A 144,179-nucleotide genomic window follows, 5' to 3' on the forward strand; every position below is an offset into this window, starting at 1 on the left:
CAAATCTCACTCAGCATGTTAGGAAGGGATATATCACCTTAGAGTTGCTGGAAATTCACGTTTCTTGGCCCTCAAGTCAAGTTAAGCATGATTCCTAAGGAAAAACATCAAGAAAACACATGTTTACATGGTTTTCCTTGAAAACCGAATTGAAGAGGGAGGGAGACAGCCATCTCACTTTATTTCCAGCCTTGATATGTTATATGGTTATGTAGAGGAAGAAGAGAGGATCATTTTGGTGAAATCGGAGTTTTGATTTGAGTTTTAGTTCAGAAGAAATCAAGCTTTGAAGATTAAGTGTTCATGAAGGTTTCTCTCTCTTTTCTCTCTTGTTATTTTCGGCCAAAATGATGAAATGAGGCAGCCTTGGGGGTTTTGGGGGTGTAGGGTGAGTTGTGATTGGTTGGCTTGGAGGTGGATTAAAATAATATTAAAATATCTCTGGTGTACAACTACTAAAACTAGGTGTATTAGAACACTCGTAAAAACATCTCTAAAAATTATTTTCTAAGCTACTAGCATAAATGACACTAGTAACATATTTATTATGAGAATATAACATGTATAATGAGGCCTTAGCATTGCTAAAGTCATCAGAGAGTGCTAGTGCTAAGTTGCACCAATAAACTGTGAACCCGGTGAAACCGATTTTCTGTTTTTAACAAAAACAGACTAGGTAACCTTATAATATCATTCAAGAATTTTCTAATACTAATCTAATGATAATATTATACTATTATCTCTCTCCTCTCATGAATCGAGTCCGGTTCGTCAAACAAAGACTATTTACGAGAATCAGAATCAAAACTGCCAACCAATACGGTTCAAAAACTAGGTTCTTCACGATTGCATTATCGAGCTTGCCTCAAAGGAGGTTCTAGCTTAAGAATGACATAATGACAATGAGGATTGAGATGCTTGATGATATGTCAGAGGTGTTCCCTTTACTGATCTTCTGGAGAAATCCGTACTTTCAGAAAAGATCTCAGGTACTCGAAAATCAGGGTTGTTACAAAAAATCTTTTTAATTAACTAATTATTTTAAACTCTAATTTTATTTTATTTAAAAATTTTCGAAAATTCCCTCTCTCATCGCTTTCTATTTAATCACTAACACTCCTCCTCTCTTAATAATTCGGACCCCCTCCCTCTCTATAAGTTCAAATTCTTCTCTCTACCTCATCCTTCTATTCTTTTTTTCCTCTGACACATCAAGGAATCTCTATACTGTGACATAGAGGATTCCATACTTTCTTGTTCTCTTCTCTTTCATATGAGTAGGAACAAAGATAAAGGCACTCTTGTTGAAGCTGATCCTAAACCTGAAAGGACTCTGAAGAGGAAGTTAAGAGAAGCTAAAGCACAACTCTCTGGAGAGGACCTGACAGAAATTTTTGAAAAAGAAGAAGACATGGCAGCCGAAAATAACAACAATGCCAACAATGCAAGGAAGGTGCTTGGTGACTTTACTGCACCTACTCCCGACTTCTATGGGAGAAGCATCTCTATTCCTACCATTGAAGCAAACAACTTTGAGCTTAAGCCTCAATTAGTTTCTCTGATGCAACAGAATTGCAAGTTTCATGGACTTCCATTGGAAGATCCTCATCAGTTCTTGGCTGAATTTTTGCAAATCTGTGACAATGTTAAGGCAAATGGAGTTGATCCCGAGGTCTACAGGCTTATGCTTTTCCCTTTTGCTGTAAGAGATAGAGCTAGTATATGGTTGAACTCACAACCTAAAGACAGCCTGAACTCTTGGGAAAAGCTAGTCAATGCCTTCTTAGCTAAATTCTTTCCACCTCAAAAGATGAGTAAGCTTAGAGTGAAAGTTCAAACCTTCAAACAAAAGGAAGGTGAATCCCTCTATGAAGCTTGGAAAAGATACAAGCAATTGATTAGAAGGTGTCCTTTCGACATGCTTTTAGAATGGAGCATCATAGGTATCTTCTATGATGGTCTGTCTGAGTTATCCAAGATGTCATTGGACCATTCTACAGGCGGATCTATTCATTTGAAGAAAATGCCTACAAAAGCCCAGGAACTCATTGAAATAGTTGCAAATAACTAGTTCATGTACACTTCTGAAAGAAATCCTGTGAGCAATAGGATAACTCAGAAAAAAGGAGTTCTTGAGATTGATACTCTGAATTCCATATTGGCTCAGAACAAAATATTGACTCAGCAAGTCAATATAATTTCTCAGAATCCGACTGGATTACAAGCTGCATCTGGCAGTGCTAAAGAAGCCTCCTCTGAAGGAGAAGCTTATGACCTTGAGAATCCTGCAATAGAAGATGTGAATTACATGGGAGAACCCTATGGAAACACCTACAATTCTTCATGGAGGAATCACCCAAATTTTCTCATGGAAGGATCAATAGAAGCCTCAATAAGGCTTCAATAACAATAATGGTGGGAGAAACAGGTTTGGCAATAGCAAACCTTTCCCATCATCTTCTCAGCAACAGACAGAGAATTCTGAGCAGAGCTTCTCTAGCTTAGCAAACATAGTCTCTGATCTATCTAAGATCACACTAAGTTTCATGAATGAAACAAGATCCTCCATTAGAAATTTGGAAGCATAAATGGGGCAGCTGAGTAAAAAGGTTACTGAAACTCCTCCTAGCACTCTCCCAAGCAATACAGAAGAAAATCCTAAGAGAGAGTGTAAGGCCATAACCATGACCAACATGGCCGAACTTGGAGAGAGTAAGGAGGACGTGATTCCCAATGAGAAAAACCTCATAGGATGTCCTCTGGACAAAAAGGAGTTCCCTATTGAGGAACCAAGGGAATCTGAGGCTTATACAGAGACCATAGAGATTCTATTGAACCTACTTCTACCATTCATGAGCTCTGATGAGTATTCTTCCTCTGAAGAGGATGAAGATATTACTGAAGAGCAAGTTGCTAAGTATCTTGGAGCAATCATGAAGCTGAATGCCAAGTTATTTGGTAATGAGACTTGAGAGAATGAACCTCCATTGCTCATTAATGAACTAAACGCCTTGGCTCAGGTGAAGATACCTCAAAAGAAACCGGACCCCAGAAGGTTCTTAATACCTTGCACCATAGGCACCATGACCTTTGAGAAGGCTATGTGTGACCTAGGGTCAGGCATAAACCTCATGCCACTCTCTGTAATGGAGAAACTAGGGATCTTTGAGGTATAAGCTGCAAGAATCTCACTGGAGATGGCAGACAATTCAAGGAAACAGGCTTATGGACTTGTAGAGGATGTCTTAGTGAAGATTGAAGGCCTTTACATCCCTGCTGACTTCATAATTCTAGACACTGGGAAGAATAAGGATGAATCCATCATCCTTGGCAGACTCTTCCTAGCCACAGTAAAAGCTGTGATTGATGTTGACAGAGGAGAGTTAGTCCTTCAAGTGAATGAGGACTACCTTGTGTTTATGGCTCAAGTATCTCCTTCTGTACACATGGAGAAGAAGCATGAAAAGCTTCTGTCAATACAGAGTCAAACAGAGCTCCCACATTCAAACGCTAAGTTTGGTGTTAGGAGGCCCCAACCATGCTCTGAATATCTGTGAAGCTCTATGAGAGCTCACTGTCAAGCTATTGACATTAAAGAAGCGCTTATTGGGAGGCAATCCAATTTTTATTTATCTATGTTAAATTTCTATTTTCCATTGTTATTTTATGTTTTCTTTAGGTTAATGATCATGTGGAGTCACAAAAACAACTACAAAAATCAAAGCAAATTCAAAAACAGTATTAAAAATAGCACACCCTGGAGGAGGAGCTTACTGGCATTTAAACGCCAGTAAGGGTAGCAGAATGGGCGTTAAACGCCCAGTCTGGCACCATTTTGGGCATTTAACACCAGAAAAGGGCACCAGACTAGCGTTTAACACTAGAAAAGGGTACTAAGTTGGCGTTCAACGCTAGAAAGGGAAGAAAAGCTGGCGTTAAACGCCAGAAATGGGTAGCAACCTGGCGTTTAATGCCAGGATTAGCACTCAGAGGGCGTTTACACGCCAGAATGGTGCAGGGATGAGAAATCCTTGACACCTCAGGATCTGTAGACCCCATAGGATCCCCACCAACCTCAACTCACTCTCTCTCTTTTTAACACATTCCAATAACACCATTCCCCAAATACCCTTCACCAATCACCTCCATCTCTCCTCCCCATCACCTCTTCACCACTCACATCCACCCACTCTTTCCCAAAAATCCCACCTTTCAAAATTCAAAAACTTTCCCTCCCATACCCAACCCCTAAAACACGAACCCTAGCCCTCTCTCCACTCCTATATAAACCCCTCATCCCTCCTTCATTTTCACACACCATAAACACTTCTTCCCCCTGGCCGAACCTTTCTTTACCATCCTTCTCCTCCATTTCTTCTCTTTCTCCGTCCTTCTTTCTTTCTTTATTCGAGGACGAGCAAATATTTTAAGTTTGGTATGGAAAAAGCATTGCTTTTTGTGTTTCCATAACCATTTATGGCACCTAAGGCCGGAGAAACCTCTAGAAAGAGGAAAGGAAAGGCAAAAGCTTCCACCTCCGAGTCATGAGAGATGGAGAGATTCATCTCAAAAGCCCATCACTAGAAAGAGGATGGAGCAAACAAGAGAGCCCACTCATGGACCTCAACAAGAGCATGAGGAAGTCCCTCATCAAGAAATCCCTGAGATGCCGCAAGGGATGCATTTTCCTCCACATAACTATTGGGAGCAACTCAACACCTCTTTGGGAGATTTGAGTTCCAATATGGAGCAACTAAGGATGGAGCACCAAGAGCACTCCATTGTTCTCCATGAAATTAGAGAGGATCAAATAGCCATGAAGGAAGAGCAACAAAGGCAAGGAAGAGACATAGAGGAGCTCAAGCGTTCCATTGGATCTTCAAGAGGAAGAACTAGTCGCCATCACTAAGGTGGACCCGTTCTTTGATTTCCTTGTTCTTATCTTTCTGTTTTTCAATTTTTATGTGTTATCTATGTTTGTGTCTTCATTACATGATCATTAGTGTCTAATGTCTATGTCTTAAAGCTCTGAATAATTCCATGAATCCTTCACCTCTCTTAAATGAAAAATGTTCCTAATTACAAAAGAACAAGTACTTAAATTTCAAATTTTATCTTGAAATTAGTTCAATTATTTTGATGTTGTGGCAATACTTTTTGTTTTCTGAATGAATGCTTGAACAGTGCATATTTTTTATAGTGAAGTTTATGAATATTAAAATTGTTGGCTCTTGAAAGAATGATGAACAAAGAGAAATGTTATTGATAATCTGAAAAATCATAAAATTGATTCTTGAAGCAAGAAAAAGTAGTGAATAACAAAGCTTGCGGAAAAAAATGGCGAAAAAGAAAAAGAAAGAAAAAGAAAAAGCAAGCAGAAAAAGCCAATAGCCCTTTAAACTAAAAGAAAATGGTAAAAAGGATCCAAGGCTTTGAGCATTAATGGATAGGAGGGCCCAAATGAATAAAATTCTAGCCTAAGCGGCTAAATCAAGCTGTCTTTAACCATGTGCTTGTGTCATGAAGGTCCAAGTGAAAAGCTTGAGACTGAGTGGTTAAAGTCGTAGTCCAAAGCAAAAGAGTGTGCTTAAGAACTCTGGACACCTCTAACTGGGGACTTTAGCAAAGCTGAGTCACAATCTGAAAAGGTTCACCCAGTTATGTGTATGTGGCATTTATGTATCCGGTGGTAATACTGGAAAAAGATTTGCTTAGGGTCACGACCAAGACTCATAAAGTAGCTGTGTTCAAGAATCAACGTACTGAACTAGGAGAATCAATAACACTATCCAAAATTCTGAGTTCCTATAGATGCCAATCATTCTGAATTTTAAAGGATAAAGTGAGATGCCAAAACTATTCAGAAGCAAAAGCTACTAGCCCCGCTCATCAAATTGGGACTAAGTTTCATTGATATTGTGAGATTCATTATATATTCTCTTCTTTTTATTCTATTTTGTTTTTAGTTGCTTGGGGACAAGCAACAATTTAAGTTTGGTGTTGTGATGAGCGGATAATTTATACGCTTTTTGGCATTGTTTTTAGGTAGTTTTTAGTATGATTTAGTTAGTTTTTAGTATATAATTATTAGTTTTCATCAATGATTAATAGTCTATACTTTGTCTGAGATTTGATGGCCCAAACTGGCATTCCAAGTCAGCATAAAAATTCTGGCGTAAAATGCCCAAACTGGCACCAGAATTGGAGTTAAACGCCCAAACTGGCACCAATGCTGGCGTTTAACTCCAAGAAAAGCATATGCACGTGAAAGCTTCAATGCTCAGCCCAAGCACACACCAAGTGGGCCCCGGAAGTGGATTTTTGTATCATTTACTTATTTCTGTAAACCCTACGTTACTAATTCTCTATAAATAGGACATTTTACTATTGTATTTTCATCTTTTTTATCATCTGTGATCTTTTGATCATCTTTGATCTTCGGATCAGGTCTTTGAACCCTTTTTCGTTTGTTTCATGCTATTTGGGAGGCTATTGTTCTTATATATTTTCAACGGTGGAGTTTCTACACATCATAGATTAAGGTGTGGAGCTCTGTTGTTCCTCATAAATTAATGCAAAGTACTATTGTTCTTCTATTCAATTCAAGCTTATTCTTGTTCTAAGATATTCACTCGTACCTCAACCTGATGGATGTGATGATCTGTCACACTCATCATCATCCTCCCTTATAAACGCGTGCCTGACAACCACCTCCGTTCTATCTGCGAAAGCTTGAGTGTGTATCTCTTGGCCTCCTGGTTCACGATGCATGGTTGCCTCTCCTGACAACAGAGCTTCCATTTCGTGCAATCAGAGTCTTCGTGGTATAAGCTAGAATCAAATGGACAGCATTCTTGAGATCAGAAAAGTCTAAACCTTGTCTGTGGTATTCCGAGTAGGATCTGGGATGGGATGACTGTGATGAGCTTCAAACTCGCGATTGTGGGGTGGTGCACGAAATTGCAATAACACTTTTGCAATCCCGCACAACTAACCAGCAAGTGCACTGGGTCGTCCAAGTAATACCTTGCGTGAGCAAGGGTCGATCCCACGGAGATTGTCGGCTTGAAGCAAGCTATGGTTACCTTGTAAGTCTTAGTCAGGATATCAGAAATTATCAGGATTGATTGTAAAAAGCAAAAGAACATGAAAAAGGTACTTGTTTTGCAGTAATGGAGAATAGGCTGAGGCTTTGGAGATGCTCCATCTTCCGAATTTCTGCTTTCCTACTGTCATCTTTATCAAACACGCAAGACTCCTTCCATGGCAAGCTGTATGTAGGGTTTCACCGTTGTCAATGGCTACCTCCCATCCTCTCAGTGAAAATACGTCCCTGATGCTCTGTCACAGCATAGGCTAATCATCTGTCGGTTCTCAATCAGGCCGGAATAGAATCCAGTGATTCTTTTGCGTCTGTCACTAACGCCCCGCCTTCAGGAGTTTGAAGCACGTCACAGTCATTCAATCATTGAGTCCTACTCAGAATACCACAGACAAGGTTTAAACCTTCCAGACTCTCTTGAATGCCGCCATCAGTTCTAGCTTATACCACGAAGATTCCGATTAAAGAACCCAAGAGATATCTACTTAATCTAAAATAGAACAGAGGTGGTTGTCAGGCACATGTTCATAGTTGAGAATGATGATGAGTGTCACGAATCATCACATTCATTCGGATTAAGAGCAAGTGATATCTTAGAATGGAAGCAAGCATGATTGAATGAGAAACAGTAGTAATTGCATTAATCCATCAAGACACAGCAGAGCTCCTCACCCCTAACCATGGGGTTTAGAGACTCATGCCGTGGAAAGTATACAATGAAACGTGTAAAAATGTCATGAGGTCATAAGGTACGGATACAATGTCAAAAGATCCTATAAATAGTAAACTAGTATCCTAAGGTTTACAGAAATGAGTAAATGACAGAAAAAATCCACTTCCGGGCCCACTTGGTGTGTGCTTGGGCTGAGCAATGAAGCAATTTCGTGTAGAGACCTTTTCTGGAGTTAAACGCCAGCTTTCATGCCAGTTTGGGCGTTTAACTCCAAGTTTTATGCCAGTTCCAGCGTTTAACGCTGGAATTTCTGATGCTGATTTGTTACGCCGGTTTGGGCCATCAAATCTTGGGCAAAGTATGGACTATCATATATTGATGGAAAGCCCAGGATGTCTACTTTCCAATGCCGTTGAGAGCGCGCCAATTGGGCTTCTGTAGCTCCAGAAAATCCACTTCGAGTGCAGGGAGGTCAGAATCCAACAGCATCTGCAGTCCTTTTCAGTCTCTGGATCAGATTTTTGCTCAGAACCTTCAATTTCAGTCAGAAAATACCTGAAATCACAGAAAAACACACAAACTCATAGTAAAGTCCAGAAAAGTGAATTTTAACTTAAAATTAATAAAAATATACTAAAAACTAACTAAAAGATACTAAAAACATACTGAAAACAATGCCAAAAAGCGTATAAATTATCCGCTCATCACAACACCAAACTTAAATTGTTGCTTGTCCCCAAGCAACTAAAAATCAAAATAGGATAAAAAGAAGAGAATATACTATAGACTCCAAAACATCAAAGAAACATAGCTCCAATTAGATGAGCGGGACTAGTAGCTTTTTGCCTCCGAACAGTTTTGGCATCTCACTCTATCCTTTGAAGTTCAGAATGATTGGCTTCTATGAGAACTCAGAACTCAGATAGTGTTATTGATTCTCCTAGTTAAGTATGATGATTCTTGAACATAGCTAGTGTATGAGTCTTGGCTGTGGCCCAAAGCACTCTGTCTTCCAGTATTACCACCGGATACATACATGCCACAGACACATAATTGGGTGAACCTTTTTAGATTGTGACTCAGCTTTGCTAAAGTCCCCAATTAGAGGTGTCCAAGGTTCTTAAGCACACTCTTTTTGCCTTGGTTCACAACTTTATTTCTTTCTTTTTCTTTTCTTCTTTTCTTTTCTTCTCTTTTTTTTTCGAAAGAATTTTTTTTTTTTTGCTTTTTCTTGCTTCAAGAATCAATTTGATGATTTTTCAGATCCTCAATAACAGTTCTCTTTCTCCTCATTCTTTCAAGAGCCAACAATTTTAACATTCTCAAAACAACAAATTCAAAAGACATATGCACTGTTCAAGCATTCATTCAGAAAACAAAAAGTATTGTCACCACATCAAACTAATTCAACTAGTTTCAGAGATAAATTTCGAAATCCTGTACTTCTTGTTCTTTTGTGATTAAAGCATTTTTTTCTTTTAAGAGAGGTGATGGATTCATAGGACATTCATAACTTTAAGGCAGAATACTTTAAATTTTATTAATTATGAACTAAGAACAAGACTCAAAACTAAATATAAGATTAAACTAGAAAAAATAAAAATAGAGAACAAAATAATAAAAAAAAAACGCAAAAACATAGGCTACTAATGATAGAGGTTTTCACAGAGTTAGGACTCAACAACCTTGATTTTGAGAAGTGGATGCTCCTTCAGCTTGAGAGGAGAGCTTTTGGCGTTTCAATTCTTGGATTTCACGCCCCTGCTTCTCTTGTTCCTTCAGCAATTTGCAGATCATGCAGTTCTGATTCTGCTGTTCTTCCTTCAGTTGCTTCATAGTCTCTTGCAACTTGTTAATGGATGCTTCTAGGCTGGCCCAGTAGCCAATTTCAGGGAATTCAGGGAGGAACTCATGCGCCCTCCTCTTGATAGAGTTGTCTTGCACTTGTCCTTCCATTGACTTCTTGGTGATTGGATGTTCAATGGGTATGAACTCATCTACTCCCATCTTTACCCCAGCCTCTTTACAGAGCAAGGAGATCAAGCTTGGGTAGGCCAATTTGGCTTCAGTAGAATTCTTATTTGCAATTGTGTAGATCTCACAAGCAATCACATGATGCACCTCCACTGCTTTTCCAAGCATAATGCAATGAATCATCACTGCTCTCTTGATAGTAACCTCAGAACGGTTGCTAGTGGGTAATATGGAACGCCCAATAAAGTCTAGCCAACCTCTTGCAATTGGTTTGAGGTCTCCCCTCTTGAGTTGGTTAGGGACACCCTTAGAATTGGTTATCCACTTAGTTCCAGGGAGGCATATGTCCTCTAGAACTTGATCCAACCCTTTATCTACTCTCACCATCCTCCTATTAAAGGAGTCAGGATCATCTTGCAGTTGAGGCAACTTGAAGATTTCTCTTATTTTGTCCAGATGGAAGTATATAACTTTCCCTCTGACCATGGTTCTATAGGTATGGTAAGCGGTTCCAGTCATTCTCTGCTTATCTGTCAGCCACAGATTTGAGTAGAATTCCTGAACCATGTTCCTTCCAACCTTTGTCTCAGGATTGGTTAGAACTTCCCAACCTCTGTTTCGAATTTGCTCTTGGATCCCCGGATATTCATCTTCTTTCAGATCAAATTTCACTTCCGGGATCACTGACCTCAGACCCATTATTTTGTGATAATGGTCTTCATGTTCTTTGGTTAAGAACTTCTCTTGATTCCAAAGATTCTTTGGATTAGTCTCTTTCTTGCCTCTCAAATTGGTTTGTTTTCCCTTAGGAGCCATGATATTGATGAATCTTGGCTTAGTGATCACGGAAAAGCACACCAAACTTAGAGGTTTGCTTGTCCTCAAGCAAAAGAAAAGAAAGAAGAGAGAGAGAGGAAGAGGAAATTCGAATGGTGTGATGGAATGAGGGAGCCAAACGTGCATTTATAAGGTGGGGAGGGGAGTTTTCGAAAAAGAAGAGAGAAATTTGGAAGGAGATTTGAGAAGATATGGAAAAAAATTGAGAAAAGGGTGCAATTTTTGAACAATGTTTGTAATTGATTTGAAATAAATTTGAAGAATGGTTTTGATTTTTGAAGATTTGAAAGTGAATGATGAATGATTGAAGTGTGATTTTGTAGAAAAGTATGGGTGAGAAAAGGAAAGTTTAAAAAAAATTGAATTGAAAACAAAATTGTGGTCCCCCCACCAAGCTGGCGTTAAACGCCCAGAATGGCACCCATTCTGGCGTTTAACGCCCATTTGCTACCCCTTTTGGGCGTTTAACGCCCAGCCAGGTGCCCTGGCTGGCGTTAAACGCCAGAAATCTTTTGTCACTGGGCGTTTTTCAGAACGCCCAGGATGCTGCACACCTGGCGTTAAACGCCCAGAATGGTGCCCATTCTGGCGTTTAACGCCCAAAATGGCACCATTCCTGGCGTTAAACGCCCAGAATGGTACCCATTCTGGCGTTTAACGCCCAAAATGCCCCTTACTGGCGTTTTTTCGCCAGTAAGCTCATTTTCTCTGCTTTTTGAGTTGAATCCTTCTGTAACTCTGTGAATTCCTTCATTTTTGATACTTGCCTCTGTAAGAACTAATCATATACCCTCCTAATGACTGGGTTGCCTCCCAGCAAGCGCTTCTTTACAGTCTTTAGCTGGACTTCTGCTAAGAATCACTCAAGTCTCAGTTTTGAGCATTCCTGCTCAAAGTTTCCTTCAAGATAGTGCTTGATTCTCTGTCCATTAACAATGAACTTCTTGTCAGAATCAATATCCTGAAGCTTAACATATCCATATGGTGACACTCCTGTAATCACATACGGACCCCTCCACCGGGATTTAAGTTTTCCTGGAAACAATTTGAGCCTGGAGTTGAAGAGCAGAACTTTTTGTCCTGGCTCAAAGACTCTGGTTGACAATCTCTTGTCATGCCACTTCTTTGCCTTTTCCTTATAAATTTTTGCATTTTCAAAGGCATTGAGTCTGAACTCCTCTAGCTCATTTAGCTGGAGCAGTCTTTTCTCACCAGCTAACTGAGCATCCATGTTTAGGAATCTGGTTGCCCAATAGGCTTTATGTTCCAGTTCCACAGGCAAATGACAGGCCTTCCCATACACCAGTTGGTATGGAGAGGTTCCTATAGGAGTCTTGAATGCTGTTCTGTATGCCCACAGAGCATCATCCAAGCTCTTTGCCCAATCCTTTCTTCGGGCCATCACAGTCCATTCTAGGATTCTTTTTAGCTCTCTGTTAGAGACTTCAGCTTGCCCATTTGTCTGTGGATGATACGGAGTTGCCACTTTATGGCTGATTCCATACCTAACCATAGCAGAGTATAGCTGTTTGTTGCAGAAATGAGAGCCCCCATCACTGATTAATACTCTAGGAACACCAAATCTGCTGAAGATGTTTTTCTGGAGGAATTTTAGCACGGTTTTGGTATCATTAGTGGGTGTAGCAATTGCTTCTACCCACTTAGATACATAGTCCACTGCCACCAGAATGTAAGTGTTTGAGTATGATGGTGGGAATGGCCCCATGAAGTCAATTCCCCATACATCAAACAATTCTATCTCTAATATCCCTTGTTGAGGCATGGCATAACCGTGAGGCAGGTTACCAGCTCTTTGGCAACTGTCACAGTTACGCACAAACTCTCGGGAATCTTTATAGAGAGTAGGCCAGTAGAAGCCACACTGGAGGACTTTAGTGGCTGTTCGCTCACTTCCAAAATGTCCTCCATATTGTGATCCATGGCAGTGCCATAGGATCCTTTGTGCTTCTTCTCTGGGTACACACCTGCGGATCACTCCGTCAGTACATCTCTTAAAGAGATATGGTTCATCCCAGAGGTAGTACTTGGCATCTGAAATTAATTTCTTTCTTTGCACCTTGCTGTACTCCCTGGGTATGAACCTCACAGCTTTATAGTTTGCCATGTCTGCAAACCATGGAGCTTCCTGAATGGCAAAGAGTTGCTCATCTGGGAAAGTCTCAGAGATCTCAGTAGAAGGGAGAGACGCCCCAGCTACTGGTTCTATTCGGGACAGATGATCAGCCACTTAGTTTTCTGTCCCTTTTCTGTCTCTTATTTCTATATCAAACTCTTGCAGAAGCAACACCCATCTGATAAGCCTGGGTTTTGAATCCTGCTTTGTGAGTAAGTATTTAAGAGCAGCATGGTCAGTGTACACAATCACCTTTGATCCCACTAGGTAGGATCTAAATTTGTCAATGGCATAAACCACTGCAAGTAACTCTTTCTCTGTGGTTGTGTAGTTCTTTTGTGCGTCATTTAGAACACGGCTGGCATAATAAATGACGTGCAAAAGCTTGTTATGCCTCTGTCCCAACACTGCACCAATGGCATGATCACTGGCAGCACACATTAATTCAAATGGCAATGTCCAATCTGGTGCAGAGATAACTGGTGCTGTGACCAGCTTAGCTTTCAGGGTCTCAAATGCCTGCAGACACTCATTATCAAAGATAAATGAAGCGTCAGCAGCTAGCAGATTACTTAGAGGTTTGGCAATTTTTGAAAAATCCTTTATAAACCTTCTGTAGAATCCTGCATGCCCAAGAAAGCTTCTGATTGCCTTGACATTGGCAGGTGGTGGTAATTTTTCAATTACCTCTACCTTTGCCTTATCCACCTCTATTCCCCTGCTTGAAATTTTGTGCCCAAGGACAATTCCTTCAGTCACCATAAAGTGACATTTCTCCCAGTTTAAAACCAGGTTAGTCTCTTGGCATCTTTTCAGGACAAGTGATAGGTGGTTAAGACAGGAGCTGAATGAGTCTCCATATACTGAAAAGTCATCCATGAAGACTTCCAGAAATTTCTCTACCATGTCCGAGAAGATAGAGAGCATGCACCTCTGAAAGGTTGCAGGTGCATTGCACAGACCAAAAGGCATTCTCCTATAGGCAAACACGCCAGAAGGGCAGGTAAATGCTGTTTTCTCTTGGTCTTGGGGATCTACTGCAATTTGGTTGTAGCCTGAATAGCCATCCAAAAAGCAGTAATAGTCATGACCAGCTAGTCTTTCTAGCATTTGGTCTATGAATGGTAAAGGAAAATGATCCTTTCTGGTGGCTGTATTGAGCCTTCTGTAGTCAATACACATACGCCACCATGTGACTGTCCTTGTAGGAACCAGTTCATTTTTTTCATTATGAACTACTGTCATGCCTCCCTTTTTGGGAACAACTTGGACAGGGCTCACCCAGGGGCTATCAGAAATAGGATAAATAATCCCAGCCTCTAGTAATTTAGTGACCTCTTTCTGCACTACCTCCTTCATGGCTGGATTTAGCCTCCTTTGTGGTTGTACCACTGGTTTGGCATTATCCTCCAACAGGATCTTGTCCATGCATCTAGCTGGGCTAATGCCCCTAAGATCACTTATGGACCACCCAAGAGCTGTCTTGTGTGTCCTAAGCACTTGAATCAGTGCCTCCTCTTCCTGTGGATTTAAAGCAGAGCTTATAATTACTGGAAAAGTGTCACCCTCTCCTAGAAATGCATATTTCAGAGATGGTGGTAGAGGTTTGAGTTCAGGTTTGGGAGGTTTATCCTCCTCCTGAGGAATTTTCGAAAATTCCTTTACTTCCTCTAGTTCTTCTTGATCAGGTTGAGCATCTTTGAAGATGTCCTCAAGCTCTGATTCTAGGCTTTCAGTCATATTGATCTCTTCTACCAGAGAGTCAATAATGTCAGCGCCCATGCAGTCATCTGGTGTGTCTGGATGCTGCATTGCTTTCACAGCATTCAACTTGAACTCATCCTCATTGACTCTCAGGGTCACTTCCCCTTTTTGTACATCAATGAGAGTTCGTCCAGTTGCTAGGAATGGTCTTCCTAGAATGAGAGTTGCACTTTTGTGCTCTTCCATTTCCAGCACCACAAAGTCAGTGGGAAAGGCAAATGGCCCAACCTTGACAATCATGTCCTCTATTATGCCTGATGGGTGTTTAATGGAGCCATCAGCAAGTTGGAGGCATATCCTGGTTGGTTTGACTTCTCCAGTCAACCCAAGCTTTCTGATAGTGGATGCAGGTATTAGATTAATGCTTGCTCCAAGATCACATAGGGCTGTCTTGGTGCAAGCACCTTCTAATGTGCATGGTATTATAAAGCTTCCAGGATCTTGAAGCTTTTCTGGTAAGCTTTTTAGTATGACTGCACTGCATTTTTCAGTGAGAAACACTTTTTCAGTTTCTCTCCAATCCTTCTTATGACTTAAGATCTCTTTCATGAACTTAGCATAAGAAGGTATTTGCTCAAGTGCCTCTGCAAACGGAATCTTTATTTCAAGAGTCCTTAGATAGTCTGCAAAGCGGGCAAATTGCTTATCCTGTTCCGCTTTGCGGAGTTTCTGAGGATAAGGCATCTTGGCTTGATATTCTTCAACCTTAGATGCTGCAGGTTTATTCCTTACAGAAGTGGTTGAAGAGGCCTTGTTAGAAGGATTATTATCAGCACTCTCAGGTGTCTGATTCTCCCTTGGCGTTTGAACGCCAGGATTGGGAGGAAAATGGGCGTTTAATGCCAACTTTTCCCCCTTTTCTGGCGTTTGAACGCCAAAACTGGGCAGGGAATGGGCGTTAAACGCCAGCTTTTCCCCCTTTTCTGGCGTTTGAACGCCAGAATTGGGCAAGGAATGGGCGTTTAACGCCAGCTTTCCTTCCCTTTCTGGCGTTTGAACGCCAATAACATTCCTCTCTGGGCTCTTACTGTCCTCAGAGGGATTTTGAACAGTGGTTTGGTTATCCTCTGTCAATTGTTCCTTGTTTGGCTTTTTGCTCCTTTGAGCAGTGGTGTTCAGTGTTTTCCCAATCCTTAGTTGAACTGCTTGACATCCTTCTGTTATCTGTTTAGATATTTGCTGTTTTGCTTGATTCAACTGCAGTTCTATGTTCTTGTTAGCAACTTTAGTATCATGGAGCATTTCTTTAAATTCTGCTAACTGTTCTGTCATCAGGAGCAATTGTTGATTAAGCTCATTCATCTGTTCTTGAGGATTAGGATCAGTGACTAATGCCATGACCTCCTCTTTTGGAACGAACTCATTGCTAGAATATAAGTATTGGTTTCTAGCAACAGTGTCTATAAGCTCTTGAGCTTCTTCAATTGTCTTCCTCATGTGTATAGATCCACCAGCTGAGTGGTCTAAAGACATCTGAGCTTTTTCTGTGAGCCCATAGTAGAAGATGTCTAATTGTACCCACTCTGAAAACATTTCAGAGGGGCATTTTCTAAGCATACCTCTATACCTCTCCCAGGCATTATAAAGGGATTCATTATCCTCTTGTTTAAAGCCTTGGATGTCCAGCCTTAGCTGTGTCATCCTCTTTGGAGGGTAAAAATGATTCAGGAATTTGTCTGATAACTGTTTCCATGTTTTTATGCTTGCTGTAGGTTGGTTGTTCAACCACCTTTTAGCTTGGTCTTTTACAGCAAACGGAAACAGTAATAGTCTGTAGACATCCTGATCTACCTCTTTATCATGTACTGTGTCAGCAATTTGTAAGAACTGTGCCAGAAACTCAGTAGGCTCTTCCTGTGGAAGACCGGAATACTGGCAATTTTGCTGCACTATGATAATGAGTTGAGGGTTTAGCTCAAAGCTTCTTGCTTTGATGGGAGGTATACAGATGCTACTCCCATATGCAGCTGTAATGGGGTTAGCATATGACCCCAGAGTCCTCTTGGACTGATTAATTCCACTTGAGTCCATAATGGACAAAAGGGAAATGATAATGATTGCAAGGAGATAAATTTTGTTTTTTTTTTTTTTGAATTAAACGAAAAAAATTAAAATAAAATAAAAGGAAATTAAGATAAAAATTCGAAAATCAAAAAGAAAATAAAATCAAAGAAAATTGAGAACTGAATCAATTAGTTAATTAAAAAGATTTTGAAAACAGCAATTAAGAAGATATGATTGAAAAATTTTTACGAAAAAGATTTGATTTTTAAAAAGAGGAAAGAGAAAAACAACAAAAAGACACCAAACTTAAAATTTTTAGAAAATCAAACACTAATTTTCGAAAATTTTAAAGGAGAAACACAAAGAGGACACCAAACTTAGAATTTTTATGAATCAAAAAGGGACTTAAGAACATGCAAAATCGAAAGTTTAAAAGAAGAACAAAGGAAAGCAATTGACACCAAACTTAGAATATGGAAATAGACTCAACTAAAAGACTCTAAACCAACAAAAATAAACAGTCCTAATCTAAGCAACAAGATAAGCCGTCAGTTGTCCAAACTCGAACAATCCCCGGCAACGGCGCCAAAAACTTGGTGCACGAAATTGCAATAACACTTTTGCAATCCCGCACAACTAACCAGCAAGTGCACTGGGTCGTCCAAGTAATACCTTGCGTGAGCAAGGGTCGATCCCACGGAGATTGTCGGCTTGAAGCAAGCTATGGTTACCTTGTAAGTCTTAGTCAAGATATCAGAAATTATCAGGATTGATTGTAAAAAGCAAAAGAACATGAAAAAGGTACTTGTTTTGCAGTAATGGAGAATAGGCTGAGGCTTTGGAGATGCTCCATCTTCCGAATTTCTACTTTCCTACTGTCATCTTTATCAAACACGCAAGACTCCTTCCATGGCAAGCTGTATGTAGGGTTTCACCGTTGTCAATGGCTACCTCCCATCCTCTCAGTGAAAATACGTCCCTGATGCTCTGTCACAGCATAGGCTAATCATCTGTCGGTTCTCAATCAGGCCAGAATAGAATCCAGTGATTCTTTTGCGTCTGTCACTAACGCCCCGCCTTCAGGAGTTTGAAGCACGTCACAGTCATTCAATCATTGAGTCCTACTCAGAATACCACAGACAAGGTTTAGACCTTCCAGACTCTCTTGAATGCCGCCATCAGTTCTAGCTTATACCACGAAGATTTCGATTAAAGAACCCAAGAGATATCTACTTAATCTAAAATAGAACAGAGGTGGTTGTCAGGCACATGTTCATAGTTGAGAATGATGATGAGTGTCACGGATCATCACATTCATCCGGATTAAGAGCAAGTGATATCTTAGAATGGAAGCAAGCATGATTGAATGAGAAACAGTAGTAATTGCATTAATCCATCAAGACACAGCAGAGCTCCTCACCCCCAACCATGGGGTTTAGAGACTCATGCCGTGGAAAGTATACAATGAAACGTGTAAAAATGTCATGAGGTGATAAGGTACGGATACAATGTCAAAAGATCCTATAAATAGTAAACTAGTATCCTAAGGTTTACAGAAATGAGTAAATGACAGAAAAAATCCACTTCCGGGCCCACTTGGTGTGTGCTTGGGCTGAGCAATGAAGCAATTTCGTGTAGAGACCTTTTCTGGAGTTAAACGCCAGCTTTCATGCCAGTTTGGGCGTTTAACTCCAAGTTTTATGCCAGTTCCGGCGTTTAACGCTGGAATTTCTGATGCTGATTTGTTACGCCGGTTTGGGCCATCAAATCTTGGGCAAAGTATGGACTATCATATATTGCTGGAAAGCCCAGGATGTCTACTTTCCAATGCCGTTGAGAGCGCGCCAATTGGGCTTCTGTAGCTCCAGAAAATCCACTTCGAGTGCAGGGAGGTCAGAATCCAACAGCATCTGCAGTCCTTTTCAGTCTCTGGATCAGATTTTTGCTCAGAACCTTCAATTTCAGTCAGAAAATACCTGAAATCACAGAAAAACACACAAACTCATAGTAAAGTCCAGAAAAGTGAATTTTAACTTAAAATTAATAAAAATATACTAAAAACTAACTAAAAGATACTAAAAACATACTGAAAACAATGCCAAAAAGCGTATAAATTATCCGCTCATCATGGGGCACAGTGATAATGCGCAAAAGGATCAATGGATCTTATTCTGACACGATCGAGAACCGACAGCTGATTAGCCATGCGAAAAATTGTAGAGGACCATTTTCACTGAGATGATGGATGGTAGCCATTGACAACAGTGATCCACCTACATACAGCTTGCCATGGAAAGGAGTATGAATGATTGGATGAAGGCAATAGGAAAGCAGAGGCTCAGAGGGAACAAAGCATCTTCATACGCTTATCCGAAATTCCCACCAATGAATTGCATAAGTATTTATATCCTATTTTATGTTCTATTTCGTTCTTTTAATTATCAAAACCCCATAACCATTTGAATCCGCCTGACTGAGATTTACAAGATGACCATAGCTTGCTTCAAGCCGACAATCTCCGTGGGATCGACCCTTACTCACGTAAGGTATTACTTGGACGACCCAGTGCACTTGCTAGTCAGCTGCACGAAGTTGTGCATCACGATTTCGTGCACCACATAGTTACATATAATGTAGTACTTTTCAAAAATAAATATGCGGTATTGAACCAACCACCATCAGCCCAACATAGCAACAATCACAAGAGAATCAAGCCTAAATTCAAAATTCAGAATAAACAATTTTTTCTTCTTTGTTAATTTTCTTTTACTCATGCTTCTTCTTTTTTGTTCTAGAATGTGGCGACTCACCTTTTCTATTAGGATAAGATTCTTTTTCTAGATTTTTAGTTGTTATACAGATTTACTAAGTTGTGTGTTTTTCTTCCTGTATAATATATAACTTTTGTAATCATTAATCAATAATGAAAGAGTAATACACATTTCATTCATCTATCTTTACACTTCTCTGCCTAATTCTTGTTTTAGTATTAGAGCCATTACGACTCTGTTGATACCCAAGCAATGGTTAAAACTTCAAATCCTAATGTTCAAACACCACTATCTTTTCCTTCTTCTTCATCACATACCTTGGACGTCTTTTAAGACCAATCTAGTCCCGATTATATACATCCTAGCAAAAATTTCACATCTATTCTTGTCACTTCTGTTCTAATAAGAAATAACTACCATTTTTGGAGCAGATTATTCACCATGGCAGTTATTTTTAAAAATAAACATAGTTTTCTCACTAGTATAATACATTTTCCTCTTCCAGATGATCTACTTTTTTCAGTGGGGGAACGGTGTAACAACCTTGAGCTTTCTTGGCTTTTTCATTCTCTTTCTCTTTCCATTACTCAAAGTATCATATATCTGAATACTATTGTCTCTGTTTGGGTTGATCTTCATGAGAGATTTTCTCAATACGAATAGCAAAATTGCAAGAGGAGGTTTACAGTCTCAAACAAAGTACTTTCACCGTCACTGGCTTCTACACTTCTCTAAAAAAACCTTTGAGAGGAATTTGAACATTCCAGACGGCTTCCCATCTACAATTGTCCAGCTTGAACCCATTGAACTTAGGATTTTATCATCAAGTTTTTAAAAGGCCTAAATGAAAGATTCTCTATCGTTCATTCTCAGTTGCCTCCCGTGACCAGAGTTTTTGCAATGGTGATTCAACATGAACGCCAGCTCCAAATCGAGTTTGGTATCTTGGACGAGCAGTGTATTCTCACCGCCGCGGTGGATACTCAGCGATCTCCCAATGGCCGCTGGCGAGGTTCTCTGGCTCCGCTTGTGCTGGTTGCGGTTCCCCTCCTTTCAAAGTGTGCACGTTTTGTGAAAAAGGGGACATATCGTGGACATTTGCTATGGGAAGCACGGTCTCCCCCCTCCCCCGGCATCTGCAATTCCTAGGACGATCGCACCTCTTCAGCGACAGGGCTCCTTCTTCTGTGAATAGTATCACAGCCTCTTTCCTTTCTTTCTTGCCACAGTTGTCACAAACTCTAATTCAAAGGGGAATGGATACGTTGAAGATAGTCCAGGAGCAGCCAGTAATGAGCTTCATTCCCTCTTAGCACTAGGGATGGCAAAAACTCTCGGCAGGACGGGTATCCGCGGAGATTTACTCGTCGGGGGGCAAATATAGGGGGCTTTCTGAACCAGCGGGGATGGGGGGTAGGGACCCGTTTATTATATGGGGCTGGGGTGGGGATAGTGGTATCCGCCCCGTGGGATCTGTTTAATCCATGTTTATGTGAAAATACTAAAATGCCCCTATTATATATATAAAAGATATGAGAGTTGGAGCAAACCCTAGCCGCCACTCATGTTACTCCTCTCTTCTGTCCTCTCCTCTCCTCTCTTCAACTCTATCACTCTCAAACCATTTCCTCTCATGGATTCATCACTACCGACCGCCGAACGCCAAACGCCGACCGCCACTCCTACCCTCAGTCCCTCACTGACAACGTTAAGATCCTCTCCTCTCAGTCTCGATGTCACAGCTGCAGTGAGTCGTCGCCATTTGAGCGTCCGAGCCTCTGTGCCGCTTCTCAGTCTTCGCCGTCTTCTCCATTGGAGCGTCCGAGCCTCTGCGCCACTTCTGAATCTTCGCCATCTTCGCTGTCGGAGCGTCCAAGCCTCTGCGCCACTTCTCAGCCGTCGCCGATCTTCACCGATCTCCGAGCCTCTGCTCTTTCTTCCGGTAAGTAGCTTATGTGAACTCTGAATTTTTTTCACTTTGATTTGAAGCATTTGTAATTCTGATTTTGATTTGAATCATTAGAAATTTTTAGTTTGTGATTCTGATATTGATTTTTAGTTTGCGGTTTGAAGCATCAGAAAATTTTTTTTTTTAACTTTGATTTGAGTTAGGTTAACTATAATTTATGTTTTTTATTCTGATTCTGATTTTTATGATTTATGTGATGCTTTGTTAGTTTTGTTATTTATGTAATTTTATTTGTTTATGTTACAATTTCTGATTTTGATTCTAATTTATATAATTTATGTGATTGTGTTATAATTTTTTTAAGTTAGGTTAATTATGATTTATGCTTTTTATTCCGATTCTGATTTGCATCACTTATGTTTGTGATTTCTATAATTTATGTTTGTAGAATTCAAGTAAATCAGAATCTACCATCATTACCATTACAACTATTATAACTATTACAGGATGAAGAAGGCTAGAGAATAATTGAGAATTATATTTCTATGATGTGATGAATTATGTTTGATTGTTTATGAATTATGGATATGATATTATGTTTAGTTATTTTTTAATGTAATTTGGGATTATCTTTGTTTTTTTTTAATTTTTTTTATTTTTTTATTTTTTTATTTTTTTTATTTCTTACAAAAATCCGTGGAGAACCTGGTCTCCGGCGGATACGGAGTCCCCGTCCCCTGTAACGGGGACGGGGACAGGTTTTGGAGGTAGGGGATGGGGGCGGGGGCATGTCTCCGCCCCATGAGGATCCGTTGTCATTCCTACTTAGCACACAACTCTAGTGACTTTTTTGAAACGGGTCAAGGCCCATGCCTCAGAAAACAAGGATAAAAAGGACTCCACTTTTTAAATTGGACTGCTTCCTAGCCCAAATTTAGGTATTCATTTGCTTTGTTCTTCGTACACTTTCTCTGTTTTAAATAATATTGCATCTAGCCGAGGCCTTGTACCAATGGCAGCATCATCTGCCTCGCTGGGAGCTGCACCCGAATTCGAATCCTCAGTAAGAATTATAGAACCCATGTTAGTAGTGTACCCATGTAGTGTGTGTGAGTGTGTAATGCATGGGTATAATGTATAGGAGTGGGAGTTGTTCAATCCACTTGACCAGAAAAAAAAAATAATATTGCATCTTCTTCTACTTTTTCTCGTGTTTGGATAATTAATTCTAGTGCCATTGATCATATAACTTCAAAATTGTCAAATTTTATTTCTTATACAAAAATTAAATCTATTATTGTTTACTTGCTAAATGGGTTATAAGTCATTGCACAATATAAAGGTATTCTCAAACTTTCAACATCGTTATTCTTGAATGATATCTTGTATTTGTCCATATTTTATTTCAATCTAATTTATGTTTCTAAAATTACTTCAATGCTTCCATGTGATCTCATTTTTTCTCAACATTCATATCTTTTACAAGAATCGAACATATTGAAGATGATTAGTTTGATAAATTAAAAGAAGGATTGCACATCCTTGACAAAGTCTATGACACCACCAATAACACCACTATATCTTTTTCTTCAATAAACTTCACATACCATCACACCCAACATCATTATATTTGTGGCATCTCCCTTTGGGATATTTTTATGGAGAATGACTCAATTTTTTACATAGGTAATACCTTTTTATTTTATCCCACCAAAATAAAGTTTGTGTTGTATGTCTTTTTTCTAAACAAATAAAACTTTTTTTCTTTACCTCGTCTAAATCATGTAAATGCTATTTTTTGAATTATTATATTTTGACATTTAGAGACCTTTTAGAATTGTCTTTATTCATTATCATAAATATTTTTTAATTATAATAGATAATTTTAGCTGATTCACTTAGATTATTTTACTAAAATCTAAAAGTGAGGTTTCATAACATATTAAAATTTTTTTTGCTTTAGTGAAAACTCAATTCAATTAAAAAGTTAAGATTATTCGTTTCGATAACGGTCTTGAAGTTTTTCTTATTGAATTTTATTCATCCAAAGAAATCATTTATCAATGAAATTGTGTTGAAATACTTCAATAAAATGATACAATAAAAAAAAAATCAATATATTTTAAATGTTACAAGAACCCTCATGTTTTAATTTAATTTACCTCTCAATTTTTAGTCTTATAGTTATACTACCAATCATGCTGTTTATTTAATAAATTGAGTTTCATCATCTATTTTAACATTTAAAACTCTTTTAAAGCCTTATATAATAAATTACCAGATTACAATGATTTAAAAGCTTTTTTGTATTTATGTTTTGTTTCTACTTTACCAACATCCTTCAAAATTTGATCGGCGAACATACAAAGTAATTTTTTTTTTTAGCTATCCAAATGGTTTAAAATGATATATTGTCTATTTTGGCCAATTTAAAATATTTCGTGTGAAAAATATACATATACAGATGAATTGATAAGCGATAAGCTATTTAATCGGTGAATTCATGCAACTATCCTCTGAGAGCATCGATAAGCAGGCTTGTAGCGGCACGCAAAGCTTTCGGACTCATTTTCATCATCAAAGCACCCATCAAAGCTTTCGGACCCATTTTCATCATCAAAGCACCCATCAAAGCTTTCGGACCCATTTTCATCATCAAAGCACCCATCAAGATCTTGCTTGGAACATGGCTTGATTCAAGTAGTGTGGCATTTCTTGCAGTGGCCAGAGCTGCTTGATCTTATCTGCGGCCAAACATAACACCACCCTCAGTGTGCGCTGTAGCTGCTTACATAAAAAGAAACACAAAGTTAGCATAAGTTTAAACTGAAATTGGATAGGGGCCGCGCGAACGCAGGCCCCCACTACCACAAATTATGATGTAGGTTCTCCTACTTGAGGAGACCTTAGGCTAACACCCCTTCTATGTGCAATGAAGGTCATCAACCTAAGCCATGGGCCTTCTTGATTACCCATAGACCCCATCCAGGTAAGTATGTTGTAACGAAGCTATTTCCTTCTTATTTAACTAGCAACCACGGAGCATCTTAGCTCTTCTTCCAACGATGTGGAACTAACTTGACAGACTTCATTCAAGATTTTTTTTTTTCTCTCTCTGGAATACCGAAGTACTTTTTGCACTAAAAGTGAATGAGGGTAGAATGATATGTCCCTATGTTATTTTAAATTTTTTCCAATAATGGTAATAATAATCTTTTAGTATCGGAATATTACAATTTCATGGCAAGCATATCCTATAATCTCCCTTCGAAAGAGATATGTTATTGCAAGGATTCATCAGAGAAGACGCTGAATAAAAAACCACACACCCCTTCTTAAAGCCTCGAAGCTTGCAAGGTTGTAACTTTAATAGATGAGTCCTTGGAAGACATGAGGCACATTCTTTTCTTCTTGCAATTGCAAGGAGCTTCTTCCATCTGAGAATTCATCAGTTCAATGACAGATCCATGTGTCGTTATGTTCAAATATTCTGTTACATGTACCATCCGCTAGTTATGCCTAATCATAGCTATTTTTTCCCCTAACATATACATTACAGACGTCTTAGTGCTGAAAAATCAGACAATTAAAAAACATTAAATATTAAACATATTAATAAATTTAAACTATAGTTGGACAGGGGCCGCGCGAACGCAGGCCCCCACTATCACAAATTATGACGTAAGCTCTCCCTCTTGGGGAGACTTTAAGCTGGTACCCCTCCAAAGTGCAATGGAGGTCACCAGCCTAGGCCATGAGTCTTCTTGATCACTCATTGACCACGTCCAGGTAAGTATATTGTAATGTAGTTACTTGCTTGTTATTTATTGTGTACGGGAAGAGCTTCTTGTCATGCTTTGAATGATGTGGGACTAGGTTGTCAAAATTAGCTAAAGGTTGCTGCAAGTACATTTGTGTATTATTTCTTGTCCTTATTAGCCAGATTGGTGCTATACAAAGCACAATCTTTGATAGTTTAGCATACAGTAGAACACAAATAACGAGTGAAATTTGCAGTGAATGGAGTTGGGTTCACTTCAGTTAAAAATATTGTTGGATGATTAAAGATATTGTTAACAGCATAAGTGTGGTAGCAGCAATCAACTTGCTGGGTGTATCTATTTATTGTGTGCCATTATTACTTGTTTTAGTAAATTTGCTAATCAACTCAGCTATATGATCAACAAGGATTCCTTTCAACTCAATCTCAGAAGTTGTTGATTATTGGAAAAGCAACCTAAGGAGTTAATGAACAAGGTAATATTTCAGCAGCCATAAGGTATGCTGGAAAAGTATTATAACGGAGACAATGCATAGAGGGAAAATATTGGAATGAAGGATGAAGGCGTTAATCTATCATATACATTCACTACTTTTAGATTTCGGGGTTGCACCACTTTGATATTTGAACTCTCAACTCTTGTTTTTCCATTTTTTTTTTTAATCTTTTGATTCTTTTTTTCTAAGTGTCTATAAGACATCTGTATTTTGATACTCAAATTATAAATTAAGTTAACAAAGAAAATAAATCATGATTAACATTTTATTACCCAAGGTTGCTCCATAACATCTGTATCATAACAAGTCTATAAGGAAAAAGGTGCTGTGTCACACAACACATGAATAGCTCTTTTCGCTCCTTCTCTTTGTTGGAGTGAAACGTGTGCTTTGCAATAATAGCACCGATGAGAGCATATCATATGTATTTTAGGTGCCAATTCTCATGGAAAGTATGGTAGTAGTGTCAAACTGTCATTGCTTAGTACTGAGTAGCATTTGGGTAATGTCAGATAATCCAAAGAATGATTCTGAGTTTCGGAGTGAATTTATACGTCACATAAGCAAAAGTAGTTGAGTAGATAACTATATCTACAGTGAAAATTGAATTGTTGCTTATACATACATACCCTTTCAGATGAAATGAACAAAAGCACGGGTTATTAAAATGTTGATAAAAATTAGTTAACAAAGGAGTTGAATCATGTAAATTTTTTTATGAGTAATTACCTAAATCAGTCCCTGAATATTTTAGAATCGGATATTTTAGTCCCGAAAGAAAATTAATATACAGATTAATCCCCAAGGTTTTACTCCGGCAGATAAATCAGTCCCCAGTTCATTTTCCGGCAGTGTAATTACCCAGATCAATCTCTAAAGATTTTAAAAACGGACATTTTAGTCCCCAAGAAAAACTAATGTACAAATCAATCCCCAATGTTTCTCTCTATTAGACATAATAGTCCTCCGTCCAAAAATAAAATAAAATAAAATAATAATTATTATTAATTACACAATAATATTGTACTATATTTTTTGTAATTTTTTGGACAAAAATAATGATAAATTTATTCATTAAATTCTTTTATATATATATATATATAGTCACTCAATAATAATAATAATAATAATAATAATAATAATAATAATAATAAAATTATTAGAGATTATTTTATAAAAAATTTAAAGTTAAAATTATTTAATATTTTTGTATTTAATATACTCAAAAGATGTCCTATATAAAAAAAATATATATATTTGTATTAAAAAATATGTATTAAAAGAAAATATTTTAATTTAGATTTATATTAAATACATATTTTTTTAATATACATTTTTTTTAAAATAGTACATCTTTTGATTATATTAAATACAAAAATATCAAATAATTTTAACCTTGATCAATTTCTTGTAAAATAATCTCTAATAATTTTATTTATTATTATTATTAATTACATAATAATAATATTATACCATGATTTTTTGTATTTTCTAGATAAAAATAATGATAAATTTATTCATTAGATTCTTTTATATATATATATATATATATATATATATATATATATATATATATATATATATATATATATATTCACTCAATAATAATAATAATAATAATAATAATAATAATCAATAAAACTATTAAAAATTATTTTACAAGAAATTCAAGGTTAAAATTATTTGATATTTTTGTATTTAATATAATCAAAAGATGTATTATTTTAAAAAATATATTTATATTAAAAAAATATGTATTTAATATAAATTTGAATTAAAATATTTTCTTTTAGTACATATTTTTTAATACAAACATATATTTTTTTTACATAGGATATCTTTTAATTATATTAAATACAAAAATATCAAATAGTTTTAATCTTAAATTTCTTATAAAATAATCTCTAATAATTTTATTATTATTATTATTGAGTGACTATATATATATATATATATATATATATATAAATCTAATGAATAAATTTATTATTATTTTTGTCCAAAAAATACAAAAAATATAATATAATATTATTGTGCAATTAATAATAATTATTATTTTATTTTATTTTTGGACAGGAGACTATTATGTCTAACAAAGAGAAATGTTAGGGATTGATTTGTACATTAGTTTTTATTGGGACTAAAATGTCCGTTTTTAAAATCTTTGGGGACTGATCTAGGTAATTACACTGCCAAAAAATTAACTGGAGACTAATTTGTCTGCCGAAATAAAACATTGAGAATTAATCTGTGTATTAATTTTCAGACTAAAATGTCATATTCTAAAATCCTCAGGAGTGATTTGGGTAATTATTAATAGAGTAATTACCCAAATCAGTCCCTGAGGATTTTAGAATCGGACATTTTAGTCACCAAGAAAAATTAATACACAGATTAATCCCAAAGTTTTATCCCGGCAGACAAATTAGTCCCCAATTTATTTTTGGGCAGTGTAATTACCCAGATTAGTCCCCAAAGATTTTAAAAATGGACATTTTAGTCCCCAAGAAAAACTAATATACAAATCAATCCCCAACGTTTCTCTCTGTTAGACATAATAGTCCCCCGTCCAAAAATAAAATAAAATAAAATAATTATTATTAATTACACAATAATATTGTACTATATTTTTTGTATTTTTTAGACAAAAATAATGATAAATTTATTCATTAAATTTTTTTATTTATATATATATATATAGTCACTCAGTAATAATAATAATAATAATAAAATTATTAGAGATTATTTTACAAGAAATTTAAAGTTAAAACCATTTGATATTTTTATATTTAATATAATCAAAAGATGTCCTATGTAAAAAAAAAATATATGTTTGTATTAAAAAATATGTATTAAAAGAAAATATTTTAATTTGGATTTATATTAAATATATTTTTTTAATACAAATATTTTTTTAAATTAGTATATCTTTTGATTATATTAAATACAAAAATATCAAATGATTTTAATCTTGAGTTTCTTGTAAAATAATATCTAATAGTTTTATTTATTATTATTATTATTATTATTATTATTATTATTATTATTATTATTATTATTATTATTATTATTATTATTATTATTGAGTGACTATATATATACATATAAATATATATATAAGAATCTAATGAATAAATTTATCATTATTTTTATCTAGAAAATACAAAAAATCATGGTATAATATTATTATGTAATTAATAATAATAATAATAATAATAATAATAATAATCAATAAAATTATTAGAGATTATTTTACAAGAAATTTAAGGTTAAAACTATTTGATATTTTTATATTTAATATAATCAAAAGATGTACTATTTTAAAAAAAATGTTTGTATTAAAAAAAAATATGTATTTAATATAAATCCAAATTAAAATATTTTATTTCAATACATATTTTTTAATACAAACATATATATATATATATTTTTTACCTAGGACATCTTTTGATTATATTAAATACAAAAATATCAAATGGTTTTAACTTTAAATTTTTTATAAAATAATTTCTAGTAATTTTATTATTATTATTATTATTATTATTGAGTGACTATATATATATATATATATATATATATATATATATATATATATATATATATATATATATATATATATATAAAAGAATTTAATGAATAAATTTATCATTATTTTTGTTTAAAAAATACAAAAAATATAGTACAATATTATTGTGTAATTAATAATAATTATTATTTTATTTTATTTTATTTTTGGACGGGAGACTATTATGTCTAACTGAGAGAAACGTTAGGGATTGATTTGTACATTAGTTTTTCTTGGGGACTAAAATGTCCGTTTTTAAAATATTTGGGGACTGATCTGGGTAATTACACTGCCAGAAAATGCACTGGGGACTGATTTGTCTGCCGGAGTAAAACCTTAGGGATTAATCTATATATTAATTTTTCTTGGAAACTAAAATGTCCGATTCTAAAATTCTGGGGGACTAATTTGGGTAATTACTCTTTTTTTATTCACCAGAACGAAAAGTGAGAGAGGACATGACAACAAAATAATTTATTGCTTTAACATCCGTTTTCTTATTCTCTTGCATTTTGGCTATCAGACAAGAGAACTATGTTTTCTGAAAGGAATTATAATTTTCTGTCAAATATTATTGCAATTGATATTACTCCATGTGTTAATAGATAAAAGTGTAGATGAAAGAATTTGAAATTGACAAAAATATACATCAAAATTCGTAAAAATTAAAGTACACCTAGAGATTGTTTTCGATAGACAAAAATACACATTAAAAATTGGGTAAAAAATACAAATAAATCATGGGAGGAAAGTTGTTACATGAATAAGCCAAATTGAAGATTGATTCACGAATGAGCCAAAACATACTTATATGTAATTCGAATCTATTTGGTTCGAACTACACACACATAATTCGAACCTAATTGGTTCGAATTACACACGAATAGGTGCCATCACATAATTCGAACCTAATTAGTTCAAATTCCACTAATGGTAAATCGAACCAAGATGGTTCGAATTACTAAGGAACAGACCTGAATATGTTACGTGCATGGGATCGTAATTGATGAATATGTTTCGTTTAAGGAGTTTTAAACGAAATGTCTGTTGAACACACATGGAAATAAATTAGTCTATGAATTAAATTAATTAAGACATGATGCGGAAATTAAATAATATCAAAACGCAAAGTACAGATATTTTCATAGTAACACACACATACATCTAAAGGTGGATACGAAGTAACACTAATAACAAAATACATAGACGAAGATAGGTAACATACAACTCGGCATAGAAATCATCTAAATAGGTGCGACTCCGTGAAGCAATGACATGGAACCCGTGTCCTCTGACCTCTCCGGATAAGCGGCTCCTCATCCTCGATCTTGTTGTCCTCGTCCTCGTCCTGCGGGGCTGGCTGTGCAGGCGTCCTAGGTTGGACATGTACCGGTCGGGATGAGGACGGCCCGACAACTGAATGTGATCCAGCAGTATGTGCCGAAGCTGGGGTACCACCCAAAGCGAAATACTCAGGAGGAGGCACGGAGGGAGGCTCATTGAGATCGACATGTAACGGTGCATGTGTCCCCGTCGTCTGACTCTGCCCACGGACAGCCTCATCATCATGCATGATGGCACTGATCTCATCTAAAAAGGGGGATCCACCAAAATCCCCATCATACCCAACACCGACAAGGAAGTCTGAAAACGTGCTGCCCGGACTCACCAATGGCGTACTCTCCTGAAGTGTGTGGTCGTCAGGGGGAACTCCAACGAAGTAATCTCCGAGCGGCCCCTCCCCAAGTCCAGCCTCACCATGGGCAGTGGGATCTCTAGTGGCGTACCCCTCTCCACCAAGGCCGCCATGATGGGGACTAACAACCCCGACTGCACCCCTTCCCCCACCGTCCACGTCACGAAGATCACCATCGTCGTGGCCCGCAACGAGTGCCCTCCGTCTGCCTCCACGCCCTCGTCCTCGACCACCACCCCTACCTGCCTCATCAGCCTCCCCCATAGCCTGCTCTAGGCACCTCCACTCACGCTGGCTCCGTCGTGTCCCGACACGAGCTCTCCTCTCAATCCGACGCCTATCAGGGACGTCGTCGTCTCGATCCATGTCAGGAACTCGCCCAGGACCCCTCTGTGACTCCTCGACATGAATAGGAACGCTCATCAGATCCCCCAGATAAAACTCGGGTGACAAGAACCTCTTTCCATGCTGACTCCACCAGTCTAGGTAGGTGTGAGAAGGTCCAGGGTTGGCAACAACATCGAACCGGAGGACGTGGTCCGCACGGATCTCCCAAAGAATATGCTAATGCTGTAAAGCGGACGGGAACCAACGATCACCGCCTCTCCCGTCCTTCGACATCAAAAAGTCGATGTTAAGGGCGGGACGCGGGAGGGGCTGCACACCACCGAACTGCGGTAGAACCTTATCTACCTGATGCCACTCTACAACGGCAAAGTATATCAGCGACGTGACAGACCGCCACACCGCCATGTGTCGAGGCTCCAACGCCTCCGGATGCACAACCTGAAGTACCTCGGGAGAGCTATACGGCATCCAGATAAACTGCACAAAAAATAGCTATGTTGTCACGCCAACTCCCTCTACAGAAACATCTGATGTCTAGTTATTCAAATAAAAGTAACCGAAACAACACTCACATCCCTGGGCTGTAACATGTCTATCTTCAGTCTCGTGCTCTGCACTCTAGGACCCTTTTCGCTGTAGGAAGGGCTGTAACTTGACCACATGCAGCGCACATGGGTGTTATGTTTAATCAGAAGTATGACAGATTTGTAATACAGTACAAGCGTACATGAACATTAGCTATTTTAACTTGAAATAGAAAAGCCTGAGTAGCGTACCTCGATGCCAAAGGCCAGCTGCACGTATCATACCCAGCAGGCCTAAACCTGGGAAAGCGCCAGAAGATCCAGGACTAAAGTAGCTGAAGTGGACCCGCTAACTTCACCACATGTCTGTTTGCCACTCGGCACATGCACCGGTACAACCATGCCAATGCTACAGACCCCAACTGTAGGAACCCATCTCCTCAAGTCTAGCTACGTAGGGAAGCCATCTGATGTGAATGCGGTTGTCGGACTTGTCAGCAAATAGTTGAGTGCCCAACAACATCATGATATAGGCACGAGTAAAGCGCCGCACAGTCTCCTCATCGGCTCCCTCAGGGCACTCTCCGAAAGTCTCCTGGAACCAGGTGCAATTTATTGCGAACTTCTGAACCTGGCTTGGAGGAGGAATCACTCCAAGCAACTTCTTGAACCACACCCAAGCTGGATGTCCACCCTCGATATACATATGAAAATCTGTAAGGCAACCGCTGACATAACGCCCGTCCACTGCCAACCCCAACTGGTACGCCACGTCCTAAAACGTGATCGTGCACTCTCCGAAGGGCATATGGAAGGTGTGCGTCTCAGGACGCCACCGCTCGACGAAGGCGCTGACAAGGGGCTCATCTAACCGGAACCATCTATCGTTCAGCCTAGCCAGATGGTATAACCCGGCCATCTGCAAGTAGGGAACATAGCGCTCATCGAGTGGCATGCCTTGTTGCCGCCGCATGCTCCTGATACATCGCTGTGGCTGCGCATTAAATGGACCGCATTATTATAACCACATACAATACTGGTAACCAAAAAAAAAAAAAAACTAACACAATAAACCACTTACATAAACCACTTACATAAACCATCAACACAACCGCATATAAAACCACTAACATAAACCACTTACATAAACCATCAACACAACCGCATATAAAACCACTTACAAAAAACCACTTACCCTAAACCACCAACTAAACCGCATGCAAAACCACTAAAATAAACCAAGTTGCAATACCACTACAATAAACTACTAACAATACCACCTAACATAAACCACTTACATAAACCATTAACACAACCGCATATAAAACCACTTACAAAAAATCACTTACCATAAACCACCTACTAAACCGCATGCAAAACATCTAATATAAACCATTTGCAATACCACCACGATAAACCACTAACATAAACTGCCACTAAAACCACATGCAAAACCACTAACTCAAATAAACCGTGTGCACAAAGTTTTCTATGTACTAACCTCGTCGTTGATGACCCCGACTATATGAGCAACCCCGTCCAACCGGTACAGCCTTGCAAGATCGTCCCCCATCAGCTGAGTCTTCGGTTCTACTATTTCTCGGATCGAATCTGGGTCATTTTCTCTGGGATTTGGTGGGATATGGAAAATGAGAAGTGGTTCGAATTTGCTTGATTCGAACTCCTTATATAGCCCAATTGTACGTAATTCGAACCAATTAGGTTCGAATTTGTGGTGGCACTTAATCACGAGTAATTCGAACCAATTAGGTTCGAATTATGTGTGTGTAGTTCGAACCAAATAGATTCGATTTATATACAAATGTAGTTCAAACCAAATAGGTTCGAATTATATATATGTATGCTTTGACTCATTCGTGAATCAATCTTCAATTTGACTTATTCATGTAACAACTTTCCTTCCATAGTTTATTTGTGTTTTTTACCCTTAAAAATTTGTAAACATCAAACCCTTACAACATGACACTTTGTCCATCGAAAACAATATTTGAGGTGTACTCTGATATTTACGAAATTTTTATGTGTACTTTTATCTCTTCTAAATTCTTTCATGTGTACTTTTGCCTATTTATTGAAACTTTAGTACTCTGTAAATCTTTATTATTCCCTCTCCTTCTATGCAATAATGCCCTCTTTTTTACCCACTCTGCATACATAAATTCACAGGCAGTGTTGAAGAAACAAATAAGTTATCTATATAGACAAGGAATGCAACAATAAGGGTCCTCCTCCCCCATCAATTTGTTACCATTAACAAAGTCCTGAATTTAGAATAGTAAATTTACAATTGGTGTAACTAAATAATAAATGGAGAAGGTCATGCATCAACTCTGGTCCCTGCTGTGTGAATACTAACTAGGCTAGATGTTCTTCTCGAATTCCAAGGATTTCATTAGCACATGCTGAGGGAACATAGATCGCATTTAACAGCGAGCTGTGGGTGCGGCCATAGAATAAGTATATAAACACTCCTATCAGCAACCACACGGACACTCGCAGCCAAGTGGCAACTCTGAAATTCAATCACAAGAGAGTGGTCAGACATTGGTACTCGTGTTTATCGTCCATAAACTCATCTATGGATACACTAAACAAGAAGCATAGATGTGGAGAGATTTCTCACCCAAGATCAATTAGGAGGTAGGTGTTTATAAGAATGCAGGCAGCAGGTAAGAATGGAACAAATGGGCAAACAAAACCTGAAATACAAGGTATCAGGAACAATTAAGATTTCAGCAAAAGCTCCTTAGGAAAAGAGACAAACAACGGAGAAAGATTTACACTTTGCTAAAGTTTAACATCTGAATGAGCTAGCTACAAAAATTTACTTTTTACCAATGCATCAGAATCTGGCTAATTTAGATATTTTAATTTGTATGCCCATACCTCCTGTGTGTCCGAAGCTGTGCCTTGCATCATCTTGTCCTATGCAGGTAAGGACAATAACACTGCACAAAAAAAGAATTCCACCCACTCCGCACGATGTGAATCGCAAAATGCTGCATATGCAGAACAAAAGGGAATTCAAAGGCATTTAAATTGCTAACCCAAATGAAACAGTCTTTCTTCGTTTATTTTTCTTTTTACTTTTTTTAACAAAAATGTATACCACAGGATTACACACTTACTGCAAATAAGTCAACCAAAAATATCTATAGAATAGCAATATTTAGTGGAAAACCATCTCTAAAAAGGAAAGTAAGATGATTTTCATGTTAATCTAAATGGAGGAATGAGGATTGCCAAAGTTGACAGACCTGGGGCACCTGTTGGCTGAAGCAGCAAAGGCAACTATGAGAATTCCTAGGCATAGAAGAGCAATAGTCCATGCAGCAAGTTTCCGCCTACTTTTCTCCTTTTGCTCTTCTTTGCAAATAAATTGAAACACAAGTTCATTAACTAGCACATCATAAAAGACGGATGCAATCATGCAAAGATTGATACAGTAAAAACACAAACTTCTACACAATCAAAATGGGCTTTGTGTGCATGTGATGTTGTTATGTATCTAAGGAAAGTGGAAAACCACACCTTAAAAGATATCTGTTACAAGGGAAGAACCACTCTCTTTAAATACAACAACAATCATCCTACGCTACCTGATGTGAGACTTTGGGCACCAATAATACCCAAGTCCCTAACAGATATAGATTGAAATTTTCAAAATACATAGGTTAAAAGAGATACTAAAATATGTTCCCGGTTAAAATGTATAGATTACAGTTCTCTTGCTTGACTCGAAAAAGTAGTGTTTTGAGCTGATCCCAAAGGAGAGTATTGTCAAGTTAGGTGGGCCATAATTATGGGATGTCACCAAAACAGCTTAGACAATGCAAAGTTACAGCAAAATTACCTGAATGCATTCAAACAGAAATAACCTAATCCACACCAATTAGTCCAATGAGTAACATTTCCAATCCCATCTCACATAAATCATCAACCAGTACAAGAAGCCTTCTATACTTGCAAAATTACAGATACACCTAGACTCTTAAATCTTCCAAAATCATTTCATAAAGGGATCAGAAGATTCAAAATATTTACCTTTGGTTTCTTTTATAATTAAAGGTTGTCCATGCAGAGCCTCTGACTTGCCATATAGGTGATTATCACAATAACTAGCAGTATCTATAGGACTTGCCCTATCTTCATCATCACCACAAGAATGCCGATCAATAGATTTTTGAAGCGAGGTTGGGATAGGTATTTCATTAGGTGGAACATATCTGATGATCAAAACCGAGACTGCAACAGTGGTAAATGCAAGCAATGTTCCCACACTAACCTGTATTCCCAAAGCAAATAACATATCAATGGTTTATATTTAAAATCTAAGGAAAACACATCTTCCAAGTTATCATCACTAGCTCCTGTCCACCTGAACTTACCATCCCTGCTAACTGGGAAACATCCATAAAGAATGCAAGAGTGGCTGCAAGGACACCAGTGAGAATAGTGCTTTTCAAAGGAACTTGCGTGTGTTTATTGATGTCTGAGAAGAATGAGGGCAACAAACCATCCCTAGCCATCGCCATAAAAGTTCGTGGCTGCAAACATAAATGCCAAGTATATAATGAATTAATGATATAAAAGCTTCCTTAGACCAACATCAAAATGCCTTTCAGAATTTACCCACATCCATCTTTGCTTGCAGTTTAAATAAGAAAATGTTATTTGTGAGATTATTTTGACATTTTGACCAATGTCAGTTCCTGACTTCTAGTTGTACCATTTGGTAGCGTTTGGTTACTGAGACATAGACACTGAGACATAGACACAGTGGTACACGGTGACACATGTCTGTTGTTTGGTTTGGTGAGACACAGATTTTCGAAGGACACGGGAGGACACGGATGGACACGGAGACACTAAATTTGTGTACCTCCAATTTGGTGAAACACTGAGACACAACTTGTGAGACACTAATTTTTTACTCTTTTACCCTTATTGAGTTTTTAAAATTTGTCTTCTTATCTTCCCAAATCTTTTTTTTTCTCTTTCTCTTTTAGATTCTACAACTAAATTTACTTTTCTATTTTTTTCAAAAAAAAAATTGTACATTTAATTTTTTTATTTATTTAAATTTTAATTAATCTTTGATAAATTCTGAACTTTAATTTTCTATTTTTTTCAAGAACAATTATATATTTAATATTTAAATGATAATTTAAGATGGTATTAGAAGAAATAAAAAATTATTAGAAGAAATAAAAATTTAATGGTGATGGCATGCATTGTTTGGGATAATAGGTGTATTGTAATAGTGGTAAAAAACAAAGAAGACCGTGACCAAGTGAAAATCAACAAAGATGTTAAACAAATAAATTAAATTAGCACCTGAGGAAGAAGTGAACCCATCAAACTGGAAAAAAGAGCAGTGACAGCTCCAGTTGTTATTACATAGCTGCCAAGGGGAAAGTGGAGTTTAAATTAAAATGGAAACAGACATCATATATTTAAACAATGAAACAGTGTGCCACTTGCAAACCTTACACGGCCCATTTCATGCCATAGCTAGAAAACGCAGACGAGATCGGAGTATCAGGGTCCAACCTATAATATGGTACCAAGCCAACAATAACTGCTGATACAAGCATATAAAGAATGCAGCATAAACATAACGCTATTGATATGCCAAGGGGCAAATCTCGTTGAGGGTTTTTAACCTGCATGATAATGACATAGAAAAGCTTAGATACAATAATCAAGAGAATGTCGTTTTTTATTTGTTTCCCTAAGAAAGATCAACAATTACCCACTCACAAGTTTAAATAGTGAAAAGAACCATCTTTCTGAAAAAATTAAACTATTATTCACATTTCATTAAAAGAATGGAGGCCAATAAGAGTCGAAACTATAAACTGTTTTATCACAGATGCTGATGCCATACTATGAGACAGAGACATGAATTTTATATACTTAACAATATCAACTTCAAAGAACAAAAGAAAAGTTGTGGATGCTTGTGACAGCTACAAAGAATTATTCTGCCTACAACCGGTACCAGAATAATGACAGGTCTGACATTCTTATTCATCAAATTAAATGAAATGTGCAACAATGATTGTGTGCACTGAATATTTACCTCCTCAGCTGTGCTGGAGACTGCATCAAACCCAATGTATGAAAAGAAAACTATTGCAGACCCAGCAAACACCCCATTCACTCCATAAGGAAAATACCTGAGATAAAATCGACATTTCATCTTATATCAATCAGAGCTGTGTTATAGATTATGCAGATAGCCACACACAAACACACACCATACATTACCCGCTAGGTAGCTCATATCCAATCCATCCAGATTTGAAACCCAGATATCCACCAACTATAATGACGAAAAGCATTGCACAGACATTTATTGTTGTCACTATTGATTGTGCCATTGAACTCTGAAACATCAACGTTAGATGACATAGGTAAGTGAAAAACTAGAGAGGGAAAGAGGGAGAGTACATGTTTGTATTTTAAAATGCATACCTCCTTGATTCCAAGGCACAGGAGTAAGGTCACAATAACAATTAATGCAGCAGCACATGGATCAACAACAACACCAAGACCTGGTAATGTTTGCCGTGTCAAAAAGAAAGGTAGATTGTCCCACCCTCCGAAAAATAAGGCCTATAATAAGCAAGACAAAAATTAATACAACGATGCAACAAATGGAAAAAAGGGAAAAATAGTTCGCACTTCAGACAAAACAGTAAAAAATCCTAACAAACCAGATTTGGGGTTATGCCACGAGCAACAGCTGAACCACCGATAGTATATTCAAGAATCAAGCCCCAACCAACCAACCAAGCAACTCTGAGAATAGCAGCAATAATGAAATCATGGATTTAATATGATGAAAGCAAACAAGGAAACATAGTAATCACCAAAGCAAAATTCTTTTCAGAAAACAAAATCATCAATATCACCAAATGCATTAACCTCACTCCGTTAGAGACATTTGGTAGCAGGATAGTATTACTAACCATTTAAATATTCTGGCAGTGCTAAAAAATTACCAGAGTAGTTCTTCAAATAACATAGTAGTTCAGTTAATCAATATAACTATAGTTCAAATAACATAGGAGTTCAGTTAATTAATATACCTATAGTTAATTGTTACTTACCCTTCTCCAAGGCATATGTATGCATAATGATAAGCACTCCCTGCGGAGGGGCATCGACATGCAAGCTCCGCATAACAAAAAGCCGATAATGCAGCAGCTATTCCTGCAATGAGAAGTGACATCACAAGTGCTGGTCCTGCATGCTCTCTAGCAACTGTTCCTATCAGAATATATACACCAGCTCCTATTGTAGATCCAACCCCTGATTTCAAAGAATGGTTACTTAACTCCGGAAAAGAATATGTTTGGTACAAAGAAGATAAATGCTATATGCACAGGTACTAGAGGAAATGCAAATTAAATCCAAAGTTAGCAATTGTATATGTGGTGTCAATTAGGCATTGTTTCTTATGAACAACCAAAAGTGTAACCGAAATAATTCAGAAGAGAAACGAACATTAAACCAAATTAGCTTCTAAAAAGTAAGAAAGCTCCTAAGAAACTTGGTGTCATTCTTAGCAACCACAACAAAAACAAAAATCAAGTCTTTTCTTACCAGCTGGATTCAGAAAAAAAAAAAAAGAAAGAAGCATAATTTACCATGCAAAAAATCAGTAAATTACTGGAGCACAAACTTTTCAAGCATTTGTCATGTTTGTGAAATCTACTCTAAATTGTCTAGTTCTGGTAGAATACTCCTTAACTTTCACTTAACTTCATTAAAGACAATAATTGAAAGTAGCAAAGAAAAACAAGTTGTACAAATTCATATAGTAATTATCTGCACAAACCTACTTCGAATTTGCAAACCCCAGAAACAAGACAAGGCACTCCACCCTAGCAATATCCACCAAGAACACCAAAACAACAAACTCATATATAGAAACAGAAGAAAGAAGGGGAACAAAACTAATAAATAAATTAAATAAAAATATCACCAAACTTGTTTCAAACATGCGTCACAACCAACAACGTACTTAGTTAGGGGAAAGTAAAAGCAAATGATCATATTCAAGTACAGTATACACACATAACAGATACAAAGTAAACAACAACATTACAAATTACAGCATCAAATAACATACCGTATACTCCAAACAAATGCTCAAGAACTCAATCACAATTACTAATTCAAAGTTAAGGTCTTGAATAGTTTACCAATAGCAACGAGGTCCACAGCAGATAACTTCCTAGCCAATTGATGATGATGACCACCATGTGCCTTGAATTGAACTGAATCAACTTGCTTCCTTCTAATAAAGCTCCCAAATCCACTTGACGACCTTCCTCCAACACCAACACCAACACCACCATTCTCATCCTTCACTATCATCGTCCAAAACAAGATTAAGAGTTGATGACGATGATCGGCCTAATTCTGAACCCTGATCAACTTTTTTCTATTCCAGGAAAAGCCGCAAACTTTTATGAACCCACCCACCGGAAAATTTTGTGCCCAAATAATGCTACCCGCTATGAGTCAGAAGCAGTTGTTGCGTGTGGCACTGCGGTGCCTGAAACCAATAAACCATATTAAGTATTAATCTAATGATATGATATTGTGCCTGAAACTATATACTATATTATATTGTTTATGGACATAGATTTCTGTCAAAATAATTGATAAAATTTTAAAAAGAATGTTTACTGGGATCCACGCCAGTATTTTGCTATCATCTAATCACCTTATCCTTATCAACATTCAACAATCAACAATCAACAGGCAATAGATTCTATCCTAAATTCCTAATTCCCTCTCTTGATTTTGGATTTTTCTTCTTCCTCAATTTTATTCCGGAAAAACTCGAAACCGTAAGGAGAACAAAGTGGAAGACGACGATAATAAAAAAGAGGAGTTATTTTGAAACAACATAATCATTTTTTTTTTAAAAAGCCATTAAATACAAACAGCAATTAAATTAATGAAAGTTTTATTTATAATTTGTGGGTTTTAATTTATCATGTACGGATAGACTCGATATGTTGACACGCACATTTTAAAATCTTATAAAATACGGGGATACGTATACATATAAAATATATAGTATTTTTTAGATAAATCATTATGATATTGTGATATTTTATTGATATTAAAATATAATTAATTTTTAATTATTTTTAATATTTTATTTTAATTATATCAAGTATTTAAAATATTTTTTATTTTAATAAATAATAATATATATTTTATTTAAATTTATTTTAAGAATATATATTAAGAAATAAAATTAGACAGGTGATAGTATTTAGGTCCAAACGTGTTTGGAGAATAATTTTTTATTTTTTATTAAGAGACGGTTGGACACAATAGACACGCATGTCGGACGAGTGTTGGTGAGTGTCGTATCCGAAATGTGTTGAGGGGTCGAAAATTAAAATCTTATATAATTAAATATAATGTTATATATTTAATAATAGATACAATTATAATTAATTTTTTAATTAAAAAATTAATAAATACTTGTCAAATAAAAAAAGAGAAAGTCTAGAGGGTTAGCAAATTTTATGGTTTTTAGCCATCAATTAGCCATCAATGATGTTTTTAATAGTGTGAGATTGCATCTAATAGTATAGAATCTTTTAATTTTCTTTTGATGGTTAAGTGTTGGACAGAATTTAACAAAAATGCTGGCCCCTAGCACTCCTCATAAAAAAATTATCTCATTTTTTATAATTTTTTTATAATTTTTTATAAGTTTACATCTAATAAAATATGAAATTATCTATTTTAAAATATTTTGTTAATTAATTTACTTTATTAAGTATTTATGTGACAATAAATTATATTTTTATATTTTATTCATTAAAAAATATGACATAAAATAATATAAGTTAATTGCACTAACAATTTTGTTATGTTGATTTAAAATATATTAAAGTATTTTATATAATAGTAGAGGTAAAAATTAATTAAAAAAATAAAAAAATAACTAAATAAAATTATAATAAAATATTATTATAAATAATATTAAAGTATTTTTTATATGATTATAAATGTTAAAATTAATCTTAAAAAAATATAAAAAAATTCTAAATTAAATAAAAATTACAAATAATATAAATATATGTAGAAAAATTTAAATCCTAATACATAAAGAATAGTAACTCTTTTTACTATTTTTACATTATTAAATTTTACTCTATATAATACATTTATTATAATAGTATATGAGTTTTTAAAATTTGTTGGGGGGCTAAGGCCACTACTTGCCCCCCTAAATCCGTCACACGGACGCGGCGGCAACTCAACAAAGTATCTGTGCTTCATAGGTTTTAAACCTCTACTCCTTTAGTATTTGATGAATTTTTAAATAAAAGAATCATATTTTATCAAAATAATAAAGTTAAGAATTGTGTTGTCTCTTTTAGGGTTGGCAATGGATAGGATTGGGTAGGGTTTAGACGCTATCACAACTCTATTCGTGGGTTGAAATTTTTTTTAAAATTCTACTATACTCTATTTGCGGGTTGAGAACTTTTCAACCCTAACTCTATCTGCACCCTAAAGTTCTAAACTCTATCATATCCGCAGAAAAATAAAAAAAGATTTTAAGCAAATATAAAATTCAACCATTTCAAATTTCATACATATTAATAAAATAGAAGATAAAAAATAAGTTCAAATTAAAATTAAAAACAATAAAATTTTAAAGAAATATAACATAAAATTACAAATAATATGATCATCAATTAACTTAATGGTTATTTCAAGTTTTTTTAAGAGAAAGATTGTGGATTCAACACTCACTTTCTTTAATACATACATAACTTTTACATATATATTAGATAATATATTAGAAGAGAGGGTAGAGTAGGATAGAATATATCCTGATCCGTATCTTATTCTACCCATAGATATACTCGTACTGCACCATATCTACTCGCAATAAATCGAATAGACAATCCTACTCGAACGAATGGGTCCAAATTGAGTACTCGCAAATAGAATATAGAGAAATTAAGTATTTTATACTGCGGCGGTTGTACGATAGCCGCAAAATACATTCAAATTAGAGGAAACTGAATTGATTCGCGGCGGTTTTTAAACCGCTGATAAACAGAGTAGAGAATCGTAGAACGTTAATTTTGCGGCGGTTATTTTAACAGATGCTGCGAAATATGTATTTAGCGGCGGTTATACCAGCGGTTGCTGGAAACCGCCGCTGAACTCAGTCCCCGCGCTCATAACCAGGGCGGTCACCATAGCCACCGGAAAACTGTTTTGCGGCGGTTTAAAACCGCCGCTAAAAGGAGAAAAAGGCGCCGCTAACCTCCGCCTGTGCTGTAGTGTTACTTATTATACATTAGATAAATAGAGAAAATCAACCTTTTTTTTCTTTTCTTCTCTATCAAATATAGTTAGGTGAATACATAAAAAGCAAATGTACATCTTTGGAAAATTTAGCAAAATAAAATAAAATAGTTTTAATATTACCTGACGTCTTATACCAGCTTTTATTATATATTTATCCTATTTTCATGCATGTAAATCATGGGAGAATTTGAATATTAATTACATTTGAACTTTAAACCTATACATCTCTCGCAGTCTAGTAAAAAAAAAAACTAAACTTCAAAATGTTACTAAATCGTGGTAGTGACATAGATAATGTTGAATAAATAGACAAATGTAAAACTCGTGTATCCACTCCGATTTCATGTTGATGAGAAACAAAAAATCAAATTAGCCACCCCGAATTAGTGTCAGGTTGAGAAGTATAAAAGTATAAAACCAAGCTATCTCCTATTGCGTAGATGCAAAATTATCTTTTTTTTTTTCTTGAATAGACCTTGTTCTTCTATGATAACATTTCGGAGGTATATCTCGTCTTAGAAAAAATCGAACTTGTTTTTTTATCTTTAAAAGATATATATTTCGACAAAAAAAACATAAAAAATGGATATTTGTTGCAAAAAATACTTTGACGCTCATGTAAATAAGTATTTAAGAGATATAAGAATTTTATGATTATAGAATGTTAAACATAAAATAGAATTTATCATGTGTGTCTCTAAAATTAAATATAGAAAGTTCTTTTTATAGGCATAAAATTGATGAATAAAATTGATGTTATGACCGTTTGGTCATTAAGATGGAAATAATGGTCATTAAGTTGATAATGAAGGTGTCAGTTACAAACAAAGAATGAATGATAATTAATGTCAAGTTATAATTCATAATGCACAATAAAGATCGAGCTATAGGGTAACGGATCACAACCCCCAAGCTGTCCATCATATGATCCAAGCTAAGTTTAAAAAAATAAAATGAGTTATAACTCGGTTAAAAGATAAGTGAATAATGATATGGTGAACCCCCAAGTTTAGCTGGGTTATTAATTGAGTGATAAGAGTTATTCAATTAAGATAGTTGTGTGGGCCTGTGGGGGATGTTTTTCCGCTTAAAAATAATTTTAGCATTTGATTGTATGTGAACTGAAAAATTCAAAAATAGATATCCATTATCGATTATATGATCTGAGGATATAATGGTTAATTGTCTTAGGAACTTCTTCGGCCTACAACAACTTATTGATAAATTTTTCGTTCAAAACAATTAGCTATTGAATATTTACAATTTATATTGAAGGTCATATGATATGAATAAGATAAATTGAAAAAATAAATATGTATAAAATCACAACATATATTGAATAATATATATGGTAAAATTACAGGAGTTCAAAGTAAAAAAATATACCTTAAAGTTGATAACCGTAGAGAAAAAGATGACATATAAATGTCATACATATCAAATGTGAATTACTTAATTTTATTTATTAATATTTGAACTTTATTTCGTAAAATCTACATTAACTTGTTAATAAAGCAATAAAATAATTAATTATTTAATGATATAATAAATTTTGGGGCAATCTACCTAATTAAATAAATTATGTGAATTGTTTACCTGAATACATAAAAGAGAAACCTCTTACGTACATGTGCAATTTCAATTTTATGTAAACCGTAGGAGCTAACCACGGTTTTAGTTTGTATGTAAACCATTGGAGGTTACAAGGTTTTATGGTTGGAAAAGATTGGGCATAATCCGTGGCTACCTACCACGGATTATGAAGGAAAAAGCTAAGGCATAATCCGTGGTTGCTTCCCACGGTTTACGAAGAGGACTACTTGAACGAAAACTCCCATAGGTTCCCACGGTTTACATGCAAAGTATAAATTATATGATCAAATTTTTTAAAAACCAAATTTTTTTATTTTTTATTCTTAAATTATATGATCAAATTTTTTTATTTAAATTAAAAAAATAAAATAAAGTCCAGCTATATCTAGTAGAGAATAGATCTGTAAATTTATTATTTTTTTACTTTTTAAACTAAAAAAATAATTTTTTTTCTAATATTAAAAAAATAAAAAATTCTAACAATATACAAAAAATAAAAAATTTAAAAATTTAAAATTTTTAAATTAATGTATTCTTAATTTGTGAACAAATGCAGCTAAAAAAATCAATTGTCCATGTGTAGATCTATTATTTACTAGATATTGATGGACTAGATTTTATATTTTTAATTTAAATAAAAAATTTAAACATATAATTAAAAATTTAAAAAAAATTTAGTTTTTTAACATTTTTAATTTTTTAATAATATTTTTTTATTTTATTATTCACCGGATAATACTACACCCAGACAGTTGACTTTTTTTAGCTGCACCTGTTCAAAATTAAGAATAAATTGATTTAAAAATTTAAAATTTTTCAATTTTTTTATTTTTTGGATATTGTTAGAATTTTTTATTTTTTTAATATTAGAAAAAAATTATTTTTTTAGTTTAAAAATTAAAAAAATAATAAATTTATAGATCTGTTGTTTATTAGATATTGGTGGACTTTATTTTATTTTTCTAATTTAAATAAAAAAATTTAATCATATAATTTAAAAATTCAAAAATAAGAAATTTAGTTTTTTAAAATTTTTAATTTTTTTAATTATTTTTTTTAATTTTTTTATTCACCGGATAATGCTACACCCAGACAATTGATTTTTTTAGTTGCACTTGTTCACAAATTAAGAATAAATTAATTTAAAAATTTTAAATTTTTAAATTTTTTTATTTTTTGTATATTGCTAGAATTTTTTATTTTTTTAATATTAGAACAAATTTTTTTTTTTAGTTTAAAAAATAAAAAAATAATAAATTTACAGATCTATTCTCTACTAGATATAGCTGGACTTTATTTTATTTTTTAATTTAAATAAAAAAATTTGATCATATAATTTAAGAATAAAAAATAAAAAATTTTGGTTTTTAAAAATTTGATCATATAATTTATACTTTGCATGTAAACCGTGGGAACCTATGGGGTTTTCGTTTAAGTCCTCCTCTTCATAAACCATGGGAAGCAGCTACGGTTTATGCCTTAGCTTTTTCCTTCATAATCCGACGGATTATGTCCAACCTTTTGAAACCATAAAACCTTCTAGCCTCCAATGGTTTACATACAAATTAGAAACTGTGGTTAACTCTCACGGTTTACATAAAATTGAAATTGCACATGTACGTAAGAGGTTTCTCTTTTGTGTATTCAGGTAAACACAATTCATAGAATTTATTTAATTAGGTAGATTGCCCTAAATTTTGTTTAACTATGAAGTATATTCCTTGTGCAAAAATAACAAATTTATATGTTTGTAACTATTTTTTTGCTTAACTTTCTGTATTAAATAAATAATAACATAAACTTTAATAGCATAAAGTGAATACGACAACAGTTGTATACAATTGGTATACAATTGATTTTTTTTGGAATCTAATTTTAAGATTTGAAATCATTAAGCAATAAGAATATAGCACATAATGAAATAAAAATTCAATTGACATGGTTGTTATATGTCATTATTGTATAGAACATATATTGATATTTGAATATAACTAATAAATCAGTAAATATTAGTTACACAAAATATAAATGTAAAAATATGTAAATAACATATATAATTTTACTTGTGTAAATAGAGAACTTTAAAAAAGTTAGCAAAATTAATAGATGAATTTGTACTTGGATTGATTGAAAATCGAGTTTTTTTCTCAGATTGGTTGAAAATCGAGTTTGTTCTCGAATTGTTTTATTGATTAATTATGACATGTGAAATATTATGATACGTAAAAGTGAAGTAATTCGAATGTATAAAGAACATATTTTATAAAAAATTACGATAGATTAAAATTTCATTAAAGATATTAAATAAAATCTTAAACAACATTGTTGAAATTGGTTCAAAAATTTAAATGTAAATCAAGTTTTATGAATTTGAGAAGAGTAAGAATTATTTTTTTCGTCCTCACATACAACGTCAATTATTCTTGTATGGATGAACTTCCAAAGTATATCTTGTCTTAGAAAAAATCGAACTTGTTTCTTTATCTCCAAAAAATATATAGACATAAATATTAAATTTTTATTTATTTAAATAAAAAATCATTAAAAATTACATAACTCAATTTGATCTAAAAGAAGTATAATTTACTTTTTAAAAGATACTAATATAAGTTAAATTGGTCTAATTATCTTTTGTTTTACTATTATTAAAATACTGATATATAAGATAAAACTTACCACGTCTTATGTTATTAATTTATCAATAATGAATCGGTGATACATCTGCTAAAAACTAATATTCATGCTAATATGTTTTAGGAATGAAAATTGAGGAATTAAATAGCAGATATAGAAATGTAAAGCATTTTTCACGTGTACAGAAAGTGGCAACTGGCATGTGAGTTGGGAACTATGAGGAAGAGCTTTCTCGAGAAAGATTGTCGTTACCGAGGCTTGTGGACTGTGAGTTATTAAACCAAAATAGTAAAAAGAAAATAATTGTCATGCAATATTAATAACGTTCAAATAATAGACATAATTTTATAAAATAAAATTAAAAAACATTTTAAATAAAAATTTTTTAGAATCTACAATAATTGTTTGTTTTAAAATTATATTATATACTTTTAAGATTTAAGTATTTGATATTTATTATTTTTATTATATAATATAATTAAAAGATATTAAATCTATTTTATCTTAATTATAATAGAATTAATGTAATTTTTATCAAAATAAATAATCTTGTAAAAGTTTCATAGAATTATATCTTTTCAAAAGAAAATAGGGATTGAGAGAAATATTTTCCTTTCATAAATGAGGATGAAAAAAAATTGCAGATGTGAAATGAGAAGTAGGATTATGGGTGGCAGGTGGAAGAGTGAATTTGTGTCCTATCTAATTCCATTCTGACTCTACTCTATCTTACAAAGACTTGTAAAAAAGTCCGTTTCATCTGTATTTACAAATAGTAAAAGTTGAATTCTAACTTATTTATTCATTCCATCTTTACCTGTTTTTATAATTATTAAAATTTAACAAATAAAATTAAATTTTAAAATTTATATAACTATAATCTCATAAAAATTTTAAATTAAAGTAATAATTAAATCTTTAAAAATTTTAAATTAAAATTAATTAGTTTTAAAAAAATACCAATTTAATTTTTTACCAAAACAAACATGGATATGTGATATCCTTCTATCAATACATCACGAAAAACTTAACTATGGTGTTATTTACTACGATGTATTTATTTATGAAAGATCGTCATTTAGATAATAATTTTTGGAACAAAACTTCACCTATTTTAATAGAATTCATAATAAATAAAAAACAAATCATAAAAGTTATATAAAAACTCAAAAAATAATAAATATATCAATGTCTAAAATTACATCCTTTTCATTCTCGCGATGCATCACACTATTGTAAACAATAAAATATATGGACAACTCGGTTTCGTTTCGCACTATTCATGATAAAAGGACATATATGTCCATCGTTTTTATCATAGAGAACCTAATTAATTTTTTTCCTTCGAAAACTAATTAGTTTGAGATCGAAATCCACGAATATCTAATTGTCACTTTACTCTGTATATTATATATAGAAAAATTATCACATGTTTATTGACAAATATTGAAATATGATGTTCATTGATATTAAAAGGTTGCTAATTTTACTTTTATCATTTAATAACTATGTAATGACCAAATAACTCTAACTGAACTATTAATTTTTCTAAAATAATCAATTAAAACACATGGTTATTGGCTTGAAAAGTTATGTAGCAATTCTTTATTTTCTGGGCCACAAACTTACATTCAATATATTAATTTTTTTTATATTTTTAACATATTAAATATAACAAAAAATAAAAAAATAGTATTACACTATTAAAATTATTTTTAAAATATAAGATAGATAAATATGTATAGTTTTGATGATTAAAAAATAAATGTATTAAATAATTTAGATTTTTTACTAAAATAAAATAAAAAAATCTATATTTATCAAATTGTTTTAAATTAAAATTCATCACGTAAATATTTTTTTATAACTTATATAAATTGTTAGAGGATACGTAATAAATGTACTATTTATTCATAAATCATACTTTGTTATCATAAATTATTAAGTTTATTATATCTTCTTTTATTACATAAATTGTGCTATTTTACTATTATTTAACTACTTTTAAATTTAATACTATTAATTAATACATAATAATAATAATAATAATAATAATAATAATAATAATAATAATAATAATAATAATAATAATAATAATAATAATAGAATACTAAATTTTTAAAACTATACATAAAATTTATTAGTCTAATAAGTTTGACCATGTAAAATAGAAAAAATTTCATCATTTTCGTAGGATCTTAATTTGAAAATAAATCGTAAAATTTTCTAAATAATAATAATTAGAATCATATTAGTTTGTTATATTATAGTGTTCTTAGTCTAAACAAAAAATAATACACCCAAATGTTACCAAAAAATAATTAATTTTTATGAAAAAAGTAGTTAGACAAATTACAATATATTTAATAAAGTATTAGTTTGTGAGTAATTATAATATTTTTATTAATTCTGTAAAAAAAATATATTACCATTACGATCAAAATTTTCATATAATATATATATATAGATATTCTTATTGGGATTATGTGGATGCCTGGACAAGAGTATTTTGGTTACAAAATAATCAGAATAGACATTCTTGGCTATAGCTTCTTCAGAGGTATCATGGGCTGCTTGATAGGCTGTTCCTACCATTGTCATATGCTGGAGCATACTCATGATATTATATTCCGTTTTGCCATCTATATTCCATTCATAGACATTATTGGCATTGAAGCTAACAAAACCTAGTTCTCTTTCTTCGAGAGCTAGATCTGGAGCGGATATACGATTATAACAATACGTAGAGGGTTTAGTTAAACCCTTCCACTTGGTTAGGGAGTTGCTCAAAATGGGACTAATCTTGAGGGATGATTTACCAGAATCATCACTTTGCTCAGAGCAAGATTCATTGGATTCAAGACCGAGGGCATTAATGGCTTTAGATGAGCGTGTTTGAATACGAGAAGTAGATTCACCAGAGTTTGTAGGAGTTTCAGGGATAGTAGTAAAACGATTCAAAAGTTAGTCAATCTTTTGAATAACTTCCGAATCACTAGATTGTTGTTTTAAAATGGAGGTTTTAAGATTTTGCTTAGCCTTGCTACTTATTTTGAAAGGTTTAAAAAGAGGTTTCTCAATACTTTTAGAAGTAGATGCTTCAGAAATATTTTTGAAGGAGAAAGTAGATCCTGAAGATGAAAGGTTGTCACCCAAGCATTGTAAAAATCTGTTGGTATAATTTGATTGTTCAATGAGATTTTTAATATCTTTAGGGGTGACAGCTTCATCCACATTCTTTGTTTTAAAGGGAGAGGCCATAACAGGATTATGTCCTTCCGTATTTGAAATAATAAAAGCTCCTTTTGGAGGAAACTCAGATCTAACTAAGTTCCCATCTTTAACTTTCCAAGTTGAAATAACATTTGCTGAAAATGAAGTTTGTTTAGTTTTAAAAGGATACTCAATGTTATTGTTTCCGGGTTTAGTGGTCAACTGAAGGGATGGTGGGATAACTACCTTTCCGATAACCAAAAACACTCAATCTTTTCTGCCATAAAAGTCAACGACCAGAACGAACCCATCATTAGTGACGACGGGGAACCTATCCCCGATGCTGTCAATACCTTAATTTTTACCATAGCAAGCCACTTCATTGGTGATCCATCTCTTTGGAAAGACCGTTCTGCGGAACTGCTTTCCAATCTTAGATGCAAAACTTTGTCTGACTTTCGATGGTATAAAGATACCTTTCTTACTAGGGTTTATACCAGAGAAGACAGTCAACAACCTTTCTGGAAAGAAAAATTCCTTGCTGGACTCCCCAAATTCCTTGGAGATAAAGTAAGGGACAAAATTCGTAGCTTAACTCCAGACGGGATAATACCCTATGATGAGTTAAGTTATGGCCAACTCATTTCTTTTATCCAAAAAGTTGCCCTAAAGATTTGTCAAGATGATAAAATCCAAAGGCAACTTGCTCGTGAGAAAACTCAAAATCGTATCGATTTGGGAACTTTCTGTGAACAATTTGGTCTTCCTGCTTGTCATCCAAGGAAATCTAAAAGACCTTCCAACCGAAAAGTTTTTAAACCTAACCCTGAAAAGAATTTCAGAAGATTCAAAAAGGGTTTTCAAAAACCTAAAAATGAAACAGGTTTCCAAAAGAATTTCCAAAAGTATCCCCAGAAAAACCCCATTATTTGTTACACATGTAAAAAACCAGGACATGTTAGCAAATATTGTCGGTTAAAAGGAAAGATTAATAATCTGAACCTTGATCCTCAAATTGAGGAACAGATTAATAATCTTATGATTGAGAGTTCAGATGATAACTCTGGACCAGAATCTTCTGATAATAATATCAACAATATCCAAGTTGATGATGTTGAGTCATCCTCAGATTCAGATATCAAGCAAATTAATGTTTTATCCAAAGATCAAGATCTCTTATTTGATGCAATCGAGGCTATTGACAATCCAGAACAAAAGAAAGACTTTCTTTTGAAACTAAAAAGATCTTTACAAAAGGAGAAAAAACCCAAAAGTTTGGTCCTTAACAACAAATATGACGTCAAACCTATTTTCAAAAAATTAGAAAAATAAGTTATTCGTCCCGTAACCATTCAGGACCTCCAAAATGAGGTTAACAACCTTAAGAGAGAAATCCAGGAAATCAAAAGAAACCAAAATGATCATCATCTCATTCTCTCTCAATTGGTACAAGAAGAAGAATCTGGTGATGAGGATCTTGGTTCTCTTTTAAACCAAACTGAGTGCTCTAAGGAACAAGAAAATAAAATTTCTAACGACAATGAGGTAAAAGAAATTTTGAGAATAATAAATGTATTCTCCTTCATGAAACATCGTGTTACTGTTCGAATTGTCGTTAAAAATTTTATTTTTGACACTATTGCACTCTTTGACTCAGGTGCTGATTCAAACTGTATTAAGGAAGGTCTGGTCCCCACAAAATATTTCGAAAAAACTGCTGAACGCCTTAGCTCAATAACGGGTGAAAGGCTAAGTATCAATTTTAAAATAACCAATGTTTTTATTGAAAAGGGAAATATCAGTATTCCCACCGATTTCATCATAGCAAAAGATATAAAAAATGATGTAGTTTTGGGGACACCTTCCATAAATCTATTGTTTTCATATCTGGCAGATTGGCCTGGACTTACATCTTTTGTAGGAGGACAAGTAACCTTCTTTGAGTTCTTAGACTCACCAAAGCAAAGATCTCTAAACCTAATTGAATCCAAAACCAAACAGATTTGTTTTCTAAAAGAAGAAATTTCTTTCAAAACCCTTGAATCACAGCTTTCTCAACCAAAGATTCAAGAAAAAATAAAAAATCTTTTAAATCAAATTGAAAAATCTATTTGTTCTGATTTGCCTCATGCCTTCTGGAATAGGAAAGAACACATTGTTGATCTTCCATATGAAAAGGATTTCAAAGAATCAAAAATCCCTACAAAAGCCCGTCCCATTCAGATGAATGAGCAGCTTTTGCAGCATTGTCAGCAAGAAATTAAAGATCTTTTGGATAAAAGATTAATCCGTCCTAGCAAAAGTCCTTGGTCTTGCTCTGCTTTTTATGTTAATAAACAAGCTGAGATAGAAAGAGGAACTCCCAGGCTTGTTATCAATTACAAACCTTTGAATCAAGCTTTACAGTGGATTCGTTACCCCATCCCAAACAAAAAGGATTTGCTGAATAGGTTAAACTCAGCAAATATTTTTTCAAAATTTGATATGAAGTCGGGTTTTTGGCAAATACAAATCACTGAATTGGACCGATATAAAACAGCTTTTACAGTTCCATTTGGACAATATGAATGGAATGTAATGCCTTTTGGTCTGAAAAATGCCCCTTCCGAATTTCAGAAAATCATGAATGATATTTTCAACCCATACTCAAACTTTGCAATCGTTTATATTGATGATGTCTTAATTTTTTCCCAGACTCTGGATGAACATTTCAAACATGTTAAAATTTTTATGTACATCATCCAAAAAAATGGACTTGCAGTCTCTAAACCAAAAATTGTTCTTTTTCAAACAAAAATCCGATTTCTTGGTCACATAATTTTCCAAGGAACAATAACTCCTATTGAAAGATCAATTTTGTTTGCAGAAAAGTTTTCAGATTATATCCTCGATAAACCTCAGCTTCAGAGGTTCCTAGGATGTCTCAATTATGTTTCAGATTTTATCCCGAATCTGAACAATCTCCTTAAGCCCCTCCATGACAGGCTTAAGAAAAATCCTCCACCCTGGACAGACAAACATTCAGATATTATCAGATTTCTCAAAACCAAAGTCCACAATCTTCCATGTCTTTATCTGCCCATTCCTCATGCATTCAAAATAGTAGAAACTGATGCATCAGATTTAGGATATGGTGGTATTTTAAAACAAAAACTGCATGATAAAGAATGTATCATTGCATTTACATCCAAACATTGGAATTTTACTCAACAAAAATATTCCACAATCAAAAAAGAAATTTTAGCCATTGTTTTATGCATCACAAAATTTCAATCCGACTTACTCAATCAAAAATTTTTAGTTCGAGTTGATTGCAAATCAGCTAAAGATGCGTTACAAAATGATGTAAAAAATCTTGCATCAAAACAAATTTTTGCCAGATGGCAAGCAATTTTAAGTGTCTTTGATTTTGACATTAAGCATATCAAGGGTAACTCAAACTTTCTCCCTGATTTTCTCACACGTGAATATTTGCAGGGAGATAATCAAGGGAAAGATGCCTAAAAAGGCAACATTAGCCTCAGTAAGAGGCAGAGGTATTCGCCTAGCCCTTCCTGGGCCGACTAAGAGATCTGGGTCAAGTACCCCAACTGGGTCATCTACCCAACAACCTTCCCCTATAACCCAAGAGCCGACTGGGTCATCTACTCAGATCACAAAAAATGTAGTTGAGTCATCTACTCAACCCCCAAGTAGTCAAACAGCCAAACAAACAAAGGCAGATTATGCCTTCCCAATCCAAACCTTGTTGGCCTTACAAGATGCAGGCCTTACAAAACTCCATAAAAAATCCTGGGCTGACATATGTGATAGTTCAGATGAAGATGAAATAGACCTCACCAAACTTATCTCACAAATGGCAACTCAAAAAACCATTTGCAATGATCCAAAAGGAAAAACAATTGCCCAAACAATGCCACCTCAATCAAACCAAACCCAGCCTGTCAACACTCACTTAAAACAACCATCCACATACATTTCAAAAAACAAGTTCTCATCTATCCTTCTAATGGAACCCGAGTTTTGAGAAAAATCACCTTTTAAAGTTATTCCTAAAGTCTTTCCACCAGGATTTCATTTTAGACCAACAGCCTTGAACAAAACCAGACAGTTTTATGAATTCATATTAGTGGATTCAGATTCAGTTTCAATAAAACATTACAAAGATCCTAAAGATGCCACCAACATAACTCATTCAACCATTCAAATTTTAAAAGTACTCACCCCTAATCAATTTGGTAAAAACCCAAACAATACTAAAAAATTCTCTAATCCTTATGATCCGATAGGATATTCTTATTGGGATTATGTGGATGCCTGGACAAGAGTATTTTGGTTACAAAATAATCAGAATATATATATATATATATATATATATATATATATATATATATATATATATATATATATATATATATATATATATCTTTTTATCAAATGTATTATGATTTTTTTTATAGGGTGATTTTTACATTATTAATTTAAACTTTGTATTATCATTTTATATTTTGTAATTATAAAAGTATGAATGTTAATTTTTTATAGGAATGTTATTCATAACATATTTTTTATAATTTATTTTTATTGAATAAAATTTTATGTGCTAGATTTTTGGTTATTTATTGTATATGAATAAATATCTAAATTGATATTTGAATAATTTTAGATCAGATATTTTAGTCCTTAAAAAATTTTATTTTTTAGAAGTCCTCGTGTATTACTCTTGTTCATACCCTGACCCAATAATAAAAGTCCAGGTCCAAATAAAAGGCCTAGTCCAGAGGATTGAGCCTTGCTGAACGCCAACCTTCGCACTAAAAAGTCGGTGTTAAACCCGACTTACTCCAAAGAAGTCGGAACAGAGAATAGCTGGCAGATAAGCACTCATTCAAATGAGTAACTGCCCCTAAAATCTCTCTAACTACTTTATCGAGCCATATCTTAACCTCCCTAAGATAGTGGGACGGTTAGTATCCTAAAAATATGGCACTACTCCAACGGTGGTTATTGGCTCACCACTATAAATACACTGACTCCCCTCAGGTATCTCTAAGCCCAATACTCTCTAGACCTGCTCACATCCTTGCTAACTTAGGCATCGGAGTGTCTTTGCAGGTACCACCCCCCATTCACTCACATACACAAGTCGGAAGGAGGCTCCAGCATGCAAACCAGCTCGGAGACTACCATCCACAGGCGATTGGGCCAACTAGCGCCATCCATTCTATTAATCTCCGGTTACCTACCGTAACATTGGCGCCATTGCCGGGGACCCGAGAGATCATCCATCGATGGCGGACAGATCCCACGAAGAAGGCCATGTGGAGACAGATTCTGAGCAAGAGAATCTGGACACAGGCAATAACGATGTGGACTTCACCCTCCACCAGGAAATTGATAATCAGCACAGAGAAGGCACCTCCGGAGTAAAGAACCCGAAGGTAAACTCCTCAGAAGGGCGCGAGTCCGAAAAAGAAGGACCACCCCATGTAACTGAACTCATGGGATTAGTCCACAGCCGCTTGGAACAGTTAGAACAAGAGCGGGAGCGACAAAAGGAAACTGAAAAGAGCCTGAAAGAGGAGATGGAACGACGAAAAGAGTTAGAAAGAAAACTCTTAAAGTTAGAATCCTCCCTCAAAGGTCGCAACTCCCGGGACGAACAAGAAGAGCCACCCTTAGGTGGGGAGGATCCTTTCAGCGAGGACATAATGAGGGCAAAGGTTCCAAGGAACTTCAAAAGCCCTGATATGGACCTCTATGACGGAACCACGGACCCAAAGCATCACCTAAGCAACTTCAAAAGTCGGATGTACTTAGCTGACGCTTCCGACGCTACGCGATGCAAAGCATTCCCGACCACTTTATCGAAAGCAGCGATGAAGTGGTTCGATAGCCTCCCCCCGAGGTCGGTTACTAGCTTTGAAGACCTCTCAAGGAAGTTTTTGATGAGGTTCTCGATCCAGAAGGACAAGGTGAAACATGCACCGAGCCTCCTGGGAATAAAACAGGAGGTCGGAGAATCTTTACGAGCCTATATGGAAAGGTTCAATAAAGCATGTTTGGAAATTCAAGACCTACTCACAGAGGCAATCATAATGGGGTTAGTCAATGGACTCAGAGAAGGTCCTTTCTCGCAATCCATATCTAAAAGACACCCCGTTTCTCTAAGTGATGTACAGGAAAGAGCTGAAAAGTACATCAACATGGAGGAAAACGCCAAATTAAGAGACCTGAGTTGGCGACTTGGGCCCCCTCCCTCAACAAAAGAGAGGGAAAGGAAAACCAAGAAAAAGGAAGAACTCGGTCTCGAGAGGCCAAGAAAATATCACTCTTATACTCCCCTAAAAGTCTCTATAGTGGATGTATACAGAGAGATTTGTAACACTGAAAGACTGCCACCCCCTAGACCCATTAAAAATAAAAAAGGGGGAAGCCGCAACGATTATTGCGACCTTAAAAATGTGATAGAAAAGCTGGCTAGAGAAGGTCGGCTTGATAGATATCTCATAGAAAGGTCGGACGGTCATGGGAAGAGAAAGCGAGACGATATGGATAGAAGAGACCCACCACCGCAGACACCAGAGAGACATATCCATATGATCTCAGGAGGGTTCGCGGGAGGGGGACTTACCAAATCCTCTCGCAAAAGACATCTCAAAAGAGTCTACCAGGTCGGGGAAGAGTCATCCGACCTCCCTACCATTTCGTTTACTAAAGAAGATGGGCAAGGAATAATCCCTGGACATGATGATCCAGTGGTAATAACCATGATCCTAGCCAATGCCCATCTCCACAGAACCCTAGTAGACCAAGGAAGCTCAGCGGACATCCTTTTTAAGCCCGCTTTTGATAAACTAGGGTTGGATGAGAAAGAATTAAGAGCCTACCCCGACACCCTATACGGATTAGGGGACGCGTCAATAAAACCACTAGGATTTTTGCCCCTTCACACCACTTTTGGAAAAGGGGAAAAATCGAAGACTCTGAGTATAGACTTCATAGTCATTGATGTGGGGTCAGCATATAATGCTTTAATCGGCAGAGCTACCCTCAATCGACTCGGAGCAGTGGTATCCACTCCCCACCTCTGCATGAAATTCCCGACCTCAGCGGGAATAGCTACGGTAAAGGGAGACCAGAAATTGGCGAGGAAATGCTACAATGAAAGCCTAAATCTGAGAGGAAAGGGCAGAGAAGTTCATACGATAGAGCTCGGTGGCGCAAGGGCCAGAGAAGAGCTGCGACCACAACCGGGAGGAAAAACCGAGGAGATACAGGTCGGTAAAGAGGAAGGGAAAAATACTCATATAGGAGCCAACCTAGGGGAAACCCTAAAACAAGGATTGACTAAGCTCCTAAGAGATAACTCCGACCTCTTTGCCTGGAAGGCCTCAGACATGCCTGGGATAGACCCCGAGCTCATATCCCACAAACTCTCGGTTTATCCGGGATTCCGACCTATACAGCAAAGAAGACGCAAGCTCGGCCCAGAACGAGCCCTAATAGTAGAAGAACAAGTACAGGCACTCCTGGAAGCTGGCTTCATCAGAGAAGTCAAGTACCCAACATGGCTAGCCAATGTAGTGTTAGTCAAAAAACAGAATGGCAAATGGAGAATGTGTGTCGACTATACCGACTTAAATAAAGCATGTCCCAAGGACCCTTATCCCCTACCAAGTATTGATACCCTAGTGGACTCCATCTCGGGGTACCAATACTTATCATTTATGGACGCCTACTCGGGATATAATCAAATCCCGATGTATGAGCCCGACCAGGAGAAAACATCATTCATCACACCCAGAGCTAATTTCTGCTACGTGGTCATGCCATTCGGATTGAAGAATGCAGGAGCCACATATCAAAGGTTGATGAATAAAGTGTTTTCCCCTCACCTGGGGAGTCTGATGGAAGTATACGTCGATGACATGCTGGTAAAGACCAAGAAAGAAGTCGACCTCTTGACAGACCTCTCTCAAGTCTTCGACACCATAAGGCTGCACGGGATGAGACTAAATCCCGCAAAGTGCGCCTTCGCAGTGGAAGCGGGGAAATTTCTAGGGTTTATGCTAACACAAAGAGGGATCGAAGCCAATCCCGACAAGTGTAGAGCCATCCTAGAAATGAAAAGTCCGACTTGTTTAAGAGAAGTCCAGCAGCTGAATGGCCGACTTGCAGCCCTCTCCAGATTTTTGGCAGGGTCGGCACTGAAATCCCTTCCACTATTCTCCTTACTAAGAAAGGGATGCCAGTTCGAATGGACTCCTGAATGCGAGGAGGCGTTCCAGGAGTTCAAAAATTTTTTAAGCCAACCTCCTATTCTAACTCGACCAGTATCTGGAAAAGACCTCATCCTGTACTTATCCGTAGCGGACAAGGCTGTCTCATCGGCCTTGATAAGAGAATACGAGGTCGGACAACATCCAGTTTACTTCATCAGTAAAGTTCTACAAGGCCCTGAACTAAGGTACCACAAACTAGAAAAGTTTGCCTACTCCTTAGTAATAGCCTCACGAAGGCTACGACCCTACTTTCAGGCTCATACAATAAGAGTCCGTACGAACCAACCCATGAAGCAAATCCTCCAAAAGACGGATGTTGCAGGGAGAATGGTCCAATGGGCAATAGAGCTCTCCGAGTTCGACTTAAGATATGAAACTCGGACCGCGATCAAAGCCCAATGCCTCGCCGACTTCGTTGAAAAATACGCAGGGGATCAGGAGAAAAAACCAACTACATGGGAACTCTATGTAGACGGATCCTCCAACAAAACAGGAAGCGGCGCAGGCATAATATTGGTAGATGAAAGAGGAACCCAGATAGAAGTTTCCTTAAAATTTGAATTCCCAGCTTCAAATAATCAGGCAGAATATGAAGCCTTGATTGCTAGATTGAAGCTAGCAGAAGAAGTCGGTGCTACAAAGGTGATGATATACAGTGACTCACAAGTGGTGACCTCCCAAATAAGCAGAGAATATCAGGCAAAGGACCCTAATATGAAGAGGTACTTGGAGAAAACTTTGGAGCACCTCGGGCGCTTTGCAGAAACCGAGGTCAAACACATAACTCGGGACCTAAACAACAGAGCGGAAGCCCTATCCAAATTATTAAGTACCAAACCAGGAGGGAACAACAGAAGCCTGATCCAAGAAACCCTCCAGGAACCCTCAGTAGTAAAAGTAGAAGACAAACAAGAAGTACTTGAAGTAGTCGGTTTAAACCTCGGATGGATGAACCCCTTAGTCGAATACATGAAATTCGACATCCTCCCTGAAGAGGAGAAAGAGGCTAAAAAGATCCGAAGGGAAGCACAACACTACACCTTGGTGAAAAATATTCTCTACAGAAGGGGGATATCAACACCACTATTAAAGTGTGTACCGACCTCGAGAACTGCCGAGGTGTTGGAGGAAGTACATAGTGGAATCTGCAGAAACCATCTCGGAGCAAGGTCATTAGCCAGGAAAGTAATCCGAGCTGGATTCTATTGGCCGACCTTGCAGAAAGATGCCTCAGAATCCGTGAAAAAGTGTCAACCATGCCAGATGCATGCAAATTTCCACGTGGCTCCACCAGAAGAGCTTATCAGTATCACTTCTCCATGGCCTTTTGCAAAATGGGGAATGGATTTGTTGGGTCCTTTTCCCCAAGCGCCAGGACAAGTCAAATACCTGATCGTGGGAATAGATTATTTCACAAAGTGGATAGAAGCAGAACCATTGGCCACCATCACCGCTCAAAGAAGTCGGAGGTTCCTCTACAAAAATATCATCACAAGATATGGGATACCTTATTCCATCACCACGGATAATGGAACCCAATTCACCGATGCTACCTTCAGAAACTTGGTAGCCAGTATGAAAATCAAACATTAGTTCACCTCGGTGGAGCACCCACAAGCCAATGGGCAAGCCGAGGCAGCCAACAAAGTCATACTGGCAGGGCTAAAGAAGAGATTGCAGGAAGCAAAAGGAGCTTGGGCTGAAGAGCTCCCTCAAGTGCTATGGGCTTACAGGACAACGCCCCAATCCGCCACTGGAGAAACACCCTTCCGGCTAGTCTATGGTGTAGAGGTAATGATACCAATAGAAATCAATGAGCAAAGCCCAAGGGTAATTCTCCATGACGAGATCGAAAACATACAGGGGCACAAAGAGGAGCTCGACTTGCTCCCCGAAGTCCGAGAAGATGCCCAGATAAGAGAAGCAGCGTTGAAGCAAAGGATGACTACAAGGTACAACAAAAAAGTCATTCGAAGAACATTTGCTCCGGATGACTTGGTCTTAATCAGAAACGACATCGGAGTCAACAAATCAGGAGAAGGAAAGCTCGCCGCAAATTGGAAGGGACCATACAAAGTCAATGAAGTTTTAGGAAAAGGTTATTATAAAGTAACCGACCTGAACGGCACTGAGTTCCCAAGGTCGTGGCATGCTTGTAATATGAAAAGGTACTACAGTTAAAAGCGAACTCTACTCCCTGATGTACTCTTTTCCCAACTTCATGATTTTTTCCCAAAAGGATTTTTTCTGGAGAAGGATTTTTAACGAGGCATCATAGTAGAGGCTAAGGGAAAATAGGATACTAAAACCCTTAGTAGCAAGAAGGTACCTCCCCAATTAATAAAGATCTTTTTCATCCACAATATCTCTTATAAAGTCCTTTTTATTTTCTAAGTCTTTCTACGAAACGCGCCAACTTAAGCTCGACAAAACGTGAAAATCCCATGAACCGACCTAGATGGTCGTCAGGATAAAACGACGAGGTACAAGTCGGTGTAAAGAGGTTATATGAGTTGATCGTAAAAAACTCGGGAACAATCCGACTCATAAGTCGAAATGAGAACCCGAGTAGAAAAGCTCGGAAATACTTCGACCCGTAAATCGGAGTGAAGGACCGAGTAGAAGAAAAACGCATCGCAAAAATAACCTAAGTCATAAGAACTCACTAGAGCGAAGTTGAGTATAAGGGATAATAAAAAGAGATTGAAAAACCTAGGAAAAAGTAAGTTTAAAGGCTGTCTCAAAAGTCCTTAAACAAAAGGCTCAGAAAAACAAACAAGCCAAAGGGAAAGGTTTTCAAGAAAAGATCAAGGGGACTTCGGAAAATCAAAAAAGCATATACGCACAAGGTAACTCAAACCCTTATCCAAAAAAGGGTATTTATTTTGTTAAGTTAAAACCCTTATTAAAAAGGGTACTCATAAAATATTTTGTTTACGGCCTTAAAAGGCCAAAGGAAATTGTTCAATAAACACCACAAACCAGAAATAAATAAAGAGTTTAAAAAAGGGGGGCCCACAGGCCGGACCCCCAAATAGCCACTAATCATTTTTTAGAAGAAGGATCACCACCACCAGAGGCAGGAGGAGCGCCACCAGAGGCATCCATGGGAGATGAAGAGATAGGAGGATCTACTGAAGAACTCGGAGCATCTTTAGAATGAGGAGGGGACTCAATAATCCTCTGCCCCCGAGTCTTCAATTCTGACTCGGAAACGATTACGGGGGCAGGAGGATCCACAATGGCACCATCAATAACAACTTTGTCAGGATGTAAAGGAGAAAGATCCAAGTCGGGAGCAATAACTCTGACTTGCTCCAGGAAGATCCTCCAAGACTCCTCGGCGCCATCAGCAATAGAGTCCTCCAACTCATCATATGCCTTCCGAGAATTCAGCAGATCATTCTTCACAGACACAAGATCATTGAATAAACTTTGATAGCTGGCCTGCGCTGTTTTCCTCAACTCCACCTCCATGTTGCATTGGGCCTGCAAAACCTTCCCTTTCTCCCGGAAGGTATCTCTCTCCTCCCTCAGCTTGGCGATTTCCTTCTTTAACTCTCCCTCATGCTCTTAGTATGAACGAAGCCTTCCCTCCAGCTCCTCGACCCTCGAGGTCATCCCTAAAGAGCTGAGAGGAGCCTTCTCGAAAATATCCAAGAGTTTGCCACAGACCCCCGCCGCTTTGAGACTCTCCTCGATCATAGTGGTAAGGTGGCTCCGAACGGACATATCATCCATGCTTATACGAGCATGAGGATAGATATTCTTTCGGACGAACGCAATAGCATCCGCCTTAACCTCACCAGAAGAGCCAGACTCTAAGGTCTTGCGCTTCTTTGGATCAGGGGAAGGTCAGACGACGGGGGGCGGCTGAGAGGGAGCAGAAGAAGAAATCACAATGGGCTTGGAAAGAGTCCCAACGTTCCGAGGAGGAGGAGGAGGAGAGATAACCCTGGCACCACCAGCCCGAGCGCGAGACTTGGCTTTGGCCTCCTGGACTCTCTGGAAAGATTCCTGAGCGTTCGTCTTTGCCATTTCTGAATAAAAAGAAAACAACAGCTAAGGAATCAAACAAGTCGGAATGATCAGTCAACAAGTCGGGAATCTAACAAACAAGAGAAAGCTACCTAGCTGTGCTTGGATAAAGGTCGGAGACCCTTGGAGAAATTTTTTAGTATCCAAGTATGGGGCCCTCCCCCACACTTCTCGGAGGAACCCCACAATGGCAGCCTCTACTTCATCCAGGTCATCCAGACCATATTTCTCACAAGGGGAGGCCTCCAGCCAATATAAGGGAAAGCGAGGAGAAGAGTTATCATCCAGAAAAAAGGGGTGGTGACCCTCTACAGCTTGCACTTTGAAAAAATAATTTTTGAAGTCATGGAAGGATTCGTCAAAAAGGGTGAAAATTCTCCGGCCTTGTATGGCTCGGAAAGACACCCATTGCTGCTTGTTGTTTAGCCCACTAAAGGGCTTAGTCATGTGGAAAAGAAAAAAGAAAATCCTCAAAGAGGTCGAAAAGTCCAAAGCGTGACTCATAAATTGATAAATTTTCAGAAAACCCCAAGAATTGGGGTGAAGTTGGGTAGGGGCAACTCGACAGTGGTGCAAAACAGACATCTCAAAATCCGAAAAAGGAAGAAAGACACCCAAACGGGTGATCATACATTTATACATAAAGAAAAAATGAGAGGCCGCCTCATTGGCCCTCCCCAAACAAACCCGGTCTTCTGGACCCGTGACTACCAACTCATACTTTAGCTCGTCATCCTCAGAAACACAAATCCTGTGATGAGTACGAAGATGAGTAATAAACTCAGCATCGACCAAGGGTTCCTCCCCCAGGACTGTGACATCAACCCATTGAGAAAGAGCTTCTACAGAAGACATTTTTCTAAAAATACGATGAAAACCTACAAAGGAAAAAGGAAAAAGAATAAAAAACGAGAGTCCCTAAGGGGATACGAAAGCCTACAACGTCACTTCTCCCCCTCCAAAGAAAATAAAAGCATGCAAACACAAAGCATGTCATAAAAGTAAACGCTAACCTTTGTCCAAAAGCGAAGGTTGGAAGAAGCAGAGATCTCCGAACGCAAGAACGAAGCACGAACAAAGCAAGAAGAAATTTGAAAAATTGCAGAAACGAAAAAGTGAAAGAGAGGGAAAGTATTTATAAACATGCTAAGGGGCATAATGGTAAAAGCGGGGCAGTCATTAATGAGAATGCACCGTTACCAAAGTCTATGCACATCCCTAACAGACACGACGCTTGATTAGACGTAATTGTCAGAACCGAAAAGACACGGAAAGTCACGTCGGTTTCGGAAAATCACGTCGGTCCTCCAACAAGTCGACTACGACCCCGAGTAAAATACTCGAACCCAAGCCTTATAAAAATCTTGGGCTCAAGTAGGGGCACTGTTCATACCCTGGCCCAATAATAAAGGCCTAGGTCCAAATAAAAGGCCTAGTCCAGAGGATTGAGCCTTGCTGAACGCCAACCTTCGCACTAAGAAGTCGGTGTTAAACCCGACTTACTCCAAAGAAGTCGGAACAGAGAATAGCTGGCAGATAAGCACTCATTCAAATGAGTAACTGCCCCTAAAATCTCTCTAACTACTTTATCGAGCCATATCTTAACCTCCCTAAGATAGTGGGACGGTTAGTATCCTAAAAATATGGCACTACTCCAACGGTGGTTATTGGCTCACCACTATAAATACACTGACTCCCCTCAGGTATCTCTAAGCCCAATACTCTCTAGACCTGCTCACATCCTTGCTAACTTAGGCATCGGAGTGTCTTTGCAGGTACCACCCCCCATTCACTCACATAAACAAGTCGGAAGGAGGCTCCAGCGTGCAAACCAGCTCGGAGACTACCATCCACAGGCGATTGGGCCAACTAGCGCCATCCATTCTATTAATCTCCGGTTACCTACCGTAACAACTCTCATCATATATAGATTTGTCCTTCCATCGTTTATTTTAAAAGAATCTAATTTCTCTTAGAATGTATTTTTAGAACTTAACTATTTTGTAATAAAATTTATTAAAGATTTATTTGTTCAATAAATATATTAAAAATTTAATTGAAAACAACAAAAGGATCAATTTATCAATTAAATTTTTTGGAATCTTATTTATCCTTCATATCTGTTAAGGTTAATTTTGTCGACAATGTAAACTTTAGGATCCTATTTTATAACTTATTCTAAAACAAATGAGATGTTTAAAGAAATTGACATTTATTGCTAAAATATAATTATCTGGAATTTATAAAAGAAGTTTATAGAAATAAAAAGAAGTCTGACTTGCGTGTTACATTTAATTTTTTGTAAGAAAAATATTGTTATTATTGTTAATGTTGTTTTAGTTATTGTTATACTATTATTACAATAATTATAATTAATGAAAATGATAACTATAAATTAAAAATTTTTATCGCTATTTTTAAATGCCTAAATAATATGTTTTTTTATTAAAAAAAGTCTATAAATGAACCAATTAATTTTTTTAAAAGAAAATGAATAATCAACAAGCTTTTTCTTAATAAAATTTTCAAGACTTGTTGAAAAAGAGGTCAGTCACACAAACCTATCAGAGGCTCAACTCATCCAACACGGCAACACAAGCTAGCTATAGATCGAACAATATTGTAATTTTATCTCTCTCTTGGTGGGTGAAAGAAAGGACAAATATCTTCTAATTTTATCTCTCTCTTAGTGGGTGAAGGAAAGGACAAATATCTTCTTCACCATGCTCATTAGTCAAACAAGTCTACGTACAAGTCATTCAATCTCATTCTTATTTATTTTATTATAAATCTCAACGATTAAAAAGAAAGGAACATCATGTACTGCTAAAATACACCGGTATATGTGAAACACCTATTATATATACCGGACAGGTATTTCCTAAATCCGTTCCACTAAAAACCCGCCTTGCACCGAATCGAGTAATTACCCGTCCCAACCGGTAAAGACGGGTGAGTACCAGTGGATCTGGGTTGTGTTGCCACCCTGTGGGAGGTCGTCCCTGTCTCCCATACTCCCCATCCATATACGAAGCTTATCCGCAGGTAGAGCAAGCCACAACATCTCAATCAAAAAATTATAATTTACGTCAGATGGAGCCAAATATCGTATCATCTCATATCAGTGGCCAAATAATTGTTGACATGATCATTTATGAAGTAGGGACATCTATCCTCGTGTATAGGTGTCAATTTAACAGATGGAATAAAAAGGCCTCCTGTTCACTTTAGAGGGAAAAAGAAACAGATCACTAGGCATTTATAGAATGTTTAAACAAGAATAATAAAATGAAATGACATGGGGCGAAAGTTTACCTTGTCCCTTAACTATATAGTAAGATTTTATCTACAGACTACAGTACCTGAATATCAAATATTAATTCAGGTATAGTTTTGGGTGGAAAAAAATGCAGGAAACTCACCAATGAGGTTCCCATAAAAAAAAGTTTGTAGACAGATGGATCAGTTCTATAGCATGAGAATGATCAGCAAAAAGTGTGAAAGAATCTCTAGATAAGTCTTCAAAAAGTAGAAAATAAGCACATCCACTCAAGCCTTGGACTTTTCAGCAGCAGCCAATAATTTCATCACAAATGTGTCAAGCATTGAAGGGAAGACGGAAAGCTCTTTATCTTCAGTAAGAGTGTCTGTATAAATAAAAAGAATAAATAAAACCCAATAAACATTAGTCAACAAGCAAAAGATATGCTACCCTAACTAATCATAAAAAGATTGAGGGAAGTGCTACCTTGAAAACCTTAGAAACCATTGTAAAATGTGATTCAAATTCAGGTGATTGAGCAGCAAAGACAAGCTTTTGTGCAGAAAACATTTCTCCACTAGCAAGTAACATCAGACCCTTGCTCATTCTCTAACAGCATCCCAAAATGTGCACTGACATCAGATTCAGTAACTTGCTAACTTGTATTGAGTTTAATTTCTATCTATCTATAGAGGACACAACAATCCCAACCATGCAGTTTATCTTCCAAGTTATCATCTTTATGGAAGGTCAATGCCTCTAGCATAACTTGTATGGGGAATCACCTACAGCATCTTATACACTTACATTGGTCACTTTATGAAGCACAACAAAAACGCTAACTTCCTGATGTACATCCCAATTACATCACCTAACATTGGTTGCGGTGATATGATCAAAATATTATTAGATTGAACACTTAGTACCAGGAACAAAGGTATCTAACTATCTATGCAGAAAATGAGGTGAAACTATTGGATAATAAAAACCACACAGAATTTCCAGCACCGACGTGCATATTGTTATGTGTGTAACATACTAACATTGGCAGGATAACTGACGATCTGAGCCAACCGATCCAAACCGAACATATTAATTTTCATTAGATGGGTTCTTATTCTCCCTCAAACCTGACCTAACCCAACCCGTTTACATCCCTAAAACATTGGCAGGGATAACTGACAATCTGGGCCAACCGATAAACATCCCAGGCTGAGATTCAAGACAACTGTACAACTGTATTGTACATGAATTGGTGGAGGCAATCAACAACAATCTGTTTTGAATAAATAGCCAGCCTAGTTAACTGTCACAAAGCAGCAGTCCCAGTAGTCTGGATAAGCATATGCCGACCACTATTATCAATTATGCTTATCCCTGACAACCATGACATTTCCTCAGCAAATGCACGCTGTAAAATGCTATTTGTAGCTCACTTTCATAAAATTTGTTTTAAACGATTGACTTTAATTCATTGGGCTCCAAAGTCATATTTAAATTTGGACCAAAAGATGGTTTATAACCTGCATCTTTCATGTCCTTGGTCAACTGATCCAGGACCTTATATATCTCAGCACTCTGAGGGTGCTTCTCATCTCTGGATACAAAGCAGTTCAAAAACCCAGATATCTCAACCCAACTACAGCCTATTTCCTTTTGCAAACCTTTTTCCTTCATCTGATTCCTCACTCTATAAACATTTTGCCACTCTCCTTCCTCGGCATAAATATTTGAGAGCAGAACATGGTAGCCTGCCATCCGTTGTTCTCTCTCCATATTTAGCAGCTTTTCTGCAACAACCTTTCCCAATTCAAAGTATCCATGATTTTTGCAAGCCCCAAGAAGCGATCCCCAGATTTCTATTGCATTGCCATCTCTACCCAATTCATTAACAAACTCATATGCCTCAACCACCCTCCCGACCCTCCCTAACATGTCCGCAACACAACAATAATGCTCAATGGATGGCTTAATTTTATGCACTTCTTCCATAGACTCATATATCTGAAGACCTTCATCGACCAAACCAGTATAACTACAAGCAGACAAGATGGCAACAAAAGTAACCGCGTCGGGCTCAATGCCAGATCTCAGCATAGAATCATACAAGGTAAGAGCTTTTCTTCCCATCCCATGCTGTCCATAGCTCATCATCATTGTAGTATATGTGACTGAATTCTTCTCAGGTGTTCTGACAAAGACATCTTCAGCATAAGCAATTGCCCCTGTTTTGGAATATGTGTCAACTAAAGCAGTTCCCACAAAAACATTTTGGTCTAATGAATGACGAATGGAGAATCCATGAATTTGCCTAGCAAAGGCTATGCTTCCCATTGAGCTGCAAGCTGGGAGAATTGAAGCCAAGGTCACTGCATTAGGCACTACATTGTGTAATAATGCCTCTCTAAGAATTATAATCGCTTTCTCATTGAGCCCATTCTGTGTATAACCAGCAATCATAGAATTCCATGTGGCCTGATCTCTGTCGCTCGGGAAATTCTGCTCAAATAGCAATTCGGAAGTTCTAATGAAGCCAGATTTTGCATACATATCTATCAGATAACTCTCCATTCCCTCAAATTCTATCCCATGCCGAATTAGATACGCATGAGTTTGCCTTCCAACATGTGAGTTTCTAAGGTTAGAAGCTGCGGAAAGAAGGGCAGTAACGGTGACAGAATCAAAAGCAAACTTCTGCTTCTGCATCTCACAGACAAGCATCAATGCTTCCTCATCTAAACCATTCTGCACAAAGGAAGAAACTATAGTATTCCATGATACGTGATCCCTTTCCACCATCTTATCAAAAACCTTAAACGAAGTTTCAACAGAACTACATCTCGAGTACATAACCATGATTGCATTGAGAATCATAACAGGCAAAACCACCAAACTCTTCAGTACAATGGCGTGTATCTGCTCAGCCAATTTTACCTGCTGCAGCTGCGAAACAGCACTGATAACAGAAAGAAACGTTACATCATCGCATACCGCCTCATCCGAATATAATGCCGCAACAAAAACATCAATGCCTTCAACAGGACAGTTATTCTGAACATAACCTGCAATCATGGTGTTCCACACCTCGGTATTCTTCTCCGAGCACCGCTCAAAAAACACCCTCGCCCGTTCCAAACAACCAACCTCAGCATACATAAGAATAGCAGAGCTCACAACAAACAAGTCATTCACATACTCATTCCCAAACTTCACAACCAACCCGTGCAAAGCACGTGCGGTTCTCGAATCCCCAGTCCCAGCCACAGCGGGGAACACATTCACGAAAGAAACGGCGCTGGGCGTTATTCCCCGTTGCATCATCTGGCAGAAGGCTTTAACGGCTTCCACGTGGCGCTCCGTCTTGACGTGCCATGAAACCAAGGTGTTCCAAGCAACGACGTCTCGCTTGGGCATAACGGAGAACACCTTGAGTACATAATCGCGTTCCGGTTGGGTCGCGTTTGGTGGCAAGCAAGTGGAGTACATGTGGAGGAGGGAGTTGTAGACGATCCGGCTGGGGTTAGGGTTTGTTTGGCAGCAGCGGAGGAAGTGCGAGTGAATGATTTTTCCGGTGGAGAGGTTGAGGGAGAGGGCGCAGGCTTTGAGAGTGGCGGAGAAAGTGTAGGAGTCGAAGCGCGTTGAGGGGGTGGACTTCATACGCGCGTAGAAGTGGAGGGCGTGGAGGGGCAGGTTGTTGCAGACGAAGCCGATGATGATGGTGTTCCATAGGACGGTGGAGGGGAAGGGGAGGGAGTCGAAAAGGTGGCGCGCAAGGTGGGGGTCTCCCTGCTGGCACAGTTGGCTGAGGCGGGAGCGGATGGTGGGAGTTGTGGGCTTCGGAATGGGCTTGGGCTTGGGCCTGGGAGGGTGTGTATCTTCGGAGAGTGTGGGAACTGGTGAGTATGAGCTGGGCCTGGGTGAGTCAGAGGAGGAAGAGGCGACGGTGAAGAAGGTGAAGGAGCGGGAAGGGGATGAGCTAATGGCTGTACAAGAAGGCATTGCTGAGAGTGTGTCGGAGAATATGATTTGATATTAGAGGTGAACCGGTGTTGGGACTTGAAATTCATTGATGATAGGGTGAAAAACTCATCCTTGAGACCTTGACCAATAAGACCATCTCCAGTAGGGAACTCATCCCAGTTCCTGTTTATGGCCCACTTGTCATAAAAAGTAACTCCACATCAGTTTTTGCGTCATAAACAGTAAATAGGAACTCAAAACATCTCTCTCTTCTCCATTAGGAGGAACTAACTTTAGTTCCTGTTGTGGTCCCACTTAATTAATTAATTAAAATACTTGTAATTAATATAATTAATTTTTGTTAATAATGTAATTTAAATATTTAAATTTAAAAATAATTCACTATTAAAAGATATTAATATTAAATAATTAATATAAATTATTAATAATTAATATAAATATTAATAATATTTAATATTAATTATTATATAAATAATTAATATAAATTATTAAATAAATAAATAAATAATTATTTAATCTAATTAATTATTATAATTATTAATAAATTAATTATAATTTAATTACTTAATTAATTATTATTTAAATAATTAATATAAATTATTAATTAAATAAAATTATAATTACTTAATTTAATTAATTATTATAATTATTATTGAATTAATTATTATTAATTAATTAATATAACTATTTAATTAATTAATATTTTATATAACTATTTATTTTTTTACCTAACTTGCCATTTGGCAAGTGTTGATTGAGCAATGAGAGTCCCCATTCAGAGGGACTCCCTTTTCTTGAAAACAGTGAGGGAACTCACTTTCTCTTCACTCCAATGCTCCAATTCCTCTTTTTCTCTGACTACATAGTAACGGGGCTCCCCATTGGAGATGCTCTAAGTTCTCATCTTAAATTTTATTTTATTTTAATTTTGTTTAATAAATTTAAAACTTACGAAGCAAGATCACTTCATTAAATTGAAAATGGATTCTCTCCATTTTTATTAATATTTGAAAAAATAAAGTGTGATTTTTTACATTTAATTCTATAAGTAAGACTAAAATTAAATAGAAGAGAGAATAATAAAAAATGAAATTTTATATTAGATATTATCTAATTTTTTTTACTGGAGATGATCCACTCCCCCATTGAATTATTATATCCAGGTGTTCAACGTATTTTGAATACGACACATTTGATATGTATGTCTGCAGTGTTCAACCGTATCTTAATAAAAATAAATTTTGTTCGGACATATTTGGACACACTTAAATATTATCACGTATTAGTGTGTCTAATTTTATTCTTAAAATAAATTTAAAAATAGTATATATTATTATTTATTAAAACAAAAAATATTTTAAATACTTTATATAATTAAAATAAAATATTAAAAATCATTAAAATTTAAATTATATTTTTAATATCAATAAATTATTAAGATATCATTATAAATTATCTAAAAAATACTTTATATTATATATATGTATCATGTGTGTCTCCGTATCTTATAATATTTTAAAATTCATGTGTTCCGTGTTGTATCTCGTGTCAGTGTCCCGTATCCATCTTAGTGTTCATGCATCGTAGTTTAGAACCAATCAATCAATAATATATCTCAATCATGTCTAATTTGTTTATATTAAATATTTTTTTTGTGAAATTATTATTAAATTAGTTTTAAATTTTTTAAAAAATTAGTCATAAAAAATATATTTGATGCAAATATAAAAATTTTTAAAACAAAATTAAAACAAAATAAAATCTAGAATTATTTTTAAAATTTTTATCAAACTTTAAAGATAAAAATTATAATTTATCTTTTATTTTATTATTTTTTAGTGTTTTTTTATTGAATTTTATAATATAAAATAAAATATGCACATTCTCTTTTAATTAAATAATTTTATTTCTAAATAATCTATAAAAGATTTTAAAATATTCTAGGATCATTTAAATAGAAAATGAAAAGGTTAGTTATTGAGGTTTTTATTAAAATAAGTAAAAAAAATTAATTCTTAAAATATAAATAACACAAAAGCTAAATTAAAACGAGTCTCTATTATTTTTTTAACTGGACTAATAAAATGAATTTATATAATTACACTTCAAATTAGAGAAAATAGGCGCGAAATATCCCATTTCTCTTCCTGTACAAATAAGTTAAACTTGTAACATTTTATTACACAAAATTTTATGCTATAATCATAAATTAAAGGTGGTAAGGTATTACGATGCTTAAAAAAAATACATACATAATAATTAAAGATTGATAATATAATTAGGAGCCTATAAAAGAAAGTAAACATTAATAACCATTAATCACACACAAAAATACGTTAATGCGATTACACTTCGTATACATAAGTAAGAGATATCATAAGTTCCAAGAGACGATACATAGAAAAGATATATACATACATAGGAGCTACTAGTCTCGACCCGCGAAAAAAGGTCGGCTAGAATATTACTGTACCAGAAAATATACAAAATATACAATAAAGTATAAAAAATGGAGAGAATTCTAAAACCAAAATAAATCTCAAAAGGCCTTCTTCGCTTAACCATATTGAATCCGGCACTCTCAGCAAGGTACGTCACACCCTACATCTGAAAAATAGAAAATCCACGACAAGTGAGAACTCGAAGGTTTCCATTAGAGTAATAGTTCCAAATAAAGACTACATAAAGAAATATGAACCCTCTAAACAATCCTAATTCCAATTTCCCAGAAGTTTAAGCCTAGGATTTTAAAACTAATCCCAACATGGTTAATCCGCTAAATCTCAGTTCTGTGACTACCTCTAGTCTCAATAATTTTCAATACATCATCATCTCTCCTTAGTCACAAGATCTTTCAATCACATATTCAGTTCAATAGGATCAATCACAAACACAAAGTGAATACAAAGCAATCACAATTAGACACAATTAGAACAAGTAGTACAACTAACAGTTAAGCAAGATAATCAGCTAGGTAAACCAAAACAATTATACACACTCAAACAATGACAAACAAAAGCAGTATAACGCATGTCTGTCCTACTATCTGCGAGTTCACGTGTCAGTTAAAGTGTCAAACCTGACACATCGCGTAGCTAACCCGAACATTGTCTCTCAGTTGCGCATCCCCATGAGAAATATTATCGAAGGAGAGTGTCTTTTCACCTTCTCCTGGAGAAATTACAAAGGAGTGTGTCTTTTTATATTCGAAAGAATGTGTATTTCCACCTTACAACTAAGAGAAATATGTGGGGATAATACAAAGAAGAGTGTCTTTTCACCTTCCTCACATCCACATCACAACAAGAGAGGGAATCCTTCATAATCAACTTGCCTATTCATGAGCGGAACAAAGTCACTGTCCTTACCGTAGGCGGGATGAATGATAAACCGCTATTTCATGGTTTATCTTGTGCTTAATTTAGTGGATTTTATCTATTATTCTCACACTTATTCATTGAATTCGCGTGTTTTACATTTTCCTTCCTAATTTTGTGCCATGATTGAAAATATGCTTCTTTGGCCCTAAATTTGCTCATTTTAATCCTCTCTTATTATCATTAAATGCCTTGATATGTATATTAAGTGATTTCAGGATTTATAGGGCAGGAATGACTTAGAGGATGGAAAGGAAATATGCAAAAGTGGATAAGAATACAAGAAATTGAAGAAATTGCTAAGCTGTCAACCGTGACATCTTTGTACTAAATCGACCATAATTTGAACTACAGAAGTCCGAATGAGGCGATTCTAGTTGCGTTGGAAAGCTAACATCCGGGGCTTCAAAATGATATGCAATCTGCCATAATTGCCATGCAGTTAGGTAACGCGCACACGTGGATCACACATACGTGTGACGTTGCAAAAGTTCAACGACGCATACGCGTGGGCGATGCGTACGCGTGACAGAGCCACGTGCTGGACGTATCAGAAATCACTGGGGGCAATTCTGGGCTATTTTTGGCCCAGTTCCAAACCCAAAAACACAGATTAGAAGCTGCAGAGTGGGAGAATCAATCAAACACACTTCTCATTCACATAATTTTATGTTTTAGATATAGTTTTCTAGAGAGATCTAGGTTTTAGGGTTTCTCTTAGTTTTAGATTTATTTCTTCTCAAATTCAGATTCAATGTTACTTCAATTTAGGTTTCTTCTACTTTAATTATTCTAGTACTTTGGTTTATTTATTTCTCTTGTTGATTTGTTTATTTCTCCAATTTAGTTTATGAACTCTTCATGTTACATTTAATTTCTTATTAATGCAATTTAAGGTATTTTATTTTTTTATTGCTTCTTCCTTCATTTGTCCTCATTTATATTTGCAGTTGGTTGTTTAGGTTTAATGTTCTCCTATTACTTTTCTATGCTTTTATTTTATGCCTTCCAAGTGTTTGATAAAATGCTTGGAATGATGCTAGATTAGATTTTTCTCCTCTTAGCTTAGGTTGAGTAATTAGTGACTCTTGAGTTATCTAATGCTTTTGTTGATTGATAATTAGAAGTTGCTAGTTGATTTGAATTCCACTAAAGCTAGTCTTTCCTTAGGAGTTGACTAGAACTTGAGGAATTAAATTGATTTATCCACTTGACTTTTCTTCATAGGTAGAGGTTGACTAAGTGGGAGTAATGGACATTTGTCATCACAATTGATGAGGATAATGAGGATAGGACTTCAAGTTCTCATACCTTGCCAAGAGCTTTATTAGGTATTAGTTTGATTCTTGCAATTTACATTTCTTGTTTCTTATCTTAAAAACTCCAAAAATATACTTTTACATAACCAATAACAAGAACACTTCCCTGCAATTCCTTTGAGAGACGACCCGAGGTTTAAATACTTCGGTTTATTTTTATAGGGGTTTGTTACTTGTGACAACCAAATGTTTGTATGAAAGGATTCTTTGTTGGTTTAGAAACTATACTTGCAACGAGAATTCATTTGTGAAATTCTATACCATCAAAAATCCGATCATCAAAATGGCGTCGTTGCCGGAGAATTGCAAATGTGTGCCTTATTATTGGTTATTGTATATATTTGCTTTTTGTTTGTTTGCTAGTTTTTGTTAATTTTAGGACTTTGTTGCTTATTTTTATTAGTTTTTGTTTTTATTTGCTACTATGAATTCTCATCACTTTGGCTATGAGTTTGGTTCAAATTATGTTGTAGGGAATGGAGGCTACAATAAGAATATGCATTGAGGATGGGACAATCAAAGATGGGAGGAGCCACAAGGATTTGATCAACCCTCTTGGTAACAACCTCCACTAACATACTATGACCAAGAGCCATTCCAAGAGGCATACCAAGATAATAGCTATGGTGAGCACCCTTTTGATTATCAACAACCACCACCATATGCCTATGAACCCCCTCCTCAACATAATTTTGAACCACCATACTCACAAGCTCCTTACTACCAAACACACCCATATGACCCTAATCCTTACCCACCATACCAAGAGCCTTACAAGCCATACTTAGAACCACCCGCATTCCAACATAATTACTCCCAAGAACCACTGCCTCAATATACACCATCTCCATATCCTTATCAAGAAGAACCACCTCTGTATTATGAGCCATTTCTCTCAACAAATGAACCCTCCTATCCACCCCAAGCTCCCATAGATGATACCTTTAATGTTATTTGCCAAGGGCAAAGAGAGCTTCAAACCACACTTACCTCTGCTCTCACTGGTCTCACCTCTACTCTCCAAGCTCTTATATCCCGTGTGGATCCATCAATACAAGAGCAACATGATCCCAATTATACTATTGACACAGAATAAGAGAGAAGGGATCGTCTTAGGGACTTAATAGATCGGGTTCACGAATCCATACTTCAAAAGAAGCAAGAGGAGGTCCAAAAGGTGGAGGTAGTAGAGATCCTTGAAGAAAGCTGTCAAAAGGTGGAAGACATCAAGGAGGAGTTTGATTTCGTACTAGAGCAAATGGAGAAGGCCGAAATTATTGAAGAAGAAGAAGTAGTTGAAGACTTAAGAGATGCGGAACCTTCATGGAAGACTCAAGTCATAGAGCCTCCTTCCAAGACGTTTGAATTTGATATTTAGGAGGGTGTACAACCTCCAAGCATATCATGGTTGAAAACTTGGAAGCAGTTGATCATGAGATGGGTTCAATAATTGATGAGTTTTTATCTACAATTGAATCCTCTCCCATTGGACTTGAAGAAGAGGTTAATGTTGGAGAAGCTTGCCAAGAGGTGAAAATAGTCAAGGAAGAACACAAGGGAGTGGAGCTTGCAAGACCACTGAAAACACCTCTCCCCAAGTCATTGCCATCCAACACAATATTCAAGTGGGTAAACTCCTTATCCGTGAACTTTACCTTCCCACTTGAATATGGTCTGCTTGAGACGGATGGACAACTCGAAGCACTTTGTGGTTTTAAGAGCAGAAAGGGGATAGTTAATAGCTGGCAATACAATCCTAGGTTCGTTATGGTTGGATGTTCAAGGTCTAAGTGCAATGGTTGGTATAAGTCTTAATTGAATGGGTCTAAGAGGTTGTTTGGATGTCCCAGTGAGAATTCTGATTGCTCACCACCCAAGTGAAAAAATGATGATCAACAAGAAGACGGGTGTAAAAGCAAGGTTTGGGACCCCGGAATTCATCCCAACAATCAACACTCTTGGGGCTTTATCACCTGCTTTAACTTGCTTGAAGGCTTTATACGCCTAGTTTGGGATCCCGGAGGCTATTGAAACTGCAAACATTGGTGGAAATTTCTGGATGAGTTCAAGCACAAGGCACCATGACAAGGAGCTCACCAACTGTCCAACTTAAGGACTTTAACTAAAAGTGCTAAGTGGGAGACACCCCACCATGGTAAATTCTTTCTATTTTCTCAAATGGTAATAAGTTGCATTTTAATTTTAATTAAGTTTATTTAGTTTAAGTTGTGATCTAGCTTATTTCATAATGTTTCGATTTATTTTGGAAGCTTTTTAGATTTTCAATCAGCATAATAAAAAAAGGATGTGACGCGTACACGTGTCCCACGCGTACGCATCGATGAGAGATTTGCTCTATGTTGAAAAAATGGGCAGAGAGTTATGCTGGAAATACGCGGGAGGGATGCCTGGCACACAAGCCACACGCGTACGCGTCCCATGCATTTTTGTCAACCCACGCGTAAGCGTCAGCGATGCGTACGCGTGGAATGAAAAATCGGCGTTATTGGTGAATTAGACAAAAAGTTGGGCTGCCACTATGCTGGAAACGTGCCTTTAGCGCGAGTGGTCACGCGTACGCGTGATCGACGCTCGCGCGTCCGTATGAATTTTTAGCCATCTACGCGTACGCGTGGATGACGCTTACGCGTCGTATGGTTGTTTATGTTTTCACGCGCACGCGTGACCTACGCGCGCGTCGCATCCTAGTTTTCATTTCTTACTTCTTTCTTCTCTCCTTTCTCCTTCTTTCTTCCTCCTTTCTTACTTTCTTCTTCTTCATTTCTTTACAGTCTCATCCATATTCTCTTTCAATTTCTCTTACTTAACTTATTTGCATACTTTCATTCATCGCATTTTAATCTTGCGCATATTTTTATTTTCTTTTCTACATCTATTATTTTATCATTGGTGTTAAATGCTCTTATTCAACTGTTGCATCTTTTCCTGCATTATTTATTGTGCTCGTAACTTGTTTTAAATTGTTGGGTATTATTATTCATAGGTCAATGCTAAATTTTTATGACACATGTATTCTATTTGCATTGACATGCACTTATACTATCTTGCATTACCCACACTATCTCCCCATATTGTTGCAATTTTTGCACTATTGATATGCCATTTGCTTCTACTATTTTCTCACTTGCATGTTGTAGCTACCATGTAATTGAGACCCTCATTATTCGGCATTAACCCACCCATATTTTATTTATTTCTTATCTTTGTTACTAGGTTACTTTTCTTCTTTATTCTCTTCTTTCAGGATGGCCATCAAGAAGGAAAACGGAAGACTTCTAAATGGGGCGGACGACGAGTTCCTGTGCACAATCTTTTGAGAAAAAAAACATCAGTTGTAGCAGCCCGTCCACTTGCACATCTTTGCATGCACCGAGGACGGTGCAATCTTTAAGTGTTGGGAGGTCGATACCGACTTCCTTGGGTTAGTTACTTTCTTCTCAATACCAATGCTTAATTTTCTTTGTTAGTTAGTTGTCGCATTTGCATGATTGATTGCATGTTTGTTAGATTTTGTGCATATTGTACTACTACTTGGTTGAAGTGATGAATTCTTTTCCAAGAAACTATTTTATAACATTTCACTAATTTGAATTAAAAAATTTTTTAATAAACTTGCTTGAGAAAATTTATTTTGGAACATGGTTTAGAGCTCGAACACACAAAACCCGTGAGATTTTTAGCCTAATTGACTGGTTACATCTTATCAACCAATACTTTATTTTTTTGGTGTGTGTTGTTCTCTCTATAATTGTGATCTTTGTCTTGCTTAATTCTATATTTCCATTATTTGATGTATGCAAGCACTTATATGATTGAGGCCTTGTTTCACTGAGCTTACATACCCATATGGCCTTAACCTTTTTCATTATCCTTTGCAAACCAAAGTTGAGCCCATTTTATCCATGTGTTCTTTACTTTAGCTCATTACTAACTCTAAGCGAAAAATAATAATGTCCTTAATTTGAATCCTTGGTTAGCTTAGACTAATGAGAGTGTTCATGATTTAAGTGTGGAGAAATTAGTTTGGAAACATTTGGTTTGAGAATTGGGTATTGTATATTTTTGGTGAATTTGTGAAAAAAAAATAGTTGAGCACATATCCTTGCATTTAATATCTTAATCATATGCATTGAGAAAAACAAAAAAGAAAAAGAAAAGAAAAAGAGCAAATAATAAAAAGGGGACAAAATGCCCTAAAGTATATGATGATAGCAATGCATATGTACTGTACTCAAAATTGGAATGCATGAATATGTGGAAAACATAGTTAATGGGTAGTTAGATTTTGTATTGTGATTACATGGATTGTCTCAAGTTAGGTGGAAAGTTTGGGTTAATCAAGGATTCAGATTTTAGTCCACTTAACCAAATACAATCCTACCTTTACCATAACCCCATTACAACCCTTAAAGACCTCCTGATATGTGTATTTGTGTATTAAATTTTTTGTTGATTGTTAGATAAAGAGCAAGCTTTAGAAAGCAAGATTAGTAGAGAATTGAGAGAATCGAACCTTAAACACCTGAGCGATTAGAGTGTATACACTTCCAGTGAGTGTTCAATGCTCGATTCTTTATTCCCGACCTTCATAAGCTATCTTCTTCTTGCAAGTCTATTTGTACTTCATTTTTATGATTTGAATTAGTGAAATCCAGTTCATATTTGTTCTTAAAAGATTTATTTACTTTTAACCAAGTAGGTAGAAGCATTTCACATTTAGTTGCATTCATATAAATATGTCGCATTTCATACATTCTACCATTCCTCTTCACTCTTTTGATTCTCTCGAGCTTAGCATGAGGACATGCTAATGTTTAAGTGTGGGAAGATTGATAAACCGCTATTTTACGGTTTATCTTGTACTTAATTTAGTGGATTTTATCCATTATTCTCACACTTATTCATTGAATTCGCATGTTTTACATTTTCCTTCCTAATTTTGTGCCATAAATGAAAACATGCTTCTTTGGCCCTAAATTTGCTAATTTTAATCCTCTCTTGTTACCATTCGATGCCTTGATATGTGTGTTAAGTGATTTTAGGATTTATAGAGCAAGAATGGCTTAGAGGATGGAAAGGAAGCATACAAAAGTGGAAAGAATACAAGAAATTAAAGGAATTGCTAAGCTATCAACCCTTGAGCTACAGAGATTCGAATGAGGCGATTCTAGTTGCGTTGGAAAGCTAACATCCCGAGCTTCAAAGCGATATGCAATCTGTCATAGTTGCCATACAGTTAGGCGACGCGCACGCGTGAGCGATGCGTATGCGTGACAGAGCCACGTGCTGGACGTATCAGAAATCGCTGGGGGCGATTTCTGGGCTGTTTTTGGCCTAGTTTCAAGCTCGAAAACACATATTAGAGGCTGCATAGTGAGGGAATCAATCAAACACACTTCTCATTCACATAATTTTATGTTTTAGATGTAGTTTTCTAAAGAGAAATCTAGGTTTTAGGGTTTCTCTTAGTTTTAGGTTTATTTCTTCTCAAATTCAGATTCAATGTTACTTCAATTTAGGTTTCTTCTACTTTAATTGTTCTAGTACTTTGGTTTATTTATTTCTCTTGTTGATTTGTTTATTCCCCCAATTTAGTTTATAAACACTTCATGTTACATTTAATTTCTTATTAATGCAATTTGAGGTATTTTATTTTTTATTGCTTCTTCCTTCATTTGTCCTCATTTATATTTGCAATTGGTTATTTAGGTTTAATGTTCTCCTTTTACTTTTCTATGCTTTTATTTTATGCCTTCCAAGTATTTGATAAAATGCTTGGAAGAATGCTAGAGTAGATTTTTCTCCTCTTGTCTTAGGTTGAGTAATTAGTGACTCTTGAGTTATCTAATGCTTTTGTTGATTGATAATTAGAAATTGCTAGTTGATTTGAATTCCACTAAAACTAGTCTTTTCTTAGGAGTTGACTAGAACTTGAGGAATCAAATTGATTTATCCACTTGACTTTCCTTCATAGGTAGAGGTTGACTAAGTGGGAGCAATGGACATTTGGGATAAACCACTATTTTGTGATTTATCTTGTGCTCAATTGAGTGATTTCATCAATTCTTCACCCACTTATTCATATGAATTTGTATGATTTTATAATTCCTTCCTTGTGATATGACATAAGTGAAAACATGTTTCCTATGCTTTAGAAATATTAAATTTAATTATCCTTTATTACCATTCGATGTCGTGATCTGTGTGTTGAGTACTTTTAGGCTTTATAGGACAGGAATGACTTAAAGGATGGAAAGGAAACATAAAAAAATGGAAGGAAAGCACAAAATGGAGTTTTTGAAGAAACTGGACGACGCGAACGCGTGTTTTGCGTAAACTGGCATCTGCGCGAACGCGTGCATGACGCGAACGCGTGACTCGCGCGAAACACAACTGACGCAGACGCGTGACTGACGCTGCTGCGTGTAAAAGCAAAACTCCAGATGACGCGACCGCGTGACCCACGCGAACGCGTGACGTGCACAATCTGCAGAATTTACAGAAGTTACCCCCGCGATTTTTGGACCCTTTTCGGTCCAAATCCAAGCCCAGAAAATACAGATTGGAGACTATAAGGTGGGGGAATCCACGCATTCAAAGGAGAGCGAATAATTAAAGAATAATACACAATTTTAGGATTAGATGTAGTTTAGGGAGAGAGGCTCTCTCCTCTCTCTTAGGATTAGGATTTATCTTATTGGGATTATTTCTTCTTCATCACAGGTTCAATGTTCCTTTTATTTATTTTTCCAATTTAATTTATGAATTCCCATGTTATATTTGATATCTTTATTAATTCAATTTGAGGTATTTCAGACTTATTACTTTTTCTATCATTTATTATCAATTGATGTTTTAAGTTAGATCTTTCCCTTTTGGCTTTGGTTGAGTAATTGGTAACGCTTGAGTTGTCGAAATAAAGCAGTGATTGAAATTAGGAGTTGCTAATTAATTTGGATACCTCTAAAGCTAGTCTCTCCACAGGAGTTAACTAGGACTTGAGATTCATATTGATTTATCCACTTGACGTACCTTCATAGTTAGAGGTTGACTAAGTGGGAGTAATAAACAATTCTCATCACGCCTGATAAGGATAACTAGGATAGGATTTCCAGTTCTCATACATTGCCAAGAGATTTTATTATTATTAATTTGTTTTTCTTGTCATTCAAACTACTTGCTCCTTATTTCAAAAACCCAAAAATATTATTTTCCATAACCAATAATAAAGCACACCTCCCTGCAATTCCTTGAGAAGACGACCCGAGATTTGAATACTTCAGTTATTTATTTTTATTGGGTTTGTTACTTGTGACAACCAAACGTTTGTACGAAAGGATTGTCTGTTGGTTTAGAAGCTATACTTACAATGCAATTATATTTGTGAATTTCTTTACCGATAGGAAATCCGATCGTCAATTTGTCATTACAATTGATGAGGATAATGAGGATAGGACTTCTAGTTCTCATACCTTGCCAAGAGCTTTATTTGCTATTAGTTTGATTCTTGCAATTTACATTTCTTGTTTCATATCTTAAAAACCCCAAAAATATACTTTTACATAACCAATAACAAGAACACTTTCCTGCAATTCCTTTGAAAGACGACCAGAGGTTTAAATACTTCGGTTTATTTTTATAGGGGTTTGTTACTTGTGACAACCAAATGTTTATATGAAAGGATTCTTTGTTGGTTTAAAAACTATACTTGCAACGAGAATTCATTTGTGAAATTCTATACCATCAAAAATCCGATCATCAATGAACCACCATTCCCACAATGTAAGTAACACAAGCGGGACAAAATCCACGACCTTACCAATCAATAATCATTATCAACCAAAACTCACTATCATCATCAAATTCATCATAATCATAATCTTAACCAATAATAACCCAATTTCTTTATTAAATAATCAATCTCATCATTCCATAAGAGGGGCTAAGCCACTGTCCTCACCATGGATGGGACAAAACTACTATCTCCACATAATAATAATATACTGAGCAAGCGGGACGATACCACCGTCCTTGGTCAAGCAAGTAATCAATATCACATTTACAATTAATTCACAATTCCAATCAATTTTGGGAGATATAACTCATCATAACCCCATTCTTTTATTAAATAATCAACCTCATCATTTTGTGAGCGGGACTAAGTCACTATCCTCACCGTGGACAGGACAAACCACCATTCCCATAATATCTAATACATCTTATTTAATTCCATCCTTAATGATATTAAGGTCAAAAATATGATTTCCAGAGTTCATACGGAGGTTACAGGGGGGTTACAAGCTTGCCACAAAAGTTTAACAATGCAAAAATAGTATTTTTGAAAAATCAGCAATGTACACACGCACACAGTACAAATTCTGCAATTCTGCAGAATCTTCAACAGCGACGTCCGAACTTTAAAAACTCATAACTTTTAGTACAAAAATTGTTTTCCCTCCATTATTTGGCAATCTTAAAGTAGAAATTTCCAATTTTAATTCAAGATAAATTTCATCCAATTCCAAGTTCCGAGCGCCAAGTTATAACCAATCGAAGTTGGCCAAAATTTTCAATTTACACTAATTTTCTGCATAACCAAAATTTTCATTTCTCATATCTTTTTCTTTCCAAACCAATACAAAATGCTCATTTCAACACTCAACTCAAACCATATCTATCCATTTCATTCTACAACACATCCAACAACAAACTTTCACCAAACATAAATCTCCATTACCAAAATAATACCATTTTTCATTAAAATCAAAATCAATAATTAATCATCCAAACCTTCATTTAACTCTTCCCAAAATTATATTGTTTCTTCTTTATTCAAACTTAAGTCAACAATTAATCATCCAAATTCAGTTTTATGTATCACTTACAATAATTTCAAGCTCAACCATTATACCACAATACAATCAATGCATATCCATAGTTTACATGACTCAAATCAATTCCGCCAAACTTATCAAGGAATACAACTCACCCAATCACGGTCTTCGGCCAATTTTCATTCAACCATCAATCAACAATCTAATTTTCTACTTCATTGACAATAATTCAACCTTAGCACATACAAAAACATATAATTTACTCAATCAAGGCCTCCAGCCACAAATCCACTCCACATATAACAATTACCCCAACATAAAAATTCACACTAAATCATTTTTATTAGCAACTCCAATCATATAAATTCAACATTATTTTAAGGACATCTAGCCTAGGTTTTCACATAACATTTTATGGTGTTTACTTGAAACAAAAATTTGTACCTTAATTGACGGTGGTTTCCAACCTCTTGAATCTTTCCTTCCGACCATTCCGAGTCTCTATCATCTCCTCACCAATCAAGCCAAGCACTCAATTCGCACCAATCAAACCAAGCATTCAAGCTACTCCATTTAATCTAGTAACATCAAATTCTCAATTGTTTACACCGGATTTTCGTATAAACTAGAGAGAAATAAAGGAAAAGGGTTCCTTACCCTTTTCTACATGATTTTGGTTAAAACTTTGCTAGAATTTGAGATTGAGTTTCCCCTAAAGCATCAAAATCACTAATTTCAACCAACACATCCCAAAAAGGCGAAAATGAATGAAAATAGAGTAACAGAGTAAGGTTCTCGTGATTACTCACCGCAAAAGTTATATAAAATCTGAGATGAACGCGTGGCCACAAACAAATCGTCGATCGGAGCTCTGACTTGTGAGAAAATTGAATTTAAAGGAGGAAATAAGTAGTGTTTTAGGTTTTGGGATTTCTCCTCCCTCTCCTCTCTCACTCTCGAGCTCTCTGTCCCCTCTTTGGCTAAGTGTGTTGAAACAAGAGAGTGAGTCACTTTAGTGACTTTAATGAGGAGCATTTTCGTTCTTTTGCCTATTGTCCTATATGAAGCCAAAATTTTAAACATAAGTGTTTCGATTTTTATTCTAAATATTCTTTTAGTTATTTCTACAATTTTATTTTTTTATATGCAGTACCAAATAGACTTAAATCTATACAGTTAATTATAATGTCGGTATATATTTTTTCATAAATAATTATATTTTCACGAATTAAACTTTTATCTTTAAATTTTTAAATTTTAAATTTTAAATTTTTAACTCAAATTGAACAATTTAAACTCTCTTAACTTATTTTTAATAAATAAATAAATTAATTAATTAGTTAATATTTTTTTGGGTCTTACAAGACTCAGCTCACTGTAGCGGTTGAGAATTAGGTCAACTTCTGTGTTTGCATTGACTCTCACGAATTATAAGCTCATTTTGACTCCTATGCACATTTCATCGGTCATTCTCATGTGTATTTTGCAAGATCTATCTATTAAGGCAAAGGATTAGATGGTCCGAGAGCGTTTGGACCATTAAATGGTCCCATAACAAAACATATTTTTTAAGTTTTTTAATAATTGTTAAATAGTCTTTTTCTAATTTTAATTACAAATTAATCTCATATATTTTATTTAATTATAAAAATTATTTTTTTTATTTTATAAATCATTATTTTTTCATTCAACTATTATGTTTATTAACAATAAAAAACAAAAACAATAACGAATTAGATCTTCCATTGATCGTGATAACTTTTTGGCAATCCTAATCGATTAAAAGTTTATCTTTGATCTGTTACATTCGTCGAGGTTTGTGAAATTGTGTTTCTTAGAAAATCAATCGATTGGATTAACAAAACAATCGATTGAATTTTAGGTTTTCCAAAACTCAATCGATTGGATTTCAGGTTATCACAAAACAATCGATTGAAAGTTGCAAAACATTATAGTTCACCCAAAAATCAATCGATTGGTCTTATTACCCAATCGATTGGTCTTATTACTTTCAAGTTACAACCTATTATGTTGTTGATCCACGATACTTGATAGAAGTAAGTTATTGATCGGGATTTGGGAATAATCTAAAAATCTGAGTATATTAATATGAGACACATTCAGCAAAGGCAATCGGTTTTTGTACATTACGCGGTGTGTGATGGGATATTATATTTACATTTTACATTCTAAGAAAGTTCCTTACTTCAAACAAAGGAATCCTTGGTCAATCCTTATATATATCAACAAAATTCAATGGTAAACGTTAGCTGCATAACAAAACCGGAAGTATTTATCCAACATTAGGATTGGCTGCTCGAAGAATGACCACAAAGCAGGATATCAGAATCGTTCGTTCTTGGCTGGCTGGCTGCAATGACACGAAAGTAATACACAAGAACACATCCAATTCAATTGTTCTCAAAATGCCTTTTACATTCGAAAGTACTTTACAAGAAACATGATTCAGAATCACCAGACCAAGGAAATCTTTGAGACGAGCTCCCTGAATACTATAGTTACATATTCACAAGAGCACAATATTAAAGAGGATATCGCAGAGAGCAACAATCCATATGGTTGCCTAGCATCTTTCAAAAATCTTGTACAGTTTCTCCAATGAAGCTACCTGCATAAAGTTTAAAGACACAAAATATCAATAAACGAAATAGATAATGGCAGTAGTCAAATTCCTTTTCTAAGATTGAATTGTACGCTTCTTCACATCACAAAGATCATCTATCAATAATTAGTTCTTGGCTCATTCAACTGATAGAAAAATGAGGCCACACAACAATAATTATAACGTTATATTTTCAATTCTAAAACATGAATTTATCATTAAAAATACAAAACAAAATTATTAACACTAAACAAATCTGTTGTTCAGTTAATAAAAAATATCATCGTGTGGCTCTTTAAAATGAAAAAAAGGAAATACTTCTTGCGGTAGTGTGCTATGGAGGATGAAATTTGCATGGCGTAAATATTAACAATGATCAATAGATATCATTTATTGAAATATTAAATAAAAAAAGTATGTACATTACCCGAACAAAAGTTCCATCTGTAGCCATAGAGTAAGGTGGTTTTAGAAAGAGTCTCATGGAAGGAAAAAGCACATGTTGTATTGACCATTCACGCTGTGTCCATGCAGTCTCAGCTTCAGAAAGCAGTTCTTGCTCAACTTTATCATTAATAATATGTATGTACTTTGGATTGGATGTTGGTGAGATTAGAGAAGAAGAAGAGAGAAATTTTTTGGATTTAGAGAGAGAAGAGAGATTAACAGAAATGGTGTTCTTATGTTTAAAAAGAGGAGGGAGACTGAATACGCATGGTTACCAGGATTAATATATAGTATATAGCGTGGTTCAAATTTTAATCGATTGGATGCAGATAAAAATTTATTGAATTTTCATACCAATCGATTGAATTGGAATATACCATTAGTCACGTACAAACTTCAAAATATAACCAATCGATTGAATTCTCGTAACCAATCGATTGAATTAATTAAACTCGGATTGCTTTGATGAGTTCAATCAATTGGGTAATGTGACCAGTCGATTAATTTTTTTGTTATGGAATCATTTAATGGTCCAAACATTCTGAGACGATCGAATCCGGTACCATTATTAATATATAAAAGGGAAATGAATCCTCTCCAGTTTTTTCAACACTTGACAAAATACAGTGCAATCTCTCACCTTTAATTTTAATAGTGGGACCAAAAATAAATAAGAGAGAGAGAATGATAAATGATTAGATTAAACACTGCACACCATCCAATTTTTTATTCACTAGAGAGGATTCACTCCCTATATAAAAGTTGTGCAGTCCAGATAACAAAGCACTACAGTGTTTCTTCTAAAACCAAACTTCCTCCATGACGACACATAGCCAGAAAACTACAGTCTTCCTTCCAAAATAGTTAATAACTAAACTTCTTCAGTGATGACAGGTTGCCAGACTTAGTAATGAAGTTAACTCATAAAAAATTCCAAAATTCATACAATTTTCCCGCTTCTAACATTTTTTAAAAGAAAGTTTGTATTATCATTGAACGTCTAAATGAACAAGAAGATTACATACATTATCAGGAGCGTGCCAATTTGAGGGCCAAAAAACATGCGAAAGCTTCCACCTCCATGGGTTAGATATATCATGACATTTTGATCAAACTAGATTTGGATCCTGAGAAGCTAAAGAAATAAAACTATATAATATTGTTTTATGAGGCTTTTTTTTTTTCATTATCTATATAACAAATTTTACACTATCATTTAATTAAATTTATGAGTTTTTAAATTATTTTTTAAATGATAAATTTAAAAATTAATTTTTTTAATACAATAATACATAATTAATTATTTGTGCAAAATTTTTTTACACTCACAGTTGAATAAAAATTAAATTCTTGTTTTATATAATAATAATTGTCTAATATTTTTAAAATTGTTACATTGTTTTAAAATTGGTAAATTTAGATCTTTTAAATTTTGAATTTTTACTTTAGAGGATAAAGTGTAATTTCTCACTTTTAAATAGTTTCTCTCTCATATTTTCTCTTCTCCCACTTATAAGATAGATTGTGAGAGATCACACTTTATTTTTTAAACTGAAATTTAAAATTTAGAGGATCCAAATCCAAAATTAATTACAAGATACATAAATCTATTTATAGTTTTACATTATATAAAAATAGATACCAAACTATTATAATTTATAAAGTGAAGTTTTGCCACGTTACTCCTTCTAATTGTGTCGTTATTTTTATTCTTGTTGCAATGAAATTCTACTTTTTTTTTGTTTTTTTTTTAAAAAAAAAACAGATTTTTGAAATTATACGTATACAAATCTACATGTTTGTTTGTTCTTTGTGTCTGCCTTGTTTTTTTGTTGACATTGTTGTTAGTCAATAGTTTTATCACCGCTGTCTCTCTTATCTTTTTCACCTTCATTATTTTTGTTTTTTTTTTAAATTTTGTTTGCTATTTTTCGTTACCATGGATAATAAAGTCAAGTCCTTGTTGGCATCTCTTTAGCCTTATATTTACTATTGAAAAGTTGTAGACAATAATAAAAAAAGTCATTCCAATGCTTAACTTACCACAATACTAAAAATCATATTAAAAAAAAGTACACTATTATGAGCTTGATTCTTGAAAGTCAATTTCTTTGTAAATGTATTGTTTTATTTTGTTTTGATTTTCGGGGTTTACGGGGCATTGTTTACCTTGATAGAGTATAATATAACACCTCAACATGTGTCCATATTTTTTTGGAAAGTATAGAGAAAGAACCATGTCATAATGCCCCGGATCAAAATAAATCTTATGATATAGATTTGAATCACTATTAATGTATCCTCTCATAAGTAAAAGAGATTTAAAATTTTGTTCTATGATTTGCATATCCAAATCTAGTCTACTGGTTGCACTATTCAACTATTGCAGGGCATGCAGACTTGAAACAACAAATACAACACAACACCTTTGTCGTCTATGGTATTATTACAATTCAATTGAGTTATCGCCTAGTTATTGATACTTTGATTCATTGAATATGCTTGAACATCATATTAATTAACTATGATGCATCTTTATTGCAAAATGGTCAAAACATGTCTCTACCGCCACCTTTACTTGGTTCTTTAAATTTGTATTCATCAAGATATCAATGTACAGTTCACTCAAGCTATCTAATGAAGATTATTAATCAAAACAAAAGCAACCCTTAATTAAAACACCTAACTGAGACTTAAGGTAAATAAATGCAAGCATGTGATTATTCTGCGCTGCAGAATTATCAATAGACTTCAACATGCCATTGTTTGTTCTTCTTAAGTTGTGAAAGCTTTTCTTCCCAATTTTCTCCTCTTTGCTCTGCAACCTTCTTCAGTGTATCTTGGATTCCAGGCATCATCCCCTTTAGACCACAGAAGTAAATGTGAGCTCCATTGTCAAGAAGTTTGAAGATCTCATCGCTATATTCCTCGATCTTATCCTGAACATACATCTTGCCTCCGCTCCTATTCTTCTGCTCTCTGCTGAGAGCTTTGTCATAGCGGAAGTTGTCCGGATAGTCCTTAAGGTATTTAGTGAATTCGTCATCATATAGAAGACTATCGGTATTGGCAACACCAAGGAAGAGCCAGGCTAGTCCACCAAACTTGAATTTAGGAACTAACTCCATAAACATTTGGCGCAGATAGCCTCTAAATGGAGCAACACCAGTACCAGTTGCAATCATTATGTGTGTAGCATTTGGATCATCTTCAGGCAAAAGCATGATCTTCCCAGAGGGCCCTGCAAAAACAAATGTAGATAACTCAATTTTCAATCAACAAGAAGTTTTCACATACATTTGCAATTGCACTGTGACTCATGAGTCAATAGGCTAATGGAATCATCTTAAGTTTAGCTTACCAATCTGTTATACATCCTATAAAATAACTTTTATGACTATACCAAATATTCAGTCTATAACTATTGAAATAATTGTTTGTCATGTTAGTTGAAAACATCATACGATATACACTCATAACTTCTAATTGATTAACAACCAACCAGACAGAAGTCAAATAGTGCCATACATTGGGTAAGGTGCATATTATCGAATTAGTGAATTACCTTGATAAGCTATAGCTTTGTAAAGCTGTCAACACCATTGTGGATGGTGAAAATCGAAGTTGTGAATGAAATATAAAAAGAAGGAACCTTTTATAACTTTGTGTTAATTTTTTAGCTTCTATTTATTGGTAGTATGGTTAGAGCATACATGTGCTTCACCAGTTATAGTGATATATTTGTAATCCAAAAATATTTCTAATGGGTCTGGGTTCATATGTGTCAACAATTATTTATTGAAACTTGTTTTTTCATTTTGATAAATTGTGCCTAGGAAGTTGTAGTGACTATAATTTTACTTAGAATTCCCAGAATCTAGGTTTGCCCTATCAATATCTTCAGAGTGTTGATTATTCTTCCCTCAAAGCTGCTGAATTTTTTCAGAGGATTCCATTAGATCTATCTCATAAATCAGTAGGGCAACCTAGGGTAAAAATTGAATAACATATTACAACTAAGACATGCAAGCTAATAATAAAGATATTCGAAATCCACCCAGTTGAGGAAGGTACACGGAGGAGTTACGTTATTGCAATACAAACTGGTTCTGAGAATCTGTAAAATAAGAAGAGATTTCTCCCACCTGTGATCTTAATTTTGTCTCCGGGCTTGGAGTTGCACAAAAAGTTGCTGCAAACGCCTTGTTTAGAAGGATCTTCCTTTCCAATCTCAGAATCATAATAAACGGCACGACGCACACACAAGCTGGCGGTTTTACCATCAAAATTGTCTCCATACCTCGTCGAAGCAATGGAATATAGCCGAACATTATGAGGACTTCCAGGTTTCTTCGGATTTTCTCCCTGCCACCCACATGTAAATTCTATTCATTAGTACCAAATCATTCTAAATCTTTTGAGATGTCCATTTTACATGCAAAAATTCTGAAGCCAAAATTCAAGCACTGCGGACTGTCAACAGAAAAATAACTCAATGATACTGCTTACAGGTGGAATGACACCATAACTCTGTCCTTCCCAGTAGGGAACATTGCCACCATGATCAATCACAATATGACATGTTTCACCAGGAGCCTTTGGGCCAACAAGTCTCTCAACAGAAACAATAGTTGCTGTGTATGGCTCTTTAGGCTTGTATATATTCAATGGAGGTTCGTTAGCATCTTCCAATTCTAAAGGGGAGACTGTAACTTTGGGTACACTAGCTTGTTGCACCGACATGCATGTCACACGCCGACTTCTTAGTTGAGAGTTGCTTGCTTTCAGGTCGAAAGTTAAGACCAGTGCCCATGATTTATCCTGGAAGTTTAAGTTAGATACCTGCAAATCAAGAGTAGATTTTCTTTAGAAACATAAATTGTATATCTAAAATGAAAAAGTAAGTTTCAAACAAAATAAAGCCAACATAATTTATCACTCTAACAACTGCAATGTCATTACCCATTGGTTTCAAAAATCAAACTTGCTTCTTCGTTTTAAAGTATATGTTTATTTGGACAAAGTAATACATTAAAAAAGATTCATTTCTATAATTGTTCTGCCATGAGCTTCTAAAATCATCACTAATCAAAGCGAAATCTCACATATGTAAGGATCTTTTAAAACAAACTAAAGGCACTTATATATAATAAGTGTTTCCAAAAGTCAAAGGGCAGAAAAATAATAAGGATCATAAGAAATATCAAACCTTAAGCGCAGTTCTTTTGAGAGACAAATCGTTGCCAAGAGGAACAGCCACAGCTACCTGCTAAAATTAGTGGCAAAAAAAATTCAGAACTTTTGTTCAACTATGAAAGATAAAATTAATAAACAACAAAGTTAAAAATAGCGTAAAAAATCCTTTGTTTCCTTTTAAAATGGCCTACTTCTGCTCAAATTTCCAAACTTCGATAGTTGACAAAGTTAGTTGTATTCACCCACAGCTCAAACCAGGTAGCAAAAGTAAATATAAAAGAGAAAACGGTCAAAATCAAATTTTGATTCCATTTGGAGTGACCCTTTTGCCTAAGATGGAGAAAACGAAGGTAATTGGTTAGTGAATTCATTACCTGTGACGCAATCAAATGAGCCATCACAAGATCAACAACAACAAAAATTGGACCAGTAATCTCAGCAGCAACAGGAAGTGATTGGAGAAAGGAAAAGGGATTTAATAATAAATAAATATTTGATTAGATTTGAACAATGAAAAGTGGTAGATGAGTGTATTATATAAGATTAATCAAATTTGAACTTGTAAAGTAAAGTTGGGTTTCGTGATCCTTTCGAGAATGGGAGAAGTCGTTGCTTCGTCACATTCTTGACTCCTCAGAGTGTCACTCCCACCCTTTTGTGAGGGTAAACAGTAGGCTGTAGGCACCATAAACTAGGAATCAATATTCTATAAATTGGACCGGTTTTTTTTTGTAAAATCAACCAAACCAAACCAACTAAAATTTGATTGACTTGATTTGGTTTTCGATTTTTACGCTGATTTAAACAAATTTTTTTCTACTTCTCTTGTTAAATGGTTTAATATTTGAGTGTTGGTGCCCAAAAACCCATATCTTCTACCGGTTGTGAGGTAAGTACATGATCACCCTACATGATGTCACATACCACCTCAGGTTGTGCGTTAATGGAGAGTCCGTGGGTGGTTACTTTCATGACTTTAACACATGGTACGGGACCGGAGCTTGGGAGTTGGTTGAGAAGCTACTCGGTGTCAGGTCTCCTGTAGTTTAGTAGCAGGGCGCACAGAGGAAGGAGTCTTTCTCCCTGAAACTGACATGGCTTCCGGAGCGTGTACGGCAGATGCCGCCCGATACTGATGATCTAGCCATCCTCCGATAGTATGTGAGGTGCTACATACTGTTGATGATCGGGGGTTACTTGATGATTGATAAGTCCAATAATTAGGTTTATCTCCGGTGGCTCCCACTACTGGACGACTTTGAGAGGTGCTAATCTCTGTCATGGGGATCTGTGATGCTAGCATAGACGTTCCATTCCCTATGCTATATGGTCCATCGCTCTACCACAGACATCACCGGATGCACTCATTTGCTATATCTTGGATATACCAGAAGTTTCCTTAGTGATGTCCACCTGAGCAATAGATTCACATGTACCTTATGGCTGCGAGGTAACTGTTTAGGGACTGATCATCCTCTCGGACCAGCTACTGATCATCGCCTTGGTAAGCTATTGCCTCACCAACTAGCTAATCAGACGCGAGCCCCTCCTCGGGCGGATTCCTCCTTTTGCTCCTCAGCCTACGGGGTATTAGCAGCCGTTTCCAGCTGTTGTTTCCCTCCCAAGGGCAGGTTCTTACGCGTTACTCACCCGTCTGCCACTGGAAACACCACTTCCCGTCCGACTTGCATGTGTAAGGCATGCCGCCAGCGTTCATCCTGAGCCAGGATCGAACTCTCCATGAGATTCCTAGTTGCATTACTTATAGCTTCCTTGCTCGTAGACAAAGGTTTTGGTTTTACTATTCTTCATTTTTCGCATAATAATATTAAGACAGATTGACTGAATGATGGTTAATGATACAAATGTCCACAGGTTGATCGGCATGACACATCATAGTAGAGACCAGCACGAGCAGATGGTCCAACGATGGTGTCGGGAGTTGGATCAGTTACTCTGAGATGAGGTAATCCATGTACCCTTTTATATTGGTTCAGTTGCATAGATTAGTCAAACTTTTATAGCAACTATCACTGACACTTCTTTCAATACGTTTATTGTAGTTCACGTAGATGTCGTATGATGACTCTGCACTACAGGATATGTTCCCGCTATGACCACCAAGAAAGAGAGATGAAAAAGATAGAGAAAAATGACAATGACCACCAAGAACACTTGACATGCATATTCATATGTTTGATGGTAGATTTGTAGGAAAAGGGATAACTAAATCCTCCTGCATAAGGCAATTAAAGAAGGTCTACCAGGTCGGAGAAAGTGAAGAAGCTCCCGACCTGTCCACAATAACCTTCACAAAGAAGATGTCGGGGGTGTAGTACCCAGTCATGACGATCCAACGGTGATAACAATGATCCTAGCCAATGCTAATCTCCATAGGACCTTAGTGGATTAAGAAAGTTCAGCTGACATTTTATTTATGCCAGCCTTTAATAAGCTTGGCTTGAAGGAAAAAGATTTGAAATGATGCCCAAACACTCTTTTTAGTTTGGGAGATTCTTCCATCCGATCTCTAGTGTTACCTTATACGCTATCTTTGGCAAATTAAAGGGTTATAAGCGCAAAATATAAGTGTCGGTTATATTGTGGTAGATGTAGCCTCAACCTACAATATCCTGATAGACCGGAAAACTTTAAATTGACTCACTGCAATGGTGTCTACTCCTTATCTTTGTATGAAATTTCTCATTCAGGAGGGAATAGCAACTATAAGAGGAGAAAAGAAACTTGCTAGAAGATGTTATAACAAAAGCTTAAACCTAAGAGGCTGCCCAAGACACTAAGGTCAGACATATAACTTGGGAATTAAATTGCCAAACTAATGCCCTCTCCAAGCTAACCAGTACAACATCAGGAGGTAATAATAGAAGTTTGATCTAAGAAACGCTGCAATCATCATTAGAGACAAAATAAGTCAATAAGTCAGACACGTTGACAGTCTCCAATATGAATCTGAGATGGATGACTCCTATCATAGAATATCTCAAGTTTAACATTCTTCTTCAAGGAGAAAGAGAAGCAAGAAGTCTATTAAGAGAATCACAGAACTACATACTAGTTCACAATGTTCTTTACAAAAGAGGAATATATACACCTTTGTTAAAATGCATCCCGACCTCAAAGACAAAATAAGTCTTAGATGAAATTCACAATGGCATCTGCGAAAATCATCTAGGAGGAAGGTCGTTGGCAAAGAAAGTACTGTGAGTCAGCTTCTATTGGCCAACTTTACAAAGAGATGCAATTGACTTCATCAAAAATTGTCCCTTCTCCCAGCTGCATGCAAATTTTCACGTGGCATCCCCAGAAGAACTCATCAGTATAACCTCACCATAGCCCTTGGCAAAATAGAAATTAGATATGCTCGGGCCATTTCTCCAATCACCGAGACATGTAAAATATCTCATTGTAGGGATCAACTATACTTTACCAAGTGGAATGAAGTAGAACCACTGGCATCTATCACAACTCAAAGTAGTCAAAAATTTCTCTACAAGAATATTGTGACAAGATTTGGAGTACCATTCTCAATGACCACTGATAATAGAACTCAATCCACTATATCAGCATTTCGAAACTTGGTAGCAAGGATGAATATCAAACACCCATTACGTTGGTACAGCATGCCTAGGCTAATGTGCAAGCAGATGTTGCAAACAAGGTTATACTGTCCAAACTCAAAAAGAGATTACAAGAAGTAACAGGAGCATGGGCTGAGGAATTTTCACAAATACTATGGGCATATCGAATAATTTTCCAATTAACAACTGGAGAATCTCTGTTCCGACTTGTATATGACATAGAAGCTATGATTCCCATTGAAATAAATGAAAAGAGTCCAAGGGTGAGATTCTACAATGAAGTTGGCAACACTCAAGCACAAAAGGAAGAGGTCGACCTCCTACCAAAAGTCTGAGAACACGCTCAGATACGAGAAGAAGCATTGAAATAAAGAATGGCTACGAGGTACAATAAAAAAAGTCATACGAAGAACCTTCGCTATGAATGACCTTATTCTAATAAGAAATAATATCGAGTTATAGATGTCGGGCAAAGAAAAGTTACCAACAAATTGAAAGAGACCTTATAAGATCATTCAAGTCTTGAAAAAATGTTACTACAGAGTTTTCGACTTGAAGGGTGAAAAGTTACCCAGGTCATGGAATACTTGTAACATGAAGAGATATTATAACTAAAAAGCAAACCTTGCTCCTTGGGGGTACTCTTATTCCCGACTTCATAGTTTTTTTCCAATGAATTTTTGTAAAGGAGTTTTAACGACGCATCATAACAAAGGCTAGAATTTAAATTATAAAACTCTTAATAATAGCTAGCAAAGGCATTTTGTAATCCATATCTATTAATGATATGTTCTTTTCTACAAGTTATTTCTCAATTTACTTACACCAATTCATGCTCGCTCGATAAAATGCGAAAATCACGACCGACCTCTAATGATCGACATGATGAAGCGACGAAGTCCAAGTTGGTGTATGATGGTTATACAAGTGGATTGATATTTGCCTTCAAAACAACTCGAACAGAACGAATTATGGAGGTAGTACTAAAGTGAATTGCGAAAATAGCTTAGGTTATAAAACTTATTATAAAAATAATGCAAGTCGTAAAAATAATAAGGAAATATAAAAAACATAGTTAAAGTAAAGTAAGATGAAAAGCCTAAAAGGGGAAAACAGTAACCTAGATCATAAAAAATTATATTAAAAAAATACCCACAACTCGAGCCATCAACTTTACAAAAACAAAGAAGTAAAAAAGCTAAGTCTGAGGGGACCTATTCAAAGAGGTTTGAGGTGCCTCTTCAATAGGAGCAATAGAATAAGTCTTGAGGTTCTCAGAAACGGTGACATCCTCATCATCTTCTAGAATGAGAACTATTTCACCATCCAGCACGACCTTATCTAGATCAATGGTGGAGATATCCACATCGGGAGCAATAACTTAGAATTGGAACTTCAGATTTGCCACAGTATCATCCAGGCCCTTTACAGCAGCATGCTCCAAGTCTTTATGATCTTTTCTGAGCTTCTCGAGCTGTTCCTCCAAATCAAGCTTCTCCTAAAAAAATTGGACATAGCTCTTCTCCGCCTTCTTCTGTAAGGCATCTGCCTTGTTGCATTTCTCGTTGGACTATTATACCATATCCCGATGCTTGGCAGCATCTGACTTAATTGTAGTCCTTTCAGCCTCCCATTTGGTTTTGGCCTTTTCAAGGTCGATCTTTTCAACCTCCAACTTGGCCTTAGCCTTCTCAAGGTCAGCCACCCTCTTTCAACGATCGAACACCTCCTTTTGAGTATTATTCTGAGAAGTTTGGCAAAGTTTTCTTAGGAGAGTTATATAAACTCCTGCAGTATGAATGCACCCCTTATCAAACACCTTCAGATTCCTTTGCACGGCAGAATCACTGAAGCTAATAGTGTCGAACCCTTGGTCGTAGACACTCCTGTATTTGTTAGAAGAAGTCTTGCATTTACGGGAGGTACCAGAATCCTTTGAAGGTTCACAAAAAGAGGAACTAGTGGGATCACCCGGACAGATAGGTATCTTATGAAAAAGGGAGGGTTGTGCCAACTTGCTCGACTGAGAGATGTCTTGAGAAAGAGGAGGGGGTTGAGTAGACTTGCTCGCCTGGGAAGAGGTTGGACTAGACTTGAGGGAAAAAGCAAGCTACCTCCCAACTTCTCGGCCTCTAGTAGCTTGGCCTGGCGAGCAACTTCATTTTTCTTAGTCTACTTGAGCTTCTTGTAGACGTTCAAGCTATTGACCATTTTTTCTACAATAACAAAGCAAACAAGACTTAGTAAAAGCAAAGAATAGTATACAAAGCTATCTACCTAACTCAGTCTGCGCATAACTTTGTTTGGCTATCAAAAATTTTTTTATGTTGAGTTAAGAACTCGTCCCCAACACTCTTGAAACAAAGTCACGATAAAATTTTTTTCCCTATACAGATAAAACATGTATTCAAAATTTTCATTTATATAAAAAAGATGGGTACCCTCGACGGGTTGGATTTTGTAGTAATAGCTTTTGAAATCATGAAAAGACTCTTCAATGATCGAGAAAACTTTCTTACCTTAAATAGCCCGGAAAGATGTCCATTGTTACTTTTTAGAGCTAAAGGGTTTGGTCATTTGAAACAAGTAAGAGAAAATTCTAAGGGATAATGGGAGATCTAATATTCGACTTACTAACGGATAGATCTTCATAAAATCCCAAGAATTCGAGTGAAGCTGTGTAGGAGAAACTCGAGAGACCAATAAAATGTCTTGTTCAATGTTAAAAAAAGGCATCTTCACACCTAATCTAAGGAAAAGACACTCATACATGAAAAGAAAGTGGGGTTCCGACTTGTTAAATCGAGCATAGTAGATCCTCTATTGAAGGTCAGGAGATATTAACACATATTTCTTTTCATCCTCTTGTTTTTTATTGATACGGTGCTTAAGTAGAAGATTCTCTAGCATTTTCCTATCCATTACAGATACAAGTGCTAACAATGTACTGTCTACCCAATTAGTTCGAAAAGAATATTAGAAGACATAATTTGGACGAGTCATAAAATATTACAAATCGAACAATGGATAAATATAACAAGTTAGATTGTCTACAACAAAAGATATCCAAATAACTCTTGTCATTCCCAATAAAAATAAAGGCCAAAATTTGGCATTGGTTCACAAAATCTCAAGTGGCAACATCATCAAAGGCGATAACGACACCACTAAGGGACAAAGTAAGCCTAAAACACTAGCAAGAATATTATTTGCTTAAAAATTACAATAGGAAAACAAATAACTCTCAAGAAACAACATTCTAAAGTTAAAGAGCAACATCCGAAATCTAAATTCTCCAGAAATAGATTCTTTAAAGCACAACATACCAACATGCAACACCATCACAAGCAACAAGCACACAATAACGTAGAAGAAAAAGAAGAAAGAAGCGTAACCTTAATAAGGAAGAGTAGATAATAGAATTGTACACACCACAAACACGGTTCTAAAAATAGCAATCCCCAAGAATTTGCAAAAAGAAGCTTCGGAGAGAAAACGAACACCAAGAAAAGTGAGAAATTTTTGTACGCAAGAAGAAAAGGAGGAACTTTGAAGAGAAAACAATCTTTAGAAATTAAGATGAATATTAAGAGTGAAAGAAAATTTGCGCGAAGAAGAAATGAAAAAAGGAAAAGAAGAAGAAGAGCCAAACTTTTATAGATGTGAATAAGGGCAAATTGGTAATTCAACCCTCCTTTAAATGCTATGCACAGTTACCAAGAAAATTAAAAAGACATGCGAACAGTTATGAAATATGAAATGTCACATCAATTCAAAATCACATTGAGTCGGCCGATCTGTACCATCAAATCAAGTCAAGAAAATTGACTTGTAAACGACAACATAAGTATTAGAGTATAACTGAGTTGCTAAATGCTCAAGCCCGACTTAAATGAACTCGGCCTCAAAAAGGTCATTGTTCATATCCTGACCCACAATTTAGTTCCATACCCAAAATGAATAAGACTCAATTTACAAAGTTTAAGAGTCTAGATCCATCTTGACAATTTGTCCAACTTAATATACCCAACTTGTATGCAAACTGTATAAATACCTTCATCAAACTCAAGTATTTTTATATTATATATAATATTTTAAATTAAATACGAAAACATTTGTTTAAAGAAATTCAAAAACATTTGTTTAAAAGTATGAAAAAATAAAAAAAATCAATATTTTCATGTATTATATATAATATTTTAAACTAAATACATATTTACAAATAATTGAGTAAAAAATCGTATTATAAAATAATATATTTTTACAAAATTAACTATTGTAGATTATTTTCAATAAATATAAATAATTTAATTAATTTATATTTTGTAATTAAATATAATATTGCATAATAATTAATTTTAAAAAATATTTATACATATTTATATGCTTTATATTTATTAATTTTAAAGCAAAGATTACACTTATTGTTTTTAAAATATTGCATAATAATTAATTTTAAAACAAAGATTTTAATATATAATATTTTGAAAAGAGCAAGTGTAATTTTTTATTTTAAAATAAATAATAAATATAAAGAATATAAATGCAGGCAAAAATATTTTTTATTTATTAAGATTAATTATTATGCAGTATTATTTTTAATTACAAAATATAAAATAATTAAATTATTTTATATTACTTAAAAATAATTAGATTATTCGTTAAAAAAATAAAAAATACTGTAATATTTAATTTTGATAAAAATGTATTATTATATAATACAATTTTTTATCTAAATATTGTTAACATGCATTTTATTTAAAATATTATACATAATACATGAAAATGTTGATTTTATTATTAATTTTTTTGCACTTTTAAACAAACGTTTTTTAATTTATTTATTTATACTCGTAAAAAATAAAAATAAAAATAAACAACATTATTTTCATTTTTTTAAATAAAAATAAAAATTTATTTCTATAAGAAGCAAAATCTATGGAGTGACATGAAAATTATATAATTATAGTTAACATTTTATATAATTATACATAGTTTTTATTTTTACTTATATAAATTTTTTTACTTTACATGAAATCGATATTTTAGTTATTACTACAAAGTATAATGCAGAAAAGTAAAACTAATTATCTAGCTACAAATAAATAGTTGACGACCTCAGTAAAAAAATTAAAAATACATTCACGTGTGGCTAAAGTTTTTTAATATTGAATAGTGAAACATGATTTACGTTAATATTGAGTTATTTTGGTATAATATTTGGTATGAGATGCTTAAAAGTTAAAATAAATTGTGGATCACTCTTTCACTAAAGACATTTTTGACATAGCAACTATTTATACAAAATAATTTTTTTCTTTCCAAAAGCGTGAATAACAATTTTACAATGTACAAAAAATATATTCATACTTTAAATAATAGTGAGGGCAATTTATCCAAATAAAATAAATGAAAAAAAAGTATTATGTAAATACAATAATTCAGAAAATCAGACACAAATGCAACAAACTTAATTATATGTAATCCACGATATTCTAACGCGGTTTCTGATTACACGTAATCCACTAGACTCTGTCGCGGATTACATTCAAATGCTGTAAACACATCAACTGTTACATCCTATAGCGGTTGGATTTGGATCTTCTAAAGTTTTAATTTCACTTTAAAGAGTAAAGTGTGATATCTCATCATTGATTTTATAGGTGGGAGGAAGAATAAATATGAAAGAGAAACTATTTAAAGGTAAAAAATCACACTTTACTCTCTAAAGTGAAATTCAAACTTTAGAGGATCCAAATCCGTAGCGGTTTATGAAGAGATAGGCCCAAATTGTATTCTGCGAGACCCTGTAGCGGATTATGAAGGGAGTGTCTCACTATAAAAACCGCGTGAGGGTATAGCGAATTTCATTTCATGAGTGTTGATAGTGACTTAGAGAGAGAAAGTAGAGAGAAGTTAGAGGAAAAATGTTGGGTTTAGGGTGAGTTTCTTGGAGCAGTTCCATTAAGTGGAACCATGGAAGATGAAAGGCACTTGTACCGGCTCAACAGCATTGCTCACGTAGCCAGAACCATCAATTAAGAGGTAAGTCTCTTTATTCTCTTTCAATTGGATAATATCGGTATATTTTATTTAATCTTAAGAAAGTTATTTATTAATTAGGAAAATAGAACCTTAGTTTAGTTTAGGTTTTAAAAATTAAAATTAAAATTTAAATGTAGAGAATTTGAAGTTAGATATTTAGAAATTAAGATTGAAATTTAAAATGTAGGATTTATGGCTTGTTGTTAGTTTTTGCAATAATTATCTAAAGTTGGAAATTTGAAACTTGAATTTTTGGAGGTGTAGGATTTACTAATAGAAATTTAAGATTTACAATTTGATTTAATTTTGTGACGTTTGTTGTCCTGAAGTTAAAATTTAAATTGTAGATGGTAACATGGATAATGGAGAGTTATCCACAGTCGCAGGTACGATCCGTAAGTAACACTCGGTAACACCCAAGCGAAAAGTTTCCGGTCGGTGTCATCTCCACAACGGTATACTTGAACTGGTGTCTATCGAATAGAGTGACAGTGAAGCACCTCGAGTCTCTGAAGTTGCGGTCCATTGCCTTCATGAAAGACTGGCAATACTTGGCACCACTGGCCAACTGAGCCTCTGCCGTCTGACCACGAATCATAAACAACTCTGCAAGCCGACCGTATGTAGACTTCACTAGGGCGGTAATTGGAAGATTCCTTGTACCCTTCAATACAGAATTAACACACTCAGATATATTGGTCGTTATGTGACCAAATCGTCTGCCACCATCCTGGTGTTGAGTCCACTTATCGTACTCTATTCTGTTCGCCCAATCACACATCGCCGGATTCTCAGTCCGCATTATATCAAACCAATAGTGAAATTCTGCCTCAATCTTTGCATAAGCAGCGTTCACAAGTAAACGCTTTGCATCTGTGCCCTTGAAATTGAGTGAGAAGTTAGCTGCAACATGTCGAATACAAAATGCTCGATACGCATGAGGGGGTAACCACCCACTGCCAGGTGTCTCAAGCGCAGCCTTGATGCCATTGTACCTATCTGAGATGACCAGTATCCCTGTTACGGAGTGACATGTTGGCGCAGGTTGGTCAGGAAGAAAGACCACGATTCGGCATTTTCTCCTTCCACGAGGCTGAAAGCAATTGGCAAGATGTTGGAGTTTCCATCTTGGGTGATAGCTAGGAGTAATGTCCCCCATACTTGCCATACAGATGAGTGCCGTCTATATTGACTAGTGGCATGCAATGTCAGAAGGCTTCAATATAGGAAGGAAATGTCCAAAAAAGACGATGAAAGTAAACGGTGGAATCGTCAACCTGATCACTGACTCGAACTGGAGAAGTCTTCAACAAGGCAATAGTGCCATCCATGGTAGACTGCACACCAAGGATCTAACGGGGTAGTTTGGCATATGACTCTTCCCAATTCCCGTAGATCTATGCTACTGCCTTCTGTTTTGCCAATTAAGCCTTCCTATAACTTGGCTTAACCCGTACGTTGCTTCAGTAGCTTCTTGCAACACCTTTATCGACATCGCCGCATCAGCTTGAACCAGACGAAAGATCTTCGCACATATGACATGATAATCAAGCTGTCAGTGGTCACTTGATATCGATGTAGGCAAGCAGGTGTGTGGTCTGTTGTACTGTCGAACCTCCCACGTACTCTTTCGCGACCGAAGGCTGATGCGAGTCATCCACGTGAAACCCTTACTGAACTCCTTGCACCTCCCATGATACTTAAGATGGTCCTACTCCATCACTTTGTACTCAACACCACAGGGAATGCTGTAATCCTTTACACTAAGAACAACTTCCTCCTTACTTTGGAAAGATTGACCAACTTGAAATTCAACTGCACCATTTCCCTCATGCAATCCTTGACCCCTGAAGGTTGGATCTGACTCCGCCACTAGGCCGACGGCTTCCAAGTTCAGGGTAGAATAGTGTTCAGGATGCTGATGTATGCCGAAAATTGACGGCATCTGACATGTCGCCGGATTTGTCAGAATATCATCATCACTGTCCCCACCAATGTCAGCAGGCTCTTCATCTGAATCATCCTCTAACATTGCATTTTCAATCCAATCTGGTTCCCCCTCGTGACCAACATCTGGCATCGGACGGGCTGACGTAACTACCCCAACTGCACTAGCTGGACGCTTAGGCAGCAAAGAACCAGGTGCAACGACAGGCATCGAGGTATAAGCATTCCCCATCGTCGTCGACTGAGGATTCGGTGCCAATACCACAGAACTATCCATGCCATGCTCCAACTTCGCAAACAACTCGTATATCCTCACTTCCAGAAAATTCCGGTGACAATGAAATAACACTAGCATATCTTCATCAAATTGTATCACAAATGTTTCATATTTCACACCGGTTGACACAACCGCAATAAGAATATTGTAGAACAGCTTCTTCACCCACTTTGTGCCGCACACTCCTAACTTCTGCAATATACTGGTTTTCAGATCTAACAGAGTATTACATGACCTGATAAAAATACTCAGTGGTTCTCTATCGGTAAACTTCACACCGTGACTTTTACTCTTTTTTTATTTTTCCAGAGAAATGCACTAACACTAAAAAGCTCTCCTCACTCTCCATTCTAAACTTTGGAATGAAAATGACACTCTACTTAACTTGCTGGGTATATATATAGGCATTTTCCAACCTGCCACGTCCTTCATAATCCGCTACAGGATCTAGCGGATTACCCTCATAGCGTATCTCTTCATAAACCGCTACAGGATGTAGCGGTTTATGTATTTGCAGCGTTTGAATGTAATCCGCGATAGGGTCTAGCGAATTACGTATAATCAAAAACCACATTAGAGTGTCACGGATTACATATAATTAAGTCTATTGCATTTGCGTCTAATTTTCTAAATTGTTGTATTTGCGTAACACTTCCTTCCATTTATTTTATTTGTGTAAATTGCCCTAATAGTGAATGCCCATTTCACATAGTAATAAGAAGAAAAAGATTTCTCTACCGTAAATTTTAATTAAAAAAAACAATTATAATATACTTAGTTAAAATAATACTTTTTAAATATTAATCTTAATAATGCACTAACCGTAAGTATTTTTTAACAACAACAACAACAACAACAACAACAACAACAACAACAACAACAATAATAATAATAATAATAATATTAGTTAACCAAGGACCTTTTAATAACAGAAATATTAATACTAATAATTATGGTCAAGTATAATTTTGGTCTCTTAGATATAGGTCGAAATTTTTTTTCATTTTCAACCTTTTTTTGCATACAATATCGTTCGTAAAATTTAACTTAATTTTAAAATCATTCTTTTTTCCAAAATTTTAATTTTTATTACCAAACTATTTCTAACTAAAAAAAAATTATAAATTAAAAAACATAGAAAACCAGAACGGATAAGAGAAAAGAACAACAGAAAAGTTTCCTAATCACCTCTAATTCATCTCATATATATTTGTCATAAAATAATAACTAAAAGATATTCTAAGGAAAATTATTTTAAAACAAAAAATTATACTTGTAATTTTAAAATATTATATATTAAAATATATTTGTATACGTATGCACTAATTTGTTTTATATTTATAAAATCTAATGGTTCACAAAAAATGATATATCTAGTATGTACAAAATTACTGAGTTTGTACAAAATTACTGAACTTGTTTTAGACATATCCCACTACGTCCATATGATATTGGAATTGCAAGTATGATCTCCATAGAGCTAAAAGTAAAATATTAAGATGTTGGGGATAGCTCATCAATTTGAATAGGACGTGAAGCCAGACTAAATTTGAGAAAAAGGCAAAAATAATTTTGTAATATAAAAGAGATTAAACTAAATATTTTTGGGAGATAAATTAAAATTTTATATAATTTATAAAAAAATTTAATATTTGGGAAGGCTATGGTCTCTCTTTAGGTTTTTTCTATAAATTTAAATCAGGTATCTGATGTTTGTTGGAATGATATAAATGAATCCGTATGTATTATTATAAATGAATCCTGCACTAAATTTTATATCTTTGTAGAGAATAAGTTTGTACATGCTATTTTATCCATTTTGTCTACCATGTTAAAAAGATTTGGTCTTGATGTATGTTTTAAAATTGTTTATGAGCTGAAAATTAAGTTAAACCTTTTTAATTCTTTACAATAATTTGAGAACAAATATTGTGATGGACAATCTTATTGATATTGAAAATTTAAAAAAAATTTGGTAGAATAAATTATGTTGTAATTTAGTCCATTAGGTTACTAATCCAAAATAAAGTAGAACATACCAACATGTTAACCATTTTATTTTGATGGGACTAGGCCAATCTGTCCTATTTTTTGCAGGCCTTAGCAGAGATAAGATTGAGCGAATAATCTACTTTTTCACTCTCAACCATTGACGAGGTAACTCCAACTCATTTTACATGAAAGAAAAATAGTACGTGGACAAATCTTAACATTACCATTTTAGTGCAAAGTGCAAATCAATTTTGTAGGTCTATTTTGTGAAAATTATTTTTGACCATGAAAAATTTAGTTGCTAAAAAATTTATCCATAAAAAGTTAAAATTAATATTATACTTATGAAAAATAGACTTCAATTGACAAATTTATCCAAATTCTAAAAAATTATTCAAAAATTTTAAATTATCCCCTCTTAACCTAGTCTAATCTCACCTAATCTAAATTCTCAATTATAATTCTAATCTTTATCACATCTGTATGTCCAACCGTTCACTACTCCACCCTCCTGCAACCACCGTTGCAAAGAAAAAGAAAATATTCAGCTCCAATCCGGCTTAAAACAAAATTGTTCAGCTACAAATGGACTCAGTTTTAGAAAAATTTCAAGTTTTAGCTTCAATTTAAATTAACTAATTCACAAATTCTTACAAACCCCAATTTCATCTAATCATCTTTATACAAAAACAATTTCAGGACGGAAAATTCTTTAAGCACGACATCTTCAAAAAGCGCTCTCACAACTGTTCTTTCGCTAGTGAGAGCGATAAACACCCAAATGTAAAGTTAGGTTATCTTCAAGCCTCCGAATTCTTCTTGTCAGTGTAGAAGTAGATCGCCCACTGATGTAAAAAACGTCGTTCGCGATGTGTATGTTTTTCAATTCCTAAACACGCCAAAAAAAAAAATTTCTGGATAACAAACTTTTACGAGTCATTTAGCGTCCGTGTTACTGACTGTGAGTTTGCGGAAGATATCAATGCCATCACTGACTTCTGCAACACAATCGAGGTTTTATCTATGGTGGTTGATTGTTTGTTCTCTGTTATTAAAGTCGCAACTTCTTACGATACGAAATGATATTTATGAACACATTTAGTTTAATTTGAAATTGAAATGGAAATGAAAACAAAAGCCACATGGGATGTGGGGAATATGAGAAATTTGAAATTAAAATTATAATTTGTGCTTTTATTTAATTTAATTTTTTTGTTAAATTACTAGAGATAATTTAAATATTTTAGATAATTTTTTAAGGTGCGGATGGATTTGTCAACTGGAGTATATTTTTTATGAGTATAATCTTAATTTTATTTTTTTATAAATAAATTTATCAGTAATTAAATTTTTTATGATAAAAAATAATTATTTACTCTTTTGTAAAATGACATATGCTTATTTTTGCATAACTTTTGTATCATACATATTTTGAGAATTAAATAATTTTTTATTTATTTTAATAAAAAGTCAAATTGTTAATCTACACTTTTAAATTAAAATAAAACAAAAATAATAAAAGCCAAAACAAAAATTCATAACACTTTTTAAACCATATACATATTTAACTAAATAAATAAAGAATTACTCACGTATTATTTTTCAGTTTTTAAACTTTGTAATATTTCAAAATATCTGTTTATTTTTTACGTTTAAGTAGTATTATTTTTTCTTTAGTTTATATTTCTATTTTTTTAATAATTCATAAATTTTGTAGTTTTTTTTTGATAAATTTATTTTTTTATAAAAAAAATATCTACAAATACAAGAAATTGCTGTTAAATGAGTTATTATGTATTGATGTATATTTATAATTATATTTTTTTGTATATTATTTTTAACAAAATAATTAAATATGTTATAATAAAATAATTAAGTCTACTAAATTTAAATAATTATTTTTTTTTATAAATACTAAATATCTATTTCTATTTTTGTAATGTTGTCGATTGATTGTTAATTTTTAGTATCACGGTAATAATTAAAAGCTCTAATTCTCTCTCTTAATACTAAAAAAAGGAGTAAAAATTTCATGTGTGTGTATATATATATTTATATAAATATTAATTTTTTTAAAAAAATATAAAGAATTAAAAAGTTTTATTTAAAAATTAGTAAAAATAATTAAAAAATAAACAAATTATGTTAAATATATATAAAAATTAATCATTAAAATAAAATATACAATAAAATATATATTAAAAATAAATTAAACTAAATATATATTTATACATAAATAATAAATTATGACTCCCATTTCCCATAAGTTCTCTTTGTAATACTACTCTCTAATATCGAGAAGTGGGCTGGGCTATACCATTGAAACAGTAATCTAAGTTACAAGCTCTTTCTCTCGTCTCGGCTCGTCTCGTCTCTCGGCTGTGTTACGGTTTATTCCAACCAGTTTCTTCCCAAGTCTTATTACTACGATCTGCTGTGCAGCGTTCAGAATTGAGATCTCTTTGACCACGATCCAATGGTGAGTGAAGACTTTTCCTCTTTCTCTCTGAAACAACTCGAGCTTAAAGTTTTGTAGCTCAAGTCACCATAAACAGATCTCTGAATTAATGTTTCGCCCTGAACGCAAATTATGACTGACATACTACTTAGGTTTGCGATTTGAATCGCTTGCTATGGTGCTGCAACCTGAACTCAAAATCTTTTATTTATTTATTCACTTTTAAAGTTCTGGTAATTTTTTTTTTCATAGCCTTACTTGCGTATTATGGATCTGATTTGAACTTTTGTTTATATAGTTGGCATGTGATGTTAAAAATGTTTGATCAATTGTGGATTTAGTGTTGAATTCCTTTTAGAGTTAGCTTGATTGAGATGATAAATTTCATAATCTTGTATCAAGCAAATGGAGTCACCAGAAAACCCTTGATCTACTGGTTTTCCCTTGCCCTTGTCGTCTTTGTTCAAATTGGCATTTTCTTCCCTAAAAAAATTAACTTTGTTATTTCTGCGTGCATTTTTGTTTCAACTATACTGGAATAATTCATCATTTTGGATTTGATTGTACTAATACTCTCAAACTTGTCTTATTTTTCTTTGCGATGGGTTATCAGATAATGATTTTTCGTTTATGTCCAGCTTACTCATTAATTAAGCCTTAGCAATTTCTGGTTCAGCAATGACTTTTCATGTTTAGGCAGTCAATTATGAAGGTTATTTTCACATTTTATTTTTTACTAGGATTACATGTGTACTGGTCATACTTGTATTTAATAGTAACCTGCTTTTGAAATTTGGAACCCTAATACTTGAATAGAAGCAGATTGCTATGTTCTTTTTTCCATCCGTCTTTCTATAATAAAGCGTTGTGCCGGTGTGCGGTTTTATACCATGAAAATTCTTTATGCATTTCCAATTTGAGCATATTCCGCTCTTAAATGTAGATACACTTTGTGCTGCTCATTAGCCGTCAAGGGAAGGTCAGACTGACGAAATGGTATTCACCTTACACTCAGAAGGAAAGAAGTAAGGTAATAACCTATGGCTTGTTAAGTTCAGGATAGTTTGCTAACCTCCTGTGTTTCTTCTATATTTGTTACTTTGATGATTGATAGGTGTAGTTCATTCTTGCATGCATGATGTATTATTATCATTGTTTCATCCTTGAAATATCTCTTTTTGCCCACTAGCTATTCTTGATATATGAATTTTAGAATTTACATGTCATCTATTCTTGAAAAAGGTAATCCGTGAGCTCAGTGGAGTGATCCTTACCCGTGCACCCAAGCTATGTAATTTTGTAGAATGGAGAGGATATAAAGTTGTATACAAAAGGTATTCAAACAAAACGATTCAACGCTTTGTGTCATATTGCTACTCCTTTCCAATGAACCCTTCTGTCTTGGCTTGATGTTTAGTTGAAAATGTTCCAAATTCTCCTACAGGTATGCTAGTCTGTATTTTTGCATGTGTATTGATGAAGATGACAATGAATTAGAAGTTCTTGAAATAATTCATCATTACGTGGAGATTCTTGATCGGTATTTTGGCAGTGTGAGTTCTCATCAAAGCTTTAACTTTTGAATACTACTATCTAATTTACTAGTGGAAGTATTCCCATTATGTTTCGGAAGATATAGCGTTTTCTCATATCTTTCTAATTCAGTAATGCTTGCATCACCATATGCAGGTCTGTGAACTAGACTTGATATTCAACTTCCACAAGGTTTGTCCCCACAACTCCATGTCATGATTTATGTTAATAAACAAATAAATTGTAATAATAATTAGTTATTTCCATTGATTTCTTCAAGGTGGCCACCCTGAATTAGGAGTAATTGAGCATCAATTGTTATTTATATTAACTGCTTTTTTTTTCTTGTGTGAAAGGTAATGTCACTTCTGATTCTGTTTTTTATATTTTAAAGGCCTATTATATACTCGATGAACTTCTAATTGCCGGCGAACTTCAAGAGTCAAGCAAGAAAACCGTTGCCCGATTGATAGCTGCACAGGTGTGTAAGGTCTTTAGTTTCTGCTTTAGAAAAATTTTGATCTGCAGTTTCTTTCTCAAATTTTAATGCAAATTTTGTATGATATTGGCTTCCAGGATTCATTGGTGGAGACTGCAAAGGAGGAAGCTAGTTCAATAAGCAACATAATTGCACAAGCCACCAAATGAGAGAGATCTAATGTTACACTTTCTTCATGCTCGTATGTCTATCTCTATGTATCGATTATATTCGTGTTATTGGTGAATTTGTTTTACTTTCGAGCTTCTAGACCCGAGTTGCTGGTCTTGTGGTGGCAATTTCAAGTTAGTGCAAGTGTGATCTACCTATTATTGGGAGTTACCCCCTTTGTTCGAGGAATAGTAGACTTTTACTGTATATTGTTTTGAGATTGAAATTATATTGATTGTTCATAATTTGTTAGTGCTATCTTTCGTTCTTCCATGTTAAATTGAATTGTTTGAGTGAAACTGAAATTACTCCCAAGTGAAACAACAGAACAAGTATAGTAGTTTTAAATTTAATCTTGAAAAATGTACGCGGCACTAATTCGAGGGTCGTTAATTTAATTATGGAAAACGGTTGCATGTATCGTAAAATAAATAAAGAAGATAAAATAGATATAAAATAAAAAAACGTAAATAGATAATTTTAATATTAATATTCACTGATATAATTATCTAAATATAATAGAAATGATTTATAAATATCTATTAATATATGTAGTAATTTATTTGTAAAAGAGAAAGAGAGGAACAGGAGTTAAGCCCCACTTTGGTCCCTGAGATTGACGAGTTGCACCGATTTAGTCCTCCAGATCCCAATTGCACCAAATTAGTCCCCCAGATTCGAAAAAATGCACCACGTTAGTCATTTCCCTATTTTCCGTCACCGGAGGTCTGACGCCGTTAGTGACTTGGCAAATTTTGCCACGCTGGACACGGTGGAAACGGCGTCGTTTGTAGATTGGCGCTAAAATCCCCCTTCGAGCGACGTCGTTTCTATGCGATGGAAAACAAAACGTTGGCCTCTCCCTCGTTGTTCTTCACTCTTCGTCTTCAACCCTTCCATGACTGACACAGAGAAAAAACGTCTCTCTTCCGTTACTCACTAAAATCAGGAACGAGTAAGCAATAGGATTCCGGAGACTGCTTGATCACAAGAAAACATTGAACAGTTGTCTGAGGAGGTACTTTGCTGCAACAAGGAGCTTCTGTTCCGTCACCGAGGTTAGTGAAGAATTTAAAAATTTATTTTTTCAAATTTTAGGGAATGCGTTGATGGTTGTTGATCATAGTTTATTGCTTTGTATGTTGTTTTTCCCTAAGGTTTGTAGTGGAATTTGGGGTAGGGTTTTATTTGGATGTTGTCTGTAACTGTTTTTTTGGGGTTTGTCTTCATGCTCTGTTCTGATGGTGGATAATTTTTTTTTATTTTGATATATGTTTCTATAATGTATGAATGTAGTTGATGAGAAAAGTATGTTAAAGGGATCATTGTGTGGAACTGTTGCTGAAAAGAAATTTTTGTTAATCATGCAGATGGATGTGCACTTAGATATAATGTTCCACCATGGGGGAAAGTTTCAGAAAGATGAAAAAGGGATGACCATATATTCTCCTGATAAGAAGGCATGCGTTGGGGACATTGATGTAGATACTTTAGATGTTTTTTGGGTGAGAAATTATTATAAGGAACTAGGATATGATAGGATAGGAGAATGTTGGTGGCATGTGCCAGGGAGGAGTTTAGAAATTGGGTTAAGAACTCTGAATTGTGATGATGAGCTGAGAGAGATGTGTTTCATGGGTGAAAAGAATGAGGGGCTGATTGATGTTTACTTTGAGCATGCAGTTTCAACACCAGAAATTCTTGAGGAAAATGAGATTGTGGAGTATGTTGAGGGTGACCATGATGATTTGAGAGAGGTTAGTGATGAAGCTGACCATGAATCCCTACAAGATGAAACCCCAAACCCAGCTAATAAACCCACTACCCCTGCTGATGAGACTCCATTCACCAAGAACACTGAACCAATGCATAATACCTCACCACCCAAGACCACAGAACCAACAGATCCTGGTGCTAATAACCCAACAACCCAAAACAGTAATCCTACTACCACACCCAACTCTAATCCTAGCCAAGCTACTACTGCAGAGCCTGTTACCACTACTCCTCCAGTTCCCCCAAAACTGAAACCCAATTCAAATGTCAACCCAAACCTGAAAGCCAATACTACATCATCACATAAGGCCACTGCCAACCCGAAGAATGCCTCTAAGCCCAAGCCCAAGCCCAACAAGAACTCTGTGTCTAAGCCCAAACTAAAGCCAAAGTCCAAAATCAGAGCTAAAGCCTATTGCACAAGGTCTGCTTCACAAGTGAGGACTAGGAAGCAACATGAGAAGAAAAAAGAAGTGTTGAGGTTGTCTTCTTCTGAAGATGAACACACCACAGAGGACAGTTCATATGATCCTAGGAGAGATGATAGCTCAACTGATGATGATGATGTTAAAAAATGTGAGACCAAGAGAAGAGAGCCTGGCTCGAAGCATGCACCTGCTGAGGGACTAGCAAAGTCTAAGAGGAAGTTTCTTAACGATGATGTCGCATTGGTGGTGGATGATGAGGAGTGTGATGTGGAGTTGAGTTTCTTAGAAGTGCCTGTGACCGGAGATGAAAATCTGGACAACTCATATGATCCTGGAGCAGAGTCTGATGGTGCCAACTCTTGGCACTCCGAGGAAATGAAGACTCCTCCTCCTTCGGATGAAGAATTTTCTGAAGAAGAGCCAGATGATGTATTCCCAGTATTTAGAGATGGTATTCGATTCGGGGATTTAAAACTTGAGGTGGGGATGAAGTTTAATACAAAGTGGGAGTTCAGAGAGGCAGTGAGAGACAACTAAAACCGTTTACATGCAAATACTGTCTACAAAAGGGGCACACAAAGAGGGGTTGTCCAAAAAAGAGAGCAGCTGATATTGCTCAAGCTCTTGCTGATGCAGCTGCAGCTGCTGCTAAGACAAAGCCCACTGAACAAGCACATACTGAAGCTCCTCCAGATGCACCTGCTCCGGCTCCTCCAGAAGCACCATCTCAAGCTGCTCCAGAAGCCCCTGCTCAGCCACCTGCACCAGTTGAGATCGACCTCTCCCAGCAAAACTACTCTGATGCACAACAGTCCCAACATAGTCAAGAGGTAGTTGCATTTAGTTTCACAACTCATACTCAAAATTGTTGTTCACGTTAAATTGAATTTATGTCCTACTGAAACAGGATCCACCTGCGAGGCCATCCAAGTTGCAGACAAGAAGGAGGTCCTCCACACCACCATCAGGCTCGATTACTGTGGATCCACTACAAGGAGCAAGCTCAGCCACATCTTCAAGACTAGCCAACTTCCTCAAATTTGTCCCAACACCTGGCTTCAAGCCACCAAGGAAGAAGAAATGAAGATGTACCTGATCCTGTTTTTGCCTATTTTGGATGAAACTTGGCTGCTTTTTGTAAATGATGCTTTTTGTTTTGTGGCCTGAATTTTTGGCAGTAGACTTTTAGTATATTTGAATTGAATATGACAATGATGGCACTCTGTGTCCTTTGGCTAAGGTGTTTTTTGTCTTAAGAGTTGTCATTAATATGGCAGGATTATTGTTACTTTTGTTAAAACTTATTGATATGGATATTGTTATTGTTACAATTTCTTCCAGCTTCAATTATGCTACTTCACATGCATTTTTTTGCAATTTCTTTCAGCAATTTCATTGAATGACAGAAAACAACTATGACATCTGAGAAGAAAAATTTTAGTTTCTTCTAATACACTTCCACCCTGAATACAGAAACACAAACCCATCTTCAAGCTTTAACTACCAACATAAAACCCACAACAAAAACTACAAACAAAGCCAAACCTAAAATGTACATTTTTTGGGTTCTAACTTCAGCTTTTATCTTCCCAATTCTCCAAGCCAAATCCACCCTAACTTGGTCACCATCCACGGTAGACATTACCCTTCCTCTCAGGTCTTCTTCTCCAATGTCAGCCCAGACAAACAAACCACACCACCTCTTACCATTAACATTGTAGTTAGGGCACCCAAAGAATGGCTTGTTAGGGTTAGCCTCTGTTGTGGACCACCGAAGAACAGGGCGGCACCCACACCCACACCACTGCGGAACAACCGAGACTCTACTTCGACTGGAACTCCTACTGTTGGACCGCATGGAACTCTGGCTCCCACTTGCAATCATGCTGGTAAACTTGGAAGGGAGCAGGAGACGAAGAACCAGAGAGAAACGGGTAGAAGAAGAAGATGATGGGGTGACATGATGAACTTAGGTTTTAAAAGGGGGATAAGGACTAAATTGGAGCAATTCAAACTTTAGGCCACGTCATATAACTGTTACCGTGTCCAGCGTGGCAAAATTTGCCAAGTCACTAACGGCGTCAGACCTCCGGTGACGGAAAATAGGGAAAGGACTAACGTGGTGCATTTTTTCGAATCTGGGGGACTAATTTGGTGCAATTGGGATCTAGAGGACTAAATCGGTGCAACTCGTCAATCTCAGGGACCAAAGTGGGGCTTAACTCAGAGGAACAGTATAAACTCCTACTTTTATTTTATTCCTTTCTCAACAAACAACTATTATCACAAAAAAAAGCGAGGCCGAAATCCAAAAGTTCCAAAATACAATAACAATGTATCCAATAGCATTCCCGTAATACTGGCCAAAAAATAAAAATTACCATTCCCGTAACGGATCTTCAAAGCTCAGACGTTACACGGCTCAACAGCTATGAGCATCTCCTTTGTCCCTTCTATGACGCTTCTAATATTCACCACAGCAATCATGAATCTTAATGATATATACACTACGTGTCAATCTACAGTTGTATTTAAAGAAGATAAATTCTATAGTGCGAGTAAATTTCCACAGTGGTCTTCAAGATTGACGCTGTGCATCAAAATCGTCCTTGAGATTCCAATTACATTAATTACGTTCTTGAGATTGGAAAAATTGCACCATAGTAGTCTCAGACCCGTTTTCCGTTAGAGACGTGCTGACGTGGCTTAATGACGTGGACCTTTGGTGACACGTGTCGCCTCATGGTTTGGTCACGTGTAACGGTATGATGACATGTCGGCCAATGACACGTGGCATGCTGATGTGGATAGGTATGCCACGTGTCAGATTATACCACGTGTCGCAATGCTATTTGTCCATGTGTCATCTACTGTGTCATCGTTACATGTGCACCAAATTGATCCCTTATTTTATATCAGATGACTCATGTTAGTCCTTGAAATTGAATGCCGTACACCAAATTAGTCCATTCATCAGTTTTTTCTCATTTTTTTATAAATTTAAAATTCTCAATATTTTTTTATACACTAATTTTAATTATATTTTTTATTATACATATTTTATAATAAATTTTTTAATTAATAATGTTAACTTGTATCATTAGAGTACATATTAACTAAAATAAAAACTTTTATTATTGTCTCTTGTATTTATTTGTATTTGTTTTAATATCGTTCAAGTCATGGTTACAATAAGCACTTATATTGATTAATAGTGTAATATATGAAAAAGTCGTCTAACTAAGTTATAGATAAAATGAATTACTATAATCGGCAGTATAAATCTATCTTATTAAATTAGTGAGAAGTTAGTTATATGGAAAAGCAGACATTCTTAAAATGGATTAGAATAATGAATTTATATTAGTTAATAAGTGCCTTATCAAGTATTCCTAAAATATTTATTAAAGTGTTAAATATTAAAAAAATTGTATTAAGGAATATTATTATACTCTTAACTTACACTCTATTAAATCAATATCAATATGTCACATAATTCTTTTAATAAAATATTGTAGAAAAAAATTGTATAATTAAAACTAATATTTTAAAAATATTTTATAAAAATACTTGTATTTAAATAACTTGTGAAAAGATAAAATTAAAATTAGTGTATTCGAATATATAATAAGAATTTTAAATTCATAAAAAAATGAGAAAAAATTTGATGAAGAGACTAATTTGGTGCGCGGCATTCAATTTCAGAGACTAAAATGAGTTATTTGATGCAAAGTAAGGGACCAATTTGGTGCATATGTAATGATGACATAGTTGATGACATGTGGACAAATAACATTATGACACGTGGCATAATCTGACACGTGGCAAAATAGAATTCTGACACGTGGCATATCCATTCACGTCAGCATGCCATGTGTCGTTGGCCAACACGTCATCATGCCGTTACATGTGGCCAAACCATGAGGTGACACGTGTCACCAAAGGTCCACATCATCAAGCCACGTTAGCGCGTCGTTAACGGAAACATGTCAAGGACTATTATGGTGCAATTTTTTCAATCCCAAAAATGTAATTGATGCAATTGGAATCTCAAAAATGATTTTGGTGCACGGCGTCAATTTCGGAGACCACTATAAGGATTTACTCCTATAATGCCTATAATTTTGGTGTTAAAATTATCGAACCTGTTCTTAATGATAAATTTTAAATATTAAAAGATTATTTATTTATATATTTTTTAATTTAAATATTAGCTTTTAGTTTTATTTATTAAGTTAGACAAGTATATATAAGCATCATAACATACATCTTTTAAAAAATCTCTTTATCTCTATACCAATTAATATATGTACCTTATAATTGGCCGAAAAATAAAAGACAGTAAAATAATTTACCAGATACTTAGTCTCATTAACAGGAGAACATGGGTGTGTAAGGGGATAGCTTATTACGGCGAAAAAGAATTATTTTTATGGGAGACACATTAACCTCTTAAAAAAAATTTAGAGAATTAATAATTTTATTAAATTTTGATTAGTATATAATCAATAAAAAATAAATAATTTTACACTATTAAATAAAATTTTATATTATTAAAAATATTATTAATAACTACTTAATAATTACAAATTACAAAAATTGTTGGTGTCCTAACACTTCTTAACTTCCCAGTAAAATGGGTACTGGAAAAATTAAAAGGGATGTGAAACTTGCCCATTCCGCTCCAAGTGTCTGAAGGCTCTCTAGGAACTTGTTATCTACATCTGAATTTGATTAGGCTGCGTTTATTTACAGAGATAGGACATTGAGATAGGGACACAGAAAATAAAATTATGTTTGACAGAAAAAATATAGATAAAGATAATATGTTCAGAGATATTAGATTAGTGTATTTTGTATTCATTCTGACAAGAAAGACACAGAGACACTAATAAGAGACACAACTTATTTTTTTTTTCATTATTTTAATTAATTTTTTATGATTATATTTTTTATTATTATATTTTTCATCTTAAATTTTTTAAATGAAAAAAATGAGAATAAATTAAATTTTCATAATTTATTTCTAGTTTATCACCAAACAGAATACAAGAACACAAAAATTTGTGTCTCTGTCTTGCAGTGTCTTGTCTTATCCTATTCTCAAAAACAAACGCAACCTTAGAGCCTACGAACACAAATACGATTAGAGAATCACTAAAATAAAGATGTTTAAAATATTTTTTTAAATATATTTTTAATAATTAAAATTTAATATATATAATTGATTAATTAAAAAAAAGGCTAAATCAATTTAAATATAGTTGCCTTAAATAAACTAATTTTTATATTATATATTATTGAATAATTAATTAAAAAGTATACATTTATGTACAATGATCGCTAAATTTGAATTTAAAATTAATTAATAAATCATACTTTTTACAAAAACAAAATTAATTGAGCATAAAATATTTAACTTTTATGTTATGTTTGGTTGGAAGGAAAGAAATAGAGAGAAAGAAAATAGAAAGAAAAGAAAGGAAAGGAAAGAATTTGAGTAGATTTTTATTTTCTTTAGATGTGTTTAGATGGAAGGAAAATAAGAAGGAAATAAATGTTATAAAAAGATAATTTTACTCTTATATTATAATATACAAGTTTAATCACCCGTGTCATGTACGTGATAAGATTGAAATTATAATTTTAAGTTGTTATGTTAAATTTCATTTTAATTATAATAATTTAATTAATAAAAAATAACTTGTATGCGTTGTTTTTCTTTTCTTAATATAGTATTAAGTGTATTAACTATAAAATAGTTATTTAATCTACTTTTTTTCAATAAATCAAGCATATATACTCAATATGACCATAAATAATCTAGTAATACTTAAATCTATCAACAAAATTTTATATGTTGGTTTACTGTGAAGTAAGAAAATATCAAAATCAGCTCAAAATGAAGAACAAATTAATAGAGAATCCTAATACAGAAAGTTTTGTAAAAACAATAAATAATTTAAACCTACTGAATAACAATTCAATGCTATCCTTTGATACCTACAAAATATATACATGAAACAACACTGTATCAATGTTTGTATATAAAATTATATGATCAACATAATTATAAAATTATTTGTCAAGAGAATAAAATTATACGAATTTTAATGATAATTTTAATATTCTCAAACTATTAATGTACAATAAGAATTCATCTATTACTTCCTAGAATTTCTAAATTTTTTTAAGTGATAGTAATAAATTTTAATAAATAAATAGATTTAGTAAGACATTTTGTTATTACCTTTTTATTATAGACTCTCAAAAACTTCTCTATATACCACATTCATCGTGCAGTTATCTTCCAAGTGTCCATGATCTTGCAATAGCACTCGCAGACCATCTTTACTCGTTACCCTTGATAACGCAACATACAATTGACCATGGGTGAAAATTGGCATTGGAAGGTAAATTTCAACTTTCGATAGAGTTTGTCCCTGTGACTTATTTATTGTCATTGCAAATGACATGATAATTGGGAATTGTCTTCTTTGAAACATGATCGGCAATGTTTCATTATTTGAAATTAGATTCAGTCTTGGGATAAGAATAATACTTCCAACTTTGTTACCAGTTAAAGTCTTGCATTCTATCACATGATTTTCCATTCTTCTAACTTGCATCCTCGTTCCATTGCACAAACCATTAATTTGGTCTATATTCCGCAGCAACATAACAGGAGCATCAACCTTCAGAACCAACTTGTGTGGTGGTAGACCTGAACAATTTATTCCATTTAGAATCTCCGGCGAGAAAACATCTAACTCAAACTCCATATTTCTCTCTTCAGCACACACAGAGTCTGAACTTAAGTAGACTCTTTCTTATCCAGGTAATCCTGCAGTCATCTTGTTGTTGACATCAGTGACACAATCTAAAGTTAGTGCAAGAATTGCTCTATCCTTAAAATAATTTTCAATGGATAAATTGGATAACATATCTGGATACACAAAATCAATGAGGTCATCCAAAGCTGTCTTAGAGTTCTTAATCAAAATGTCAGATGGTATATGAACGATCGATTCACCATCTGTTGTATCACCAGCCAAACTATCACCAATTTTGAGTAGCTATTCTGCAAAATTTCTGAGTTCTTGTATGTTGTTGTTTTCACCTAGTGATAATCTCATGTTTTTTGTAAGCTTCAAAACCTTACAGTTATGCCACAAATATGAAGAATTAATAGAAGACTGAATTATATCTTGCCTTGAGCCTCTGGGAATCACAGGTAAAATTTGACTAAAATCTCCTCCGAGAACAACAACTTTACCTTTAAATGGCAAATGAGCATTATACGAATCTGAGCACCTTAAGATGTCTCTGAGGCATTTGTCTAAAGTTTCATAACAATACTTACTTATCATTGGAGCTTCATCCCATGTGATTAATTTGGCCTTGGATATTAACCTTGCAAGAGGACTTTCCTGTTTAATGCTACACAAAGAATCCTCATTTATGGCCAAAGGAATTTTAAACCTTGAATGTGCAGTTCTTCCATTAGGCAACAAAAGTGTAGCAATTCCACTTGAAGCAACATTTAAAACTATACCTCCTTTAGACCTAATTGAACATGATATAGTTGACCATAAGAATGTTTTTCCAATACCACCTTGACCGTATAAGAAGAAAAGTCCACCCATATTACCGCTAACAGCACCAATTATTTGATCGTATGCAAATTTCTGCTCATTAGTTAGCCTTTCTAAATACCCACTTAGTTCATTCGCAAGAGCACTAACGTCAAAATAATTAAAACAATTGACTATTACGACTTATATATATATATATATATATATATACTAATTACAAACGATATGAATTTTTAATGGAAATACTTGATACTAATAGAAAAAAATTATATAAATAGAAATTATTTAATTTCAATTTCAATTTCATATAACAAAACAATAGTTTTCAAAAATTATGGAATCTTTTTTTGACATATGTATTATGCCATACGTATAAATTATACGGGTTATTATATAAATTTATATATATGCATAACAAAACAGTTTAATATTATATATTTTCTAATTAATTATATGTCAATATTTTAAAAAAAGATAAAATAAGAGATATATAAATATGTATAATATTATTGCTATATATGAAGCAGTTTTATATTGCTTTAATTATAGAGACTTACTATAATTATATAAAATTTAATTTGAGAAAATAATTTTCCTTGTCATAAATAATATACTAAAACTGTTAGTATATTATCTTCTTTATGGTTAATTGAATTTATCAATGATTTTTCCGTGTAAATCGTTATTATCCAGTTTTTAATAATTACTTAATATATAAAATTTGAAATTGGAAATTGTTATTACTAATTCAATTAACTGGTTAATTGAGTAATAATTGTCAAATTATTAAGGTGCAAAATCATTTATTTACTCAATTGATTTCCATATATTATTTATATTTCAAGTAATAATTTAAAATTATATTATTTACCCAGTTAATAATACTATTACTAAAAATTATTTTTTGCATTAATTTTTAAATCAATTATTAAATAATTATTTTTGTTAAGATAATTGTTTATAAATTATTTTAAATTATATTTTGTTAAGATATAATTATTTAGATTATTACTCATGACACGGGTATAATTTTATTTTATACCAATTAATCAATTATAATTATATGACACGGGTGTAATTTCAATTTTATCTACGGATTATTTCCCGTAATAATATACAACATATTATTTACCGTGATAATTTGATTTGATTAATTTCTAATTATTTACGTACATAAATGATTAAAATATATAACATAAATATCGTAATTATTATAATTCTAAAATATAATTATAATTAACATATTTTATCATAATTAAATATTAATTTGATATAATTATAATGAAAATACTTTCCCAAAATAATATAATCTACTATTACTCATCCACTAATTATTTGGCAATAAACCTTAATATGATTTTTTACATCTCCACTATGAGAAATAACTACTTAGATATACTAAATAATATGTAACATATTACTACTTGTATAGGTTAAGGCACAAAGACAGGATTTAATTAAGGTGATTAAAACTTTTACCAAACAAAATATGACCTCAATCGAATAAAAAAGGCTACTCGATTTTGCATTAATTAGCTAGTCGAAGAAATAACATACTCATTCATTATTCATGTTTCATTATATTTTTTAAATAATATATAGAAAACATATATCTTGTGTATAAAAATGTAGCTATTAGTAATTTTATTAATAAACCTTTTTTTAAACTATTACTAATTTCAATTTTAATAGAAAATCTGAGGAAATAATTTCGCTTGCCATAAATAATATACTAAAACTGTTAGTATATTATCTTCTATATGGTTAATTGAATTTATCAATGATTTTCCCGTGTAAATCGTTATTACCCAGTTTTTAATAACTACTTAATATACAAAATTTAAAATTGGAAATTGTTATTACTAATTCAATTAACTGGTTAATTGAGTAATAATTGTCAAATTATTAAGGTGCAAAATCATTGATTTACTCAATAGATTTTCATATATTATTCATATTTCAAGTAATAATTTAAAATTATATTATTTACCCAGTTAATAATACTATTATTAATAATTATTTTTTGCATTGATTTTTAAATCAATTATTAAATAATTATTTTTGTTAAGATAATTGTTTATAAATTATTTTAAATTATATTTTGTTAAGATATAATTATTTAGATTATTACTCATACCACGGGTATAATTTCATTTTATACCAATTAATCAATTATAATTATATGACACGGATGTAATTTCAATTTTATCCACCGATTATTGGCGAATAAATTTTATTCCAATTATAAATAAAATCTATTTTTATTGGCAAATAAATTGTCTTTAGGTCAACGATTTAATATATGTGTAGGTTCATTTTTTTGTCAGATATAATGAAAATACAAATAAAGAAATAAAGGATAAAAATAAACTTAATAATATCTGACACTACTTTATTTTATTAAATTATTTAAAAATAGCATATCCACAAAAAATAATCGTAATATATAAATTGAGGCAATAATTTAAAATTCTATAATTATAATTTAATCAAATACTAATAGTAAAACCAAATTACCTAAACAATATTGAACCTATTCTAGTCCTTAGTCACGTATAGTATAGAATCATTTTTGTAACGACAACCAACTGAAATAACATCGTAAGTTTCAATATTTAGAATTCGTGCAAAATCAGACCATTCTCTTGTTAGATAAGTTTCATCATCCGCTATCCATGCAATGCGGTAAGGTATAGAATTGCCACACCGAGAAACCAAACTAACTTTTATTCCCTTCAATGGCATTGCATGCATGCAAAAGAAAGCTGATAATTTCTGAAAAAATCAAAATATGTTAAAAAATTATTCTAATAATGAACAGCTTAAACTAAGAAAATTTAAATATACTACCAATCGTTGAAATTGCATATCTGAATTTGTCATGAATTTAGCAAAATTGAACGCTTACATCCTTCGATAAAGTAGAGACTATTGCCTCTTCTTTGAACACTTACATCCATGTAGTTGGAACCCGAATCAGTGAAGACAACTCGATGAGGTATTTCATGGATGTGATGCATTGTAAATGATTGTAGCAAAAGACAATCGAACTAGAACATTAGACGATAAGAATAACTTAGAGTAACAACAAATAAAAAATTATCAAAAGAATAATATAATAGAATGAGTATATAAAAAAATATTATAAAAAATTATAAATTGTACCTTAAAAGGATCAACTTCAATAAAAAATGAAGAATACATTCTTATTCTATGAAGTAGTAAAAAAAATACTAAATATAAAATTATGAATTGACTCTCAAATTTAGATTCATGTACCACAGGAAAACACTATATATAGACTTTAGTAAAACAAAAATAAATATGTAAATTACTTATTATTAAGGTAATTTTTTAATAATGCATTAAATTTTGATTTGATACAATTATAATGAAGATATGTTTCTAAATTAGTATAATTATATATTATTTATTAAATATTAATTACAATATAATTATATTAAAGATATTTTTTATAAAATAATTTAGAAAAATTATTTGATATACGTGAATCGGGTAAAATTTTTTTTATTATTATTATTACTATTATTGATATTATTATTATCATTAAAATTATTAAAAGTATTTTTAATTGATAATTGATAAGTAGTTTAATAGTGCATTAAATATTAATTTGATATAATTATAATGAAGATATGTTGCCAAATTAGTATTATTATATATTATTCATTTAGTATTAATTATAATATAATTACAATAAAATAATTTAGAATAAAAAAAAATTTCGTTTTGGAGGGAAAACGGAGGTATGAGAGATCGACATGTCACCTTTAGTAGTTGGGGGAAAATCCAGTTTTAGTATATTAAGTAGATAGATATTGAAAAAGTGAAGGGGTAGTATTGGAAGTAGAGAGAGAAACATTAGTTTTCTCTCCATTTTCTTTTTAATGTTGGAGAGAAAAAAAATTGGTAGGCCCCATCAGTTTTTTTCATCTATTTTCTTTCTCCTTTAATTTTCTTTCTCAACCAAACAATGAAAAATAATCATTTTTCTTCCCATTTTCTTTCCTTCCTTTTCTTTCGTTTCATTTTCCTCTCAAACAAACATAGCAGTAGTAATTTCAGTTGTTTAAAATTCAACACCGAAAATTAAATTAAGAATTTAAACTTAACTATAACTTTATGGTATGTTTCAATAATAATAATAATGATCGGTACCAGTCTAAGGCTAATTTTTTTGATAATGGATTAGAGAGGTGTGTTATGCATAGTTATGGAGAGTTGGTGTATTTTTTATGGATATGGAGATAATTATTTTTTTTAAAATTAGAAACTACAAATCGAAGGCTCAGCTTTGGGTAGGGGTAGAAAACTGAGGGTAAGATTTTGGATAGAATAGAAAACTGAGCCTCAGTTTTGAGTAGGGATAGAAAATCGAGGGTAAATTTTGAGTAAAAAAACAAAAAAAAATCAAAATTTTTCAAATCGGAGGGTTCGATTTACATGTTTCAAAAAATTTTTAAAAATTTTTCAAAACACAATTTTTCTTTTAAAAAAATTTAAAACAACAAATCTGAGGGTCAGATTTGTGATCATCCATGCAAAAAAAAAGACACACCAACTCTCTACATTATTTAAAAACACCAGCACAATGTCAATAATAAAAATAAAATGAAATATAATACTATATATTCAATGATATATAGTTCTCAAAATTAAATTATAAATAATAAAAAATAATTGGATAATTAGATTAAGTAAAAAATAAAAATATTGTCCAAACTAAACAAATCTTAATCCATCTTTAAATTAAACAATAACTATGTTCAACATGAATATTTGTTTTTTTTTTTAATTAGACATGGTAATTTTAAACACAAGCCACTATAAAGTTAAAGTAACATCTAATAAACTCATTGTGCGTCGTCACAATATAATCAACAATGTAAAATAGCCTAAGGAACAGCAATAGGTTTGTTCCAACCATAATTGTAAAAATCGAATTGCACCGACTGCCTTGACTAGAAAACTAATAAATCAGACTTTCAACCGGTCCAAATCCGGCCAGCACCGGTCAAGTCCGGTGAAACGCAGTACAACCAAACTGTTAGATAGAAAAATTCAAAAATCATGAAGTTGTGGTTCAAATCTAAATCTTTTTTTTACTTTAATACTTTTTTATCATTAAACTATGTTATTATTCTTTATTCTTTTATATGTTAATTATTAATTATATAATAAAAACGTATAATAATTTTTTTACATATTATTTTAGTATTATACTCGGTCACTTATATTTAAGTTAATTATATGTTTTATTAGTCATAATTATTAATATGCATATAATTAAACACGTATAAAAAAAATATCAAACATTTTTATTATTTATAACATGCTTATTTTTTTTATGTTTATATGATATTTATTAATATTATTTTTCAATAAATATATATAATATATAATAATATAATAAATATAAACTAATTACTTAGTTATTAAAATAAAAATATTTATTTTAATATAAAAATAAAAATAAAATTTTTTTATTACGAAAAAAACTAAAATTTTATATATTAAGTTAATAATAAACAAATTAATACTTAAGGACTATAATTTGTTGAAACTTGATTGTTTTTAAAATATTAGTCAATATATATATATATATATATATCTTAAATTTTAATTTTTGTTTTTCGACTATTTTATATTTTGTATTTACGTCAGACCGGTTCTATCAGTTCAACCAGTAACTCATCGGTTGAACGTATGAACCAGTAAGCCAGTAGTCTGATCGGTTCGATTTTCGACTCGGTTCTGACAACTATGGTCCCAACGGGAACGTGCAGTAACATGGAGATTTGAGTTACAAACCACACTCGCTCCCATCAATTTTGAGCTTCGTAACTAACCACTTTCGTTCAGCCTGTTTCCGCGAGTCTTTGCCTAATTTCACCGATTCTTGCCAGCTCTCAAGCTTCACGAGTCATGAGAACTAACTGGACTAGCTGCAATCCTTTTTACCTGTTTATCGGTCGAACCTATGGGCCCGGTCTTCATAACTTCGACTCAAGGCCCCACAAATACATGAGAAGACATACGGTCCACGATCAATGGTACATTGTGATTGGTTTCCACAGCGCGCTTTCCATTTACGATTGCAGTTTAAGGCTTTTGGTTTGCGGTTTATAGTTTTGACTTCATCGTTCACCCTTTATCAGTCAACTTTTGAGTTCACGTACTCAGGTTTTCAACTAACGCTCACTGATATCATGCTTGACCATTTTGGCCTTACATTCTACTCTGCGCTGCTCAGTGCATGGCACGTACATTAGTTCTTGCAGATGCATAACTTTTAGCCTACACCATTATTCAACCAAATTGTAGTAAGTGTGGATTGTCATCGATGTGCTTTGTCTTATGGTTTACTTTCACCAAAAGAAATAAACATATCAATTGCATTATTCATGAATCTAACCTTGATTTTGTTTCATCATTACATCTTCCATTCTTTCGTAACTTCTACTGAATCGAAAACATTCTCCTTCCTCCAGACCGATCCGGATAATTCTTTAAAGTTTTCACTCCAAACTCGGAATACCCTAACGACCAACTGCTTTCTGATTTTTTATTCTACATGCCACCAACACTATATCCACTACGGAGGCGTACCCACATCTACACTAATCAAAGTGACCCTTCTTATTGCTTTCTTTTAATTAATAATAATAGTCAGCAGTCAACAAAATCTACACTAAAACACATCACATTAATCTTATTCAGCATTTAGTAATTATAGTGCCAACCAGTGACGGACCTAGAAAATTTTACATTTCAAAAAAAAATAACATAGAAAAATAATAAAAAATGTTAACGTCAATATATTTACATATTTAAATTTTGAACTATATTATTTAGTCAAATTTCTAATAAATAAATAGAATCAATTAACTTCAAAATATTTTTACATCTCAACGATTTGGCAATACTGCATGAATCATACATTTATTATTAACATTGCAGTGCCTATTTAAGTATTTAATATTCCTTAAATCTTATCTTTATTCATTATTTTGTAAATGATACAAAAATAATTTATAGCAAGTAGACCACAAAACAACTAAAGTAGAATTTGAGTATTGACCAAACTTTTCGTTCATCCCAAATCTCATTCTAATCTACATTATTTTGGGCACATATATTCTTTCTTTTTTATTTCTTTGGTTCATTTGGATCATACATTTTAAAATTATTTATTCTTGCATTACGCTTTTAACCCAACCCTTTAAACCATATATACCCTAACCGCCCACTGTCATCCAAGGCCTCATATGGAATGGCCCAATCCTTGCAAAAGCATGTGCCGCTCCATCTTTCCTTTCCAAACGGAGCATTCACCATTCTAGCATGAGCAAGTCGGATAGAACAACTTCATGAAATTTTCACTCGGTTTTTGATTCTCCATCGGACAATAAAAGTCGGATAGAAACTTAATGGATAATCTCCGAATATACACCCTTAAGAGGCATTTTCTGATATAACCCTTTGACAGAAACCTAATAACCAGCCTACCAATTAAACAACCACTTAAATCTCTGTGAAGCTATGAAGCTATCATGGAAACTCAAACATGTTATAGCAACATTTTCAGAGCCAAGAAACTCGCAATATCAGGGTCTTTACCGAAAGCACTTCAATTTGACCTAATAGGCTACAACATTAATACATTATCAAAACTAGACCATTACAGAAATGTCCAAGTCTCAGTACACTAACAAACTGGGCAAACCATTCTGAATTAGCCTGCCCATAGTTAACCTAAATTTACATCTCAACAATCAACATCGTTTTGTCCCATCAACTCTATTTATTAACTGTCTTAGCATTTGTTGATGCTAGAGATACATGAAGACTAATTTTACAAGAAAAACCAGCTACCATTAATGCCTTCTTCTACACTGCTTGATTGTTCAACCCGGTTTTATCCCGTCTCCACACTCCAAAAATAAGGGAAAGAGAAATAAAATGCTAACGGATGCAAAAAAGTAAATAGAAGAACTACTGGCTGGTCTTGTACCAAATAATAATAACTTGTTCCAATAGGAACCCTGCATGTAATGTTTATGGTTCCCTTCATTTCTGAACTGAACTGGAACTTTGAAGATGTATCAAAAAGTCAAATTTCTTCGTTAATACAACAACCTCAAGAAGCCAAGCACGATCAGCTCTTCATTATAATGTTCCCAACAGGATTCCACACAACATATCAACGTTACATTGTTTTGCGTCCCTACAACTTAATCCTTGTGTGTCATGATGATGTTATTAATCAACTAAAAATAATACTTATAAGGCAGGTTTCAGGACTCCTTTCTTTACATTGTTTTGTATTACTCCCCCTGCCCTCGGGAGCTCTTCACCCCACACACACATTGGGTTATACAGTCCCTGCCATAATTTACAGTTTAACCTAACTGACAAATGATGGTAACTTACCTCGTCAAGCTTCTTGCCCTGGACTCCTATCATTGTTAACACCATCAGAAAGGTGAACCCATAAGCTTTGACTTCTTTCAACTCCATTTTCCCATGTTTGTTGTCTTACACTCCTATCATTGGTGTCACCACCATCAGAAAACTGGGCCCACACACTTCTACATTTTCCTTCTCCACTAAATTCCTCCTCACATCCGGCCACTGTCTTTAGTAGTTCTGATTGTAGCAAAGGACAATGTTCCTTAAGGTACTCAAAACCCTCAGATTGCATCACAGCTGCAAGTAAGCACAAAAGAGAAATGATATCAGAATCAGTTGCTTATGCATCTTACAAACACCATATGGTTTTTTCCCAATTTTAAGGCTATTATCAAAAGTATGAATCCAAGAAGATAAACAAATGAAGAAGGATTTAAGTATGCAATCTAAAAATTGATGTGTATGAAAACTTGTAAAGTTTAGTACTAGCTAGCTGAGTTCATCTTCTTTCTTTTATTTCTTTCTTCTTTTCATGAACATCACATTTTGTAGAAAGATTAAGTGAAGCCATTTATCCATACTACCAGCCTCAAAATAAGCGAGGTCCTTCCAACCAAGTATAAGGTGAAAACTTCAGTGATTGGACCCACAGCAAAACGAAAAGGTAATAAGCTAATAATACATGTAGTGTCTACTTTGTCAAATAGCAGACATAGTATCACTAATGGAAAAAAAACCAGGAAAACTTACCAACAAGGTTTTCAGCAGAAAACTGGAGGCAAATAGACTTCAGTTCTGTAGCATGATAACGATCAGCAAGGGCCAATATATAGGCAACAGAATCAATAGATATGTCTTTGCAGATTACGGACTCGCACATCAGCTTCAGTCTTGGCAAATCATACTTTTCAGCAGCAGCCAACAATTTTGCTGCAAATGAGTCGGATATTGAAGCAAAGAATGTTGACCGTGACATAAAGAGTTCTTCATCTTCTATAAGAGTGTCTCTATAAATAAAATGAAGCAATGCCTGCACAAGAATGGAAATCAACAAACATTAAATAGCAACCAATATTCTACACTTTATTAGTAGCATGTATGTTCTGGGAAGTAAAAAAACTAATTAGAAAAGGCTAGCGGAAAGTGCTACCTTGAAAACCTTAGGTTCCATGTCAGTAACAACTATCTCCTGATCATTTTCATCCATCCCATTGAAAAACTCTGTTTCAAATGCAGTTGACCGAGCAGCTAGTACAAGCTTATGTGCATGAAACCTTTCTCCATGTACAGAAAAGGTAACATCAGAGCCTTCTTCATTTTCTAACAGCATGCCAAAATGTGCCCCAATATCAGATTCAGGAACTTGTATTGTGTTTAACTTTGAACAGTCTATGGATGACACCACAACACCAACTGTGCAGTTTATTTTCAAGCAGTCATCCTTGAGGAAGGTTGATGCCTCGAGCTGAGCTCGTTTGAAAAATCGTTTATAGCCCCTAAAAAAAAGTAAATGGATAGCTCATAAATCCTCAATGCACATCCCCAAGATTCACAGAATCCACCACTAGCATCAAATGTGTATATGGATACAAATTTGTTTCATTTTCTTCCAAAGTCTAGATGTCATAAATTTTCGTCAAATTTTTCCCTTGTTTCTCAATTATCCAATATATTGGCCAGGCTTCAAACTAACTATGTAAATAATTAAAATAAAACACAACATAGGCAACTCAATCGAAAGATGATGCTAGAGTCTTTTGCAAAAACCAGAATAGCAGTGCAATTATCTCACGGAGTACAGTGGAACAGCCTACTTGCTCATGCAAAGCTCAACAATCATCTCTAATCATTCTAGCGCGTAACTTTTAACAAACATCAGCCTTCCCTAAAGTTTCCCCTTTGTAAGCTATCATAAACACAAAACAAGTCACTTCACGCACGAAATAAAATTAGTTGGTAAATACACAAGTAGTTCATCCTCACTTCTCTTCCCAAATCATCTCAGCAAAATCACACACCATAATCCGTTACAAAAAAACACAAAATCCAGTTAATTCAAACACAGCAAAAACCAAACCTTGTAAAGACAGCAAGAAAACCTAGCAAATAGCATTGCGTTGAACCAAAACAAAGATAGCGGAAAAACCTAATAAATTCCGATCATAACCGATTAATTGATTGATAACTAACTAACTTACTACCTAATTAACCTACCACATGCTGCCGCGGTACTTGAGAGTGTAGGGACCGCTTTCGAGGGAGCGGTCAAAGTGGCTGTGGACCTTGTGCTTGCCGTTGCCACTCTGGTCGAGGAGGGTGAGCTCAAAGAGTGCCCTAACGTCGGTACCGTCACTGGCGAGGGCGATGAAGACAGAGACATAGGCGGAGTTGTCCTCAGGGTTCTTGCCGTCAGGGTAGAAGTATATGGCCCACTGGTACCCTCCAACGCTGAAGGTCTCGCTCGCTATGTGCTTCCCAACTCCGATCCCCTTCGCCAGAGAGTAACCTTTGATTACAAACTTGTGAGAGCCGTTAACAGTTTCCGTCACCGACCGCGAGCTCGTCCGAGACGCCAGGATGTTGCTGTTACTGTTGTTGTTGCTGTTGTACATCTTCGAGCTTTGGTTATTTTGTTTGTATGGCTGGTTGAAGCAATCGGAGAGAAGAAGAGCTGAAGAAGGAACTCCGTGTCCGCGTGTTTTCTTTTGCTTTTGTTGTATTTATTGATTAATTTGGATTTGGAATATAGATATTGCCGTGGTCGTCGTGGTGAACGGTGTTGTCGTTGCGAAGGGTGGAAATGTATCTAGCCCAGCTCAAGAAAGTTAAGCTACTCGTTAATAATCGAGTCTAACTCACCAAATACTCATGAACTCGCTCAACGGCTCAAATAAAATAGAATAAAGCTCTATAATCAACTAAAATATTTAATTAAGTGTAATTAAATATTTTAAATTCTTCACTCATGTGATTTTTTTTTTAACTCTTTGAACGTCCGTTTACTTTCTTCTCTTTTTTTATTATTTTTTTCTTTTAGTATTGTTATCACCATCGTCACTTTTTTTTTTTATTTTCTGATTTTAATTATTTTTTTTTCTCCTCCTCCACCTCTTTCATTATTACCATAATTATCGTTATTATTGTTATTTTTATCATATATTTTTTTTTATTGTCATTTTTATTACTGCTATTGTTGTTAAATTTATTTTCTCTTTTTCTTTCTAATAATTTTACAATATTGTGTATTTTTTATTTGATTTTTTTTATTTTTATTTTTGTTAGGATATAAATAAAAAAAATCATGAAAAAATAAAATAAGAAAAAAAATGAACAAGAAAAAAAAGATGATAATAATGAAAAAGAAGAAGGAGGAAGAAGAATTTGCTCGTATGTCATCATTATTAAATAATTTCGGTGCAAATAAGGTGCATTTTGAGTTTAATTTCGGTGCATTTTGGTCTGAACTTATTTTAAACTGAATTTGTTTGTGTGTCATTATCATAAAAAATTTCGGTGCATTCTGGATTTAAATAAGGTGCACACAATTTAAAACTCTTCTTCTTCCTCCTTCTCATCTTCTACTTCTTCGTCTTTTCCTTTTCATTTTTTTTTCTTTCATCTCTTCCTTCTTATTTCATTTTCTCATAATTATTCTTGTTTTACTTTTTTTAGAGGAATAAAACCAAGAAAAAAAAAGAAGAAAAATAAATTTCGATCTATTTTTGCTATAAATTCAATCTAATAAGTGTGAACCTACATTCATTCAACTAAACAAGATTGTAATACAGTATAAATATGTTCATTCAAGTCTAATATAAGAAGCAATGCTACTAAAAGAAAAAATAAGAATAAAAAGAAAAAAATCCAACGTTAAAGAAGATATTTTTGTGCTTTTGTAACAAAATTTTGGTGTAAAAACTAAGATATTTATGTATTATTGTTAAAAAATTTTGGTGTTATCTTTTTGATAAATTCTGTACAATTTAAAACTTTTCTTCTTTCTCCTCTTCATTTTCTGTCGTTTTCTTCTTCTTTTTTATCTTTTTTTTCTTCATATTTTCCTTCTTATTTCATTTTTTCATAATTCTTCCTGTTTTCCTCTTTTGAGAAAAATAAAACCAAATAAAGAGGAAAAAAAATAAATGACGACAATAACATGAACAAGAAAGGAGAAGAAGAAACAAATAAAACACGGCAACGTAACAATAGCACCAATAGAAGAAAGAGGATGAAACACACGAAGATAGGAATCGTTTTTCGTATTCTTTGAACGCAGCACGCGAAACGTGCAAGCGTTTCATTTGCGTTAGTGAAGTGGGCGTGTGTACATACTATATATAATGAAAATAGTTTTTGGAGTTTAAGCCAATTTTATTGGACTTGGTTACTAAAAATATGGGATAAGTACGATTTTGGTCCCTAACGTTGAGGGTCAGAATCGAAATCGTCCCTCTTCTAATTTTGGATTTAGAATCGTCGTTAACATTTTTTTCGTATTAAAATCGTTCTTTTTTTTTTTTTTTGGACAAAAATACCCTCACCACTACCAACATAATTACCTCTTCACCACCACCACTACCAATTGCCACTCCACCACCATTATCAGCATCATCAACACCCACTGCCACTCCACCACCACCAACGCCACTGCCGTCCCCCTCCCCCCTTTCCCCCTTTCCCCTCCCCCTCCCTTCCCCCTCCCTTCCCCCTCACTGCCTCCCCCTTCCCCCCACCCAACGTCCCCACCCGTCCCCTCCCCCTCCCCGTATTCCCTTCCCCCACCCCCAATAAATCAACAAGCAGAAATAATAATATTCCACAACAAATCAACAAATCAACAAACAGAAAACAACAAATCAACAAATCAGCAACAATAATATTCCACAACAAAAGAAGAAATCTAGAAATTCACAGAATTCACAGAAGAAGAAGAAGAAGCGGCGGGCGGCGGTGCGGCGGTGGGTCGGCGAGGCAGTGGAGGCGAGGCAGAGGCGGCAAGGTGGTGACCCTGACTCTCGCGTTTCTCTCTCTGCTAGCCCTCGATGGCGACGGCTCTAAGGGAGACGACGAGCAAGGACGGCGGTGGCTCCTCGGACGACGATGCACACGACGGATCCAGCGGCGGTAGGAACAGCCGAGGCGACAGTGACAGCCGCCGTCCCCTTCCCCCTCCCCCCTCCGCCTCTCCCCTTCCCCCAACCCCGAACCCCACGTCCTTTCCCCTTCCTCTCCAGGCTTCGCCGCCGGCGCCGTTCCCCCTCCCCCGTTCCCCTTTCCCCTCCCCTTCCCTCCCCCTTCGTATACCCTTTGCCCCCCCCCCCACAAAACGCGTTTTCTTTTTTTTTTTTAATTTTATATTTTTTTTATTAAAGTAAGGGTAATTTTGGAATAAATTAAAAAAATTTATTAGAAAGGATGATTTTAAAATGAAATGCAACATTAAGAACGATTTTAAGTCGAAAATTACATCAGGGACGGTTTCGATTCTGGTCCTCATTGTTAGGGACCAAAACAGTACTTATCCCCTAAAAAGATTTAAATGTGTAGCGAGACTAAATAAAATAACATAATTTTATATAAATAAATTAATTATAGTTTAAATATAAAAATGTAAGTTATATATATTATTTATAAAAGAATGTTAGAAGTCCTGTAAAATTTGTTGTTTTTAACTAATAATTAGACATTAACGTTTAAAAATATAGACTGTGTACTAAAAATGTATTGTTGAAATAAAGTCAGTTTGCGTAAACAACTTAATTAAGTTCTTTTGAAAAAAAAAAGTTTAAAATATAAGGATTTAGAGTAACTCCAATGCTAAAAAATAGAGTTCATTTTCTGACATACAAGGACCCAATTGTCGTTGGAGAGCAAAGAAGGAAGGAGGCTCTTCACGTGGATCAAGGCTGAGAATCCCTCTAGAGAGGGACTTATAGCCGCCAATAAAATTGTGCCATGTGAAAAGTTAATAAAAAAATTAAAAACATATTAGATATATATATATTTAATTAATTATTTATATTAATTTAATAATTAATTATATTAAATCATAATTAATATAAATAATTATATTAACTCAATATCAAATATTATTTATATTGTTATATTGAATCATAATTAATTAAATTTATTTACATAAAAAATAAATATAATTTTTATATATTATAAAATAATTTTTGGTTTGATTATTTATTTTTATTGTAAAATTTAAAATATTAATCAAATTTAAGTTATCTATTTTAATATTTTATAATATTAAATTATTTTAAATCATAAATTTAACTAATATTATTATAAACAAATAATGATTATATTACTTTTAAATATTTTAATTAATTAATTAAGCGGGACCACAACAGGGACTAAAGTTAGTTCCTTCTAATGGAAAAGAGAGAGATGATTTGAGTTCCTATTTATTGTTTATGATGCAAAAGCTGTGTGGAGTTATTTTTTATTACAGGTGGCCCATAAATAGGGATTGGGATGAGTTCTCTATTGGAGATGGTCTTATATTAAAAGTAGCTTATAAATAAATTGTGTTTGAAAAGTTATCATAAAAGTACTTATTCTAAAGTTGTTTAATAAATAGAAATGATAAAATAGCTTCGGATAAAGAGAGAAGTCAAATTTTTTGACTTCTTCAAAAGTTTTTAAGCAATTTTTCAAAAAATTAAAAATATATTTAAAAAACTATTTAAACATCATTAATATGACTTTTAATAAATCAAAAGTTTAAAAAAATAATTTTTAAAACTTTTTAATAGACTAAATAAACTTGGTTAATAGCTAAAATAATAGCTAAAAACGATAAATTTTATTAACTTAAATATTTTTTATTTATATATTAATTATAATTTATGTCATCTATTATAATTATGTATAAAATTTGATGTATATGTAAAACTATATAATTATATATAATTATGTTTTCATGCTCTTATTGGATAAAAGTTTTTTACGTGTATTCAACAACATATTATCATGGTAACAGAAAAAAAAAATTACTTTTAACCATCTATACGTGAATAGATATTTAAATAAACAAACGTAATTAAATAATTGTTTAAAATTATTTATTGTAAAATTAAACTCTATATATATTACATCGAATTACTTCACAAACTAATAAATTAAATTTATTCAAAATCAAACTCAAATTTATTTAATATATAAACTTAAATTTAAATTTAAATTTGGCTAAACAAATTCACGAGCCTTACTTTTTAAATTGTTAATAAGTCCAAGTCAAAATTAATTACAAGTTAGACTTCACTTATTTCTAGTTCTAGTTAGAAGCATTGCTTAATTAGCATATTTGGAGTCTCATAACAAAATATATTTTCTAAATTTTTTAATAACTACTAAATAATTTTTATTTCATTTTAATTATAAATTAATTTTTTATATATTATTTAATTATAATTTTATTTTTTATTTTTATAAATTATTATTTTATTATTTATCTATGATATTTATTAACAATTAAAAATAAAACAATAACAAAATAGATTTTCCATTAATCGTTATAAATATTTTGGCAATCCAAATTAATTGATTTTTTTTTATTCTTGATTCGTTACATTCATAAACGCTAATAAAATCGTGTTTCTTGATAGTTCAATCGATTGGACATACAACACAATCGATTGAATGTTGGACGACAGTACGGGTTTCTTCAAAATTTAATCGTTAAAAGTGTTACACAATCAATTGAATTTTACACGGCAATATGCGTTCTCAAAATTCAATCGATCAGAATGATTACACAATCAATTAAACTGCGCTTAGAATGTGAGTTTTTTCTTATTCAATCGATTGCTCGTGTTACCAATCGATTGAAGTCTTCAAAGGTTTTCACAATTCAATCGATTGATTGTGTTATCCAATCGATTGAATTGTGCACTGCGTTATATGTTACGCCATTCTAAATTTTCTTCCCCGTATTTATAAATTATTATTTTATTATTCATCTATCTTATCTTTAAAATTCTATCATCAGTTTCTAAATTTTTATTTTGATTTAAATACTCTAATCTTATTTTTTTTAATATTAAGATTATAAATTAGTGAATAATCTATCATCAATTTATTTTTCAATTGCTCAATCTTACAATTGGAATCGTTTATCAATCTCCTTGATTATCAATTTTTTTATTATTTTTGTTCATTGTTTATCCAACTACTTTATATCCAATTTTTTTTTATTATTTATCCATCTCTTTAATATTCAATATTTGTTCATCATATTGTACGTGGAGGAGCTCTTGAGTGCTAGATCCACTCATGCTTGAAGCAATCACGGTACCTTATTGTATGATTTCTCCCAATCACCAATATCTACGTAATTGCCTTTTGTTTTGCCATCCAAATCTTGTTGTACGACGGTTTGAAGTGATAGTTCTGTCTCATTGTACTCTGTAGAACAGGGATGGTAACTGATGGACTAGATTGTACGAGGGCCGTGATGATTCTGCATATGAGGTTGTTGTTCAACTGTCGATGATCCTGATATAAGAACCGGCTTAACCGCTTTCATAAAATAATAATTTAATTGTCCGAAATAGGTTCAAAAATATAAAAATGATATTTTCAAAATAAAAAGGTGAAATTTGATTTCAATAAATTTTTTTTAGTGGTAAAATTTATCTTTTGCGGCAAATTTTTGTAAAAATACGTACCGACACTTAAATCGGTAGTACCGGCTCTAATCTGTCATGTACTGTATTTTGAGAAAAAATAAGATTTTGAAAATTGAATTTATTGTTTTGAAAGGACAAAAATAATTTAGAATCGAAAACCGGACGCTAATCTTAAAGGTTTTCGCCCAAAGTGGACAAAATGGACCAAAAAATACTAACGAGTTGGATCGGGACTAAACCGGGCCCAAGGTCCAACATATATATACTCTATTAATGAGCAATTCTGCTCATTTTCACCCACAAGCAAGAAGGGAGGCGCTGAGATAGAGAAGGGAGAAGAGAGGAGAAGTTACTATTCACTTTCTCACTCTTTCGCTCATAACTTGAGCTACGGAGCTCCGATTGACGAGCCGTTTGCGGCCACGTGAAGTTCTTGTCAATTCCATCATTTTTAGCTAGGCTTTGTTGGTAAAATTCGAAACTAGCACTCCAGTTTCCTGCCCTAACAGTTTTGCATTTTTTGTTCTAGTTCTTGAGTAGATTTTTGTGTTTTGTTTGTTTAGGAGTGATCTAGCATTGGAATATTGTTGGATTTTATCCCTAATCTCGTTGGATAAGGTACGATTTCACTAAATTCTTGTGTTAGTTGTTTTGTAAACGTTAGATTTTGATTTATATATATATATATATATATATATATATATATATATATATATATATATATATGATATTAGTTTGAGTTTTGGTGCTTGTTGGAGTTGCCTTGGCTTTTTGGAAGCTTGCGGGATTCCAAGTTTTGGTGTTTGGTGAATTTTGGGAATCGGCTAAGGTATGGTTTCAGCTTCTTTTATGTAATATGTAATATTTTTGGACACTTAGACTAGTTGACCTTAAGATAGGTTTGAATGATGTGATTGTATGATTAGTTGTATATAAATGTTATGCTTGATGATGGTTTGGATGGAGGTTGAATGAGTTTGAATGTGATGACATATATATTGTTAGATGATGATTATTGATGTGTTATGTTGGTGGGTGTTGAGGTTTGAAGATGGATGTTGATGATGCTTTTGCTTGTTGGTTATTGTGGTTCATGTTGAAAATAAATGAGTGAGGAGGTTTGATGAATTGAATGGATTGATTGATGATAATAGGGCTAATTGGATGAAAGATTTGATACTTGTATCATTAATGATTGTTGGGAATTTGAATGGTGGTATTAAGAAAATTGGATATGATATAAGGTTGAATTTAGAGTTGGAGGAGGTAAGTATTAAATGGTTTAGATGATTGAATGATTGATATATTTGAGGAATACTTGGTATGAATTCTTGAGTGATTTTGGTATTGTTAGGTTGTGAATAATTGGTTTTGAATTGAGAGTGTTGGAAAGATTGAGTTTTTAAGGATTTTGGTAAAAACAGATTTTGGTCCAACTTTGGCGGATCATATCTTGAGCTACAGTTTTTGAAATTGATTGAATTTTGTATCAAATTAAAGATGATTCAAACAGATTTAAAATAATATAGATTTCATGGAAATTAGAATTTTGTAGAAAAAGATATGATTGTTGGAAATTAGTGTCTAAAATCTGATTTCTGTGATGTTGCAGAAAATTGTGAGTTCTGGTTTGTGTGCGCACGCACACTGTTGTGCGCGTGCTCTGAAGAGGAGCCATGTTTTCACTTGTGCGTACGCACACCCTAAAATTTTAAGAAAATGTGCGTACGCCACTCTGGTGCGCACACACACAGGGATATACCTACTGTTGAGAGCGTTCGCATACTCTGGTGCACACACATATTCTGTGAAATTTGCAAGTTGTGAGTACGTACAATATCATGCATATACACAAGCTGGGAAAACTCTTTTGGGTGTGCATACGCACAACCCTATGCGTACGCACACTGCCCTGTTTTTCAATGAAGACCTTGTTTTTAACTGTTTTACCTTCCCGGCAAACTTGTAAACTTCCGTAAAGCTCATCTAGGGTGTCTTAACATGTTTTTAGGCTTTGATTCATAGAGAATACCACAAATAAGTCTAACTAGAATAAACTCTGGTAAAAGGGTTAGAGGACAGTGACTTAGGCTTGGTATGTCAATTGGGTGGAGTTGTCTTGTGAACTAATGGGGAGCCAGATTGATGATGGATGATTATGGTTAATGGAATGAGTATGAATGGAAGTGTGCTATGAGCAGTGGTCTCTGAGATGGGTTATGTAATTGTGATATGCTTTGTTCTCCATCGTAGGGATTATGGCAATCTCCCGCCTAAGTTCGGATGTGAGGGTTGAAGCTGGGCTTTCCACTCACATTTCTCGCTCATGGAGAAGGTGGTAGGGCACTCATCCCTCAGAATTATACCTCCTGAGTATGCGTTTTCTCTCTGGTTGTAAGGTGGTAGGGCACTAACCCACGGAATCATGTGGCATCCAGAGGAAGTTGGTAGGGCACTCTCCCTCGGAATGTTTTCCTTTGAAAAGAGAAGGTGGTAGGGCACTCATCCCTTGGAATTATTCCTCTTGAGTATGTGCAACAGAGAGACTAATCCGGGAGTTGTCGAATAGATTTTGTGTCGGGTTTGGCACTATAACGACATGTGATATCACAGTCAATAAGACATGCATTCATCATATGCATCTCTTATGTGCTTGTTTGCTTTAATTACTTGTAGTTTGCCTAAATGTATAATATTCCTATTTGCTTCTTGAATTACTTGCTATATATGAATATTACCTATGTATTACTTGCTTGCATTATCTGTTATTGTCTGGTGCTGAGGAGGTTAGGTAGGCAATGGCGATGGGATCGCACGGAGGGTAGGTTGGTGAAGGCTATGGGACAGTGGTGACTAGTTTTAGTTAGAAATTCCCTAAGTTTAGATACCCTTGTTTATTGTTTACGGTTTAAGTTATTTATTTCGTTAAGCTTGAATATCTGTTTGGTGTAAAGTTCTAGGATTGCTTTCGGCGTCCCGGAACCTTACATCTTACATATTGGGCTCTGTTACCATACTGAGAACCTCCGGTTCTCATACCATATGTTGTTGTTTTTCAGATGCAGGTCGCAATCCACCACGGTGATGAGTTTGCGGATGTGGTGACAGAGCGGAGTATGATCTTTCTTATATTTTATTTCAATTTACTTTTGTTGTAGCACTCTCACCTTTTGTATATTTAATGTTATTGCCTTAGAAGCTTTATTTTTGAAAACTTTGAGAGATAGGTTGTTGCTGTTTTAAACTTCAAAAGTTTGTCGTATTCAGTTTGACTAGCCGGCCTAAACTCCGCAGGTTGTGACTAGTCCTCTTTTTGTATATCATAAGTGTATATATATATATATATATATATATATATATATATATATAGTTAATTTAATTATTACCTTGTGTATCCTGGAGCTATCTACAAGGTTTTATATATAAAATATATTTTCTTCTCCATGCCTACGCGTTTAGTTATCGTGTGTGAATGCTTCGTGTTTTGTAATTCCGCTTTATGCGACTTTGAGCTTTGTTCTTTCGTCGGGCTTCTAGTTATATAAATTCTTAGACATATATTATATAATATAAGCTTTAGAATTGTCCAGGCACTTCGTTATCCTTTACTTTACGGCTAGAGGTAAGGTTTAGGGTAATAGGGTGTTACACTTGAGACATGGTGGGGCTAAACACGTATGCGGTTCGCTGAATTTACGCAATTCCTAACGATTTGAAATATAATCAAATTACAATTTAACCAAAAAATAATGACGAAGAAGATAATGTACTAAAATACCGTAACACTTACCAATATCCGAGATTTTGTTGGAAAACGACACGGAGACTCCAAGGACAACCATCAGTAAATTTCTAGCAATACACGTGGTACTTTAACCGATCCGATTCCAAAACTCGATACTCAACACTTCTCCGAATGCTGTAATTCTTCATGCCTTGTAGTATTGCCTTTCTACTTCTGAATCTGTGACCAACTGATAAACCGTTATTTTACGGTTTATTTTGTATGTATATATGTACGTATAAAAGAAAAAATATTTTTTCAAACTGTTAAGTTTGCCTCCTAGAGTCTAAGCTTTGATGCCAATTGAAGGTTTTGTAGACCTTGAAAAAGGGAGTTTGAATCAAGGCTATTTTTTAAATTGGAAGCATGAAACAAAATAAGCAGGAGACTTTTTCAGTTTTGTCTCATGTAAGTACAGAAGATAAATGAGAGAAGAGAAGAAAGATTCATACCAGCAAGTATCTTGGTTCAATTTCAATGTGCAATGAAGTCTATATCCAATCTTTACTATAATAATAACAAAATTTCACTATATCCAATTTAAATTACAATCACCAAATGAAAAGATCAAAATAAAAACAATATGTACCAAACCGATTCTTACACCAACACGAACGAAGCACCAACTTGAGCTTCACAAACCAAACCAATTCAACCAAGACCAAACTAAAACAAGAATAAACTCAAATTGAAACTTTGTTGTATTTTCTTTCTAGATTAAGACTTATTCATTCATAGGTTTTTACCATATAATCTCAAAAAGAAACATATGCCTTTTTGTTTTTTAGAAAGACACAAAAATTGATTTACCAAAAGGGACTAAAGTGAAGAAGAAGCACTCTTAGTATGCAATATTTGATTTCTGATTTTTCGTAGCCAGCAGTTGCCTTTTCTAAATGTTTTTCAAAACTTGCTCATTAATATTTATTGATTATTTCAAAACTCGTGCAATGTGATTAGCTGTCCATAAATCTGTTCGTTGTTGTCCATAATTGCCAACATTATTATGTTTTCTTTTTCAATATTGGTAACAGCAATCTCTTCTAATTTTGATACCAAATAAGCAATTATATTAATTTTAAAGCTGAATCTTTTTAACATATTAAGTCAAGTAATGAATCAATCAATTAATTAAATATTTATCATCACAAATAATTGTAAGATAATTTTCGGACTCAACAGTTATCTATCTTATCCTTCAAAAGATAAGATTAGATTTATTTTTTGAATTTAAATTCTAGGTTAGAAATAGAAGATAAATAAGTGAACGTATGGTTCATAGAAGAACGATTGATCATCAAATCATTCTGGATTCATCCAGCACTTCATTAGTTTTAGATTGTTTTCTTTATCATGAGTAAGTAAATCTCTCTTATTAAGGGTTAGGAGTTTTGTTTAATTTTATGGATTCGTAATGTATATGTTTTCTTTATTTTGATTAATGCATTAATGCTTTTTTAAGATTGAGTATCGTTCTTCATCTTTAATGGTTAGAAGTATCGAAAAAATATTATAATTCTATTTGGATTCTATTATTACTTTGGAAAATTTAATGTCGGAATTAGTTTAAAATTATTTCTTATGATTTTCAATGACTAGGAATAGTATTTTAAAAGTTGTGCAGTTTTAAATCAAAATTGTGCTTAACCTCTTTTTCTTAAATTAATGGACCAAGGAATTGGCGATTAAATAAGTTAAGGAGAAATTAAATTGCCAATGAATTAGAATTTGGTTATATATGATTTGCCGTGAAAGTGTTTTTACATAAGTCAAAGTAAGAAAATATAAGTATTACTTCTAAAAATTAAACATCTCTAAAGCCTTTAACGCCTCATTCATTGATTAATTCTCCAAATTCATAAGCATTTTCTCATTCACAATTAAACACTCTGCTTCACTGTTCCTCACTACTTCAAGATTCACATCCTCCTACTAAAGTTTGATTGATCTAATTAGAAGATTCAATTAGACGTTGCTTGATTCAATTCTTTAACTCTCGTGGGAATGATATCCATTCACTGTGTATTACTTGGAGCGATTTTGTACATTTTCCAATATTCGACCGTATCAAATTTTTGGCTCATTGCGATTACAATTATAGAATTAGGTAATTGAGAAACAAATTGATGATAGATTAGAATATGAAATTAGTAATCTTAAGATTGAAAAAGATAAAATTAGGGCTTCCAAATTAAAATAAAATTGATTTCAAGATTGATCTTCATAGAAGTTAATAGAATTCTAAAGATAAAATATATCATAAAGAATAAAATAATAATTTATAAGATATAGGATAAATTTTAAAATTAAATAATATATGAAGGGTCAATTAATAAATAAAATTAAATAAAAATTATTTGAAAATTATTAAAAAAATTTAAAAAATATATTTTGTTACTAGGACCATTTAATAGTTCAGACGTTTTGGGACCATCAAAACTAAAACCACAACAGTGGTAACAATTTAGAATGATGAATAAATGCGAAGTATGATTCTGGTTGAAGAAGTATAAAAGACTAAAAATATAATTGAATTACTAAAAATTGAAAAAAAAATTACTATAGGAGATGAGTAAAGTAATAAAGTGATGGATTACCATTAAATTTATTTTTTATAATATGTGAATATGACTATCTTATTTTAAAAATGACTAATTATTTATTTTATCACTTTACTCATCTCCTCATTTTAGAAGAGCCTTGATATTTATACGTTTAATGAGAACAGTTTTAGAGAAAAAGGAATTATTTTCTATTTCTGAAAATTATGTGTCCTAGTTTTAGAGTGAACAAAAATTTTGACAGGCTCCCAAAGACGACTTATGATTTTCTCTACATCCAAGTGCAATTCTGCCTCAAAATTATGAATGTGTAAAACAGAACTATTATACAATAATACATGAGAAAGAATAACTTAACCTCAAATTTCAGAAGAATACCGAAAAAACAATAGAAAAACTTGTGTTATAATTACCTTTTCTTTCTCTATCATTTGCTTTCAATTTTTACGTTATTTAGTGAATTAGTCATTTTTAGTTTCCATACTGTCAAGTAATGTATTAAACAAATTTAATCGATACATACAGATTCAATTGAGAAGTTTACATAAAATTTCCCCACCTATTGAGAAAAGATTCAATTGCTACTTAGCCGTGCTAAATGGCTCGAAGGAATTTTGCACGAAACGACGAAGAAATAAAATAGGTACCAAAGCGAAAATCATGGTGG

General features: G+C 34.3%; 9 protein-coding genes and 2 non-coding genes across 16 annotated transcripts; 2 read left to right on the plus strand and 9 right to left on the minus strand.

The window, feature by feature from the left end:
- Positions 1–24,004: 24,004 nt before the first annotated feature.
- Positions 24,005–24,165, minus strand: LOC130936994 (U1 spliceosomal RNA). Its single transcript, XR_009068237.1, has one exon. It is a non-coding gene; the product is annotated as a U1 spliceosomal RNA (small nuclear RNA).
- Positions 24,166–24,805: 640 nt separating this feature from the next.
- On the minus strand, positions 24,806–24,965 carry LOC130936993 (U1 spliceosomal RNA). Its single transcript, XR_009068236.1, has one exon. It is a non-coding gene; the product is annotated as a U1 spliceosomal RNA (small nuclear RNA).
- A 7,023-nt stretch (positions 24,966–31,988) lies between these two features.
- LOC130934431 (protein MAIN-LIKE 1-like) lies at positions 31,989–33,152 on the minus strand. The gene is made up of 3 exons (XM_057864005.1): positions 33,081–33,152; positions 32,436–32,573; positions 31,989–32,354 (listed from the first exon to the last, which is right to left on the minus strand). Exons 1-3 carry the CDS (start codon positions 33,150–33,152, stop codon positions 31,989–31,991), a joined length of 576 nt encoding a protein of 191 aa, XP_057719988.1.
- Positions 33,153–33,608: 456 nt separating this feature from the next.
- Positions 33,609–40,516, minus strand: LOC130936109 (cationic amino acid transporter 4, vacuolar). Of its 3 annotated transcripts, none has more exons than XM_057866100.1 (15): positions 40,344–40,516; positions 39,817–40,172; positions 38,719–38,920; positions 38,323–38,407; positions 38,081–38,221; positions 37,874–37,992; positions 37,686–37,782; positions 37,094–37,266; positions 36,938–37,004; positions 35,989–36,147; positions 35,645–35,885; positions 34,858–34,966; positions 34,487–34,599; positions 34,224–34,299; positions 33,609–34,112 (listed from the first exon to the last, which is right to left on the minus strand). In XM_057866100.1, the coding sequence occupies exons 2-15, from the start codon at positions 39,989–39,991 to the stop codon at positions 33,956–33,958; spliced, it is 1,914 nt and encodes a 637-aa protein (XP_057722083.1). In that variant the 5' UTR covers positions 39,992–40,172; positions 40,344–40,516; the 3' UTR covers positions 33,609–33,955. The 3 variants fall into 3 exon arrangements, with proteins under 3 accessions (XP_057722083.1, XP_057722085.1, XP_057722086.1); XM_057866102.1 differs by lacking the exon at positions 40,344–40,516 and adding an exon at positions 40,307–40,321; XM_057866103.1 differs by lacking the exon at positions 40,344–40,516 and having other exon boundaries at positions 34,858–34,963; positions 39,817–40,286.
- A 24,859-nt stretch (positions 40,517–65,375) lies between these two features.
- Positions 65,376–69,997, minus strand: LOC130934432 (pentatricopeptide repeat-containing protein At3g22150, chloroplastic). The gene is made up of 2 exons (XM_057864006.1): positions 66,485–69,997; positions 65,376–66,383 (listed from the first exon to the last, which is right to left on the minus strand). The coding sequence occupies exon 1, from the start codon at positions 69,995–69,997 to the stop codon at positions 67,451–67,453; it is 2,547 nt and encodes an 848-aa protein (XP_057719989.1). The 3' UTR covers positions 65,376–66,383; positions 66,485–67,450.
- Positions 69,998–89,099: 19,102 nt separating this feature from the next.
- Positions 89,100–92,466, minus strand: LOC130936304 (ferredoxin--NADP reductase, root isozyme, chloroplastic-like). Of its 2 annotated transcripts, none has more exons than XM_057866352.1 (5): positions 92,171–92,466; positions 91,810–91,866; positions 91,110–91,442; positions 90,746–90,965; positions 89,100–89,841 (listed from the first exon to the last, which is right to left on the minus strand). In XM_057866352.1, the coding sequence occupies exons 1-5, from the start codon at positions 92,192–92,194 to the stop codon at positions 89,342–89,344; spliced, it is 1,134 nt and encodes a 377-aa protein (XP_057722335.1). In that variant the 5' UTR covers positions 92,195–92,466; the 3' UTR covers positions 89,100–89,341. The 2 variants fall into 2 exon arrangements, with proteins under 2 accessions (XP_057722335.1, XP_057722334.1); XM_057866351.1 differs by having other exon boundaries at positions 91,810–91,869.
- Positions 92,467–107,917: 15,451 nt separating this feature from the next.
- On the plus strand, positions 107,918–110,541 carry LOC130932658 (AP-1 complex subunit sigma-1). Its single transcript, XM_057862036.1, has 7 exons — positions 107,918–108,135; positions 109,058–109,144; positions 109,357–109,448; positions 109,559–109,667; positions 109,804–109,839; positions 110,042–110,128; positions 110,224–110,541. The coding sequence occupies exons 1-7, from the start codon at positions 108,133–108,135 to the stop codon at positions 110,293–110,295; spliced, it is 486 nt and encodes a 161-aa protein (XP_057718019.1). The 5' UTR covers positions 107,918–108,132; the 3' UTR covers positions 110,296–110,541.
- A 1,041-nt stretch (positions 110,542–111,582) lies between these two features.
- Positions 111,583–113,584, plus strand: LOC130934433 (uncharacterized). The gene is made up of 3 exons (XM_057864007.1): positions 111,583–112,980; positions 113,070–113,330; positions 113,408–113,584. Exons 1-3 carry the CDS (start codon positions 111,583–111,585, stop codon positions 113,582–113,584), a joined length of 1,836 nt encoding a protein of 611 aa, XP_057719990.1.
- Positions 113,585–118,757: 5,173 nt separating this feature from the next.
- LOC130934434 (uncharacterized) lies at positions 118,758–119,282 on the minus strand. The gene has a single exon (XM_057864008.1). The coding sequence runs from the start codon at positions 119,280–119,282 to the stop codon at positions 118,758–118,760; it is 525 nt and encodes a 174-aa protein (XP_057719991.1).
- A 48-nt stretch (positions 119,283–119,330) lies between these two features.
- On the minus strand, positions 119,331–120,146 carry LOC130934435 (uncharacterized). The gene is made up of 2 exons (XM_057864009.1): positions 119,621–120,146; positions 119,331–119,536 (listed from the first exon to the last, which is right to left on the minus strand). The coding sequence occupies exons 1-2, from the start codon at positions 120,144–120,146 to the stop codon at positions 119,331–119,333; spliced, it is 732 nt and encodes a 243-aa protein (XP_057719992.1).
- Positions 120,147–128,261: 8,115 nt separating this feature from the next.
- On the minus strand, positions 128,262–131,377 carry LOC130935436 (BTB/POZ and MATH domain-containing protein 4-like). 3 transcript variants are annotated; one of them, XM_057865184.1, is made up of 5 exons: positions 130,743–131,377; positions 129,679–130,024; positions 129,279–129,558; positions 128,550–128,825; positions 128,262–128,343 (listed from the first exon to the last, which is right to left on the minus strand). In XM_057865184.1, exons 1-4 carry the CDS (start codon positions 131,138–131,140, stop codon positions 128,554–128,556), a joined length of 1,296 nt encoding a protein of 431 aa, XP_057721167.1. In that variant the 5' UTR covers positions 131,141–131,377; the 3' UTR covers positions 128,262–128,343; positions 128,550–128,553. The 3 variants fall into 3 exon arrangements, with proteins under 3 accessions (XP_057721167.1, XP_057721166.1, XP_057721165.1); XM_057865183.1 differs by having other exon boundaries at positions 128,262–128,349; XM_057865182.1 differs by having other exon boundaries at positions 128,262–128,825.
- Between the last annotated feature and the right edge of the window lie 12,802 nt (positions 131,378–144,179).

This window comes from Arachis stenosperma, chromosome 6 (assembly GCF_014773155.1).
Source record: "Arachis stenosperma cultivar V10309 chromosome 6, arast.V10309.gnm1.PFL2, whole genome shotgun sequence".
Lineage (NCBI taxonomy): Eukaryota > Viridiplantae > Streptophyta > Magnoliopsida > Fabales > Fabaceae > Arachis > Arachis stenosperma.

Bases quoted from the DNA above. Each gene is read 5' to 3' on its own strand.
- LOC130934431 (XM_057864005.1), bottom strand. From the start codon at position 33,152: ATGGGGGACGATCTTGCAAGGCTGTACCGGTTGGACGGGGTTGCTCAT. The intron at 32,574-33,080 runs GTTAGTACATAG...TTTAATGCGCAG, and splicing joins TCGGGGTCATCAACGACGAG to CCACAGCGATGTATCAGGAG. The intron at 32,355-32,435 runs GTCAGCGCCTTC...ATCACGTTTTAG, and splicing joins TCCGGTTAGATGAGCCCCTT to GACGTGGCGTACCAGTTGGG.
- LOC130936109 (XM_057866100.1), bottom strand. From the start codon at position 39,991: ATGATAGTGAAGGATGAGAATGGTGGTGTTGGTGTTGGTGTTGGAGGA. The intron at 38,408-38,718 runs GTAAGTAACAAT...TGCTATTCTCAG, and splicing joins TACATATGCCTTGGAGAAGG to AGTTGCTTGGTTGGTTGGTT. The intron at 36,148-36,937 runs GTGCTAATTTAA...TTATGTTTGCAG, and splicing joins TGGGTTCACTTCTTCCTCAG to CCACGAACTTTTATGGCGAT.
- LOC130934432 (XM_057864006.1), bottom strand. From the start codon at position 69,997: ATGCCTTCTTGTACAGCCATTAGCTCATCCCCTTCCCGCTCCTTCACC.
- LOC130936304 (XM_057866351.1), bottom strand. From the start codon at position 92,194: ATGGCTCATTTGATTGCGTCACAG. The intron at 91,443-91,809 runs GTTTGATATTTC...CTTGATTTGCAG, and splicing joins TCAAAAGAACTGCGCTTAAG to GTATCTAACTTAAACTTCCA. The intron at 90,966-91,109 runs GTAAGCAGTATC...TGTGGGTGGCAG, and splicing joins GTTATGGTGTCATTCCACCT to GGAGAAAATCCGAAGAAACC.
- LOC130932658 (XM_057862036.1), top strand. The intron at 109,668-109,803 runs GTGAGTTCTCAT...CACCATATGCAG, and splicing joins TTGATCGGTATTTTGGCAGT to GTCTGTGAACTAGACTTGAT. The intron at 110,129-110,223 runs GTGTGTAAGGTC...ATTGGCTTCCAG, and splicing joins CCCGATTGATAGCTGCACAG to GATTCATTGGTGGAGACTGC.
- LOC130934433 (XM_057864007.1), top strand. From the start codon at position 111,583: ATGAATGTAGTTGATGAGAAAAGTATGTTAAAGGGATCATTGTGTGGA. The intron at 112,981-113,069 runs GTGGGGATGAAG...TGTCTACAAAAG, and splicing joins TCGGGGATTTAAAACTTGAG to GGGCACACAAAGAGGGGTTG. The intron at 113,331-113,407 runs GTAGTTGCATTT...CTACTGAAACAG, and splicing joins AGTCCCAACATAGTCAAGAG to GATCCACCTGCGAGGCCATC.
- LOC130934434 (XM_057864008.1), bottom strand. From the start codon at position 119,282: ATGGAGTTTGAGTTAGATGTTTTCTCGCCGGAGATTCTAAATGGAATA.
- LOC130934435 (XM_057864009.1), bottom strand. From the start codon at position 120,146: ATGGGTGGACTTTTCTTCTTATACGGTCAAGGTGGTATTGGAAAAACA. The intron at 119,537-119,620 runs GTGAAAACAACA...GTGATACAACAG, and splicing joins AAACATGAGATTATCACTAG to ATGGTGAATCGATCGTTCAT.
- LOC130935436 (XM_057865184.1), bottom strand. From the start codon at position 131,140: ATGTACAACAGCAACAACAACAGTAACAGCAACATCCTGGCGTCTCGG. The intron at 129,559-129,678 runs GTAGCACTTTCC...ATTCTTGTGCAG, and splicing joins TGGAACCTAAGGTTTTCAAG to GCATTGCTTCATTTTATTTA. The intron at 128,826-129,278 runs GTAAGTTTTCCT...GCTTACTTGCAG, and splicing joins TTCTGCTGAAAACCTTGTTG to CTGTGATGCAATCTGAGGGT.